General features: G+C 37.4%; 4 protein-coding genes and 2 long non-coding RNA genes across 7 annotated transcripts; 2 read left to right on the top strand and 4 right to left on the bottom strand.

The window, feature by feature from the left end:
- Positions 1–3,920: 3,920 nt before the first annotated feature.
- LOC135760442 (uncharacterized) lies at positions 3,921–7,441 on the bottom strand. Its single transcript, XM_065274426.1, has 5 exons — positions 7,269–7,441; positions 4,807–5,027; positions 4,601–4,704; positions 4,423–4,526; positions 3,921–4,217 (listed from the first exon to the last, which is right to left on the bottom strand). The coding sequence occupies exons 1-5, from the start codon at positions 7,439–7,441 to the stop codon at positions 4,076–4,078; spliced, it is 744 nt and encodes a 247-aa protein (XP_065130498.1). The 3' UTR covers positions 3,921–4,075.
- Positions 7,442–11,823: 4,382 nt separating this feature from the next.
- Positions 11,824–13,228, bottom strand: LOC135760367 (uncharacterized). The gene is made up of 5 exons (XM_065274328.1): positions 13,123–13,228; positions 12,703–12,993; positions 12,497–12,600; positions 12,321–12,424; positions 11,824–12,120 (listed from the first exon to the last, which is right to left on the bottom strand). Exons 1-5 carry the CDS (start codon positions 13,226–13,228, stop codon positions 11,979–11,981), a joined length of 747 nt encoding a protein of 248 aa, XP_065130400.1. The 3' UTR covers positions 11,824–11,978.
- Positions 13,229–19,815: 6,587 nt separating this feature from the next.
- LOC135752479 (uncharacterized) lies at positions 19,816–33,605 on the bottom strand. Of its 2 annotated transcripts, none has more exons than XM_065270954.2 (6): positions 33,541–33,605; positions 29,673–29,928; positions 28,443–28,688; positions 28,253–28,362; positions 28,065–28,168; positions 19,816–20,537 (listed from the first exon to the last, which is right to left on the bottom strand). In XM_065270954.2, the coding sequence occupies exons 2-6, from the start codon at positions 29,830–29,832 to the stop codon at positions 20,396–20,398; spliced, it is 762 nt and encodes a 253-aa protein (XP_065127026.2). In that variant the 5' UTR covers positions 29,833–29,928; positions 33,541–33,605; the 3' UTR covers positions 19,816–20,395. The 2 variants fall into 2 exon arrangements, with proteins under 2 accessions (XP_065127026.2, XP_065127027.2); XM_065270955.2 differs by having other exon boundaries at positions 28,458–28,688.
- A 12,596-nt stretch (positions 33,606–46,201) lies between these two features.
- Positions 46,202–111,754, top strand: LOC135760484 (complement C3-like). The gene is made up of 41 exons (XM_065274479.2): positions 46,202–46,271; positions 49,912–50,107; positions 54,227–54,395; positions 54,507–54,580; positions 57,158–57,246; positions 57,427–57,509; positions 57,616–57,703; positions 58,607–58,709; positions 58,840–58,960; positions 59,050–59,165; positions 59,286–59,432; positions 59,556–59,753; positions 63,605–63,796; positions 64,059–64,211; positions 64,297–64,426; positions 64,504–64,575; positions 65,559–65,753; positions 66,400–66,514; positions 68,502–68,593; positions 68,699–68,838; positions 77,220–77,432; positions 78,834–78,894; positions 87,299–87,388; positions 87,558–87,761; positions 87,903–87,978; positions 92,186–92,345; positions 92,488–92,583; positions 92,687–92,843; positions 102,184–102,347; positions 102,521–102,679; positions 102,922–102,981; positions 103,062–103,152; positions 103,249–103,297; positions 103,393–103,483; positions 105,808–105,897; positions 106,791–106,896; positions 106,965–107,054; positions 107,710–107,790; positions 110,517–110,600; positions 110,718–110,853; positions 111,498–111,754. Exons 1-41 carry the CDS (start codon positions 46,204–46,206, stop codon positions 111,637–111,639), a joined length of 4,941 nt encoding a protein of 1,646 aa, XP_065130551.2. The 5' UTR covers positions 46,202–46,203; the 3' UTR covers positions 111,640–111,754.
- On the top strand, positions 96,897–98,179 carry LOC141282018 (uncharacterized). The gene is made up of 3 exons (XR_012336540.1): positions 96,897–97,149; positions 97,580–97,716; positions 98,040–98,179. It is a non-coding gene; the product is annotated as an uncharacterized lncRNA (long non-coding RNA).
- Positions 98,095–99,909, bottom strand: LOC135760488 (uncharacterized). Its single transcript, XR_010537424.2, has 5 exons — positions 99,403–99,909; positions 98,768–98,861; positions 98,536–98,669; positions 98,345–98,448; positions 98,095–98,234 (listed from the first exon to the last, which is right to left on the bottom strand). It is a non-coding gene; the product is annotated as an uncharacterized lncRNA (long non-coding RNA).
- Positions 111,755–121,896: the final 10,142 nt, after the last annotated feature.

Raw genomic sequence — 121,896 nt, 5'->3', positions numbered from 1 at the left:
TTTATAAATCTTATGCCTGCCCGCTGCAGCGGAGTCGTCTAACTTCAGAAATTTGGATGCACATTCTTGCCTTCATGCAGGAGTTGAGCCACACGCACGGTGTATGTGCGCGCGATCGATCGACCGACCGAACGAGAGAGATGCTTCTGATAATGTTGTCATTTTCTAGTTTATTTCATCAAAACCGCATCTCCGCTATAAGGAGTACTTGGCATGTACTCAAGGATTTTTTTTTACTCCTCAAAAAGAATGGAGTAATGGTGACAACCCTAAATTCAACGTAGATATAAATGCGGTATAGTCCTTACACGCATTTAAAGTGTTATTAAAAAATGTTTTTTAGCAGGTAGGTCTTGTCGGCGTTATCATTTTTAAAGTAGAGTAGATTACCACACAAAAAGTCTGGACACCCCTGATTTAATGTTTATGCTTAATAAAGTACATATAGCTGCTAATTGTATTTGTTGTTTGCTGACTTTCAAAAATAAAACTTGTAAAATGTTTTCAGTGTGTGTTTCAGTTCTTTTTCCAACATTTCCATCTCATTTTAAGAAAACCATGATAATATTGATAACCGTGATAACTTTGGTCACTATAATCATGATATGAAATTTTCTAACCGTCCCATCCCTAGTCCTTATGCAGCAAAATCCACAGAGTTAAATAAACACTGCTGGATGTATATATTGTCCCAAACTTACAGTGTGTTAAAAAGTAACACTGAAGCAGAATTAAAAGCTCTGTTATCGCCTCTCGCACGTAGGAGTTTTCCTTAATCAAACATGTTCTGAGGGCAGAAAGAATGTGATTGGTTCACAAAACGACCAATCAAAATGCTCGTTACTGGTTTAAGCCCTCGGCGGAGCCTCCAAGGCAGCTTCTGCAGTGAAGCAGTTCGAGCTCACCGTCGGTCAGATGAGTAGCGCAGATATGGTAAGATAGGAACGAGACTGTTTTTGAATTCAGCTCGAAACGTTTCAAGCATTTAAGTGACGCGTTTTCACGTGTCCGTGGCACGACTTTCTTTTTTGTGCCAGTTTCACATATTAGTTATTCAATTGTTTTTCCTATTTTCTTACCATTGTCGCTTGGGATTGGGGTTAGAACAACTTTGTTACATAAAGTGACATCCTCACTCTAACCCCAACTCCAAGCAAGAACAATTTAAATTTCTGACAAATAAATGTATAAACAATGCCATTCTAACCCAAACCCAACTTACTCCTCGCGCGACAACAGTATAAAAATGTGCCGAAAACCACAAATCTAACCCCAATCCCAAGCGACAATGGTTTGAAAAAAGGGAAAAAAATGAATAACTAATATGTGAAACTGGCACGAAAAAGAAAGTCGTGCCACGGACACGTGAAAACGCGTCACTTAAATGCTCAAAACGTTTCGAGCTGAATTCAAAAACAGTCTCGTTCCTATCTTACCATATCTGCGCTACTCATCTGACCGACGGTGAGCTTGAACTGCTTCACTGCAGAAGCTGCCTTGGAGGCTCCGCCGAGGGCTTAAACCAGTAACGAGCATTTTGATTGGTCGTTTTTGTGAACCAATCACATTCTTTCTGCCCTCAGAACATGTTTGAGTAAGGAAAACTCCTATCTACTCCTCGCTCTCACCATCTCTGTCTGAAACCTAAAATTGCATTTTACATCTTACCTGTAGAGTCATTTTCTTACTTTAGGTTTAGATTTTGTTCCATTTAAAGTCACCCTTATTGTGATCAGTGTTTGTTTTGGTTGGACTTGACTCTTGACTCTTCTCTTATTTAATTTTTTGACTGCTTTAACTTTGTGTTTTTTAGACATGTTGTTTAAAGCAGGGAAAAGACAGTAGAGCAACATGTCTTAAAACACAAATTCAAAGCAGTCAAAAAACTAAATCAATTAAATTAATTTTCAAATAAATTTTAATGACATGTTCTTGCTTCTGTTACCATTTGTTTGGAGTATTTACATAAATGGCCTCTCTTTCCATTGTTTGCTTGGTATGATCAGAGATGATCTGCTATCTTTGAATAATCTTTAAGTGCTGTCATTATAGTGTCAACTTTTATCAGGATGTGGTTTCCACTCAAATACACTTCTTAGATGGCAAGCAACCACTGAAACAATGACTGTGTATCAATCAGCTCCCTTCCCAGCTAACAAAAAAGTTCTAAAAATGTTCCCTGAAAGTTCCCAATGTTCCCAAAAACGTTCTGCCAACATAAAAAGTGTCCAGTTTTCTTGACGTTCTAAGAACATTTCTGTGTTGTCTGAACGTTAGAGAAATGTTACATTTTACCATTTTTAAATGTTATGACAATGTCCTGTTTTAATGTTCACACAATATTTAAAACAACAATCGTTTGTTATATTGACTTGTTTGCTTGTAAATAATAGAGAAACATTGCATTTTATTATTTTAAAACTGCTATAAAACATTATTTCTGAATGTTCAGTAAAAATATTGCTGTTTAAAAAACAGCACTTAAAAAACATTTTAAAGGACCCATGGCATACAGAGGTTAGTATTGCTATTTTGTAGGTGTGAGCAAAAAATAGGTCATTGAAATTTGGCCCTCTTTATGATGTCATAAGGAGCTCTTATTATAATAAACTGCTCCCTTAATGTGCACTATCCAATCACAGCACTGCCATTTAGTGCAGAGAGAAAGAAAAAGAAAAGAAGGACTTGACAGCACAATTGAGTTTCAATTTCAACAAACCACCATCATTGTGATCAATGTTTGCACTTCATCAGCTCATTTGCATTTTAAAGGACACACCCAAAACGACACATTTTTGCTCACACCTACAAAGTAGCAATGCTAACATCTTCATGTTATGGGCCCTTTAAGTCACCATTATGGTGATTAGTGTTTGTTGACTCTTGACCCTTGACTTTTTTATTTTGGTAAGCCATTCTGTGCAAGCATGGGAAAAATTAGGTTGTTTAGATTTCGCCTGTTGTGTGATGTAAGTAGTAAGGCCAATTACAATAATACTGCCCCTTAATCTTCACTATCCAACCCCGGTGCTGCAAGGTAGAAGTATATGTCTCTGCGGAACAAAAAAGACGTTTCCTAATTTTGGGGTGTTTTCAAACTGGGATTAGGCGTTTTTAATCATCCAATCAAAAAAGTACAGAAGCCCTGAAAAGCCATAAATCATTATTTTTTCTTTTATGTTTTCTCTTGATCAATGTTTATGTAGAAAAAATGTAAATAAAGAAATAAAAAAGAATGCAGAATGTCACTTTTTCTGAGTGCCTAAGTGCAGACGTATGGAAACATTGTCTTTACGAATACGTCTAAAGGAAACATGTGACATAATTTGAAGTCGGTTTACCCAGCTAACATTTCTTGGTGTCCTTGACATTGAGAAACAGCCACTGACTTAGACCAGTGGTTCCCAAATTATTTTATTAGTAATGCGTTATATTACTGTGTTACAGCAAAAACTAATATATTACTGTAATATATTATATTTTGTAATGCGTTACTCCCAACACTGATAACAAACACCTCGACCCTGTCGTAACCTTACTGCTTAAAAAAATAAGGTGGCTTCCTGCCCATATACGGTGGATTTGGGGGTGGTTTCCAGCCCTTACAATAAAGATTACAGGTGGTAAAGTGAAAGTGGGAACAGATGCTCGCTCAAGGGCACTCCAGTCACAACCAACCAGCATGCTTCAGGGTGTATACCCGGCACCTTAACCAATAGACCTCTGCTGATACAAAATGTAATAAAAATATGTTATGAATTGCAGAATATGAAAGCACTTTATGGTGCATCTGACCAATCAGAACACTCCAGAGAACTGTTTTTTTCTTACCATACAAAAAACAATGATCAACACAGTGATTACAGTTTGCCATTTTTATTCAAATAGAAAGCTTTAAGAAAAGCAACATCAATCAGAAACAGATAGAGAGAGAATATAGGGGTATTTTGAGCTAAAACTTCACATTTGCACTCTAGGGACCCCAAAGACTTATTTTACATATTTAATGCATCTCATAATATGACCACTTTAAAATGTAAGTAAAAGCATTTTTGATTTTTAAAAACATTGATTTTCACAGATTCTCACAAATCCATGTTCTTGTCTGTGTGCATGGAATATCATTCCAGTTGTTTAGGGAAGATTCTGCAGAACTCCGTATTACAACACAGTCCTCATTTCCATATTGATCATTCGGCTCACCTTGGCCCCAAAAACTGAAAGTGTGTAAATAGATTATTCAGATGCTGAACATATACTGTCTATTTTTGATTGTCCGAACAGAAACACAAAAATAATAACAAGAACCATGAGATGCTTACAGTCAAAGTTGTGAAAACAGGCTGTATTAATCAGCCACATTATATATTCAATTAGAATTACAGAAGTACTGTATAAATCAAGAAAAATTTGTTTGCTTACCCTTTATCCAGTGTTGTATTATCCACCCATTTCATCTTTCCTTCCTCTGCTATGTCAGACAAACCAATCCACACGTCCTCCTTGGCGATTGAAAAAACGTATCTCTGTGTGTGTATATATATATATATAATGATGAGATTCTTATGGTTGACCACACTCTTACTCATACAAACTTTACCTGCTCTTCTTCAGTGTTGATAATGACCAGATCTTGACCACGATCCCTGCAGAACTGCCTGCTGTCAGACCAACTCTTCTTCTCACTGGATATAAAATACGACCCTTTTAACACAAAAAAATGCACAGATCTCAAATACACTTATCCTTCATAAAAAAATTAAAAATGTGAAGAAAAAAAGAAACCAACACCCCAGTTATACAAACATTTCTTCATTAGTGCATCGTTCAAATTCTTGACTTTGGTTTCTAACTCCAAATTCTTCTGATTCATATAGTTAAGGGTTTTCTTTAACTCTTCTTTCTCAACGGTCAGTTGATTGTAATTCATCTTCAGGCTGTTCAAAGTTTCATTGTAGCCTTCAACGTTGTTCATGTAGCTCCTCTTCATCAGGTCTCTCTCTCTGCTGTGAGATGGATGTACAGCACTAAAATGCCAACCACCAGTAAAACACAGATGAGCCCAAGAAACACTGTGATCAACACGAAGCTATTCCTTTCTGTTAAAGAGAACCCCCACACAAATTAAGAAGTCCAAATCATCAGAAATTATGTTCAAACTCAAGTATATTCAAAAATCTTCTTTACAAATCCAAAGCAGGAAAAGGACAGAATGAGATTTCACTTACTGCGGTTTTGGGCTTCAGTCCGGTTCTGACCCCGTGTCCAAGGTCCAGATGGGTTCCAATGAGGATTTTTTTCTCCATCATTTTCATAAATGGTTTGTACTTCCATTATTTGCTCAGTATGTTCAGAGATGATCTAAGTACTGTGCTTTATAGTGACAGCTTTAAACAGGATGTGGTTTTAGAAACTGATTAAAGAAACTCAGTCATACAGTCATGTGTGTATTATGTGCACGTATTCTTGTGCCAAATTAATTTCTTATTTAAAAAAAAATCTCTTAGACAAGGTTTCCAGGTGCCAAAAGATGAATCTTTATTATTGAAACAACTAAACTCAGATGTCCAAAACATCTAACCTCTCAATATCTGATTCCCCACTAAAAATTCTTCAAACCATGATTTCATTATCAGGTGACACAGGGCATTTTCACACATGAGTGTGAATGCTCCTGGCATTATCAGCAATGGGCACATACAAGAGGATGTGAAACACAACACGGCTCACCTTTTCTTTTTTTTTTTAACTATTTTTGTGTTATCAAGCACAGCAGAGAAATCGATATCTGCACATATGTTCTTTGAAATGCAGAATTCATCAGTTATCATGGTTATCGTGGCTTGTGGAGACTATCTATGTCATTGGCTAAAACAAATGCACAGGCTGTTTCCTGGATGAGTGAGCACCCGAATCAGGGGCCTCATTTATAAAATGCTGCGTAAAAACCATCCTACATTTGATCTTACGATCATTTAACAAAAATGCGTACATGTGATTTATAAACCGAACGTACGTGCAGAAAACGCGCATACCCCTTTCAAATCTATAAATCGCAAATGAACTTGAACTTGTACGCGCAGCCGAGCTGCTTCAGATCTCCGCCTTTAAACGATGCGTAATTAATGTCAGACATATAAAAGAGCGCTTGTCAAGGTTTAAACCCAATTTCAAACAGAAAGAATGGCTTATATTTCCAAAAACCTGCAGAAATCGGACAAGCAAAAGTGCGTACGTCCGCTCAGACCCTGACCCTTTTTCACATCAAAGACAGTTTTTATAAATATGGACTTTGCCGTGGATTTTTGCCTACGCACACTTTCCGATCAAATCTGTGCGTACGCACGCTTTATAAATGAGTCTCCTGAGGTGCTTTCACATGAACTGCACCACGGTTCCGAATCAACCTAGGTCAGACCACCTCCTTCAGGTAGTCTTGGCTTCAGTACTCTGGTGCGCTCTTGGCTCAGCATGATAGCTTTCACATTACAAGTTTTACATGTGAACTGTCTGTTTCGAATTAAACCGCCAATGTGAAAGCCCCCTCACACTCTTTAATCCTTGGCAAACTCTCATAGGGCCTGTGACCATTATATATTAATGTCCCCCCATTCTCTGCTTTAACTGTGTTAAGAACACAGCTAGACTATTTTAAAAAAATAGTACAAAAACACCACATAATATAAAAGTATAAAAAAGTACGTATGATAAGGAATGGGATCCAAAACACAACATGCTGTGATTTTAGCAACTGGTGTTCTGTTTTTAAAGCACTGCATTTAAGGTATACATATCAGATCTTTTAACCCAAACTGAATCCATGATCTTTCAAGCATAATCCTTCTACCATTTGAGCTCAGATTAGCTCAGTAAAATTATGGCTGCACAAGATTACAGTTAGTTACCCTGTAACATTTGAGCCAAAACCAGTTCACTGAACAAAATTATAAACGCAAAACTTTTGTTTTTCAATTTTTCATTAGCTGAACTCAAAGATCTAAGACTTTTTCTATGAACACAAAAAGCCTATTTCTCTTGTTCACAAATCTGTCTAAAGCTGTGTTAGTGAGCACCTCTCCTTTGCCAAGATAATTCATCTACCTCACAGGTTTGGCATATTATGATGCTGATTATACAGCATGATTATTACAAAGCTGTGCCTTAGGCTGGCCACAATAAAATGCCACTCTAAGATGTGCAGTTTTACTGTATTGGGGGGTCTGGGGTGATTCGAAAATCAGTCAGGAACCGATGTGTCCATCATTTGCCTCACGTAGGGCAACACATCTCCTTTGCATAGAGTTAATCTGGTTGTTAATTGTGGCCTGTTGATCCACTCCTCTTCAATGGCTGTGCAAAGTTGCTGGATATTGTCAGAAACTGGAACACGCGGTAACATACGCTGATCCAAAGCATCCCAAACATCCTCAATGGGTGACATGTCCGGTGAGTATGCTGGCCATGCAAGAACTGGGATGTTTTTAGCTTCCAGAATTGTGTATAGATCCTTGCAACATGGGGCTGTACATTATCATGCTGCAACATGAGGTGATGGTTGTGGATGAATCAGTGATTCGGACTTAAGTCGCATTTTTATGGACTTCAGACTTGAACTAAAAAAATTACTTCAGACTTGACTCAACATAAAAGACTCGTGAATATTTTAAAATCAACTCGAGTCTTTTATCCTTAACTACTGATTTCATTAAGAAGGATAAATTGTGTTTTTTGTGTAGGCTGTACTCCAGTTGAAAAACTTCCCATGCGCAAAATGACGTTGGAATGGAAATACGACGTCCAAGTAGGGTCATGGTTGGACGTCCAAATAGTGGACCTAGTTTGGACGTCAAATAGATGTCCAGAATTGGTCATGGACTGACGGACCCAATATAGACATGATCTGCATGTCTATCCGACGTCCTGTGTTTAGTGGGTTCAGACTCGACTCAAGACTTCAGATGAGAGACTTGTGAACATCTCTGTGTGACAGTATCTCTGTGCATTCAAAATGCCATTAATAAAATGAACCTGTGTTCATTGTCCATAACATACACCTACCTATACCATCACCCCAACACTACCATGGGCCCCTCAATCCACAACATCCACCCCAATGACCAAACAACGAGAGTTAAGTAGATTAAAACAATAAACTTTATTTAAATTATTTAAAAGCTGGTAGGAAAGGGAATCTAAAAAAATCTCGCTTCTCGCCCTCAGAGGGAATACTACGGGGCCGGGGACGTTGGAGGGGAGAAGCCTTCTCTGCAGGACCAGGGGACAACAGGGCAAGGGCCGGGCGGAGCTCCTTCGTCCACGGCGCGCCTCGTTCTTCCTGAGGGCAGAATAAACAACAAGTAAGTTCTTCGTTGGATCGCTCACACTATGCCTTCTTTCTGGGTGCCTGTACCAGTGATAAGGTAAGTATCTTCCTTTCTTTGCAGGTTTTCTAGGGCTAGGGGTCGTCGCTGGGTAAGTTAGCTTCAGCTTGTGAGAAGTTAAGTACTTTCTTTACTCTACAGGTTCTCTAGGGATGTGGGTCATTGCTGGGTAAGTTAGCTTTAGCTCATGCGAAGGTAAGTATCTTCCTTGCTTTACAGGTTTTCTAGGGCTGTGGGTCGTTTCTGGGTAAGTTAGCTTTAGCTCGTGAGAAGGTAAGTTCAGAATTGAAATCCATACATCACCGCAACCGTCCAATGCAGCAAGAGGCGAGGGGCTTTGACGGACTCACGGCCGGGGCCAACACGTTACGTCCCGCTGAATGAACTTCAACGGCCAATGACCGCACGTCCTCTAGCCTAGGCAGGCGAAGATCTAGACGAAAGACAGGAGTTATCACACATTAGTTGTTATATGAAGCGTACGTAAGAACGCCCAGGTTCCCTTGGTCCCTCCTCAACTACCCCTCTGCTGCTCGGCGGCTGATGTAGCTATCAAATTCCTCACCGTACCTCACTCGGTGTTTCCACGTAACTCCTGCTGGACACCGCTACAGAGCGTAAATGAGTTGGTTGGGCACACACCGTCACGGCGCCCCCCCCCCCCCACTGGCATCCACAGGGTTCAATCCCTCCTAAGGTGAGAACGAACAACAAGGACACAGCACAACACTTCAAAAGCTTTGTGTACTCACGTCAAATTAAATCACTCACTCGTTGCACAGCACACACTCCAGTGGATAGGTTAGGGTACGTACTCCTCTCCTGGTGGGACTGTGCCTGAATAGCAGGGTAGAATGGTACTGGCCACGTAGTACAGCGCCTCAACCTGATGGCAAAACTCTCGCTGTCCAGTATTACTCAATACACACACCCCTCGGCTCGCCCACCTACTATACACATCTAGTGGGGCCGTCTAAAAATGGTTTTCACTCTCCTTTAACATGTAAGCATTCAAATATTAGTCGCTGAATTGCTGTTACTCACGGTTGGCGGGTCTCTAATTGATCTCTCTCTCTCTCTCTCTCTCTCTCTCTCTCTCCTTATTTCTCCTTCCTCAGGACGTCTCCAATATAACCAATGCCTTTGATGCAGAGCTCCCAATCCTTTGTGTAGACAACAACAACACAAGGTGCCGATGGGTACGTTTCAATTACAAGATACTCTTACTTGACTTTGAATTGTGTTTCTTCTCTCTTCACAGATCCCAGACGTATCACAGCAACGTATTTCAGCACCAGAACGACTCACAACCCAACCAGTATCCGCAGCACACATCCAACGCGATCAAACTTCACCCAGTGACTCCTATTCTCTCCGTTTATATCCCTCTCTTCAGCGTGGCTCGTCCAATCTCCATTCGCCACGTCGCTCACGCAGCTGTGCCGTATTATGGTGATTGCGGGGGATCCCCGGGAAACCCGGAAGTGCCGGTGTCCGTGCAAACCGGCCCGGGCGGAACCTCTTCACTACGCTTTTGGTTCCGCCCTATCTAGTCACTCCGTGACATTTACAAACTCAAGTCAGGTCGAGACGACGAGCATGCAAATGAGCTTGCAATGCTTCAAAGAGTGTAAAACTCTTAAAGGGGTCATAGTGTGAAAATCTGACTTTTCCATATTTAAGTTTGAGCTAAAACGTGAAAATATCCACCCAGTAACTTTGTCTGGGTAAGCCATTTTATGCAAGCATGTGAAACATTTGGTCATTCAGATTTTGCCTGTTTTGTGAGGTAGGTAGCAAGACGAATTATAATAATACCGCCCCCTTAATAATATCGCACTATCCAACCACGGCACTGCCATTTAGTACAGAGAGAAAAAGTACAAAATTAAGGAATTGACAGCACGATTAAGTTTCAATTACAACAAACCACCATCATTGTGATCAGTGCTTCCATTTCATCTGCTCATTTGCATTTTAAACGACACACCCCAAAACGGCACATTTCTGCTCAGGCCTGTAGAGTATTTTGAGCTAAAACTTCACATACACACTCTGGGGACACATACTATTTATTTTACATCTTAAAAAAATCTCACAACATGACCCCTTTAAACATTTTATTAATAATTGTTTATTTGTCCCATCACTTGTAATTCTATGACCAAATTAAAATCAATGGTTTATGGGTATTCCTCAGAGCATTTTGAACTGATAATTTGAAGTTAATTGCACTTACTGTATAATAATCATGCTGTCAGCATCTTGATATGCCACACCTTTGAGGTGGATGGATTATCTCTGCAAGGAAGTGCTCACTAACACAGAATAAAACAGATTTGTGAACAATATTAGATTTTTTTATAATATCTGATATTTTGACTTTTGTATACATAGATAAAGTCTTAGATCTTTGACTTCAGCTCATGAAAAATTGGGGCAAAAACAAAAGTTTTGTGTTAATAATTTTATTCAGTCAAATCTTTTGACGATATTGCATGTAGCCCCATTCTGCTGGGGTGGTTCCGGACAGGGTTTATCCTACTCCCAGACTAAAATATAACTTGCATTGAGATTTCTTTACATATATCAGTGGCATTGTTTTGTCCCAAGCTATCCAAATGTCCTAATATAACTAAGGCCTGGATTAACCCTTTACAGGAAACTGCCCCTAAATGTCTACTTAAGGGCTCATTATAGTTGTGCATAGCTCCTACGGCGTAGATTATGCATACTCTTTAATTTATATTTTTGCATCCACAAAATGAAAAGAACTGATAAAATAAGAATACAGATATAAAAGAGAATTGTCTTTACGAATACGTCTAAAGGAAACATGTGACATAATTTGAAGTCGGTTTACCCAGCCAACATTTCTTGGTGTCCTTGACATTGAGAAACAGCCACTGACTTAGACCAGTGGTTCCCAAATTATTTTATTAGTAATGCGTTATATTACTGTGTTACAGCAAAAACTAATATATTACTGTAATATATTATATTTTGTAATGCGTTACTCCCAACACTGATAACAAACACCTCGACCCTGTCGTAACCTTACTGCTTAAAAAAATAAGGTGGCTTCCTGCCCATATACGGTGGATTTGGGGGTGGTTTCCAGCCCTTACAATAAAGATTACAGGTGGTAAAGTGAAAGTGGGAACAGATGCTCGCTCAAGGGCACTCCAGTCACAACCAACCAGCATGCTTCAGGGTGTATACCCGGCACCTTAACCAATAGACCTCTGCTGATACAAAATGTAATAAAAATATGTTATGAATTGCAGAATATGAAAGCACTTTATGGTGCATCTGACCAATCAGAACACTCCAGAGAACTGTTTTTTTCTTACCATACAAAAAACAATGATCAACACAGTGATTACAGTTTGCCATTTTTATTCAAATAGAAAGCTTTAAGAAAAGCAACATCAATCAGAAACAGATAGAGAGAGAATATAGGGGTATTTTGAGCTAAAACTTCACATTTGCACTCTAGGGACCCCAAAGACTTATTTTACATATTTAATGCATCTCATAATATGACCACTTTAAAATGTAAGTAAAAGCATTTTTGATTTTTAAAAACATTGATTTTCACAGATTCTCACAAATCCATGTTCTTGTCTGTGTGCATGGAATATCATTCCAGTTGTTTAGGGAAGATTCTGCAGAACTCCGTATTACAACACAGTCCTCATTTCCATATTGATCATTCGGCTCACCTTGGCCCCAAAAACTGAAAGTGTGTAAATAGATTATTCAGATGCTGAACCTATACTGTCTATTTTTGATTGTCCGAACAGAAACACAAAAATAATAACAAGAACCATGAGATGCTTACAGTCAAAGTTGTGAAAACAGGCTGTATTAATCAGCCACATTATATATTCAATTAGAATTACAGAAGTATAAATCAAGAAAAATTTGTTTGCTTACCCTTTATCCAGTGTTGTATTATCCACCCATTTCATCTTTCCTTCCTCTGCTATGTCAGACAAACCAATCCACACGTCCTCCTTGGCGATTGAAAAAACGTATCTCTGTGTGTGTATATATATATATAATGATGAGATTCTTATGGTTGACCACACTCTTACTCATACAAACTTTACCTGCTCTTCTTCAGTGTTGATAATGACCAGATCTTGACCACGATCCCTGCAGAACTGCCTGCTGTCAGACCAACTCTTCTTCTCACTGGATATAAAATACGACCCTTTTAACACAAAAAAATGCACAGATCTCAAATACACTTATCCTTCATAAAAAAATAAAAAATGTGAAGAAAAAAAGAAACCAACACCCCAGTTATACAAACATTTCTTCATTAGTGCATCGTTCAAATTCTTGACTTTGGTTTCTAACTCCAAATTCTTCTGATTCATATAGTTAAGGGTTTTCTTTAACTCTTCTTTCTCAACGGTCAGTTGATTGTAATTCATCTTCAGGCTGTTCAAAGTTTCATTGTAGCCTTCAACGTTGTTCATGTAGCTCCTCTTCATCAGGTCTCTCTCTGCTGTGAGATGGATGTACAGCACTAAAATGCCAACCACCAGTAAAACACAGATGAGCCCAAGAAACACTGTGATCAACACGAAGCTATTCCTTTCTGTTAAAGAGAACCCCCACACAAATTAAGAAGTCCAAATCATCAGAAATTATGTTCAAACTCAAGTATATTCAAAAATCTTCTTTACAAATCCAAAGCAGGAAAAGGACAGAATGAGATTTCACTTACTGCGGTTTTGGGCTTCAGTCCGGTTCTGACCCCGTGTCCAAGGTCCAGATGGGTTCCAATGAGGATTTTTTTCTCCATCATTTTCATAAATGGTTTGTACTTCCATTATTTGCTCAGTATGTTCAGAGATGATCTAAGTACTGTGCTTTATAGTGACAGCTTTAAACAGGATGTGGTTTTAGAAACTGATTAAAGAAACTCAGTCATACAGTCATGTGTGTATTATGTGCACGTATTCTTGTGCCAAATTAATTTCTTATTTAAAAAAAAATCTCTTAGACAAGGTTTCCAGGTGCCAAAAGATGAATCTTTATTATTGAAACAACTAAACTCAGATGTCCAAAACATCTAACCTCTCAATATCTGATTCCCCACTAAAAATTCTTCAAACCATGATTTCATTATCAGGTGACACAGGGCATTTTCACACATGAGTGTGAATGCTCCTGGCATTATCAGCAATGGGCACATACAAGAGGATGTGAAACACAACACGGCTCACCTTTTCTTTTTTTTTTTTAACTATTTTTGTGTTATCAAGCACAGCAGAGAAATCGATATCTGCACATATGTTCTTTGAAATGCAGAATTCATCAGTTATCATGGTTATCGTGGCTTGTGGAGACTATCTATGTCATTGGCTAAAACAAATGCACAGGCTGTTTCCTGGATGAGTGAGCACCCGAATCAGGGGCCTCATTTATAAAATGCTGCGTAAAAACCATCCTACATTTGATCTTACGATCATTTAACAAAAATGCGTACATGTGATTTATAAACCGAACGTACGTGCAGAAAACGCGCATACCCCTTTCAAATCTATAAATCGCAAATGAACTTGAACTTGTACGCGCAGCCGAGCTGCTTCAGATCTCCGCCTTTAAACGATGCGTAATTAATGTCAGACATATAAAAGAGCGCTTGTCAAGGTTTAAACCCAATTTCAAACAGAAAGAATGGCTTATATTTCCAAAAACCTGCAGAAATCGGACAAGCAAAAGTGCGTACGTCCGCTCAGACCCTGACCCTTTTTCACATCAAAGACAGTTTTTATAAATATGGACTTTGCCGTGGATTTTTGCCTACGCACACTTTCCGATCAAATCTGTGCGTACGCACGCTTTATAAATGAGTCTCCTGAGGTGCTTTCACATGAACTGCACCACGGTTCCGAATCAACCTAGGTCAGACCACCTCCTTCAGGTAGTCTTGGCTTCAGTACTCTGGTGCGCTCTTGGCTCAGCATGATAGCTTTCACATTACAAGTTTTACATGTGAACTGTCTGTTTCGAATTAAACCGCCAATGTGAAAGCCCCCTCACACTCTTTAATCCTTGGCAAACTCTCATAGGGCCTGTGACCATTATATATTAATGTCCCCCCATTCTCTGCTTTAACTGTGTTAAGAACACAGCTAGACTATTTTAAAAAAATAGTACAAAAACACCACATAATATAAAAGTATAAAAAAGTACGTATGATAAGGAATGGGATCCAAAACACAACATGCTGTGATTTTAGCAACTGGTGTTCTGTTTTTAAAGCACTGCATTTAAGGTATACATATCAGATCTTTTAACCCAAACTGAATCCATGATCTTTCAAGCATAATCCTTCTACCATTTGAGCTCAGATTAGTTCAGTAAAATTATGGCTGCACAAGATTACAGTTAGTTACCCTGTAACATTTGAGCCAAAACCAGTTCACTGAACAAAATTATAAACGCAAAACTTTTGTTTTTCAATTTTTCATTAGCTGAACTCAAAGATCTAAGACTTTTTCTATGAACACAAAAAGCCTATTTCTCTTGTTCACAAATCTGTCTAAAGCTGTGTTAGTGAGCACTTCTCCTTTGCCAAGATAATTCATCTACCTCACAGGTTTGGCATATTATGATGCTGATTATACAGCATGATTATTACAAAGCTGTGCCTTAGGCTGGCCACAATAAAATGCCACTCTAAGATGTGCAGTTTTACTGTATTGGGGGGTCTGGGGTGATTCGAAAATCAGTCAGGAACCGATGTGTCCATCATTTGCCTCACGTAGGGCAACACATCTCCTTTGCATAGAGTTAATCTGGTTGTTAATTGTGGCCTGTTGATCCACTCCTCTTCAATGGCTGTGCAAAGTTGCTGGATATTGTCAGAAACTGGAACACGCGGTAACATACGCTGATCCAAAGCATCCCAAACATCCTCAATGGGTGACATGTCCGGTGAGTATGCTGGCCATGCAAGAACTGGGATGTTTTTAGCTTCCAGAATTGTGTATAGATCCTTGCAACATGGGGCTGTACATTATCATGCTGCAACATGAGGTGATGGTTGTGGATGAATCAGTGATTCGGACTTAAGTCGCATTTTTATGGACTTCAGACTTGAACTAAAAAAATTACTTCAGACTTGACTCAACATAAAAGACTCGTGAATATTTTAAAATCAACTCGAGTCTTTTATCCTTAACTACTGATTTCATTAAGAAGGATAAATTGTGTTTTTTGTGTAGGCTGTACTCCAGTTGAAAAACTTCCCATGCGCAAAATGACGTTGGAATGGAAATACGACGTCCAAGTAGGGTCATGGTTGGACGTCCAAATAGTGGACCTAGTTTGGACGTCAAATAGATGTCCAGAATTGGTCATGGACTGACGGACCCAATATAGACATGATCTGCATGTCTATCCGACGTCCTGTGTTTAGTGGGTTCAGACTCGACTCAAGACTTCAGATGAGAGACTTGTGAACATCTCTGTGTGACAGTATCTCTGTGCATTCAAAATGCCATTAATAAAATGAACCTGTGTTCATTGTCCATAACATACACCTACCTATACCATCACCCCAACACTACCATGGGCCCCTCAATCCACAACATCCACCCCAATGACCAAACAACGAGAGTTAAGTAGATTAAAACAATAAACTTTATTTAAATTATTTAAAAGCTGGTAGGAAAGGGAATCTAAAAAATCTCGCTTCTCGCCCTCAGAGGGAATACTACGGGGCCGGGGACGTTGGAGGGGAGAAGCCTTCTCTGCAGGACCAGGGGACAACAGGGCAAGGGCCGGGCGGAGCTCCTTCGTCCACGGCGCGCCTCGTTCTTCCTGAGGGCAGAATAAACAACAAGTAAGTTCTTCGTTGGATCGCTCACACTATGCCTTCTTTCTGGGTGCCTGTACCAGTGATAAGGTAAGTATCTTCCTTTCTTTGCAGGTTTTCTAGGGCTAGGGGTCGTCGCTGGGTAAGTTAGCTTCAGCTTGTGAGAAGTTAAGTACTTTCTTTACTCTACAGGTTCTCTAGGGATGTGGGTCATTGCTGGGTAAATTAGCTTTAGCTCATGCGAAGGTAAGTATCTTCCTTGCTTTACAGGTTTTCTAGGGCTGTGGGTCGTTTCTGGGTAAGTTAGCTTTAGCTCGTGAGAAGGTAAGTTCAGAATTTAAATCCATACATCACCGCAACCGTCCAATGCAGCAAGAGGCGAGGGGCTTTGACGGACTCACGGCCGGGGCCAACACGTTACGTCCCGCTGAATGAACTTCAACGGCCAATGACCGCACGTCCTCTAGCCTAGGCAGGCGAAGATCTAGACGAAAGACAGGAGTTATCACACATTAGTTGTTATATGAAGCGTACGTAAGAACGCCCAGGTTCCCTTGGTCCCTCCTCAACTACCCCTCTGCTGCTCGGCGGCTGATGTAGCTATCAAATTCCTCACCGTACCTCACTTGGTGTTTCCACGTAACTCCTGCTGGACACCGCTACAGAGCGTAAATGAGTTGGTTGGGCACACACCGTCACGGCGCGCCCCCCCCCCCCTGGCATCCACAGGGTTCAATCCCTCCTAAGGTGAGAACGAACAACAAGGACACAGCACAACACTTCAAAAGCTTTGTGTACTCACGTCAAATTAAATCACTCACTCGTTGCACAGCACACACTCCAGTGGATAGGTTAGGGTACGTACTCCTCTCCTGGTGGGACTGTGCCTGAATAGCAGGGTAGAATGGTACTGGCCACGTAGTACAGCGCCTCAACCTGATGGCAAAACTCTCGCTGTCCAGTATTACTCAATACACACACCCCTCGGCTCGCCCACCTACCATACACATCTAGTGGGGCCGTCTAAAAATGGTTTTCACTCTCCTTTAACATGTAAGCATTCAAATATTAGTCGCTGAATTGCTGTTACTCACGGTTGGCGGGTCTCTAATTGATCTCTCTCTCTCTCTCTCTCTCTCTCTCCTTATTTCTCCTTCCTCAGGACGTCTCCAATATAACCAATGCCTTTGATGCAGAGCTCCCAATCCTTTGTGTAGACAACAACAACACAAGGTGCCGATGGGTACGTTTCAATTACAAGATACTCTTACTTGACTTTGAATTGTGTTTCTTCTCTCTTCACAGATCCCAGACGTATCACAGCAACGTATTTCAGCACCAGAACGCCTCACAACCCAACCAGTATCCGCAGCACACATCCAACGCGATCAAACTTCACCCAGTGACTCCTATTCTCTCCGTTTATATCCCTCTCTTCAGCGTGGCTCGTCCAATCTCCATTCGCCACGTCGCTCACGCAGCTGTGCCGTATTATGGTGATTGCGGGGGATCCCCGGGAAACCCGGAAGTGCCGGTGTCCGTGCAAACCGGCCCGGGCGGAACCTCTTCACTACGCTTTTGGTTCCGCCCTATCTAGTCACTCCGTGACATTTACAAACTCAAGTCAGGTCGAGACGACGAGCATGCAAATGAGCTTGCAATGCTTCAAAGAGTGTAAAACTCTTAAAGGGGTCATAGTGTGAAAATCTGACTTTTCCATATTTAAGTTTGAGCTAAAACGTGAAAATATCCACCCAGTAACTTTGTCTGGGTAAGCCATTTTATGCAAGCATGTGAAACATTTGGTCATTCAGATTTTGCCTGTTTTGTGAGGTAGGTAGCAAGACGAATTATAATAATACCGCCCCCTTAATAATATCGCACTATCCAACCACGGCACTGCCATTTAGTACAGAGAAAAAAAGTACAAAATTAAAGGGGACATATTATGAGATTTTTTTTAAGATGTAAACTAAGTCTTAATGTAGGTCTGAGCAAAGAAGTGCCGTTTTGGGTGTGTCCTTGAAAATGCAAATGAGCGGCTGAAGTGCAAACACTGATCACAATGATGGTGGTTTGTTGTAATTGAAACTCAATTGTGCTGTCAAGTCCTTCTTTTCTCTCTCTTTCTCTCTGAACTAAATGGTTGTACTGTGGTTGGATAGTGCAGATAAAGGGGGCGGTATTACCTTATTCTGACATCACAATAAGGGGCAAATTACAATTACCTATTTTTTCACTTGTTTGCAGAAAATGGTTTACCAAAACTAAGTTACTGGGTTGATCTTTTTCACATTTTCTAGGTTGATAGAAGCACTGGGGACACAATTATAGCAGTTAAACATGGAAAAAGTCAGATTTTCATAATATGTCCCCTTTAAGGAATTGACAGCACGATTAAGTTTCAATTACAACAAACCACCATCATTGTGATCAGTGCTTCCATTTCATCTGCTCATTTGCATTTTAAACGACACACCCCAAAACGGCACATTTCTGCTCAGGCCTGTAGAGTATTTTGAGCTAAAACTTCACATACACACTCTGGGGACACATACTATTTATTTTACATCTTAAAAAAATCTCACAACATGACCCCTTTAAACATTTTATTAATAATTGTTTATTTGTCCCATCACTTGTAATTCTATGACCAAATTAAAATCAATGGTTTATGGGTATTCCTCAGAGCATTTTGAACTGATAATTTGAAGTTAATTGCACTTACTGTATAATAATCATGCTGTCAGCATCTTGATATGCCACACCTTTGAGGTGGATGGATTATCTCTGCAAGGAAGTGCTCACTAACACAGAATAAAACAGATTTGTGAACAATATTTGATTTTTTTATAATATCTGATATTTTGACTTTTGTATACATAGATAAAGTCTTAGATCTTTGACTTCAGCTCATGAAAAATTGGGGCAAAAACAAAAGTTTTGTGTTAATAATTTTATTCAGTCAAATCTTTTGACGATATTGCATGTAGCCCCATTCTGCTGGGGTGGTTCCGGACAGGGTTTATCCTACTCCCAGACTAAAATATAACTTGCATTGAGATTTCTTTACATATATCAGTGGCATTGTTTTGTCCCAAGCTATCCAAATGTCCTAATATAACTAAGGCCTGGATTAACCCTTTACAGGAAACTGCCCCTAAATGTCTACTTAAGGGCTCATTATAGTTGTGCATAGCTCCTACGGCGTAGATTATGCATACATTTTAATTTATATTTTTGCATCCACAAAATGAAAAGAACTGATAAAATAAGAATACAGATATAAAAGAGAATCCCTCTGCAAATGACACCATATTGTATAAGATTGCTGCAATACGTTAATATGGATTGAAGTGTCCCTAAAAGCTACAGAGAATGTTCTACAATTTTACAGAATTTTCAGTTTTTTTATTGTCGTGCCAGCATGACACGGCAGAATGCTACGAGACACACAGATCGCATCTGAACAGTTGTGATACACAATGTGGACAGTGAGACCAATATCAGATTTGGACTGACAGTGTGAACTTTGATGAGTTTTTAAACTCTTTACTTTAAGTCTCAGGTCACTATAAGTTTTCAAAGAATTACGCACATTTTGAAATGTTATAAAATTATGTAATGTGCTGAATACGATAGCTCTTGATGATTCAGTTGACAAATCACAGCACAATACTCCAGAGAGCTGTTTTAATTCTTACAGTACAAGAAACACAATGATTAACAGTTGTGATTACAGTTTGTCTTTTTTTTTCAAATATAAAGCAGACTTTCAGAGTATAATGAAAGTGTTATAAACTGACACAAAGCAGAAGAGTTGGAAAGAGTTACACTGTGCCACTAGGGGCAAGCTAAAACTCTCTGGTCTGAAAGATAGGGCTGCTCGACTCTGTGGTTGTTTTGTGTCTTTACTTAAAACTAGAACAGAGTATTCAATTTCAGTCTATTCTTCACGCACAGCTATCATACCCCTTCAGAAATGAAAATATCTCTACCTTTTCCTTTATACACATCTTGTCTTAACATGCATTTTTACTTCATTACATTATACAACATGAATAGCATTAAAACAGATTATATATAAACTATTTTAGCTGCCATCGTTTTAAAGGACAAAAGCATCTATCAGAAACTAGTGTAAATGCAATATATATGATCTTATGTATAATCATTTTTTTACTTCACAAATCCATTTTCTTGACTCCAAGCACTGAAGATTATTCCAGTTGTTTAGGATAGGTTTTAAAGGCCTCATTTCAACACAGGACTCATTCCTAAGGTTGTAATTCGGATAATCCTGGTCCCAAAACCTGAAGAGTGTGTAATCAGATTATTCAAATGCTAAACATTATATAGTGATGCACTATAAAACAGCAGATGTCCCAAAGCATTGAGAATGGCACGAATTGAGCATTGCCCTAGTAGTGACGTGATCACAGGAAGCATGACGCGAATTTCCTCCCGGTTGTCTTGATGACTAGAATTTCATGTGCGGCTTTTACGTGCGAATGAAGCGAGTAAACTCAAAATGTTCAAGCTGCAAACTAGACGCAATTGGTGCGAATTTGATGCCTCAAACGTGGCTGGTGTGAACCCACGGTTAGAAGGTTTCTGTTAAAAACATTTAATTCATCAATAATCTAGTATGTGTTCATTTTCTGTCATAGTCACTTCAAAATTAAGTTTTATTTGAGTGTTTTTAATTTTAAAAAATAATTTTTACCATGACGTATACGCCCGCCTCTTCGATTGCCCCGCCCCCAGTTAATCGAGTACTCGTTTTTCAGATCTATGGATTAATCAAAATGAAAAAGGGACATAAATGCACATCCCTACAGACATATCGTACTGACTCTGGCTTAACAGTTATCCACTTTTTTTGTTTATTGTTGGTTTACTAAGTTTTGTTTTTACGAACTTTGAAAAGATTTGTTTCATGTTTGGATGGAAACCCAGCTACTGTCTTGTATAATACATAGTGCAGATATGTCCGAACAAACCGTTTAAAGGTCCCATAGCATGAAAATCTGACTTTATCCATGTTTAAGTGCTATAATTGGGTCCCCAGTGCTTATATCAAACTAGTAACTTAGTTTTGGTAAACAATTCTCTGCAAGCATGTGAAAAAATAGGTCATTGAAATTTGGCTCCCTTTATGAGAAAGAGAGAGAGAAAATAATTGAAAGCAAAATTGAGTTTCAGTTTCAACAAACCACCATCATTGTGATCAGTGTTTGCATTTTAAAGGACACACCCAAAAACTGCACACTTTTGCTTGCATCTACAAAGTGGCAATTTTAACATGCTATAATAAATTATTTATATGGTATTTTGAGCTAAAATGTGACATACACATTCTGGGGACACCAAAGGTTTATTTTTCATCTTAAAAGTCTTATGACGTGGTACCTTTAAAAAGAGGAAGAGGCTTTATTAATCTGTTAGAATCTTGGGTTGCGTTCCACTCCGGTTTTAGACACGCACTCGGGAACTTCCCTAAACACTTCCCCTCGGGGGAAGCCCTGTCGCCATTTTGAAGTGCGTTACACTTCGTCAAGTGGACGAGGGAAGTTTGTATGGACAGACCCTCACTTCCTCGATTTTGATTGAGGGAGCGAGTCTACTTCATATGTACACTTCATGCAGCTCCATATCCCACAATGCAACACGATTGTGACGTCACTTCAGCAACTCGCGCTTTGCACAGTTCAAATGATGGAGGGGGCGGTCTCCACTTTTCCATGTGATCAAGGGCTTAGGGCGGGTGTAGGCAAGTTCGGTCCTACAGAGCCGCAGTCCTGCAGAGTTTAGTTCCAACCCTAATCAAACACACCTGAACAAGCTTATCAATGTCTTTAGGATTTAGACATCAGGTTAGATTATCAGTGCTTAGGCTAAAATATGCAGGACTGCGGCTCTCTAGGACCGAACTTGCCTACCCCTGGCTTAGGGCGATCCATTTGAACCCATTTCAAGTGTTCCAACAGTAGTGGGCACTCGTACAACGTAAGCAATGACGTACATCTGAGTGAACGAGACTGAGGGAAGTTAGTGAGGGAAGGTCATAAAAAAACGAACTGGAACGCAGGGTAAGACAGAGGTTCTCAACTCTGCCATTGAGATCCATTTCACTGCAGAGTTTAGCTCTAACCATGATCAAACTTGTGGTATTCCTGAAGATCTTGATTACCTTGCTCAGGTGAACTTGATCGGGGCTGGAACTAAACTCTGTAGGAAAGTGGATCGCGAGAGCCACAGTTGAGAACCCTTGATCTAAGGCAGGGGTACACAGCAAAATAACACCGGCTCGGTGTTTATATGGGTACCACCAGCAGGGTGTTAAAAGTAACACCGAAGCAGTGTTAGAGTTAATTAGATACTTAAGCAATCATTTGAGTGATTATTTGATTATTGAAGACACCTGGTGATAATGAGCAGAACTACAACTACAACTTCCAGCCGCTGCCTTAGATAAAATCAACTGAAAAGACATCTCTCTTATCACAAACCAGACTGACTTTTGTCTACTTTGAAATTGTTTGGTCACCATTATGGTGATCAGTGGTTCCTTTAGTTGGGTGGGTTGACTCTTGTTTCTGTTTTGAGGTTTATGCAACAGTGTTTATTGGACTCATTTTTGTTGCAAAGGTTGTTAAAGCATAGTTTATAAAGTTTTTATAATAGTGTTTGTAGATTTAAGTAAATTGATTACACAGTCAAAAATTAAGTATTCACAGAAAATAAATTGATCAAATATATATTCTCTATTGGTTTTAACTTACAGAGCAGAGCTTTCCTCAGATCAAACTTTTCAAATTTTATTGTTAAATACTTGCTGGAAAGTTTTTTTTTTTTTGCCTCACGTGCAGATATCATGAATCACCCCGTTAACTCTTTCCCCGCCATTGACGAGATATCTCGTCAATTAAGAGAAAACGCTTCCCCGCCAATGACGAGATTTTCCGTCTTTCCGCAATACCGCTATTATCCACCAGGTGGCGCCCTTCCGCGGAAGTATTGCCCTATGGCAAGCTGCTGCATATCCGTGTCTGTTTTAAAGATCGCTCTGAATGGGATCTCTATGAAAAATCCGTCATAAAAATGGAATTATCTCTGCTTTTTGCTCAAAATATGGTTTTTTTGCAAAAACCTACCCATATTTTCAAAAGCTGATTGCAAAAGAACCACTAAAGGTAGGATGAAACGGTTTTTTTGTTTGAAAGCAGATGGTCTGTTCTTTCATTTGGTATATTGTATGTTTATATATTTAAAGAAGAACATTTTCTGGAAGGCATTAAACTTTGGTGAAAATCATGAAAAACGCTGGCGCTGGCTGGCAACTTCTTTTAAAAATGCTGGCGGTGAAAGAGTTAATCACAACAATGGTGACATAATTTATGTTGCAATGCATGATGGGAGTTATGAGTTTTATACTATGGTGGATCCCAGCATGCTTTGCAACATTATGTTTGTCACCATGATTCCGATTAATGGGGTGATTTTTGATATCTGCACATGAGGCAAAAAAGTATTCCCAGCAAGTATTTAACAATAAAATTGAAAAGCTTGATCTGAGGAAAGCTATGTCACTGAATTACAAGGCAGAATAGTATGTATCTATCAACATCTAATTTTCTACTACTGAATTTTTTGACTGTGCAAACAATTTACTTAAATCCATAATCTCTGTTATAAATTTATATAAACTTTGCTTTAACAATGTTAGAAACAAATAATGTGTTTCATAAACATTGTTTCAAAGACCTCAAAGGCAGAAACAAGAGTCAACCCACCCAACTAAAGGAACCACTGATCACCATAATGGTGACCAAACAATTTCAAAGTAGACAAAAGTCTGTTTTGTAATAAGAGAGATGTCTTTTCAGTTGATTTTATCTAAGGCAGTGACTGGAAGTTGTAGTTGTAGTTCTGCTCATTATCACCAGGTGTCTTCAATAATCAAATAATCACTCAAATGATTGCTTAAGTCATTGGTTCCCAAATCCAGTCCTCGGGACCCCTCTCCCAGCATGTTTTAGATGTCTCCTTATATGAAACACCTGTTCCACTCATCAGGCTAGGCTGGAAGGCGTGATTTTTTCCCCCAAACCAGTTCAGATAGGAGTTTTACTTAAACATGAGCTCAGGGGCAGAAAGAAATTTGATTGGTTCACAAAAATGACCAATGAAAGTCCTCAACCGGAGCCTTCAAGGCAGCTTCTGCAGTGAAGCAGTTCGAGCTCACCGTTGGTCAGGTGAGTAGCGCAGATGGTTAGATAGGAATGTGACTGGTTTTGAATTCAGCTCGAAATGTTTCGAGCGTTTAAGTTACGTGTCCGTGGCACGACTTTCATTTTCGTGCCAGTTTCACCTATTGGTTACTCAATTGTTTTTCCTATTTTCTTACCATTGTCGATTTGGATTGAGGTTAGAACAACTCTCCGTTACATAAAATGACATCCTAATCCAAACCTAACTCTAACCCCAACATCAAGTGAAAACAGTTTAAATTGCTGACAAATAAACGTATAAACCACTGCCATTCTAACCCAGACCCAACTTCATCCTCACGCGAAAACAGTTTAAAAATAAAAAAACACAAATCTAACCCCAATCCCAATCAAGAATGGTTTGAAAAAAGGGAAAAAAATGAGTAACCAACACGTGAATCTGGCACGAAAATGAAAGTCATGCCACGAACACGTGAAAACGTGGAAACACGCAACTTAAATGCTCAAAACATTTCAAGCTGAATTCAAATCCAGTTACATTCCTATCTAACCATCTGCGCTACTCACCTGACCAACAGTGAGCTCGAACTGCTTCACTGCAGAAGCTGCCTTGAAGGCTCCGGTTGAGGACTTTCATTGGTCATTTTTGTGAACCAATCAAATTTCTTTCTGCCCCTGAGCTCATGTTTAAGTAAAACTCCTATCTGAACTGGTTTGGGAAAAAAATCAAGCGGCTGGCGAGAGCCTGATGAGTGGAATCAGGTGTTTCATATAAGGAGACATCTAAAACATGCTGGGAGGGGGGTCCCGAGGACTGGATTTGGGAACCACTGGCTTAAGTATCTTATTAACTCTAACACTGCTTCGGTGTTAGTTTTAACACCCTGCTGGTGGTACCCATGGTAACACCGAGCCGGTGTTAATTTAACACCGGGGATTTTGCTGTGTAGGCAAGTTCGGTCCTAGAGAGCCGCAGTCCTGCATATTTTAGCCCAGGGGTGGGGAACCCTGGTCCTGGAGGGCCACTGTCCTGCAGAGTTTTGTTACAACCCTAATTATACACAACTGAAAAAACTAATTAAAGTCTTCAGGGTTACTTGGAAATGAAATGCAGGTGTGTTTGATTAGGGTTGGAACTAAACTCTACAGGACAGTGGCCCTCCGGGACCCAGGGTTCCCCACTCCTGTTTTAGCCTAAGCACTGATAATCTAACCTGATGTCTAAATCCTAAAGACATTGATAAGCTTGTTCAGGTGTGTTTGATTAGGGTTGGAACTAAACTCTGCAGGACTGCGGCTCTGTAGGACCGAACTTGCCTACACCCGATCTAAGACCCTGTTTACACGTACATGGTTATTTTGAAAAACTGAGACTGATTCTGATTGTCTTACGTGGGCTTGAGCTTCTCGTTACACCATATATACACAGGTATGTGTCAATTAACACTTTTCTGAAGTGTGCATGAAGTTATTTTTTGAAACCGGAGAGATTGAAATGTCCGTTTATTAAAATAGCCGCCCACGTGTAAACATAGTCTAAGATGTCTACAGCTTGCACATGAAACGTGTTAAAGAATGTTCCCTGAAAGTTCCCAAGGTTCCCAAAAACGTTCTGCCGACGTAAAAAGTGTCCAGTTTTCTTTAAAGGGGACATATTATGAGATTTTTTTAAAGGTGTAAACTAAGTCTTAATCTAGGTCTGAGCAAAAGTGTGCCGTTTTGTGTGTGTCATTTAAAATGCAAATCAGCGGATGAAGTGCAAACACTGATCACAATGATGGTGGTTTGTTGTAATTGAAACTCAATTGTGCTGTGAATTATTTTCTCTCTTTCTCTTTCTCTCGGTACTAAATAGCTGTGCTGTGGTTGGATAGTGCAGATAAAGGGGGCGGTATTACCTTATTCTGACATCACAATAAGGGCCAAATTACAATGACCTATTTTTTCACATGCTTGCAAAGAATGGGTTACCAAAACTAAGTTACAGGGTTGATCTTTTTCACATTTTCTAGGTTGATAGAAGCACTGGGGACACAATTATAGCACTTAAACATGGAAAAAGTCAGATTTTCATAATATGTCCCCTTTAAGTTCTAGGAACGTTTCTGTGTTGTCTGAATGTTAGAGGAATGTTACATTGTACCATTTTTAAACGCTGTGACAATGTCACTGTTTATTATATTGACTTGTTTAATTGTTATGTAAATGATAGAGAAACATTGCATTTTATTATTTAATAAAACATTATTTCTGAATGTTCAGTAAATATATTGCTGTAGAAAACCCAATTCACTTATTAGGTTTAGATTTTGATGTTTTGTTTAATTTATAACCACCATTATTGTGATTAGTGTTTGTTGAATGTACTCTTGACCCTTGACTTTCTGCTTGCTATTTTTTTTTCTGGTTGTGTTTGTTCATACACCACATTTGTTATGAAAAGTTAATGGTGTAATTTTGTGGTGGTTGGTTTAATTGTAAAGATGCTCACCTAATTAATTTACTAATCAAAAGTTTATTTTCTGTCAAAAATGTAAATGAGATTCATCACTTTCACAGCAGTTTGACATTAAGGAGTTTAAGAAACTTTGGACAAAAAATTCTGCTGTATAATTGGGACGCACAAACATCAAGAATCAGAGTACGAATCTCAACCATGGTGACAATTAAATGAAAAACTTCATGCTGCAATGCATGCTGGTTATTAACAAATTACAAATCTCATTCAGGATTCTCAACATGCACTGCAGCATGGATAAATAAGGATTTTTTTTTTTTTATTATTTGTCACCATGATTGAGATTCATACTCTGAATCTTGATGTTTGTGCGTCCCAATTATACAGCAGATATTTTTTGTCCAAAGTTTCTAAAACTCCTTAATGACAAACTGCTGTGAAAGAGCTGGATGTAATATACATTATTGACAGAAAATAAACGTTTGATTAGTAAATTAATTAGGTGATGATCTTTACCATTATGTACCAACAACCACAGAATGACACTATTAACTTTACATGTTCATAATAAATGTGGCGCATTTACATGAAGTTAACACAACCAGGGATAAAATTACCAAGCAAAAAGTTAAGTGTCAAGAGTCCAACTAAAACAAACACTAATCACAATAATGGTGACTTAAAATGAAACAAAACATCAACATCTAAACCTAATAAGTGAATTGTGTTTTCTACAGCAATATATTTACTGAACATTCAGAAATAATGTTTTATAGAATAATACAATGCAATGTTTCTCTATCATTTACATAACAATTAAACAAGTCAATATAATAAACAGTTGTTGTTTTAAACATTGTGCGAACATTAACACATGACATTGTCATAACGTTTAAAAATGGTTAAATGTAACATCCCTCTAACGTTTAGACAACCCAGAAACGTTCTTAGAACTTAAAGAAAACTGGACACTTTAACGTTGGCAGAATGTTTTGAGGAACCTTTGGAACTAGCTGGGATGGCTCTTATTATACTTGCTCAAGTGTCCTGTTCACATTTCAACAGCTAAATGACATCTTGGTGCATGCCTATTTTGTAATTTGAAAACCATAAAAGAAAAGTCATATACACAGGGGTTGCTTGCTTACCTATTATTCAGTGTTGAATTATCCACCCATGTCATGATTCCTTTCCCTGCTATGTCAGACAAGCCAATCCACACTCTGTCCATGGCGATTGAAGATATGTATCTCTGTGTGTGTGTGTGTGTGTGTATAAAACAGATAATATGATTCTCATTGTTTACCACACTATTACTCATTTTTACAAACTCTACCTGTTCTTCTTCAGTGTTGATAATGACCAGATCTCCACAAATATCCCTACAAAACTGCCTGCTGTCAAACCAGCTTTTCTTCTCAGTGGATATGTAGTACCAGCATGACCCTTACCAAACACAGAAACACATGGATCTTAAATACACTTGCCTTTTAAAAAACAGAAATAGAAAAAACAAACCAACACACCAGTTTCTACAAAACCTGATGAAGAAATACTCTGCCTTAGTGCATCACTCAAAACTTCGACCTGGTTCTCTAAATCCTCTTCCTTCTGACTTATAAAGCTAATGTATTTCTGTTGCTCTTCTCTCTCTACAGTCACGTCTCTCTCTAATGTCAAATGGAAATACAGCACCAGTATGATGGTAGCCACCAGTAAAACACAGATGAGACCAATAAGCGCAGCAACCATCGCAAACCATCTGCTTCTTTCTGTTAAAAAATAACATGATAACATTTAAATCCACATAATACCATCATAAAAATGGACACAAACAAAATGAAGAGTGCAATACCTTTAAAAAAATATTTTAAGCAAAAACCATATGCATAAACACTGAACAGTCATAACATTATGACCACCCATTGTGTAGGTCCCTCTTTTGCCACAAAAACAGCGCTGACCTGTCAAGACATGGACTCCACTAGACCTCAGCAGGTGTGATGTGGTATCTGGCACCAAGACGTTAGCAGTAGAGGTCATATTACGCAAAAAAATGTAAGATGTAAAATAAATCTTTTGGTGTCCCTAGAATACTTATGTGAAGTTTTAGCTTAAAACACCCCACAGATAATTTATTATAGCGTTTTAAAATTCCCACTTTGTAAGTCCCAGCAAAATTGTGCCATTTTTGGGTGTGTCTTTAAAATGCAAATGAGCTGATGAAATGTAAACAATGATCACAATGATGGTGTTTTTTTGCAACTCAATTGTGCTGATAAATTATTTTTTCTCCATCTTTCTCTCTGCACTAAATGTCATATTTGATAGTCCAGATTAAGGGGCGGTATTATTGTAATTGGCTTTGCTACCTACCTCACAAAACAGGGAAAATCTGAACGACATGCTTGCAGAGAAAAACTAAACATTTTCTAGGTTGATAGAAGCACTGGGGACCCAATTATAGCACTTAAACATGAAAAAGTCTGATTTCCACACTATGACTCCTTTAAGATGGCAGGGAAAGAAGTCTTCACTGGAACAATCCTTCCTAAAATGCATTAAACTTTCGTTTACAAAGACGTGAAATTCACCGAGTGGTCAGGGGTGTTCACTGATATGCTCACACAAAAATCACCTGTCAGTGGTCATAATGTTATGGCTGATCGGTGTATTTCCTATAAATAAATCATTGCATGACACCAGATAAAACTGAAACAACAGATTCTTAAATATTACTCAAATTCTCATCTTACTGTAACGAACTGCTTCATTCTGGATGAAATTCATCCAGAGTTTCTGGGTGTCATCTGTGTTCGTATTGGTGGAAATATCTTCTTTGCTCAGATCTTTTAGGTCAATGGAGTTGATGTCATTCTCGCAGTCACTGTTGCAATAGATGTTCTCTGGCTCCATAATTTATGTGTGTCTTCACAGTTCAGCTTTGATCTTCGAGATCTTCGAGACTGAGAGAGACAACTTCTACAACAATTTATTTACAGTACCGCTGCCCTGCAAATTAAAAGATTAAATGTTTGATTAACCCTTATGTGTTTTTGGGGACATTTTTGTCAATTTTTTAAACCTAACCCATACTCCGATTATTAATGTTTGTGTGGTTAAATTAGACAATGGAAATTTTTTAGAATGACAACTAATATGAGAGAGCCAGATCTATGTGATAACATTATTGACAAAATAAAAATACTCTTAGTGAGTAGACAAACACTAAAATCATTTTTTTTTAGATGGTGTTGTTTGAAATTATATCCTAACCACCACCATACACTGAAAAAACTAACTTTTTGGTGTAGTAATATTTATTAGATTATCTCTCATAATTTCTACATAATAATATTAACATTTATTGAGAACTAGATTTTCCTAAGTAAAATGATGATAAACACACAATTAATTCATGTAAAAAATTAACTGTGTGGGAATGGTAATTTGTATTAAATATTTTCTTGTATTATTTAACTGTTTTATAGTCACTGCACATAGTCCTAAAACAATTAAGTAAATTTTAATCAAAAACTTTAGCAGATTCAAGTAATTTATTTGCACATGTTGTAAGGAATACCCACAATCCTTTGCGCCTGAATATTTTTTTATTTTTTTAGCTTTTTCACAGAATAAGAACTGATAAGAACTTTAACTACACAGGAAAATCCCCAGTGTTAAATTAACTCTACCAGTGTTAAATCAACACTATTTGGTGTTTATATAATCCACACCAAGATCGGTGTTAAAAAAGACTGGTGTTAAAAATATAACTCTGAATCAGTGTTAAAGTTAATGAGATAATGAAGTGATGATTAAGACTTAATGGTAAACACCTGCTGGTCATACCGTGTCAAATCAATTCCATTTTGGAAATGTTCCTGTCTCTACATTTTTATTTTGATGACTCGCCTCCAAAAGCTGCAATCTTTCACATTTGCCTCTCTATCAGCATCTCTGTTTGAAAAATAAAATAATAACTTGCAGAGTTATTTTCTAAATGGATAAGTTTAACTTCTAAACAGCTGTCAGAACAAAATACAAGTGCTCAACTATTCCAGCATCCACACACATGATTTAGTAGACAAATCTTCTTTCTGACGTGATGTAATCACAGAATGTATCACATTAAATCTTAAGTTTGTGTTTGTTTTGGGTTCATTTGAAGTCACCATTATTGTGATTAACGTTTCCTTTAGTTAGGCATTTGTCCATTGACCTTCACTGATCTAACTCTCCTCTTTTAGCAATAGCAACAATGTTTTAGTAAAACCACTTGTTCATTGCTTCATGTAGAGGTCAAAACTTCCAGAACTTCTCAGTTTATTTTCATTATTTTCTACTCTACTAATCATTGAACCATTTGATCACAAATTAATTATGAAGAAACAGGCATATAAAAAAGCTCTATGCAAATGACAGTGTATTGAATGAGACTGCCGTAATGCTTTAGTGTGTTTTTTGTTGTTTTTCGCTTAAGAGAGACTTCATGATTTCTGATACAAATCTCAACAATGGTGACAGTTAATGGCAAGAAAGTTGCTAATTTTTTGTCATGTTGCAATGCATGATGGGATTTATGAATGAGTTTTCTACAATCCTGGTACCCAGCATGCATTGCGGCATGAAGCTTTGTTGTTAATTGTCACCATGATTGTGTTTTATAGGCTGATTGTTGATGTCTCAGTGTGTCTGAGTTACACCACAGATTAGATTTGGGTAAACAATATTTAACTCTTAAGGGTATGTGGAGTTTTACAGCACTGTTGGATTTCATGGGAGCTTCACAGGGTTGGCAGAACATAAATTAGACACTTAGATTCAGTGATAACTTTTTTTACGTGTCATTGAATCCCAAGACTTATACTTTCATATTAATTAATATAGTGTTGGTTATAGACTTCATTTCTCTCATCTTCCTCTGCTTTAACATATGTGTCTTATAAACACACTGCCACAATAAGCAGAAGAAAACTGACACTAAATTACAAGACCCAAGTACCCAACTAAAGGAAACACTAATCGGAGCAATGGTGACTTGCTTCATTAACCAGATTTACAGCAGTTCTTTAGAAGTTAAACCTATCATCCATGTAACTCTGCAAGCAAGTTGTAATTTTAGTTTTCAAACAGAGATGATGTTAGTGTTCATTTAACTATGGTGATTTCATCTATTGCATTTAATAATTTGGCTTTCTTCCTCATTTTAGTATTACTTTCTCCAGAAAAAGAGTCAACAAAATAAAATATTTAAGACAGGAACAATTCCAAAAATGAGTTGATTTGACACGGAATGACCAGCAGGTGTTCACTATTAATGACTCAATCACTTCATTATCTTATTAACTTTAACACTGATTTAGTGTTTTTTTAACACCAATCTTGGTGTGGATTATATAAACACCGAGCAGTGTTAATTTAACACTGGGGATTTTGCTGTGTACTTAAATATTTGTTAGTAAAATGTCATAAAGGTTTAAGCTCTTATATTATTGATGTTGTTTTGTTGTAAATTATAATTTTGTGAAGTCACCATTCAGGTGATCAGTGTTTCTTTACATGAACCCTGTTCAGAACATTATGTTGTAATTCTCTCCACAATGCTGACAATGCATGTCAAGAACGCAGTTTGTGTGCGTTTCTGTTCTGAATTAAGGTTATTCAATGACTGACTTGTAGTCAGTCATGAATTTTGTGTTATAATGCCATTTATAACACTAAAAATAACTAGGTCCATAGAAATATGTTAAAGAAAATAACAAACAGTAAATACGATTTAGTTACTATTTTTAGGACAGCAATGCTTCAATTTTCAAAAAAACCTAACAGACTTTACCTAAACGATTAAAATAAATCTAACTTCAAAAAAATTAATAATGAAGTAACATTTACCTAATTATTTAACATATGTTTTATCATGCATTATTAAGTAAATTTTATTTTATTTGGTAAGTTTTACTTTAAAAAAACAAGTAAATTTTACAGTTTGTGCAAATTGTTACGAGGATTTTTTTAAGTAAATTTTACAAGTTTTTTTTTTTCAGTGTAGAATTGTATTACAGTCTCTTTTTTGACCACAACAAACATGTTTTAAAAAGGTATACAGTAGTTATGTTAGCCAGAAAAAAAAACGAAACCAATTAAAGTCAAAAACAACACTGATCGCCATAATGGTGACTTTAAATTAAATAAAGCCAATAACTAAACCTATGTTAATAAATAACTCTACAAGTAACACTGCTTTTGTATGTAGAGTAGACCTATACTGAGAAGTGTTAATTTTATTCTGGGAATTTTGCTGTGTACATGTTGCAGTTTAGTTAATTTTTAAGGTTGACATAACTTGTAAAACATTTATAAAATATTTGTTGAGTCAATTTAATAAGAATTTTATATTTTATCGATGTAAGACCTCAGTTAATGGTTAAATAGTTAAGGGTTATGAAATTTATACACATTTAATTACTGAGTTTGTTTTTAAGTTAACATTTTATCTTGAGACAACTCATTTTATCTTATATCTTATTACAAATAACAACATGTCACAAATTTAACATTAGATGTACACATGTTTTTAACTTATAATCATTAGATTTATTATCAGGAGAAATATAATCTTACCTTTAAGACCTTTGGTCTTTACGCAACATCAACTAGACAATAACTGAGTAAACATGTGTGTGTAGTGTTTATAGTACAGTTATCTGTTCATCAGCCTAATGAGGAAATTTACATACACATTCTGTCTCAAATTCAAATGCACACACATTGGCATATGTTGTGTAAGAGGACTTTCCATATGCATGATGGTTTCTATTAATACTTATGTATGGATTAACCAGTTCTTACCATGGAAAGATCCATAGATATAGAAGAATAAAAAAGAAAGCAGACATTAAAAATATTATTTAGACGAGAAAATTAAGAGAGACAGACAGCTCAAGCTCTGTAATATTCCCTCATTAAGATCCGTTGTTAATAGACAGCATTTGTTATTTTTTTCTTAGTAAAAGACCTCAAAATCAAAAGACAGCAACACCTCAACTTTGTGGTACAGTATCTTGCATAGATATTGTGCATTAGACTGTGTTAGAAAATGTGCAAATGATGAAGAAATAAATACATGTGCTAAGATAGTGTTAATATTAGGTGGAATTTAATTATATAAATTCAGAATTTTTAAGGAAACATTTACATGTATTGGATAAAATCTAAATCTAAATTTTCCAACTCAAATTCTGTAACATTTCTCAAGATGAAATAAAATATTTTTGCAATTTGTTTTGGAGTTTAACTCTAAATCAAAACAAATTTGCCTCTTAGTATTAAATACAAAAACACTTTCTTTAGAAAATTGTATAAAATAATTTGTAAAAGTGGTTTGACTATTGTAGTTCAGACTTTGAATGCCGGAATTTATTTAGCATCTTTAATAAATTTATTTAGCAAAATTTTGCAATAACTGTGTGTAGTGCGTGTTTTAGAGCACCATACGTTTTCCATATTCAAATCAAGTAAAATAATACACCTTTAATTTTCTGCATAATGGTTTCCAGCTAACCCAACAAGGAACAATGTTTGATAAAGATCCGTGTTATGAAACAACTCACTGTTGTTACATGGTTTACCACGTTGAGGTAACTATGAATGTACTGTAATATTCAAAGTTAGACAATTCCAGAGAGAAATGTTTCAGGAAATTTGCATAATATACAGTGGGAATAAAATACAAGGACTGAATACATTACTCAGAAACATTGTGCAAATGCACAATTTGACTAAACTACTGTTATAAAATGAGTTCCTTAATATGAGCTCTTGATGATTACCATGTCTAATGTTATTGCCTCTTTAGGATTAATCGCTGTGTTGTTTTCTTTCAAATCAATTAACATTTTGTCTCTGTGCATTACCCTGTATACAAAAAATACACATTGTAACTTACTGAGCTTTAACATACACAATTCACCAAACCAATTTGTATTCAAACTCACCATGTAGCGCCTCCAGTTATATAACACTGATCCGTCAGTGAATAACACACCACAGACCATAGAGCATACAAATAATATAAATATATTTGTGATGCATTATTATCAGTGAATCACTGAAATTGCACTTCAGTCATCTGTAGTGTCTCTACATTGCTCATAACTAAGAAGTACAGTATTACTTAACTGTACTTAAGTATTAGATATAGTGTTGTTTTATTGTTTAAAGATGATCAACTTGAGATTCATCTTGTTCTGCACTGAAAAAAATATATTTGATCAATTTGTTACAGCTAATTTTTTTAGTTTTTCCAAACTATATTTATTTTTGATTTGGTTGAAACGTAATTTTTTTTTATTTAATATCAATCAAAATAGTTCTTCAGCCGAATATAAAAAAATTACATTGAAACAAAGTTAAAATATTGTTTTTTATGGAGACCAAAATCATTATTTTTACTTTTTTACTAAAATTACAACTTGCATGCAGAGTTATTTTCTAAACATGGATGATGTTTAACTTCTAAACAACTGCTGTCCAAACAATATACAAGTGTTCAACTATTCCAGGATCCACACACGTGATTTAGTAAACAAATCTTATTTCTGACGTGATGTAATCACAAGACAAATGGATATTTACAACAAAATTATTACAATAAATCTCCAGTTTGCATTTGTTTTAGATTAATTTGAAGTCACCATTATTGTGATTAGTGTTTCCTTTAGTTAGGCATTTGTCCTTTGACTTTCAGTAAACTAAATCTCTTCTTTTAGCAATTTTAACAGTGTTTTATTAACCCTACTTGTTCATTTATTGATATAAAGGGAAAATGTATCATGACATTTAAGGCTGCCTAAAGTTAAAACGTGAAATGGTTAATGAACATTAAAGAGATAAAGTAAAAAAATCATGCTCCTAGCAATGACACAGTTTTGAAAAAGACTGTTGCAATGCTTTAGGTTTATTTTTTGCATCAGAAAGAGATCAACACTTCTGATACAAATCTCAACAACGGTGACAGTAAATGGTAAGATAGTTGCACAATTTTATCATGGCACAAATCATTATGGGAGTTATAAATGAGTTTTCTACAATCCTGGTACCCAGCATGCATTGCGGGATGATGCTTTGTTGTTGATTGTCACCATTGTTGGGTTGATGTCTCAGTGTGTCAGATGAACACCACAGATTAGATTTATGTGAAAAAACAACTCTTCAGGCTTTATGGGTTTTTACAGCATGGTTACAGTACAGAAGCATAACGGGACTGACAGAACATAAAATAACTTAAAGGGGACATCTTATGAGAATTTTTTTTAAATGTAAACTAAATCTTAATCTAGGTCTAAGCAAAAGTGTGTCGTTTTGGGTATGTCATTTAAAATGCAAATGAGTGGTTGAAACTGCAAACACTGATCACAATGATGGTGGTTTGTTGCAATTAAAACTCGATTGTGCTGTGAATTATTTTCTTTCTCTTTCTCTCTGTACTAAATGACTATGCTGTGGTTGGATAGTGCAGATAAAGGGGACGGTAGTATCCTATTCTGACATCACAATAGGAGCCAAATTACAATGACCTATTTTTCACATGCTTGCAGAGAATGGTTTACCAAAACTAAGTTACTGGGTTGATTTATTTCACATTTTTTTTTTGATAGAAGCACTGGGGACACAATTATAGCACTTAAACACGGAAAAAGTCAGATCTTCATAATATGTCCCCTTTAAATTTAGAGACTAACTTTTTGTAACTTTGTTTTAACAACCTTTGCAACAATTAATATGTTTAATAAACACTGTTGCAAAAAGATGTCTTTTCAGTTGATTTTGCTCAACTCAACTATGATTGCTCAACTATTCCAGCATCCACACGCGTGATTTAGTAGACAAATCTTCTTTCTGATGTGATGTCTCACCAGTCAAATAGACATTTATCACAGAATGTATCACATTAAATCTTAAGTTTGTGTTTGTTATTAGTTCATTTGAAGTCACCATTACTGTGATTAGTGTTTCATTTAGTTAGGCATTTGTCCCTTGACTTTACTGATCTAACTCTCTTCTTTAAGCAATAGCAACAATGTCTTAGTAAAACCACTTGTTCATTGCTTCATGTAGAAGTAAAACCTTTCAGACCTTCTCCGTTTATTTTTATTATATTCTACTCTACAAATCATTGAACCATTTGATCACAAATTAATTATGAAGAAACAGGCTTATAAAAAGCTCTAAGCAAATGACATTGTGTTGAATAAGACTGCCGTAATGCTTTAGTGTGTTGTTGTTGCTGTTTTTTGCTTAAGAGAGACTTCATGATTTCTGGTACAAATCTCAACAATGGTGACAGTTAATGGTAAGGAAGTTGCTAAATTTTTGTCATGTTGCAATGCATGATGGGATTTATGATTGAGTTTTCTACAATCCTGGTACCCCGGTATAATCCTGGTATTATGACATTTTTTTAAGATGTAAGTTAAATCTTTGGTGTCCCAAGAGTGTGAAGGTGAGGATTTAACTCAAAATACCCCACAGATAATTAATTACAGCATGTTAAAATTGCAAATTTGTAGGTCTGAGCAAAAGTGAGCCGTTTTTGGGTGTGACATTTAAAATGCAAATGAGCGGATGAAGTGCAAACACTGATCACAATGATGGTGATTTGTTGTAATTGAAACTCAATTGTGCTGTCAAGTCCTTCTTTTCTCCCTCTTACTCTCTGAACTAAATGGCAGTGCTGTGGTTGGATAGTGCAGATAAAGGGGGCGGTATTATTATAATTCGCCTTGCTACCTACCTCACAAAACAGGCGAAATCTGAACGACCTAATTTTTCACATGCTTGCAGTAAATGGCTTACCCAAACAAAGTTACTGGGTTGATCTTTATCACATTTTCTAGGTTGATAGAAGCACTGGGGACCCAATTATAGCACTTAAATATGAAAAAAGTCTGATTTTCATCCTATGACCCCTTTAAATTGCGCATTCTCGCTTAGTCTACGAGTCCGTAGGGTGTCCCATCTGTCATTTTTACACTTTGAAGTGTGCTCATCAGCGCCTCCTTTGCCCCCTTGACTGCAGTAGGCTTTGTGCACTTTGCCAACCCAGAAGTCCTTGCGAAAGGGCAATCAGACCAATCAGACGACGGAAGGGAGGAGTTCACACTGACGGGCAACTTCTCTACATATTTCCGGTGTGATGCTCGAGTCTGTCCCAAAATACGACTCCGGTGCACCCACGTGGACTCGCATCAAGGGTCCCTAAAGTCTGGACTACGTGATGTCATCAAAGTGTGGACTCTGAGGAGGACCACAAGTCCAGAGTGTACCATTTGGGACAGGGCGTCAGTGGCGTCTCATCCACACATTTCAGTACTCCCTCATGCTGAGCTTAAGACAATCCAATCCATACACTGTTTTTGATGATTGAAGAAATTAACCTCTGTGCATATAAACAACAAAACTGTTCTGTCATTCTTTAAAGCAGTGGTTCCCAAATCCAGTCCTCAGGACCCCCCCCAGCATGTTTTATATGTCTCCTTATATGAAACACTGGAAGGAGCTTGATGAGTGGAATCAGGTGTTTCATAAGGAGACATGTAAAACATGCTGGGAGGGGGGTCCTGAGGACTGGATTTGGGAACCACTGCTTTAAAGAGATGGTCCTCACTGCGGAACACAACATCCAGGGGGCGGGGTTGGATCTAGATCCAACTCCTCCCACTTTATATACTTTGTTCCGCCAAATGAACCAGTATGTTTGCGTTGTTGCAGCCCGCAATTAGTTGCAACCTGTGGTCGCCAAAGTTTGCTCTTATCAATTAAAGTGTACGTTTGATTAATAATATAGTTGAGAAAGATGCATAATTTAGAAAGTATCACAGTTAGGTGTAAGGGGAGGTAAGGACACGTTCCCGACAGTTTGATATCACTGAAGGGATTTATTTGTACATTATCCCACTTATTACACAGCTATTCCTATACGAGTAAATATATAAACTTATTTATTTGATATCTTTTATTAGCAAATTTAAAAAAAAAGTAAACCTGTTTCCTAATGGCTGTAAGCAAAGACGTTAAAACAAGTTCAAAGTCCATACAAGATAAACATTCAATTTATTAATTTCTAAATAACATGCCATAGCCTATATATCTTAATAATTATGCATATTAATACTGTATCCATTAATAGGTCTTAAACTGCATGTGGTAAGATTACTCGTAGTAGGCTTACCCGAAATGTTTTACTCCAAAACATTATAGCAAAAAACTTACATTTCACCCTAAAGGCACTACTTTTATTGTAGTCATAAGTGAAGTTAGTTATTATGTCAAAATAATAACTTAATTTAGTTACGACTAAATGCGGAAATGTTAACGCAGCAACACGTGTATGACGTGTCTTGTGGTAAAACTGCCGACCAATGGGATCTCTGGATCGGGATCCAGCTCCGCCCCTGGATCTAAATCCAACCCCGCCCCCTGGATGTCGTGTTCTGCAGTGAGGCGCTACTGGGCTTTAAAGGACATGGTTGTTTATTTTAACCCTCCCCCCATATGGCGGTGGTTCTTAACATTTTTGACTAACACGGTTTAAAGTAAAAGGGTAAAATGATCTGACTGGTAGTGCATGCACACTTATTTAGAGTTCAAAACCATTTCAGCTGAAGTGAAACGGTGTAAACAGAGGAAACTATTTGCTGTGAAATTACTAAGTACTAAGGATTTCATGATACTGTGTTTCTTGAGCTTCTGTTATGGTGTGCTGCAGTCCACACTGATGATTTCACAATTAATGATAAGCCTTGTTATCGGACTAAAATTGCAAATATACAAACACAAGCTCACTGGAGCTAAAATGTGTTTTTGTGTTTTCTAGGCACTGATCCAGCTGTTGAAGGCACCATGAAATCTTTTCCTGGCTCACCCTCACTGTAGAGAGTTTTTAAAGCTTGAAGAAGGCAAGACCTACCTAATCATGGGCCAAACCAAAAGGTTCCCCAGGATTGGTGCAATTAAGATCTCTATACTTAGGTCCATTGGGGCGTTGATGTCTGGCATGTGTCGTCAACCATGTCTATGTTGGTTTTTCAGCCTGAGGTACAGCTTGGGTGAGCGGACTTGCATTGAATACTGGCCAACACTACAAGAGTCCCAGACTGCAGAACACAGGGATCGGTACAATAGCATCACTGCGTTAGCTGACCAGCTCTTCAACTTTGGATGCACAACATGAAGATTCTCATGAGCTGTGTACATGATTCTGTAATTTTTCTTTTTTTCATCTTACACATTTATTATATGATATTATCCATAATATTATCCATATTTTATCTGATGGGACTGGCTGGCAAACTGGGGTTAACTACCTCACAATTTTTTAGATCAGTTAATTTTATATAGCATACTATAGTGACTACAAAAAACCTGGTGGACATTTCCATTGCCTTTAAAAGTGCAATTTGTAACTTTGTATAAAGACCTAACATAATGAATTCTATTGTTTTTATGACCTTAGAATGAGGAATTTAGAATTTATCTACATACAACGCACGTCTCTGTCAGGTTTCTACAGTAGCCCTAAACTGTCCTACAGAGCATGCTTCGTCAGTACGTTGTCTCAGATGTGGTTGACATGTTTGTCCTGCAAAAATTCACATTACACCTTTAAAAACCAAAACAAAAATAAAAAATTGAGAATGTTGTAGCTTTATATTGGTTAAGTTGTAAAAATAGCGATTTTGTTTAAATGTAAATTTATCCATTTGTCAGGCGCTTCAATGCAAAGCGACTAAAAGTGGCATTAAATTAGTATTTTTTCTGTATGTGTATTCTATGGAAATCCAATCAATGACCTTTGTACTGCTAACAAAATGCTCTCATAAACTGCGCTACAGAAAAATTATTCAGAAAATTAAATGGTTAAACAATTACAAAGCACGAAACAAGCATTAAAATGACAAAAATGTAAAATGTAATGGAAATAGTAAAAGTATTTCATTGTTTACACAGGTCAACACATGTTATAGTATTGCATGAGAAAATTTACAAAATTAGAAATGACCTTAATATATTACTTTGTAACATCACACTTCTGCATTTGTATGAAACGACAGACAGATTTTTATTTTTATGAAAGATATTACTAGATGAGATCAAATGATGTAGAGCTCTCTGTTGGTCAATGTAAATTATTATAAATGAATTATTAAATTAAATAGATAAGCACAATCATGATCTGTTGTCAATTGTCCAAATAATTCACAGCTGCTCACACAGATAGAGTAAATAGAAAAACAGTTAGTGTAACAGAAACTCTAGCTATTATGCAATTGTGGTTGTTGATTTCTAGTTGATTGTGAGTTTGCAGTTTTGTGCAGATAAAACATTTCCTAAACCTTCTCCACCCAAAGGTGTTTGACCCAAGTCAGTGGCCACTAACCTGCGTGTAAATGCAATGCACACTAAAGAGTAAACAATTGATAAAACTGTACCGTGAGGTTACCTAGCATTCCCCTGTCAGAGAACACACTGAAGATGTATCATTTAATAATCTTAATATTCATATGATATTCTCGCAGTATTTTTTAAGATTTAATTTTTTTAAGATTTATATACATTAGCGATTCTATGCAAATGTCAACATTACCATAAAAAATAATACTGATATCTCGGATGTCAAAATTTCATGGCCCATTATAGACAAGTTTCCTGGGTGAAATAGGCGGGCCGCCATTAGCCTTTCACTCTGCCAACAACTTCCTGTTGTATCTGCCAAGCACTTCCGGTTAGCGAGTTAGCATCTTTTACTGTCTGTGGTTAGCGTGCAGAAAAAGTAAACCATGGATGGTGTTACACGCCGACACGGCTCCGGGACATATTGTGCTGTTCGCGGTTGCAACAACTTGTGGCGATTGCTGAATGTTTGGTCGAAAGGAGCAACAACAATGTTCACACAATGTTTAAAACAATAACTGTTTATTATATTGACTTGTTTGATTGATTGTTATGTAAATGATAAAGAAACATTGCATTTTATTATTTTAAAACTGTTATAAAACATTATCTTAATGTTCAGTAAATATATTGCTGTAGAAAACACAATTCACTTATTAGGTTTAGATGTTGATGTTTTGTTTCATTTTAGGTCACCATTATTGTGATTACTGTTTGTTTTAGTTGGACTCTTGACCCTTGATTTTATGTTTGCTGTTTTTCCCTGGTTGCGTTAACTTTGTGTTAATGCACCACATTTGTTATGAACATGTAAAGTTGATAGTGTAATCCTGTGGTGGTTGGTTTAATTGTAAAGATCATCACCTCATTAATGCACTAATCAAAAGTTTATTTTCTGTCAATAATGTGTATGAGATTCAGCACTTTCACACCAGTTGGTCATTAAGGAGTTTAAGAAACTTTGCACAAAAAGATTGAGATTCATACTCTGATTCTTGATGTTTGTGTGTCCAAATTATACAGCGGATATTTTTTGTCCAAAGTTTCTAAAACTCAATGACAAACTGCTGTGAAAGTGCTGGATCTCATTTACATTATTAACAAAAAATAAACTTTTGATTAGTAAATGAACTAGGTGATGATCTTTACCATTATGTACCAACCACCACAGAATTACACTATTAACTTTACATGTTCGTAACAAATGTGGTGCATTAACACAAAGTTAACACGACCAGGGATAAATCTAGTAAGCAAAAGTCAAGGGTCAAGAGTCCAACGAAAACAAGCACTAATCACAATAATGGTGACATAAAATTAAACAAAACATCAACATCTAAACCTAATAAGTGAATTGTGTTTTCTACAGCATTTATTTACTGAACATTCAGAAATAATAAAATATATAACAAATATAATAAAATAAAATAATATAAATATAAAAAATAAATATAATAAAATGCAACATTTACATAACAATCAAACAAGTCAATATAATAAACAGTTGTTGTTTTAAACATTGTGTGAACATTAAAACATGACATTGTCATAACGTTTAAAAATGGTAAAATGTAACATTCCTCTAACGTTCAGACAAGACAGAAAAGTTCTTAGAATGTCAAGAAAACTGGACACTTTTTACGTTGGCAGAATGTTTTGGGAACGTTGGGAACTTTCTTAAAACTTTTTTCTGTTTACTGGGGAATTAATTAAAGCACTGTCAAGCACCCCCGCATTCTGCGCTCATTTAAACACCTTGCTGTTGTCTTAAAGTAACTCTAAAAGTACAAGTAACTCGCAATGTATGCAAAGTGTCTCGCTTCCTATCAGCGCCGATCAACGAGCATTTAAAATGCTAGACAGGAAGGCTAGAGGGGATTACTTTTTATTTTTATTTTTTATTACTCTTCATTTTCTGTTATAGATTAACACACGGATACATACAAACATCTTAATACAAGCAAAAGATTGGCTAAATTAAACTGCCCATATTGTGTAAAAGTACACAGCCCACTTTGTCAGAATGGAGGGACTGAAACACCTCTGAGCTTTTCAGGTTATTAATTGCATTCCCATCCACCGCCATGGAATCAATAAAATGAGAAAAGATCTTGGATGTTGTCCGCCCATGATGTTACCTTACTTGGATGTGGAATGGTCAAAACATCATTTATAACAAGATTTTCGGTCAAATGTTGCCATTCCAAAGCCATTTTTACACCACTACTCAGCCTGCACAGGAAGTTCTTGGCAGACACAGGAAGTAAACCGGAAGTGCCCTGGAAACTTGTCTATACCCACTACACAGCAAAATCCCCAGAGTTAAATCAACTCTGCTGGTTGTACCTATTGTCCCAATCTTACAGAGAGTTAAAAAGTAACTCTGAAGCAGAGTTAAAAGCTGCAATCTGTAACTTTATCCTCTCTATCACTATCTCTGTTTGAAACCTAAAATTGCATTTTACATCTAACTTGTAGAATTTTTTTCTTAACTTAGTTTTAGATGTTGGTTGTTTCAGTTTAAGTCACCATTATTGTGATCAGTGGTTGTTTTAGTTGGACTTGACTCTTAGTTGCTAACTTTTTCAACTGCTATAACTATGTTTGTTTAAAACATGTTGTGTTATAGCAAGGAAAATACAACAGCACAATTTTATAGTGGTGTTAGTACATAATGTCTAAACATCAAAGCATCTAGAAAACGTATGTGCAGGTGTGGTGTTTCCACACTTATTAGAAGTATCCTTTTCCATTAATTGTGTGAGACTCTAGTATAATACAGCACCCTCATAGCAGTTTGTCATTCTAAATGATTTTGAAACACTGATACTTAAAATTTGGCTACTGTGTAGCGTACACACACAAACATCAAGAATCAGACTATAAATCACAATGATGGTGAAAATAAAATGAAAAGCTTCATGCTGCTGCAATGCATGCTGGGTATCAACAAATTACAAAGCTTATCCAAAACTCCCAGAATGCACTGTGGCAGGAATAAATAATGAACATTGTTAGCATTTTCTTTGTCACCCTTAATGAGATTCATACTCAGATTCTTGATGTCTGTGTGTCTACATTGTGCTGCGGTTAATTTTTAAGTCCCTCAAAATCGTTCAGAATGACAAACTGCCATGAGAGTGCTAGATATTAAACTACAGTCTCACATGATTAATGGAAAAGGATACTTGTGTGTAAACACTACACCTGCACATAAGTTTTCTAGATGCTAACAATTTTTAGAATTTATGTACTAAAAAATCACTATGGAATTGCAGTATTGTTTGTTCTTTGCTATAACACAACATGGCTTAACCATATAAAAATTATAGCATTTGGAAAAAACTAGCAACTAAGAGTCTAGTCTTACTAAAACATCCACTGAGTACAATAATGGTGAGTTTAAAATGAAACAGCAAACATCTAAACCTAAGTTAAGAAAATAACTACAAGTATGCAATTTTAGGTTTCAAACAGAGATGGTGATAGAGAGGATAAAATGACTGATTGCAGCTTTTAACTCAAATTCAGAGTTACTTTTTAACTCTCTGTAAGATTGGGACAATATGTACAACCAGCAGAGTTGATTTAACTCTGGGGATTTTGCTGTGTAATTTTATTTCATATTATTATTATCATCATGCCCATTGTGTTGTTTTGACTCAATTTGTGTACACACAAAAATAAAATGAAAAAATATATATGATATTTGAAGTGCGGTCCTCTTTCTATTTGAGTATAATTGTTTTTGGTAATTTGGTTTGTGCCTTTTTTTCTTTCACAGAATAATAAAAAGTATGTTGTAAGTCTCCGAAAAACGTTTTTGTCCTTTTTTGTCATATGTATCACAAATGCATATTTCTCTCATTTAAAACAGAAAACATGAAAAGACTGCTATTTTTTATTTCTGGACTACTATTATTAGATGTTTCTGAAAACATAAACAAATGGTTTGGTATTAATAATTATTTTTTGATAATTTATATTTAAATTTTTGACAGAAAACATCAAAATTCCTCATATGTGGCCCTGTACCACAAAACCATATTGGTATTTTTCTTGACATATAATTATCTAGAAGTTAAATAAATACGCTTTCCATTGATGCATGGTTTGTTAGAATAAGACAATATTTTGGCCGAGATACAATTATTTGAATATCTGGAATCTGAGGGTGCAAAATAATCTAAATATTAAGCAAATCGCCTTTAAAATTGTCCAAATTAAGTCCTTAGGAACACACATTAATTATGATACATCATTTTTTTTAAATATATTTAGAAATTTACAAAATATCATCATGGAAATGATCTTTACTTAATATCCCAATGAGTTTTGGCATAAAAATGTATAATTTTGACCCATATAATGAACTGTTGGCTGTTGCTACAATACCCATGCAACTTATGAGTAGTTTTGTGGTCCAGGGTCACATATAATTGTGAGGTGCTTACGAAATGTTAATGGATAAAGAATTTTATTGTGATCAATGTCAAACTGTGTTGTTTTATTCATCTGAAAAAAAATTAAAACCTAAATATTCAAGAACTTCTTCACACATTTCAAGAATCGCACTTAGGAACATTTTTACTTCATCCTATGAATGTTCTTATTCTCAAATTATAAAGATATTGTTATGATGGATGAGAAAACAAACTGTAATGTTAATGTTGATTTCACAACTGTCCCTTCATGGAGGAGATCAGTGCTGAATCATAGGTCAGATCCCCGCCCGTGTTGCCTAATAACGACAGCCACTGTGATGGGAGGGAGACCAAGGATAAATTGAAAATGAGCATGTGATGGTTCACTTTCGGTGCGGGACAAACAGGCATGATGTATGTGTGGCTACTGACTGCTGTGGTGGTCTTCTCACCCCTCCAAACACACGGTCTGCCCCTGTGAGTATAAAACGCATGCTGTATTGCAATCACAATGTACAAGTTTACAATTCCTATATACAGCCTGTCTTTCTCCATCATTACTGCCAAATGATTATTGTATGTGTAAAATGTGTACAGCATTTGTTTTCGCTACCACTTAGATGAGCAAATTAAAATAAAGCTTGTGAAATGTCAAATGCATTAACTGCTTAATATGTTACAGTAAACCCTGTTTAAATAAATAACAAATAAATGTAACATCATAATGTAACATTTCAGGAATTCCTGTTACCTTTGCCAGCGATGGGTGATTAACTGTTACTTGTTTAAATTACATTCTTGTGTGAGAACAATGACCCGCATATTATTTGAGCCTTTGTCTGCTTTGAAACGACAAGTGGATGACATCAGAGTAACACGAGAGCGTTTTGAAATCAGCCTCCTCCGCAAGACCGCGGTACTCTGATGTCAGTTTCTGTGGCGCACAGCAAAATCCCCGGTGTTAAATTAACACCGGCTCGGTGTTTATATGGGTACCACCAGCAGGGTGTTAAAAGTAACACCGAAGCAGTGTTAGAGTTTATAAGATACTTAAGCAATCATTTGAGTGATTTTTTGATTATTGAAGACACCTGGTGATAATGAGCAGAACTACAACTATAACTTCCAGCCACTGCCTTAGATAAAATCAACTGAAAAGACATCTCTCTTATTACAAACCAGACTGACTTTTGTCTGCTTTGAAATTGTTTGGTCACCATGGTAATCAGTGGTTCCTTTAGTTGGGCAGTTTGACTCTTGTTTCTGCCTTTGAAAACGTGTTTATTAAACACATTATTTGTTTTAAAGATTGTTAAAACAAAGTTTATAAAGTTTTTATAGCAGCAATTATCAATTAAATTGTTTACACAGTACAAGAATTCAGTATTCATAGAAAATTAGATGTTGAGCAAATATATATTATTTTCTATTGGATTTCACTAACAGAGCCTTCCTCAGATCAAGCTTTTCAAATTTTATTGTTAAATATTTGCTGGAAATATTTTTTTTGCCTCACGTGCAGATATCATGAATCACCCCATTAATCGGAACCATGGTGACAAACATAATGTTGCAAAGCATGCTGGGATCCACCATAGTATAATTCTTATGACTCCCATCATGCATTGCAACATAAATTATGTCACCATTGTGCGATTAATGGGGTGATTCATGATATCTAGAAAATTTCCAGCAAGTATTTACAATAAAAGAGCTTGTTAAACTCTAAAACTCTAAGTTAAAACCAATTGAGAATATTTATTTGATCAACATTTTAACTCTTTCACCGCCATTGACGAGATATCTTGTCAATTACAGTTTTTTTGAATTGTTAAAACACTAACCCCCAATCTCTGAACCAAATTCATAGTGGCCTAAACCCATTTGTCAAATCATGCACTCTTTTTGCAAAATTCTAAACACAAACTTCTCACTAAAACACACATTTCACACTGCAATGCACTTGTTTTATAAATACTAAACACATGCAGGCAGAAGTTGAACACAACTAAAACACCGTTATCATCGAGTAAACACAACAACTCAAAATTCTACACACTTTTATCTAATGGTATTTTTTACCAATTGTGTGAATTGGAAACAGTCTGAGAGGTAGATGAAGAGTATGAGGAAGAAAAGGACACCAGAGACAATGCAATTGGCAAAATTTGCAGTTGGATTGCTGACTTTTTACAAAATACAAGAGCTGCTTACAGTAATATTGAAAACTTACTATTACTTGCAGTACTTACAGTAAAGTATTCACTATATTCACTAAACTAAACTTGTGATTACAGTTATAGAGATTTTTAACAGTATTTGTCAATTGTGTTGTTATGTACAGTAAACATGTATTTTTCTATAAGCAGATCTCCTGGATGTTGTGTTTTCCATTTTTTAAGGTAGTGTCTAATGGATGCTTGTAGTGTTTTATATTATAGACTTATGTGTTTATGATTTGAAAGCTTAGTTTGATTTTGAGTACAAGTGAAATGGTTTTGAAGCAATTGTTTGATTTTGCTAGAAGAGTCAGGGGTTCTGGGAATTTTGTTTAAAATTGGGATTTGTGTTTAAGGTTTTGAGAAAATGAGTGATGGTTTCAAAAAATGTGTTTTAGCAATTCAGAAAAACTGTAAGAGAAAACTTTTTAAACCCGGAAGTATTGCCCTATGGCAAGCGGCTGCATGTCCGTGTCTGTTTTAAAGATCGCTCTGAATGGGATCTCTATGAAAAGTCCGTCACAAAAATGGAATTATCTCTGCTTTTTGCTCAAAATGTGGTGTTTTTGCAGAAACCTACCCATATTCAAAGCAGAGGGTCTGTTCTTTCATTTGGTATATTGTATGTTTATATATTTAAAGAAGAACATTTTCTGGAAGGCATTAAACTTTGGTGAAAATCATGAAAAACGCTGGCGCTGGATAGCAACTTTTTTTAAAATCGCTGGCAGTGAAAGAGTTAATTTCTATCAGTACTTCATTTTTTCTCTGTGTAAACAATTTACTTAAATCTACAATCTCTGTTATAAAACTTCATAAACTTTGTCTTAACAACCTTTGCAACAAATAATTTGTTCATTAAACACTGTTGCATCCTCAAAAGTCAAACTGCCCAACTAAAGGAACCACTCCTCACCATAATGGTGACCAAACAATTTCAAAGCAGACAAAAGTCAGTCTGGTTTGTAATAAGAGAGATGTCTTTTCAGTTGATTTTATCTAAGGCAGTGGCTGGAAGTTGTAGTTGTAGTTCTGCTCATTATCACCAGGTGTCTTCAATAATCACTCAAATGATTTCTTAAGTATCTTATTATCTCTAACACTGCTTCGGTGTTACTTTTAACACCCTGCTGGTGGTACCCATATAAACACCGAGCCGGTGTTAATTTAACACTGGGGATTTTGCTGTGTAAAAATAATTTATTTTAGTTAAATAATATTCACAAAATTTTCAGCTACATCTAAGTAACATTTTTTAATGATATCAACTCAATTTTTTAGTAGACTTCACTAGGATTTTTTATTGATTTGCTTTTATATTTTTGATTCCATCTACTCAATTTAATTTGTGATTAAGTGTAAAAATGCTTCACCAAAAATATTGAGTAGATAATAGTAATAGTTTTTACAGTGTAGATTATAGTGGTTTTCTTTAAATATTAAAATGTGAATAAAATTATATTAATTAATGAAATACAAAAAGTTGTTTACATGTTCATGTATTTTTAAGGTGGGTTTCTGGCGGTCACATCTGCATTTTACCATTAAAAAATAAGAGTTTCTAAACAGTTAATAAATCAAAGAAATTCTGTATACAGGTAAGATTTGTAAAATTTACAAAAGTTCGCTGTAATGCAAACAACTGTGATGGTGTTATTTTTACGGTTTTAAGTTGTATTTTTTACAGAATTGTTCTGGCAACCACAGCTGCCAGTATTTCACCGTAAAAACTACGGATTTTTTTTAACAGTGGTATTTTGAGCTAAAACTTCACGTATGTGCTGTGGGGACACCAAAGATTTATTTGACATTTTTAAAAAGTCTTGTGCCAAGGCCCCTTAAATGATTCATGTATATCTGTGTATCTATGTTTAAAACAATTCAATTGTCTCTTCTAGATTTGTTCTGTCAGCTCCCAACTTACTGAGGGTGGGTTCCTCAGAGAACGTGTTTGTGGAGGCACAGGATTACATTGGAGGAAACCTGAATGTGAAGATCGTAGTGAAGAACTATCCACTCAAAAATCAGGACATCGTTTCTGAAACAGTGACCCTGACTGCGGAAAACAACTACCAGCTCCTTACAAAAATAAAGGTGACACCCTTTCACATCCCTTACGAAAAAGAAGTTTATTCACGTGTGCTATAAGTATACTTCTTTTAAACTTAAAATAAGAAAGTATACTTTCAGTTTACTTTTTATGTACTTCTCTAAAATGTACTTTAGGTACTTCTCAGAAATATACTTAAATTGTACTAAAGTATACTTGACTTATACTGACCAAAATGTCTAAGTATATTTGGCCTATACTTGTTTACTGACATATACTTAAAAATATAAAGTAAAAATGCAACAACGAAAGTTACATCAAGAAAGCTGCAAAAAGCCATATGAATAGCCCTGGTGAAAAATAAATATACTTTATTGTATTTCAAGTATATTTAACTTTGCAATAGTACATTACAAATATACTTAGAAAGAAATGTACCATATTTGAATATATTGAAAGTATGCTTACAACATATTTGCTTACAATTAAACTTTTAGCATATTTCAAAATTATTATAATTTAGTATAATTTCTAAAAGTATACTTTAAAAAAAATTTACTTGGAGTTAAAGTTCTGTGCAATTTTTAAAGTATACTATTTTGAACTTATTTTAAAGTTTTTTTTAGGTATACTTTATCTGTTAAAGTTATCATTATAATAATGCACTGACAACATATTTATAAAATTAAATATTATTTAGCATCCTTTAGAAACAGTATATTTTAAGTAAATTTTGAAAGTATATGTAGTGTACAACTATTATCTTTAGGGAAAATATTTAGTGTTAGCAAACTATTAGGTTATTAATTTTGTGCTGCAGGTTTACTTGGAAGTATTCTTTTACTACACTGTAAAAAATACTTTGCTGCCTTAAAAATTTTTGTTGAATCAACTCGGATTTACAAGTCATTTCAACATTTCAACAAACTTTATTTGTCTTGACTAGAGATCAGTTGTTATAACTACAGGTGAGTTGTTATAATTTATAATTAAGTTGACTTTTCTCAACTATATTTTATAAGTTGTGACAACTCATCTTTGTTTACATGACTTGTAAATCTGAGTTGATGTAACAAAAAAAAATTAAGGCAAGTATTTTTTACAGTGCATACTTTTAGTTAACTAGTGTACTCATACTGAAAGTGTACATGCAAGGGTTCTGTTAGTGTACTCTTAGTAAACTAGTAAGTTACTAATTGTGTGCCTGCAGGTATACTCAAGTATTCTTTTACTATACTTTTAGTTAACTAGTATGTGTACTAGTCATACTGAAAGTGTACATGCAAGGGTTCTGTTAGTGTACTCTTAGTAAACTAGTAAGTTACTAATTGTGTGCTGCAGTTATACAGTACTTGCAAGTATTCTTTTACTATACTTTTAGTTAACTAGTAGTTTACTACTCAACTTTACTTTAAGTAAACTTAACATCATACTATAAATATATATATATTGCACTTAAAGTACAATACAATGTTCCTGTGTATTAATTTTTATACTTGACATATACCTTTTAATTGTACTTTCAATTTGAAGCTAAATCTTTCGTATGCTATCAGTGAGCTAATCAAACAAAAATAATACATAAAAAATGTATATTATATACACACTTTCAACATTTGATATGTTATCTATATTCTATTGTGAATAAAATATAAGTTTACGAGATTTGTAAATTATTCCATTACTTTTTTACTCACAATTTCTACAGTGTCCCAACTTTTTCTGATTTGAGGTTGTATATATATCTATATATATGGCTGAATCCCCTGAATAATAACTTTTGTTCTGGACATTTCCCATAATCCCATAATTCCCATACCTTGACTGATTACTCAGCCACCTGAAACTCATTGGACAGCCTATATAAACTCTCCGGAAACATTCAGTCAGTGCAAAGTCTTGATTTGTACCGGCTGTCATTGCTGAGCGGTTTGCCTGCCTGCAAATCTATCTGTATTTATTGATGTTCATCTGTTTTTCCCGGTTTTTGAGTATGTTTGTTGCCTGCCCTGACCCTTTTGCCTGTTTCATGACTACGAGATTTGCCTGCCCTACATTGCTGTGTTTGCTGTTGTTTGACCTTGCCTGTTGGAATATGAGTGTTTAATAAAAACCTCAAGATGGATCCTCAGTGTCAAAGTGCTTTGTTACACAAGCAGTATACAATAAGTAACCTACTAGTTTACTAAGAGTACACTAACAGAACACTTGCATGTACACTTTCAGTATATGACTAGTAAACTACTAGTTAACTAAAAGTATATTAAAAGAACACTTGGAAGTATACCTGCAGCACACAAAAAGTAACCTACTAGTTTACTAAGAGTAAACTAACAGAACACTTGCATGCACACCTTCAGTATATGACTAGTAAACTACTAGTTAACTAAAAGTATATTACAAGAACACTTGGAAGTATACCTGCAGCACAAAATTAGTAACCCACTAGTTTACTAAGAGTACACTAACAGAACATTTGCATGTACACTTGAAGTATAAGTCTAGAAAACTACTAGTATACTCATGAGTTCACTTGCAGTACAAATGAAGAACTAATTGTGCACTAGTTGTACACTTAAAGTTGACTACTCTTACACTTATAGTACACTTAGAAGTATACTTTTATACTAAAAGTGGGCCAATTTAGTCCCAAGCGGTATTCAAGCAGTACACTTACAAGTATACTACACAGCAAAATCCCCAGAGTTAAATAAACTCTGCTGGTTGTACATATTGTCCCAATCTTACAGAGAGTTAAAAAGTAACTCTGAAGCAGAGTTAAAAGCTGCAATCTGTAACTTTATCCTCTCTATCACCATCTCTGTTTGAAACCTAAAATTGCATTTTACATCTAACTTGTAGAATTTTTTTCTTAACTTAGGTTTAGATGTTGGTTGTTTCATTTTAAGTCACCATTATTGTGATCAGTGCTTGTTTTAGTTGGACTTGACTCTTAGTTGCTAACTTTTTCAACTGTTATAACTATGTTTGTTTAAATCATGTTGTGTTATAGCAAGGAAAATACAACAGCACAATTTTATAGTGGTGTTAGTACATAAAGTCTAAACATCATCAGCATCTAGAAAACTTATGTGCAGGTGTAGTGTTTGCACACTTATTAGAAATAGTGATGGGTCGTTCGTGAACGCCGGCTCTAAGAGCTGATTCTTTGTAGCGAACGAGCAGAGCCGAATCTTCAGACGCATGCAGGGGAGCCGGCTCTTCTAAGGGAGCCGAGCCAGAAGAGCCGAATCTATAAAAAGAGCCGGACTGCCATCACTAAAATGTAGAGCCGGAGCTTGAGCATTTTCTTTGTCACCCTTAATGAGATTCATACTCAGATTCTTGATAATTTTTAAGTCCCTCAAAATCGTTCAGAATGACAAACTGCCATGAGAGTGCTAGATATCATACTACAGTCTCACATGATTAATGGAAAAGGATTCATATGATAAGTGTGTAAACACTACACCTGCACATAAGTTTTCTAGATGCTGACAATATTTAGAATTTATGTACTAAAAAAAATCACTATGGAATTGCAGTATTGTTTTTTCTTTGCTATAACACAACATGGCTTAACCATATAAAATTATAACAGTTGGAAAAACTAGCAACTAAGAGTCTAGTCCTACTAAAACATCCACTGAGTACAATAATGGTGAGTTTAAATGAAACAGCAAACATCTAAACCTAAGTTAAGAAAATAACTACAAGTATGCAATTTTAGGTTTCAAACAGAGATGGTGATAGAGAGGATAAAATGACTGATTGCAGCTTTTAACTCTGCTTCAGAGTTACTTTTTAACTCTCTATAAGATTGGGACAATATGTACAACCAGCAGAGTTGATTTAACTCTGGGGATTTTGCTGTGTACTAGAACATAAATGTTAGTACACTTACTATATAAAGTATACTTAAAACTATACTCCAACATTACTTAAGTATACTTAATAAAATGAACTTGAAGTATACTTCTTTTTCGTAAGGAATACTTGCCCATTATAAACAAATGTGAAGAATCAGTGATTCATTAAAAATCAGTTTGCAGTGACACATCTCTGAAGTTCATTAGTTTAAAATTTGAATGCAAATTTTAGCTGAGAAATTAGCAAAAGTTTTCTGAAAAACATGCTCTAAATTTGCTGTTTATTATATTTAGATACCCGATGATAAAAACCATTTCACCGACGATCCTCTGGAGAAGCAGTATGTGTATCTACAAGCTCATTTTTCTTTCACAGTTTTGGAGAAAGTAGTCATGGTCTCGTTTCAGTCTGGATATATATTTGTACAAACAGACAAACCCATCTACACACCGGGTAGCACAGGTAAGATCACAAGAGTATGAAAACATACAATCAATTTGCATTTCCTTATGAAGTTGTATGAGGATTTTTATGTTTATAATTAAATTTAAGATTCTCAAACTATTTTTGCAGTTCAATACAGGATTTTCTCTCTGACTCCAAACCTGCACCCACTTAGTCAATCTGGAATCTCAGTGGATATCATGGTAAACATTTAAATAACAATGCACTGTTGCTTCAAACACAAATACACTTATTAATTACATTTAACCCTCAAATGGTCTTCATTTCCTGTTTACACTACGGGCCCTAGGGGTCTATATGACCCCAAAATTTAAAGCATAATTTTATTATTTGTAAGAAAAATATACATTTTCAATAATAAAAATAATATATATGTTTTTGAACTTTGGCGGAAAAATGCACAGTTTTAACCAATCAGGAGCTTGCTCTAGTAGCCACGTGATTACATAAAGCGAGCGGAGTATTATGCTGTATTTATAGATTTTTTTTGACAAATGGAAAAAACGATATGTCATATTGACCCCAAAGACCAGATGAATATATTTTTTACATACCTTCAGAACAACCGAATCAAGCCCAGTTTTTGTGTGTGTACACAGTAAAACTCCCAGTGTTAATTTAACACTGCTGGGAGCATATATGGTCCCACTCTAAAAAGTGTTAAATTTACACTGAATCAGTGTTAAAGTTAATGAGATAATGAAGTGATGATTAAGACATTAATGGTGAACACCTGCTGGTCATTTCATGTCAAATCAACTTAATTTTAGAATTGTTCCTGTCTCTAAGTTTTTATTTTCTTTTTCTGGAGAAAGTAATACTAACATGATAAAAAAGGTCAAAATATTAAATGCAAAAGATATATAAAAACTGCTGTGTGTATATATGATTCTATCTTACAGAGTTTTAAAAAGTTACACTGAAGCAGAGCCATCTTTAACTTTTGCCTCTCTATCATCATCTCTGTTTGAAACTTAAAGTTACAACTTGCTTGTAGAATTACATGGATGATAAGTTTAATCTCTATACAACAGCTGTATTTCTGGTTAATAAAGTGAGTCACCATTTTCCCGATTAGTGTTTCCATTAGTTGGGCACTTGAGTCTTGAAGATTAAAGTTGGCCTTCTTTTGTTTATTGTGTTTATTAAACACATTTGTTGGAGCAGAGGGAGGTGACACAGATGAAGTTATAAACTGTTGGTGTGCTACAGTAGTTGTTGAATATTGTGATTAACTGATCTCAAACAAAAAACACTAAATGTAAGTTACATTTTTTTTATGTTCAGTCAAACCTGTGATGTTCCTATGCTGTAAATCCATACCCTTAAGAGTTAATTTTTTTACACAAATCTAATCTGTGGTTTCAGTCGGACACCCTGAGACATCAACAATCACCCTATAAAACACAATCATGGTGACAATCAACAACAAAGCTTCATGACATCAACAATCAGCCTATAAAACACAATAATGGTGACAATCAACAACAAAGCTTCATGCCGCAATGCATGCTGGGTACCAGGATTGTAGAAAACTCTTTCATAACTCCCATCATGCATTGCAACATGACACAATTGTGCAACTTTCTTACCATTTACTCTCACCATTGTTGAGATTTGTATCCGAAGTCATGAAATCTCTCTGAACAAAAAAAAAAAAAAAAAACTAGAATCAAAGCACCCTTATCCTAAACTGTGCCATTTGCATAGAGAAACATTTTTATGCTTTTTTCTTTACCTTTCTCATATCATATATTAATATTTTTAAAACAAGCAATTTTAGGTGGGTTGATAGGATTTTTTCTACATCAAGCAACAAACAAGTGCTTTTATTGAAACACTGTTGCAATTGCTAATATTGGAGAGTTAGTTTAGTGAAGGTTAAGAGACAAACGCCTAACTAAAGGAAACACTAATCACAATAATGGTGACTTCAAATAAATCTAAAACACAAACTGGAGATTTATTGTGATAATTTTTGTGATAAATATCCATTTGACTTGTGATTACATTTTATCAGAAAGAAGATTTGTCTACTAAGTCACATGTGTGGATGCTGGAATGCTGGAGCACTTTTATTTTTTTCTGACAACAGTTGTTTAGAAGTTAAACTTATCATCCTCTACAAAATAACTCTACAAGCAAGTTGTAATTTTAGGTTTGAAACAGAGATGATGATAGAGAAGCAAAAGTTAAAGTTGGCAGCTTTTTACTCTGCTTCAGTGTAACTTTTTAAAACTCTGTAAGATAGAATCATATATACACACAGCAGTTTTTATATATCTATTGCATTTAATATTTTGACCTTTTTCATCATTTTAGTATTACTTTCTCCAGAAAAAGAAAATAAAAACTTAGAGACAGGAACAATTCTAAAATTAAGTTGATTTGACACGAAATGACCAGCAGGTGTTCACCATTAATGTCTTAATCATCACTTCATTATCTCATTAACTTTAACACTGATTCAGTGTAAATTTAACACTCTGTAGAGTGGGACCATATATGCTCCCAGCAGTGTTAATTTAACACTGGGAGTTTTACTGTGTATGTATAGATAGATTATGTAGGAAAAGTCACAAAATTGTATATCTCTGAGGTGAAGGGAATCATTTTTATTAACAAATGAAAATTCATTTGGGGTAATATAAACCCCAAGGACCAATTAAGGGTTAATCACTCAGTACTGTTACAGTAATGCCTTTTTAAGCACACACATCCAAAAAGCTAATTTCTGACTTCTTTCATTGTGTTTTCAGAATCCACAAGACATCACAGTCTCAACAGAGAAGGTTTTTCCAGCGCAAGGGATTAAGTCCGGAAAATATCAAATCCCAGAGGTTGCCAGGTGTGAATTAAATTCTCTTCAGCTTGAGACAATGGCTGTATGTAAATGTAGCTCCTCAATTTATCAGTAAACTGAAGCTGACATCCACAATAAATATGATCTTTGTTGTTAGATCACTGTTTGTGGTATTTTTTGTCTTTTGTTTTGATATTATGACATCTGATGTGTTTATGTTTAAAGTCCTGGGATCTGGAAGGTGGTCACACGATACGCAAACACTCCACAGAAGACGTTCACTGCAGACTTTGAAGTCAAAGAATATGGTGAGATGTGACGCAAGAAAACCAGTGAGTTGTGCAACCATGAGATAACAAAAATTTTGTTGATTTATTTTCTCTGTGTGTTGTGTTGTTTGGTTTTGGTTTATAGTGCTTCCAACTTTTGAAGTTATTTTAATCCCCCAAAAAGTGTTCTTCTATGTTGGTGATGAAAGTCTAACAGTCGACATAACTGCAGAGTAAGATCCATTATTCTTACCTTGTTGAATTTTTACTTTGTGTAATCGAAAAGGGAATTATGCAAAATACAAAATACTGTAATACGAGCAAAACCCCTAAAAAGTTGTCCTGACATTCCTACTTCTTTCCCAGCAAGCAATAGCCGTCATTTCACAGTCTAGGTTAACTGCACTGTAAAGAAAATTGCAGCATGAAGTTAAAACAACTTGGTTTTGAAAGTCAATTCAACCTACTATTTTAAGTTTTGTGAATATTTGACTTAACTAATAAAATCAAGTGGAAATTTAAGTTAAAGTAACATAAAATGCATATTTTTATAGTGTGTAGACCCGGCTATGAGTAACCTTTACTTCTAGCCAACATAAAATTGAATTTGGTCGGTTCTTCCAAAATAACTTATGAGCTGTATGATAATCCTTCATGTATGCAAAGTCGTCAGTGATTACAAGGTGTTTGGTTTTACTTATTTATTTAATTTCATTCATTTTGGGCTATGGATATAATTTTCACTGACAGTCCAAATGTTTTAGCCTACACGTCTGGGGCTAGTATGTCTATAAGAAACGTCTTTTAAACCTAAGATTGTTTGATTGGTTGAGATGGGAGCTTTTGTAGTAACAAAATGCAGAAACATTTTTTTTAAGGCCCTCGCAAAACTATACAAATATTTTGTATTTAGAGTTTTGGTTTCAATCTAGCCTTGTTTTTAAATATTCTTCAAAATCATTTAAACAAATTCTGCATCACATAGAAGCATCTAATTTTGATTTAATTTAAAATTGAACCTCAAGGGACTTTTCAAATGTATACAGTACAATGGGCAGGACGTTTCATGTAATATAGTTTATCACTTGAGGAAAAACGTATGAACGATCATTAAGAAATGAATGTGTTTTTTTTAGGTATCTGTTCGGGCAGAAGGTAAATGGACAAGCATTTGTGGTGTTTGGTGTGATGGACGGAGATATCAAAACAAGTATTGCTGCCTCTCTAAAAAGAGAACCGGTGAGCTTTATGGCCAAATGTGACCAAACATGATTTTTTATGATTTAAAACACATTTAAATTCAAATACATTATACTGGAAATAAACACTGTCAGCATGGATACATTATCTCTGTCTTATATATAAATAGATAATAAATGGAAAGTGTGAAGTAGTTCTGACCAGGGAGATGATCCTAAAGACCTTTCCAAACATCAATCAGCTGGTTGGAAAGTCAATCTTTGTTTCAGTCAGTGTTTTAACAGAGACCGGTAAGAATCAACGCACACACTGTATTTCTGTATGAACATGTGTATGTGTGTGCTGTAGATATAAAGATGGATGATTGTGTGTGTTTCAGGCAGTGAAATGGTAGAAGCACACAGGAGAGGCATTCAGATTGTGACGTCACCATACACCATCCACTTCAAGAGGACACCCCAGTTCTTCAAACCTGGGATGTCTTTTGATGTCTCGGTACAAAACCAGACTAGAAAGATGATAAACTGAAGGAAGATGTCATGATAAGCACTTGAACATTGATTATAAATGTTACCAAGCTTTCAATTTTATGTTTTGTCTGGGTTTTTATGAAAGGTTTACGTGACAAATCCTGACCAGACACCTGCTGTAAATGTGCCAGTAGAGGTCAACCCTGGAGGGGTCAGAGGTCAAACACAAGCCAATGGCATTGCAAAAGTCCCCATCAATTCAAAGGGAGGATCTTCAACACTGGAGATCACTGTAAGATCTGACTATCATTGCTGATCTAGTGCAGAGATTCAATTAATTCTAAAATTAAGTGAAAAATTGATTGAAAATATGCATGTATACATATATTCTAATGATCTATTTATAATTTTCTAGGTAAAGACAATAGACCCAACATTACGGCCTGAACAGCAGGCAGTGAAGAAAATGACAGCTCAGGCCTATGAACCCAAAACCAACAACTACCTGCATGTTGGCATTGATGCAGCTGAGCTTGAAATTGATAATCAAATGAAAGTCAATCTGAACACAGGAAAAAGTCCAGGAGTCAAAGATCAAGATTACACATACATAGTAAGAGAAATAGGTTGTTATTTATGATGGTGCATAGTGTAATAAATGTTTGTTTCAACTGTTCCACTCACGTGGCAAATATGGCAACAAGCAAAAAGCCACAACTGATTTTGATTTTTAAAAATAAGAATGCATCAGTAATTCTACACTTCTAGGACTTCACAACACAGTAAAAAGTAAAACTATCGGTATCGGCAGATGTCATTCTCAGTAATAGAACATTAGTATCGGCAAAGCAATTTTCTATTAGTACATCCAAAGTAAAAACAAGTTTAATCATACAAGTTTTATTTATACTGATCGTAGGTCAAATCCGACTTTTACGTGCAAACATCTCGCTACAACCATCTCATGACGATTTATCTTGTGACCCCACATCCCTATCTTGACCTCTAAATAAGAAATGGTCATTGTCATCTTCGTTGCTATAATTAGATTGTTGGTTGCAAGACCACTGGACCCTTGTTTGGAAAGCAGATCCCCAGCTAACAGAAAAAAGTTTTAAGAATGTTTCCTGAAAGTTCCCAAGGTTCCCAAAAACGTTCTGCCTACGGAAAAAGTGTCCAGTTTTCTTGACGTTCTAAGAACGTTTTTGTGTTGTCTCAACGTTAGAGGAATGTTACATTTTACCATTTTTAAACGTTATGACAATGTCATGTTTTAATGTTCACACAATGTTTAAAACAACAACTGTTTATTATGCTGACTTGTTTGATTGTTATGTAAATGATAGAGAAACATTGCATTTTATTTTTTTTATAAAACATTATTTCTGAATGTTCAGTAAATATATTGCTGTAGAAAACACAATTCACTTATTAGGTTTAGATGTTGATGTTTTGTTTCATTTTAAGTCACCATTTTTGTGATTAGTGTTTGTTTTAGTTGGACTCTTGACTCTTGACTTTTTGCTTGTTAGGTTTTCCTGGTTGTGTTAACTTTTTGTTTATACACCACAACATTTGTTATGAATATGAAAGTTAATAGTGTAATTCTGTGGTGTTGGTACATAATGGTAAAAATCATCACCTAATTAATTTACTAATCAAAAGTTTATTTTCTGTCAATAATGTAAATGAGATCCAGCACTTTCACAGCAGTTTGTCTTTAAGGACTTTTAGAAAACTTTGACAAAACATCAAGAATCAGAGTATGAATCTCAACCATTTGGTGACAAATAAAATTGTATAAAAAACATTATTTATCCATGCTGCAGTGCATGCTGGGAGTCCTGAATAAGATTTGTATTTTTTTGATATCCAGCATTCATTGCAGCATGAAGTTTTACATTTAATTGTCACCATGGTTGATATTCATACTCTGATTCTTGATGTTTGTGCGTCCCAACTATTCAGTAAATATTTTTTGTGTTAAGTTTCTAAAACTCCTTAAAGGGGCCATGGCATGAAAATGAGACTTTTCCATGTTTAAGTGCTATAATTGGGTCTCCAGTGCTTCTTTCAACCTACAAAATGGGAAAATGATCAACCCAGTAACTTAGTTTTGGTAAACCATTCTCTACAAGCAAATTCAAAAATAGGTTGTTGAAATTTGGCACTCTTTATGATGTCATAAGGAGCTCTTATTAGAATAATACTGCCCCCTTAATCTGCACTATTCAATCACAGCACTGCCATTTAGTGCAGAGAAAAAGAGATAGAGAAAAAATTATTGACAAAAAAATTGAGTTTCAATTGCAACAAACCACCATCATTGTGATCAGTGTTTGCACTTCATGAGCTCATTTGCATTTTTAAGGACACACCCAAAATGGCACATTTTTGCACACACCAACAAAGTGTCAATTTTAACATGTTATAATAAATTATCCATATGCTATTTTGAGCTAAAACTTCACGTATGTGCTCTGGGGACACAAAATATTTACTTGACATCTTAAAAAAGTCTTGTGCCATGGCCCCTTTAATGACAAACTGCTGTGAAAGTGCTGGATCTCATATATGTTATCAACAGAAAATAAACTTTTGATTAGTAAATTAATTAGGCGATTATCTTCACCATTACGTACCAACCACCACAGAATTACACTATTAACTTTACATGTTCATAACAAATGTGGTGTATTAACACAAAGTTAACACAACCAGGAAAAAAATAGCAAACAATAAGTCAAGGGTCAAGAGTCCAACTAAAACAAACACTAATGACAATAATGGTGACTTAAAATGACACAAAACATCAACATCTAAACCTAATAAGTGAATTGTGTTTTCTATAGCAATATATTTACTGAACATTTAGAAATAATGTTTTATAAGAGTTTTAAAATAATAAAATGCAATGTTTCTCTATCATTTACATAACAATCAATCAAACAAGTCAATATAATAAACAGTTGTTGTTTTAAACATTGTGTGAACATTAAAACAGGACATTGTCATAATGTTTAAAAATGGTAAAATGTAACATTCCTCTAACGTTCAGACAACACAAAAACATTCCTAGAAAGTCAAGTAAACTGGACACTTTTAACGTTGGCAGAATGTTTTTGGGAATGTTGGGAACTTTCAGGAAACGTTCTTAGAACTTTTTTCTGTTAGCTGGTTCAGCTAGCAAACAGTACTAGTGATAATTGTAAAGAAATGTTAAAGGGGACATATTATGAGATTTTTTTAAAGATGTAAATTAAGTTTTAATCTGGGTCTGAGCAAAACTATGCCATTTTGGGTGTGTCATTTAAAATGCAAATGAGCGGATGAAGTGCAAACACTGATCACAGTTAATACAACCAAGGAAAAGCTAACACATAAAAAGTCATGGGTCAAGAGTCCAACTAAAACAAACGCTAATCACAATAAGGGTGACTTTAAATGGAACAAAATCTAAACCTAAAGTATGAAAATGACTCTACAAGTAAGATGTACAATGCCATTTTAGGTTTCAGACAGAGATGGTGAGAGAAAGAGGATAATAAAGCTTTTAATTCTGCTTCAGTGTTACTTTTTAACACTCTGTAAGATTGGGACAATATATACATCCAGCAGTGTGTATTTAACTCTGGGGATTTTGCTGCATAAGGGCTTCCTGGGGGCTAAGTGAGGGCTGCCCATGCAAGGGCCATCATAGGCTTGTTTGTAGGGCCAGTTCTGGCCCAGGTCTGGGCCAGTTATGGGCTATTGTCTGTAATCCAGAACTGGGCCATTGTAGGGCCGTCAGTCTTTGTTGTATGTGGGCCGAGGAAAACTGGTTGGTGGGCCGGAGCTGGGCCAGAACAATATTCCCATGTGGGGTCCGGTTATAGGGCTGCCATAGACTCCCATTTGGGAAGAAGAAAATATAATAATAATAAGAAGAAGAAAACCATCAAACGCAATAGTGGCATGCCGCCCTGCGGTCTTGGCCCCTAAAAATGTATTGCTGAAACACGTCACAAAGAATGTGAACTATGTAGCACTGAATTGTGAGTTTCTCCACATTTCTGTGTTCAGGACAATTTGGGTGGGGCTAAAACAGTGGCTCGATGACGCACTGGAGCCACGAGCACGCCCCGCCTCTTAAACAATCGCAAGCATGCATTCAGGTTGTAGCTGTATTTGAAATTTGAGAGAGATGGGAGCTTTTTGTGAGTGGGCGTGGTTTTAGCACCAACTGCGGCCCCAGCATTTGAAAGCAGAGAATCCTGCCTGTTTTTCCAATATTTTGATAACTTATTTTATATTTTTCTGTGGTGTGACAAACTGAGAACAAATTTAATATTGGACTTTTTCAGATTATCAGATTAATCGCTGGTAATATTTTAGACTAGATAAGATAGGTTTACGGTAATGTAATCCAGAAGATAGCTTTATGTTTGAGATTATATGTTTTTACTAATCTGTTTTTATTTTCAGATCACCAGTAAAGGGCAGATTGTGAAAGTAGGCAGATTCAAGAGAGAACAGCAATCTCTGGTGACTCTGTCTCTAATTGTAACCAAAGACATGGTGCCGTCCTTTCGCTTCGTGGCTTATTATCATGTGGGTTCAAATGAGGTGGTGTCTGATTCAGTCTGGGTTGATGTGAAGGACACGTGCATGGGAAAGGTAAAGTAGACCATAACAAAAAATGACCAGTAATCATTATCAAATTACAATTATTTTTTTTCATTCTATATTAATGCATTCACTTACCTTTCAATGAAAGAAAACCGTACAGAAGTTTGCGTCTTCTTGAGGTGTAGGACATTTGTATGAAACAATACGTTGTTGGCCAATCTAACACGACAATTCATTTTCCGCATTCTCCATATTTTAGCACTTTTCTGAATTATTCTTATGTTCTGCCTTTTTGTCTCTCAATCAACAGCTTGAACTTCAGGTAAAGAACAAGGCCAATACTTACAGCCCAGGTCATGAGTTCAGCTTGCAAATAACCGGAGACCCTGGAGCTAAAGTTGGACTGGTGGTGGTTGACAAGGCTGTGCATGTGCTCAACAAGAACAGATTAACTCAGTCTAAGGTGATGAATCCGGCTACACCGTACAAACATTGCATGAGTTTCACTGGTGTAAAGCTTTCTTAACTGGTCTGTTTGCTCTCTTTAGATCTGGGACGTCATTGAGAAACACGACACTGGTTGTACAGCAGGCAGTGGTAAAGACAGTATGGGGGTTTTCTATGACGCTGGGTTGATGTTTGAGTCCAACACTGCTGGAGGAACCAGCACTAGAACAAGTAATCTCTATTTCATTTTTAAAACAAGTCCTTATAAAAAGAGTATGTTATTAATTTTGTATGTTATTGTCCTCTAGTGCCCGAATGTCCTGTCAATTCAAGGAGAAGACGGAGATCTGAGGGTATTCTGCAGGTCACCACGACACTTGGTGAGAAGCCCGACAATTTTGCATAAAGATTTAATCTGAAGTTAAAACATTTTGAGGGAATTTTCCCAGACAGGGTTTAGATTAAACCAGGACTAGGCATTAGTTATATTAGGAAATTTAAGTAGTTTTTAAAAACAAAACTTACAAAAATGCATTTAGAGACAAAACATTGGCATATGTAAAGGTATGTCAGTGCAAGGTGTTTTTAAATTAACTGTTTCCCACCAGCGTTTTTTAAAAAAGTTGCCAACCAGTGCCAGCATTTTTTATGATTTCAAAATATTTAATCCTACCTTGATTAGTTCTCTTATTATCACCTCTCAAATATGGGTAGGTTTCTTTAAAAACACAAAATTTTGAGCAAAAAGCTGAGATAATTCAATTTTTGTGAAGGACTCTTGATAGAAATCAGTTTCAGGGTGATTCTCAGAACATGCACAGAGTTCTTACTCTTTCCTGTGAGGTGTTGATTCCGGGTTGTATACGTTGCGGAAGAGCATCACCTGGTGGATAATACGGATTGACGGAAATAGTCGACAATGGCAGGGAAGCATTTTCTCTTAATTGACGAGTTAACTCATCAATGGCGGGGAAATAGTTAAGGCAGCTCAAACATGCATTTTAGTCTGTGACTGGATAAGCCATGTGCGGAAAACCACCTCTTTATTGTCAAATTCCCTGATTTACCTTGCAGTGTAAGTAAGAATGGATGTTCTGAGCATTGGCACATTTTGCCTTATGTGCTTTACAGCTCCCGAATCCCTCTTATATCCAACTCATAATGTTCATTTCTCAAACACAGTATTTCATGTTTCCCAAATGTATGTATCTGTGATGATGTTTATCTCTTCATCATTTGACTGACTATATTCCCCTTTATGTACATTTATACATTTGCAGTGCTAATGTTTTTATCAGTACAGTACAGTGTGATCTTTGGGATTAAAGGGATAGTTCTCACTGTTCTACTGTTGTGCTTTCAGCTAGTAAATACACTGGTGAGCTGAAGAAGTGCTGTGTGGATGGAATGAAGGAAAATAAACTCGGCTACACTTGTGAGCGACGATCCACGTACATCATAGATGGACAAGAATGTGTTCAGGCTTTCCTGCACTGCTGTAACCAGATGAAAATCAGCAAAGAGAAAGCTGGAGATGAAGACTTGATTCTGGCTCGTAGTACGTATCCTAACAAATATTGTTAGCTGTTCCAAACTTTTTGTCTCTAAGAAATTATTGTCTGAATTAAGGGCACATAATATGCCTGTTTTTATAAGATTTAATGTTCAAGCCGGTCCACACAGAGATGCTTTTACTCTAGCTGTATACATACAATTTTTATTGAATCTGCATTTTCTTCATACGGATTTGAGAGCCTGAATCTGATATTTAAAACCGAGTCCCGGAGTGGATCAATCTAAAACCGTCACCCTTGTGCCTTCGTTTGTACAGCCAATCTGTATATTTGAGCCCTTTTCTCGAAAATATACTCAGAAATGCATAAGTTTCCTTATCGTCCACTATTTCTCTCTGGAGAAATCACGTGCATGCATTTTTTTTCCGATCTGATCATGAACTTTACCCAAAAGCCATGGGTGCTTTATCAGTGGGACGTCAAATTACCAAGAGAATAAAAACAGCATGTCTAATGAGACTGCTTAAGGGTTGGATTTTTTTGTATTGTTGGGTTGTTGTGTTCACACACTGCCAAAACACATTGATGTCCCAAAAAAAATTTTGCATAATAGGTGGCCTTTAATATGCTAAGATAATTTTATTTTTTTACCTAAACACTCCCTCATATTAATTTCATCTGTTAATGTAGGTGAAGAAGATGATGACTATTATACATCATCTGATGAGATTGTGTCACGGACACAGTTCCCTGAGAGTTGGCTTTGGGAGGAAGTAAATCTCCCCGCTTGCAGAGACAAAAACTGGTAAGTGGGAGTCTTAAGCATGGTTCATATTCGACACGTGGAGCCGAGCCTGTGGTACCTAATGACCCAAATTACGATCGTGGAGTGGACGGTCATATGTGCAAAAAAAATTCCTCTATCTTTCTGAAAAGGTCACGTACGCGACTTGTCGATTTCCTATTGGTCCTCAAGTGATATAAATTTGCAAGTCAGAGTTTGTCAAATGTTAACCAATAAACGCAGCGAAATGCAATTTTTTTTACAGGAGCTTGCATTTCCGGTTTGCCGCATGCACATGAATGAAAGTCAATGAAACAAAAAGTCTAGTGTGACCGTGGGATTAGGGGCAAGAGTTGCAGGCACAAGTGTACAAACATCACTATGACCCATCCCTGTGAAACAAAACATATCCAAAACTTTAATGTTACAATAAAATTAAGAATTAATTTGCATATGTAACAAAGGCCAGCTAATGAATGACTACTGTGCAGTAAGTAAACCTCACTCCAGACCTCAAGAGTGACAGACAATAGAGGTCATGACCTTTAGCGTCCCTATTAGAGCGGCAGACTGTGTGGACTAATCATCGGTTCAGCGGGTTTACTCTGTGCTATTCATCTCTATTTATCTCTACCTTAACTTGAAAATCAGCAACTGTGTTGTGTAAGATTAACTTTAAAAATGACTTCAATTTGGTAACGTCTAAAAATTAAAGGGGGCATATTATGAGATTTTTTTTAAAGATGTAAACTAAGTCTTAATCTAGGTCTGAGCAAAAGTGTGCCGTTTTGGGTGTGTCATTTAAAATGCAAATGAGTGGCTGAAGTGCAAACACTGATCACAGTGATGGTGGTTTGTTGCAATTGAAACTCAATTGTGCTGTGAATTATTTTCTCTCTCTCTCTTTCTCTCTGTACTAAATGGCTGTGCTGTGGTTGGATAGTGCAGATAAAGGGGGCGGTATTACCTTATTCTGACATCACAATAGGAGCCAAATTACAATGACCTATTTTTTCACATGCTTGCAGAGAATGGTTTACCAAAACTAAGGTACTGGGTTGATCTTTTTCAAAATTTCTAGGTTGATAGAAGCACTGGGGACACAATTATAGCAGTTAAACATGGAAAAAGTCAGATTTTCATAATATGTCCCCTTTAAACATTTTACCTAAAATTTCCCACTTTAAAGTCGCCATTAAAGGGGCCATTGCATGAAAATGTTAGCATTGCCACTTTGTAGGTGTGAGCAAAAATAGGTCATTGAATTTTGGCTTTCATTATGATGTCATAAGGATATCTTATTAGAATAATACCGCCCCCTTAATCTGCACTATCCAACCACTGCACTGCCATTTAGTTCAGAGAGAAGAGAGAGAAAAGAAGGACTTGACAGCACAATTGAGTTTGAATTACATCAAACCACCATCATTGTGATCAGTGTTTGCACTTCATCCGCTCATTTGCATTTTAAAAAACACACCCAAAACGACACATTTTTGCTCAAACCTACAAAGTGGCAATGCTAACATTTTTTATGCAATGGCCCCTTTAAATGAAAGTAGCGATTGTCTTATTTTCCTGTGGCGATATCCAAGTGAAACGGCTTTTGAGATAAATAAAGGCAGGGCTGGACTTGAATTCGTCCAAGGAAAACAGATTTGATCGTTTCAAGTTGGGTCATGTTGCTATTTGCTAATCGCTGCAATCTCTTCCCGGTCCCCGCCCACCTGCCATACCATACAACCGGAAGTAAAGAGAGGTCTTTTGAGGAGGGGAGGAGATTTTTGTTTTTGATTAGAGTTATTAAGGCACACAAATGTTTTGCTCACAGATCAAGTAATTGGTAAAAAAAACACAATATTTCTAAACAGATTACAGTATTTCATTTCAATTTCATTGTGACTTTAAGTTAAAAATGTTTTAATATTTTAAGCGTTACCAATTGAAGTAATTTTTTAAAGATGATCCAACGGGTTAGACTTTAACTTGTTATTTTCTCATATTCCAGTTTAACAACATCACTCACCAAAGAAAGAATCTACCTGAAAGAATCTATCACTACTTGGCAAATCTTAGGGGTCAGCATGTCAGACACAAATGGTAAGTTGAAGAAACAGAATATTGCCAATTTATGATGTCCTATAAAAAGTTTTTGAGCTAAAATACCGCTTTTAACATTTTCATTATTTGTCTTTTTCCTTAAAGGTATCTGTGTGGCAGATCCTCAGGAGATGATAGTTTTTAAGAATTTTTTTATTGACCTCAAGATGCCATACTCAGCCGTTCGCAACGAGCAACTGGAAATCAAAGCCATTATTCACAATTACACCCCACAGAAGACGAAGGTAAATCTGTCTGTAGTATTTGAAGATTTCAGGAGAAAAACCTTGTCAAAGTGCACATTTTACAATACTTATGTTTAGTTTCTATAATTTAGCTTTAATTGCAATGAAAATATTTATTAGTCAGTATTTAAAATGTTTTTTTTTTTCACAAATGTAACTTTAGTCATTAGGACCCAGAGGCCTACATCGTAGGTGCAAAGCCCTATAGTATTTCTTAATTTTTTTTATTTTAACACTTTGGGCATTAAGGGTCCTTTAACATGTTAAAAAAGTCTTGAAACTTGGCACAAACATCAGAGTCATCGGCCACTAGGACCGGAGCAAAGGCTGGCACATGGTTATAGCAGTGCAGTGGGGCTCTGTAGCGACCCCTGTAATGCAAAAACAATCTTGGTGCACAGATACGCACATATACACAGGTGTTGGTATATATAGTTCTCATTGACCTGAACAACTTTCGCCGTAACACCCATTAGCTCCGTCGGACAAGAAGCCGGCCATTTTAGATTTTGTGGAAAGTGTATGCAGTGAACTTTTAAATACTCCTCCTAGAGGATTCATGCAATTGACACTTGGTAACCATGATGCCAAGACGTGAAAATGAGAACTGATTTTTGATATCTCGAATGCTGTTGCCCTGGCAATGCAACAAATTTATGGCAAAATCAAAAAAACAGGTAGTGTCTTATATCTAAGGCATATATTGTCTGATTGCAAACATGGGGTGTGTGTTGGGCCATGGGGCCAGATCACATTGATGTGGCTATTGTGAGTCCCGGGCAGAGAAACACCAAGTAGCGTCAGAAAGTGTGCCAGTCACAAAAGTGAAATGTGAAAATGAAAAGTTGCATGCGCTGAACTTTTAAATACTCCACCTAGGGGATTGACACCAAATTTTGTCAACATTATGCCAAGATATTAAAGATACTAAATTGCAGACAGATTTTTTGATATCTCGAATGCTGTTGCCATGGTAACGCGTCAAAGTTTAATTTTATTTTAGGTATATTTAAAGCTTTTGGTATGCCTAGAATAACATGAAATTTGGCAAACACAAAATCGTTTTCAGCCGTTAAATGTAGGCAAAAGCTCAGGCAAGGGTGTGGCAGGGGGCTCTCTAGTGCCCCCTTTTATCTAAAATGTGGGGTTAGTTTTGCCTACAGTCCTGTGCCCGTTTGCATGAAGCTCCTTAATTGAGGGTTTCCCTGAGGGAAAAAAATCCCTGAGGTAAGGGATTTATTTAAAAGAGTTGCAACAAAGGTCTTAACTGTCACCCTTACCTACGTGTTTATACTAAGTATTTTACGGTACTCTCTGCCAAAACACGGCACCGGAGAAGCGGTTGCTATAGTTACAAAATCTCACAGCGTAAACAAATCAACGCACGCAGCTCAACAGACGGCGGATTTGTGTACAATGAAACATCGCAAATAACAGACTGTAAAGTGCCGCATGTATAAAACCTGAAAGTAATTCAAACAGGAAACACTTTAGATTGACGGACGATCAAACCTCTATTCTCCTAATAAATGCGCATTACTTTTCTCTAAGGGATTATTTCGAACGTTAGAAATGTGCGTTGGTACCTCATTATTTTAAATAACCATAAAATCAGCCATCGCGTGTGACATTAAGGGACCTGGGGCCATATTCACAAAGCATTTTATCTTACCACTAAGAGTACTCCTAAATCACACTAAAAGATTTTAGCTAGGAGTTTTCTCTTAAAAGTTATTCACAACGCCTTTCAGACCTACTTTTAGTAAGGAAAAATGATAACTCCTAAACTAAGAGTGAGTCTTCGTTGCTACGGATGACGTCAATTCTCATGCACGAGCTGCCTCGCAATGACCACGGTGATTGGTTGTTAGATGACAGGGCTGTCATGCGGAGCATAACACAGACGCACCAAATCATGGAATTACAACATCGAAATATGTCTGTGTCCTACACAAAATAATAATAGTAATGCCATCGAAATGCATATATTAAAGAAAAGTCGTGAATGAAATTAAATTAAATCAAGGTAGCCTAATACCCAAATGAAAACCGCCAATTGCCTAATAATAAAAAACGACATTGCATTAACACTTGCTTGGTTAATTTACATCCTATTAGCCTAAATAGACTACGTAAAGCAAGGAATGTTGCTCATATTGAAGAAGCCTAATGTAATAAATAAATGATGGTGGATTATGAACTCGCCAAAATGAAAAAGAAAAGCCCAACTGGATGCAGGATCAGTTACTGCTGCTGTCCCAGTTGGTGCTGGAAAAAAGAAACGTAATAAAAGGGAAATTCGGCACTGAGATATCAAGCAAAACTAAGCGTGAGACATGCGAGACAATGATGCGCGGGTCAATGTACAAAACAACCGGCACCCGACCAACGTTTTCAACTAACCGGCCCGCAAGTCGGACCGCAAAAAATCCGCGGGTGACCTCAGGCATCCGCTCATTTCGGATCAACCCGCGCATTACTGATGGGAGAGGATTTGTTGCAGATCAATGCAGCATTCACGCTTGTGTCGGGGATCCCGGACGACTGCGAGAGGCGGTGGTATGCATTACTGTGCATTCACACCAGCCGCGGAAGAGGCGGCAAGCGCGGATGATTTACATGTTAAGTCAATGCAAACACGCGATTAGGCATCCTGCGGCGCGGTGCACGCGGTAGCCGCGGCGCGGATGGCGCAGAACGCAAGGAAGCCGCGGGGCGTTCCGCGCGGTCCGCGCGAATTGAGCGTTGCCGCAGGAAACGCGCGAGTTCAAAAATCTGAACTTTGGCGGAATTCCGCGCCGCGTTAACCAATCAGGAGCTTGCTGTAGTAGTGACGTGATTACAGGAAGCGAGCGGAGTGGTGTAGTCTCCGCGGAGTCGCAGAAGCCCCATTTCCGCGTGAATTTCTCGAATGACTAGAATTTCACGCGCGGCGTTCACGCGCGGATTAAGCGAGTAAACTCAAAATGTTCAAGCGGCAAACTGGACGCGGTTCACGCGTTTTTGCCGCCTCTTCCGCGGCTGGTGTGAACCCACAGTTACAATCGCAGTAGAGGGTTGAGATTGCAGCCTTTAAACAGACTAGCATGGCAACAGGTATGCCTATAATATTAAATATTTAATTTCATTATTGTTTCATGTAATTCTAAAAATCTTCCTGCTTGTCATGAATGTAATGAATTATGAAACAAATGTTATAAACAATATGCTTACATTAAAGTGTGCTTTTAAGTATGTGCAATGCTTTTGAGTTGGTGAAACTGTCCATGTTAAGGAGGATCAGCACCTAAGACATTTTAAGATCCTTTGTGAATAGGTCTTAGTGAGTTAGGAGTCCTCTTGACTTAGGTGCTACTTTTAGGGCTAAAATGCTTTGTGAATTACTTTTAGTGAAAAAAATTAGGAGTCCTAAATTTAGGAGTGACACGCCCAGTATTTTTAGGAGTTGCTCCTAAATTCGCCAGTTAGGAGCTACTTTTAGCCTTAAAATTCTTTGTGAATACGGCCCCTGATATAGTCCATTAAGTTTTTAAGGGAAAGTGGGACTTAAGGACTTTGTAGCAACGCATAGCAGAACTTAAGGTAATACTTTAGCATTTAAGGGTAAAACTTATTGACAGCCTTAAGGTTCACTTAAGGGTTTTTCTTGCAGCCCATTTTTTATTAAGGGCACGCTTAACCTTATATTTAAGGGATTTCTTAGCTTAAGGACTTTCATGCAACCGGGGACAGAAACTTGATGCATATATTCTTCTCAAGACTGACAACTTTCGAAATAACAGTCATTAGCTTCGCCCAACAGCAAGTCGGACATTTTGGATTTAATGCTGATTTTTCGACATTTGCAGGCCCAGGGGCCGTATTCACAAAGAATTTTAAGGCTAAAAGTAGCTCCTAACTGGCGAATTTAGGAGCAACTCCTAAAAATACTGGGCGTGTCACTCCTAACTTTAGGACTCCTAATTTTTTTCACTAAGAGTTATTCACAAAGCATTTTAGCCCTAAAAGTAGCACCTAAGTCTGGGACAGCTTAAAAGAAGTCGAGAGGACTCCTAACTCACTAAGACCTATTCACAAAGGATCTTAAAATGCCTTAGGTGCTGATCCTCCTTAACATGGACAGTTTCACCAACTCAAAAGCATTGCACATACTTAAAAGCACACTTTAATGTAAGCATATTGTTTATGACATTTGTTTCATAATTCATTACATTCATGGCAAGCAGGAAGTTTTTTAGAATTACATGAAACAATAATGATATTAAATATTTAATATTATAGGCATAACTGTTGCCATGCTAGTCTGTTTAAAGGCTGCAATCTCAACCCTCTACTGCGATTGTAATGCATACCACCGCCTCTCGCATTCGTCCGGGGTCCGCGACATAAGCGGGAATGTTGCATTGATCTGCAACAAATCCTCTCCCCAGTGATGCGCGGGTTGATCCGAAATGAGCGGATGCATGCGGTCACCCGCGGTCACGAGTCATCCAAAAATATTTTTTATGATATTCGGGTCGCGTTCGGTCGGGTCGTTTGAAATAAAGATGGCAATTAACTATTAAACAATTACTACTTAAAAAAATGCTGGCCAGGGAGCGGGTCGGGTACACTATTTATTTTTTATTTTTTGCGGTCCGACTTGCGTGCGGGTTAGTTGAAAACGTTGGTCGGGTGCCAGTTGTTTTGTACATTGACCCGCGCATCACTTTCTCGCATGTCTCACGCTTAGTTTTGCTTGATATCTCAGTGCCGAGTTTCCCTTTTATTACGTTTCTTTTTTCCAGCACCAACTGGGCCAGTAGCAAAACTGATCCTGCATCCATTTGGGCTTTCTTTTGGTGGAGTTCCACCATCATTTATTTATTACATTAGGCAGGCTTCTTTAATATGGGCAACATTTCCTTGCTTTAAGTAGTCTATTTAAGCTAATCCCTTAAGAAAATTAACCATGGTTTTATTGTGGTAAAAGTGTAGTAACCATGGTTTTTTGGTCAATTGATTACTATGAGCAAAACCATGGTTTTACTACACTAACCTAATGGTCAACTATGGTTTTTGAAATCCATGGTTGTCAAAACCATGGTTATTTTGTGGTAAACAGGGTTTTACTACAGTAACTATGGTTTTTTGGTCTTAACTGTACACAGTAAAACTCCCAGTGTTAAATTAACACTGCTGGGAGCATATATGGTCCCACTCTACAGGGTGTTAAATTTACACTGAATCAGTGTTAAAGTTAATGAGGTAATGAAGTGATGATTAAGACATTAATGGTGAACACCTGCTGGTCATTTCATGTCAAATCAACTTAATTTTAGAATTGTTCCTGTCTCTAAGTTTTTATTTTATTTTTCTGGAGAAAGTAATACTAAAATAATGAAAAAGGTCAACATATTAAATGCAATAGATATATAAAAACTGCAGTGTGTATATATGAGTCTATCTTAAGGAGTTTTAAAAAGTTACACTGAAGCAGAGTAAAAAGCTGCCATCTTTAACTTTTGCCTCTCTATCATCATCTGTGTTTGAAACTTAAAGTTACAACTTGCTTGTAGAGTTACATGGATGATAAGTTTAATCTCTATACAACAGCTGTATTTCTGGTTAATAAAGTGAGTCACCATTGTCCCGATTAGTGTTTCCATTAGTTGGGCACTTGAGTCTTGAAGATTAGAGTTGGCCTTCTTTTGTTCATTGTGTTTATTAAACACATCTGTTGGAGCAGATGGAGGTGACACAGATGAAGTTACAAACTGTTCGTGTGTTACAGTAGTTGTTAAATATTGTGATTCACTGATCTCAAACTAAAAAAACACTAAATGTAAGTTACATTTTTTTATGTTCAGTCAAACCTGTGATGTTCCTATGCTGTAAATCCATACCCTTAAAAGTTAATTTTTTTTACACAAATCTAATCTGTGGTTTCAGTCGGACACCCTGAGACATCAACAATCACCCTATAAAACACAATCATGGTGACAATCAACAACAAAGCTTCATGACATCAACAATCACCCTATAAAACTCAACCATGGTGACAATCAACAACAAAGCTTCATGCCGCAATGCATGCTGGGTACCAGGATTGTAGAAAACTCTTTCATAACTCCCATCATGCATTGCAACATGACACAGTTGTGCAACTTTCTTACCATTTACTCTCACCATTGTTGAGATTTGTATCCAAAGTCATGAAGTCTCTCAAAAAAAAAAAACAAAAAAAAAAAAAACTATAGAATCAAAGCACCCTTATCCAAAACTGTGTCATTTGCATAGAGAAACATTTTTTATGCTTTTTTTCTTTACCTTTATCATATCATATCATGTATTAATATTTTTAAAACAAGCAATTTTAGGTGGGTTGATAAGATTTTTTCTACATCAAGCAACAAACAAGTGCTTTTATTGAAACACTGTTGCAATTGCTAATATTGGAGAGTTAGTTTAGTGAAGGTCAAGGGACAAACACCTAACTAAAGGAAACACTAATCACAATAATGGTGACTTCAAATGAATCTAAAACACAAACTGGAGATTTATTGTGATAATTTTTGTGATAAATATCCATTTGACTTGTGATTACATCGTAACAGAAAGAAGATTTGTCTACTAAATCACATGTGTGGATGCTGGAATAGTTGAGCACTTTTATTTTTTCTGACAACAGTTGTTTAGAAGTTAAACTTATCATCGTCTACAAAATAGCTCTACAACAAAGTTGTAAGTTTGGGTTTCAAACAGAGATGATGATAGAGAGGCAAAAGTTAAAGATTGCAGCTTTTTACTCTGCTTCAGTGTAACTTTTTAAAACTCTGTAAGATAGACTCATATATACACACTGCAGTTTTTATATATCTATTGCATTTAATATTTTGACCTTTTTCATTATTTTAGTATTACTTTCTCCAGAAAAATAAAATAAAAACTTAGAGACATGAACAATTCTAAAATGAAGTTAATTTGACACAGAATGACCAGCAGGTGTTCACCATTAATGTCTTAATCATCACTTCATTATCTCATTAATTTTAACACTGATTCAGTGTAAATTTAACACTCTGTAGAGTGGGACCATATATGCTCCCAGCAGTGTTAATTTAACACTGGGAGTTTTACTGTGTAGTAAAACCATGGTTAATTTTCGTAAGGGATAGGATGTACATTAATCAAGCAAGTGTTAATGCAATGTCGTTTTTTATTATTAGGCAATTGGCGGTTTTCATTTGTATTAGGCTACCTTGATTTAATTAAATTAAATTCACGACTTTTCTTTTATATATGCATTTCGATGGCATTACTATTATTATTTTGTATAGGACACAGAAATATTTCGATATTGTAATTCCATGATTTGGTGCGTCTGTGTTATGTTCCGCATGACAGCCCTGTCATTTAACAACCAATCACTGTGGTCATTGCGAGGCAGCTCGTGCATGAGAATTGACGTCATCCGTAGCAACGAAAACTCACTCTTAGTTTAGGAGTAATCATTTTTCCTTACTAAAAGTAGGTCTGAAAGGCGTTGTGAATAACTTTTAAGAGAAAACTCCTAGCTAAAATCTTTTAGTGCGATTTAGGAGTACTCTTAGTGATAAGATAAAATGCTTTGTGAATACGGCCCCAGAACTTTTAAATACTCTTCCTAGGGGCTTCATGGGATTGCCACCAAATGTGGTTAACATTATGTCAAGACATTGAAGATGATAAATTGTGAACAGATTTTTGATGTCTCAAACAATGTCACCATCGCGAGGCAATACATTTATGGCAAAATCAGTGAAACAGAAAGTAACTCATATCTACTGCATACACTGAGTAATTTAATTCACATCTGAGACATAGGTTTGGTTATGGGGTCTGATAATATTGATCTAGTTATCGTAAGTCACATATATAGCGGCACCAACTGGCAACAGTGTGTCACTTAAAACTGACTTTAAAATAAGCCACTTATATTTACCCACTTATTTGCATGTGCCCACAGTGCATCCTTTTCTGGGTCCACCCAATGGCGACATGGTGAGAGGGCCCGTCATTGCTGGTTCCAGCTATAGTTTCATTTGGTATTCAGTCTTTCGCTGCAAAAACCTCTTAAGTGCATATAAGCTTTGTTGGCAAAACCTTCTAAAAGCAATTCACTGGACAAGATTTAGTGAACATTCAGTTTCTATCATTATCTATTTTTGACAGAAACAGCCTTTAGTGCCTTTTTTGATGAGCTATTAATTTCCTTCCTTCCTTTTTCTTATTTGCCATTTTTCTTTGTAACTTATCAACACGGTGTGTCTTCCGATGCATTTTGTTATAATGATTTATACAGCAGACTTAATAAAAGACTGCTAGAAATTCAGATCTGTCCACTCTCTCATTCTCAATAGGTGCGCGTGGAGTTTATGGAGACAGAAAGTGTTTGCAGTTCTGCTAGTAAGAAGCGTAAATACAGACAAGTGGTTGAAGTCGACCGCTTTTCTACAAGATCTGTTCCATTTGTGATTATTCCAATGGAGCTGGGCAATCACCAGATTGAGGTGAAAGCTGCAGCATATGATTCTGTCAACACTGATGGAGTGAGGAAGACCCTGAAGGTGGTGGTAAGTCTGATTGGGAATTCTGGGTGTTTTAGCAAAACGTTATTTTGTTTTATCTGTTATTTTTTAACATACACAGTAAAATCCACGGTGTTCAATAAACACTGCTTGGTGTATATATAATCCACACCCAGATGGGTGTTAAAAAAGACTGGTGTTAAAAATGTAACACTGAATCAGTGTTAAAGTTAATGAGATAATGAAGTGACGATTAAGACATTAATGGTGAACACCTGCTGGTCATTCTGTGTCAAATTAACCTAATTTTAGAATTTTCCCTGTCTTTAATTTTTTATTTTGATGACTCTTTTTCTGGATAAAGTAATCCTAAAATAATGAAGAAACATAAAATATTTAAATGTAATAGATGAAATCCCCAGAGTTAAATAAACACTATCATCATGTCTGTTTGAAAACTAAAATTACAACTTGCTTGCAGAGCAAGTAAATCTGGTTAATAAAGTAAGTCACCATTGTGCCGATTAGTGTTTAATTTACTTGGGTACTTCAGTTACTGCAGTTGGCTTCTGCATATTGAGACAGTGTGTTTATTAAACACATCTGTTAGAGCAGAGGAAGGTGAGAGAAATTACTTGCCTGAAAGTTCGCTCTCCTTCTCCCCCCAAAAACTCTATTATTAAAAACCTGGAGTTGCTTCTGCACAGCCAAGCCTGATGAGAGAGAGCATGGTCCAATTCAAAACTGCGTTTTTGCACCCCTTGCGCCTCACTCCAGATCAAATGAAAATGACGTTGTTTTCATTGCTCTATACTCAAAGTGTATTTTATTGGTCACACAAAGAGACACAATTGCGCAACTCTCTGCACAGCTCTGATCTTCGATGGGAATGAATAGTGCATAGGGATGAGTACTTCCAATTGGTATTCTCTGCATTTATGATGGAAAATTGGCCGGAATGAATGCACACGGAACAGGCTAACTATACAGGTAACACAATTAAAGAAATGTCAGTTTTCACAAAAATAAGGCTTATAAGCTCTCGTCTAGTGATCCCGATGCTAAAGAATAATTAAACCTCTAGAATTATCTTTATGTGCACGTTTTCTGAGTTTTTATGAAGCACTGTGATGCTGCTGTAAACGATTCTACATTGATTTATACAAATTAAAGAATTGACTTTTAAAAAACATAATTTAAATGGCCTCTAAAACACAATGCAGTTCTACAGTTTTATTGTATATTAAATAAAATAAATTAAATTCATATTAATAATTCGATGTCTATCGTAAGCGTGTGTCTTTTTTAACACCCATCTGTGTGTGGATTATATATACACCAAGCAGTGTTTATTTAACACCGGGGATTTTACTGTGTAATAATACATGTGGATCAGAGGAACAAATGTTCAGATTACCGGTTGATAACTTTTTCTTTCTCCTTCAGTCTGAGGGTGTATTAAGAGAGCTGATGGTGAAAAATGTGGAGCTTAGTCCTTCTAAGATGGGTAAGATTAAATTTAAATCACAGAAAGATTGTTGAATTTAAAGGGGACATATTATGAAAATCTGACTTTTTCCATGTTTAACTGTTATAACTGTGTCCCCAGTGCTTCTATCAACCTAGAAAATGTGAAAAAGATCAACACAGTAGCTTAGTTTTTGTAAACCATTCTTTCCAAGCATGTGAAAAAATAGGTAATTGTAATTTGGCTCCTATTGTGATGTCAGAATAGGATAATACCGCCCCCTTTATCTGCACTATCCAACCACAGCACAGCCATTTAGTACAGATAGAAAGAGAGAGAAAGAAAATAATTCACAGCACAATTGAGTTTTCAATTACAACAAACCACCATCATTGTGATCAGTGTTTGCACTTCAGCCACTCATTTGCATTTTAAGTGACACACCCAAAACGGCACACTTTTGTTCAGACCTAGATTTAGATTTAGTTTACATCTTAAAGGGGACATATTATGAGATTTTTTTTAAGATGTAAACTAAGTCTTAATCTAGGTCTGAGCAAAAGTGTGCCGTTTTGGGTGTGTCATTTAAAATGCAAATGAGCGGCTGAAGTGCAAACACTGATCACAATGATGGTGGTTTGTTGTAATTGAAACTCAATTGTGCTGTCAAGTCCTTCTTTCTCTTTCTCTTTCTCTTTGAACTAAATGGAAGTGCTGTGGTTGGATAGTGCAGATAAAGGGGGCGGTATTACCTTATTCTGACATCACAATAGGAGCCAAATTACAATGACCTATTTTTTCACATGCTTGGAAAGAATGGTTTACCAAAACCAAGTTACTGGGTTAATCTTTTTCACATTTTCTAGGTTGATAGAAGCACTGGGGACACAATTATAGCAGTAAAACATGAAAAAAAAACAGATTTTCATAATATGTCCCCTTTAAAAAAATCTCATAATATGTCCCCTTTAAGGTACTAAATACTCATGTTAAATTAAAATAATAAACCAATGAAGTGAACTGATCACAGTATGTTACAGAGCATTTGTTTTGTGTAGGCTAAATATGTTAACATTTTGCACTATTCCTTCTGTTCTTCACGTTTACAATGTTATGAAATCAGCTGAAGTAGGACGAGGCATTTTCTAGATGGGCAAAATGACCTAAGAATATAAGTCTAATTTTTAGACAAAAATATTAAATTTGTGCTTAAAACAAGCAAAAAAAATCTACCACTACTTAATTCAAGAAATTTTTTTTTTGCATGTTTTAAGCACAAATTCACTTAAATTAATTTTTTTGTCTTAAAGCTAGATTTTTCTTAGGGGGTTTTGCTTATCAAGAAAATGCATCTCGATTTAAGATTTTTTAGATATTTGTACTGAAAATAAGACAAAAATACAATTAAGTAAGAAGTCATTTTTTGCAGTGAACCCACAACAATAAAAAGAAGAAAACTTTCAAAAAACATTTTGTCCCCATTTTTTAATTCATAGATAACAACAAATGAGATTTTAATGATATTTTGACCATTTAACTAAGAAATGTCCCCGGTTTTCATTTCAAAAATCTGGTCACCTTATCTTATGCGGCTTATTACAGTGCTTGATTCAGATAGGCTGCGACATTTGCAGGTTTGTTATTCCCAGATAACAACCGCTCAAAACTAATAACACACGGCTGCAAATAATTTTGACAGGTACGGTTTAATATTACACAAAAATGAAATAGAAATATGCCCTTATAACTTATATGACATATTTACAAATGGTTAAATCAAATATTGTGTTTGTGTTGTGTTATCTTAAAACCAAAAGTAAACAGTTTTTCCTCATGAAAAGTCTGCATTCATTAAAAATTGTAACGTGTTCCCTGTGTCCCTGTTATCTGGTGTTTTGTTATACTTGTGTTTTGTGTTTATATTATGTCTCTGTGTACCTGTGTTTCACCTGTGTTCATGTATACCCTTGTTCCCAGTTGTATCTCCCTGTGTTAATTAGTGTCTCCGCCCCCTTGTTTGTAACCATGGATATTCATTGTGATCATGCTTCTCCCCTTGTGTGTTGTCCTAGTTACTGATTGTTTCTGCTTTGTCATTGGTCTCAGTCATGCATATATACCCTGCTTGTTCAGTCTGTGTTTGTGGTTTGTTGTATGATGTCGCAGTCCCTTGTGTGTTCCCTAGCTCTTGGTTTTTTTGCTTTGTTTACACTTTTTATGGAATAAACTGCACTTGGATCCGCATCTTGCCTCATCATCCTGTCTTACCTGGTTCTCACCCGTGACAGAACAAACCACCAACCAGGATCCAGCAGCAATTCCTCGTTCCTGTGATTTCCCAAGTTCCCTGGTGTATTCCCTGTGTCCTTATGCTCTGTCTCAGCAGTGTCCGAGTGCACGTTTCACACCCCACCACGGAGGAAGAATGGTGAAACGCACTCGCCGACCTGACTTCCCTCCGGCAACAGGGGCAACCTGTTCGCTGTTTTGCGCAGACTTTCTAGTCACTTTCGCGTGCCCTGGACCTCAGTGACTCGGAACTGAAAAACTATTTAAAGAATGACTCGACGAACCTGTGCCGCAGCAAGAGGTGGACGGGCTGCGAATACTGGATTTCTGGGGCTTCGTCGGTTACCTGCACAACCGTAGCCGATGGAATTTGTGGGAGTTCCCCGCCGAAAGACCCGCAGAGAATGAAAAATCACTCGAGCCAGTCATCAGGAAGCCAGCGCATTGCTCACGTCATCGGCAACGGAGGAAGAGACCCAAGACCGAGCAATCCGCTGTAAGCACGGACGCTGTTCTCTCAAGTTCTGTGTCCCCTGTGTCAGCGTCCGCGCACAAGATGGCCGCTACGTCATCCCACTCCATGCCTCAGTTCGCTTATGTTAATTCTGCCCCAGTATTCGAGTTTGCCACAACCATACCAGTTCCGATTCGCCAAAAGGCCACCATCATCACTGTTCCAGCTGTTAAAGGTGCAGTAGTAACACCTACACCCATTGTCAAGATGGCTCCCATACCCGAACAAACTCACAAAATGCCTGCCACACCCACTCCACTTCACCAACTTGCATTGATGAACCCTCCAGCACTGCCAAAAATCCGACTTTTAATCACCAGTCTGATGGATGTACCAATGGTATCTGTACGGGTGGCTGGGGTGCCCCGTCCTGGGGTTTCCAGCTCTGTGGGGTCTGAGGTTCCTTCATCTGAGTCTTCTGAGTCAAATGAATCTTCTGAGTTGAATGAATCTTCTGAGTCGAGTGAATCTTCTGAGTCGAGTGAATCTCCCGAGTCCCCTGAACCGAGTGAATCTCCAGAGTCCTCTGAGCCGAGTGAATCGCCTGAGTCCTCTGAGCCGAGTGAATCGCCTGAGTCCTCTGAGCCGAGTGAATCGCCTGAGTCCTCTGAGCCGAGTGAATCGCCTGAGTCCTCTGAGCCGAGTGAATCGCCTGAGTCCTCTGAGCCGAGTGAATCGCCTGAGTCCTCTGAGCCGAGTGAATCGCCTGAGTCCTCTGAGCCGAGTGAATCGCCTGAGTCCTCTGAGCCGAGTGAATCTCCCGAGTCCTCCGAGCCGAGTGAATCTCCCGAGTCCTCCGAGCCGAGTGAATCTCCCGAGTCCTCCGAGCCGAGTAAATCTCCCGAGTCCTCCGAGCCGAGTGAATCTCCCGAGTCCTCCGAGCCGAGTGAATCTCCCGAGTCCTCCGAGCCGAGTGAATCTCCCGAGTCCTCCGAGCCGAGTGAATCTCCCGAGTCCTCCGAACCGAGTGAATCTCCCGAGTCCTCCGAGCCGAGTGAATCTCCCGAGTCCTCCGAGCCGAGTGAATCTCCCGAGTCCTCCGAGCCGAGTGAATCTCCCGAGTCCTCCGAGCCGAGTGAATCTTCCGAGTTCCCCGAGTCCCCTGAATCTTCCGAGTTCCCCGAGTCCCCTGAATCTTCCGAGTTCCCCGAGTCCCCTGAATCTTCTGAGTTCCCCGAGTCCCCTGAATCTTCTGAGTTCCCAGAGTCCCCTGAATCTTCTGAGCCGAGTGAGTCTTCTGATTTCCCTGAGCCGAGTGAGTCTTCTGATTCCCCTGAGCCGAGTGAGTCTTCTGATTCCCCTGAGCCGAGTGAGTCTTCTGATTCCCCTGAGCCGAGTGAGTCTTCTGATTCCCCTGAGCCGAGTGAGTCTTCTGATTCCCCTGAGCCGAGTGAGTCTTCTGATTCCCCTGAGCCGAGTGAGTCTTCTGATTCCCCTGAGCCGAGTGAGTCTTCTGATTCCCCTGAGCCGAGTGAGTCTTCTGATTCCCCTGAGCCGAGTGAGTCTTCTGATTCCCCTGAGCCGAGTGAGTCTTCTGATTCCCCTGAGCCGAGTGAGTCTTCTGATTCCCCTGAGCCGAGTGAGTCTTCTGATTCCCCTGAGCCGAGTGAGTCTTCTGTGTCTCCTAAGTCCCCCGAGTCCCCTGAGTCTTCGGTGTCTTCTAAGTCCCCCGAGTCCTCTGAGTCTTCCCATTCCCTTGAGTCAACTGTGCCCATTGAGTCATCTGTGCAAATTAAGCCCACTGTACCCACTGAGTCATCTGAGCCCACTGAGTCATCTGAGCCCACTGAGTCATCTGAGCCCACTGAGTCATCTGAGCCCACTGAGTCATCTGAGCCCACTGAGTCATCTGAGCCACATTGGTTGGCTAGGGTGGTCACCGAGATGCCCCAGAGACTCTTTATTGTCACCAAGAATATGGCCAGTGCTGAACTCTCTGCACATCCCAAGATGGCTATCCCCAAGCTCCTTGCCCTCACCGTCTGGTCCAAGATGACTAAATGTGAACTTTCTGCCCTGCCTAACCTGGCCCAGAGGGCCTCTATCTGTTGTTTTCTTTTACCCAGGTTCCTGATACCACCAGCACCACCCTGGTATCCAGTCCCTCTCTGGCCTCTGGCTCCGCCCTGGGTTCCTGCTCTGCCGGCCCCGCCCTGGCTTCCTGCTCTGCCGGCTCCGCCCTGGCTTCCTGCTCTGCCGGCTCCGCCCTGGGTTCCTGCTCTGCCGGCTCCGCCCTGGGTTCCTGCTCTGCCGGCTCCGCCCTGGCTTCCTGCTCTGCCGGCTCCGCCCTGGCTTCCTGCTCTGCCGGCTCCGCCCTGGCTTCCTGCTCTGCCGGCTCCGCCCTGGCTTCCTGCTCTGCCGGCTCCGCCCTGGCTTCCTGCTCTGCCGGCTCCGCCCTGGCTTCCTGCTCTGCCGGCTCCGCCCTGGCTTCCTGCTCTGCCGGCTCCGCCCTGGCTTCCTGCTCTGCCGGCTCCGCCCTGGCTTCCTGCTCTGCCGGCTCCGCCCTGGCTTCCTGCTCTGCCGAGTTCTTCCGAGTTCCCCGAGTCCCCTGAATCTTCTGAGTTCCCCGAGTCCCCTGAATCTTCTGAGTTCCCCGAGTCCCCTGAATCTTCTGAGTTCCCCGAGTCCCCTGAATCTTCTGAGTTCCCCGAGTCCCCTGAATCTTCTGAGCCGAGTGAGTCTTCTGATTTCCCTGAGCCGAGTGAGTCTTCTGATTCCCCTGAGCCGAGTGAGTCTTCTGATTCCCCTGAGCCGAGTGAGTCTTCTGATTCCCCTGAGCCGAGTGAGTCTTCTGTGTCTCCTAAGTCCCCCGAGTCCCCTGAGTCTTCGGTGTCTTCTAAGTCCCCCGAGTCCTCTGAGTCTTCCCATTCCCTTGAGTCAACTGTGCCCATTGAGTCATCTGTGCAAATTAAGCCCACTGTACCCACTGAGTCATCTGAGCCCACTGAGTCATCTGAGCCCACTGAGTCATCTGAGCCCACTGAGTCATCTGAGCCCACTGAGTCATCTGAGCCCACTGAGTCATCTGAGCCCACTGAGTCATCTGAGCCACATTGGTTGGCTAGGGTGGTCACCGAGATGCCCCAGAGACTCTTTATTGTCACCAAGAATATGGCCAGTGCTGAACTCTCTGCAGATCCCAAGATGGCTATCCCCAAGCTCCTTGCCCTCACCGTCTGGTCCAAGATGACTAAATGTGAACTTTCTGCCCTGCCTAACCTGGCCCAGAGGGCCTCTCTCTGTTGTTTTCTTTTACCCAGGTTCCTGATACCACCAGCACCACCCTGGTATCCAGTCCCTCTCTGGCCTCTGGCTCCGCCCTGGGTTCCTGCTCTGCCGGCCCCGCCCTGGCTTCCTGCTCTGCCGGCTCCGCCCTGGGTTCCTGCTCTGCCGGCTCCGCCCTGGCTTCCTGCTCTGCCGGCTCCGCCCTGGCTTCCTGCTCTGCCGGCTCCGCCCTGGCTTCCTGCTCTGCCGGCTCCGCCCTGGCTTCCTGCTCTGCCGGCTCCGCCCTGGCTTCCTGCTCTGCCGGCTCCGCCCTGGCTTCCTGCTCTGCCGGCTCCGCCCTGGCTTCCTGCTCTGCCGGCTCCGCCCTGGCTTCCTGCTCTGCCGAGTTCTTCCGAGTTCCCCGAGTCCCCTGAATCTTCTGAGTTCCCCGAGTCCCCTGAATCTTCTGAGTTCCCCGAGTCCCCTGAATCTTCTGAGTTCCCCGAGTCCCCTGAATCTTCTGAGCCGAGTGAGTCTTCTGATTTCCCTGAGCCGAGTGAGTCTTCTGATTCCCCTGAGCCGAGTGAGTCTTCTGATTCCCCTGAGCCGAGTGAGTCTTCTGATTCCCCTGAGCCGAGTGAGTCTTCTGATTCCCCTGAGCCGAGTGAGTCTTCTGTGTCTCCTAAGTCCCCCGAGTCCCCTGAGTCTTCCCATTCCCTTGAGTCAACTGTGCCCATTGAGTCATCTGTGCAAATTAAGCCCACTGTACCCACTGAGTCATCTGAGCCCACTGAGTCATCTGAGCCCACTGAGTCATCTGAGCCCACTGAGTCATCTGAGCCCACTGAGTCATCTGAGCCCACTGAGTCATCTGAGCCCACTGAGTCATCTGAGCCCACTGAGTCATCTGAGCCCACTGAGTCATCTGAGCCCACTGAGTCATCTGAGCCACATTGGTTGGCTAGGGTGGTCACCGAGATGCCCCAGAGACTCTTTATTGTCACCAAGAATATGGCCAGTGCTGAACTCTCTGCAGATCCCAAGATGGCTATCCCCAAGCTCCTTGCCCTCACCGTCTGGCTCCGCCCTGGGTTCCTGCTCTGCCGGCTCCGCCCTGGCTTCCTGCTCTGCCGGCTCCGCCCTGGCTTCCTCCTCTGCCGGCTCCGCCCTGGCTTCCTGCTCTGCCGGCTCCGCCCTGGGTTCCTGCTCTGCCCGCGGCTCCGCCCTGGCTGCCTGCTCTGCCCGCAGCTCCGCCTTGGTCCCTGTCTCCGCCCGCGGCTCCGCCTTGGTCCCTGTCTCCGCCTGCGGCGCCGTCTTGGTCCCTGTCTCCGCCTGCGGCTCCGCCCTGGCCCTTGGACTTTCATGGCCTTGGCCCACCATCCCTCCCCCGGGTCCACCTCCATGCCACCGCCCACCTGGACTGATAAACTTTGAGTGTTTTCTGGTGGGCGTCTGGAAGCCGCCCTTTTGAGGGGGGGGCTATGTAACGTGTTCCCTGTGTCCCTGTTATCTGGTGTTTTGTTATACTTGTGTTTTGGGTTTATATTATGTCTCTGTGTACCTGTGTTTCACCTGTGTTTATGTATACCCTTGTTCCCAGTTGTATCTCCCTGTGTTAATTAGTGTCTCCGCCCCCTTGTTTGTAACCATGGATATTCATTGTGATCATGCTTCTCCCCTTGTGTGTTGTCCTAGTTACTGATTGTTTCTGCTTTGTCATTGGTCTCAGTCATGCATATATACCCTGCTTGTTCAGTCTGTGTTTGTGGTTTGTTGTATGATGTCGCAGTCCCTTGTGTGTTCCCTAGCTCTTGGTTTTTTGCTTTGTTTACACTTTTTATGGAATAAACTGCACTTGGATCCGCATCTTGCCTCATCATCCTGTCTTACCTGGTTCTCACCCGTGACAAAAATAAGCAAATAAAATCAACCTGATCTCACGAATTTCTGTGGTAGTCACGGAATATTTTGCTCATTTATCCTTCACATTGTAATGGATCTCCTCATTTTTCCGTGGTCGTATCACAGACTTTCTTTTTCTAACCAATGTCGCTTCGGTTTAGGGTTAGATTTACATAAAATTACATCCCTACCCAAACCCAAGCGACAATGGTTTGAAAAAGCAGTTGAGTAAGCAATCCATGGCAATGACACGGAAAAGAAAGTCTGTCATACGGCCACGGAAAAATGAGGAGATCCATGACAATGTCATAGATAAATGAGCAAAATATTGCACTATTCCACGGAACTTTGTGAGATCATGTTGAATAAAATGTTTCAAATCAATATTTAATGTTCCTTACCTTACTAATAGCCATGTAAGTGGGGTAATGTACAGGCACCCACTGAAGGGGCTTATTTCTGCAATAACAATACATTATCTCTTGCATTACATGTTTCAACACACATATTCAATTTTCTTGTTTCTCTTTGTAGCAGGTGGCGAACAGCATGAAGTTATACGAACTGAAGCACCACCTGACCGGGTTCCAGACACACCTGCTAGCACTCTCATCAGTGTAACTGGTAATGATCAAACAAAGTAAAATGAACATTTAGTGATTAGCTAGTGGATAAGCTGTTTGCTTCTATTGTTTAAGTAATGAGGAAAGCTTACACATCTGACACATTCCCATTTCTTTGTGAAAAATGTTATATTGAATTGAATAATTAGCCTGCTTTTTAACCCATTCAGGTGAGGCGATCAGTCAAACAGTCGAGCAGGCCATCGGTGGAGATTTTATGGGTCGACTTATTCTTCAGCCAAGTGGGTGTGGAGAGCAGAACATGGTTGGCATGACTCTTCCTCTCATTGCCACTCATTATCTGGACAGCACCAATCAATGGCACACTGTCGGCATGGAGCGCCGTGGTGAAGCCCTTAAACATATCAGAACAGGTCAGCAGAAAACAAACAATTTAAACAATCTGACACAATACACATGTGTACAGTATACTTTTTTATTCTTTACTATTTTGATGTAAATGCTGCAAAATTGTGACACATTTGTGAAACATTTAAAATCACTTTGATGTTAAGGTTATCAGACGGAGCTGAGCTACTGCAAACCAGATGGGTCCTACGCTATCTGGCTTTGGACACCTAGCAGCACATGGTAAAAATTACAGTTTAGAGAGATTTGTGTTCTCTGTATTGTGTGTTGAGCCTTGTGGGAACCCAGACTGCAGACGACTCAGACTCTGGTACTGATCCAGTGCAGATCTGGCACAGAGTTGCTGACTTTTGTGCGGCCCGGATTCATCTGCTGTCTGGCAATCAATTTTGAACTGAATTTAATTTAATTAAAGGGACACTTCACCGATTTGCATTAAGCTTTGTATCGTTAGAACCCCAGTCATGTTTTTAAATGGTCGTGCATCATTCCCTCAGTTTCCCCAGAGATGGGAGAAATACTGATTTCAGTGAGGCACTTCCTTCTTTCAATGATGTAAAAATCGTCATTTTGCATCAATGAAAGAAGGAACTGCTGAATCTTTGTTGAGGGTGAAAGACTACGGACACTCATTCCTCATTTTTTCCAAGGTGGGGGCTATGGGTGGGACCCACTCATGCTACAGACCTGTTACAGATCAGTGGGTGGGACTTACGAAAATATACGAACACAGACGAAAAAAACGATCAGCCACTATCTTTATGCTAAGCTAAGCTAAACAGACGTTGTGGAGCGAGCCAGACTTCATGTTACAATAACAGCAGAAGTTAATCAACCCTCGGCCTCTGCTGCGTAGAGAAGCCGGGACTGGCTAGATCTTGGACGGACTACAGTAATAGTGCCTGTACTCTCGCTGTGTGCTTGCTTTATAACATTTCTGCATCAGATAAGGATATGGACGTTTGTTTGGTGAATGTTTCCAGGCAAGAGAGCTACTTTGCGCGTGTTTGGACGTGTTTATTTCACAGACATGTTTCGGCTTACGAGCAGACGCGCTGTGGAGTATATGAGCTTGGACGGACTATTACCCAGCTAACAGAAAAAAGTTCTAAGAAAGTTCCCAATGTTCCCAAAAACGTTCTGCCAACATAGTAAGTGTCCATTTTTCTTGACGTTCTAAGAACGTTTTTGTGTTGTCTGAACGTTAGAGGAATGTTACATTTACCATTTTTAAACGTTATGACAATGTCATGTTTTAATGTTCACACAATGTTTAAAACAACAACTGTTTATTATATTGACTTGTTTGATTGTTATGTAAATGATAGAGAAACACTGCATTTTATTATTTTATAAAACATTGTTTCTGCATGTTCAGTAAATATATTGCTGTAGAACAGTGGTTTTCAACTCCAGTCCTCGGGCCCCCCCTCCCAGAAAATTTTAGATGTCTCCTTATATGAAACACCTGAATCCACTCACCCAGCTAACAGAAAAAAGTTCTAAGAACGTTCCCCTGAAAGTTCCCAAAGTTCCCAAAAACATTCTGCCAACGTAAAAAGTGTCCAGTTTTCTTGACGTTCTAAGAACGTTTTTGTGTTGTCACAACATTAGAGGAATGTTACATTTTACCATTTTTAAACGTTATGACAATGTCATGTTTTAATGTTCACACAATGTTTAAAACAACAACTGTTTATTATATTGACTTGTTTGATGGTTATGTAAATGATAGAGAAACATTGCATTTTATTATTTTAAAACTGTTAGAAAGCATTATTTCTGAATGTTCAGTAAATAAATTGCTGTAGAAACACAATTCACTTATTAGGTTTAGATGTTGATGTTTTGTTTCATTTTAAGTCACCATTATTGTGATTAGTGTTTGTTTTAGTTGGACTCTTGACTCTTTACATTTTGCTTGCTAGTTTTTTTCCTGGTTGTGTTAACTTTGTGTTAATACACCATATTTGTTATGAACGTGTAAAGTTAATAGTGTAATTCTGTGGTTCTTGATACATAATGGTAAAGATCATCACGTCATTAATTAATTAATCAAAAGTTTGTTTTCTGTCAATAAAGTTTGAGATCCAGCACTTTCACAGCAGTTTGTCACTAAGGAGTTTTAGAAACTAAAACTTAGTTTTAGAGACAAAAAATATCCGCTTTATAATTGGGATGCACAAACATCAAGAATCAGAGTATCAATCTCAACCATGGTGACAATCAAATGAAAAACTTCATGCTGCAATGCATGCTGGGTATCAACGAATTACAAATTCCATTCAGGAATCCCAGCATGCACTGCAGCATGGATAAATAATGATTTTTTATTTTTATTTTATTTGTCACCATGGTTGAGATTCATAGTCTGATTCACAAAGTTAACACAACCAGGAAAAAAACTAGCAAGCAAAATGTAAAGAGTCAAGAGTCCAGCTAAAACAAACACTAATCACAATAATGGTAACTTAAAATGAAACAAAACATCAACATCTAAACCTAATAAGTGAATTGTGTTTTCAACAGCAATATATTTACTGAACATTCAGAAATAATGTTTTATAAAATAATAAAATGCAATGTTTCTCTATCATTTACATAACCATCAAACAAGTCAATATAATTAACAGTTGTTGTTTTAAACATTGTGTGAACATTAAAACATGACATTGTCATAACGTTTAAAAATGGTAAAATGTAACATTCCTCTAACGTTGTGACAACACAAAAACGTTCTTAGAACGTCAAGAAAACTGGACACTTTTTACGTTGGCAGAGTGTTTTTGGGAACTTTGGGAACTTTCAGGGAACGTTATTAGAACTTTTATCTGTTAGCTGGGATAGTGCCTGTACTCTCACTGTGTGCTTTCTGTTTAATATTTCTGCATCAGATAAGGATATGAACGTTTGTTTTGTGAATGCTTTCGGGCACTTTGCGCGTGTTTAATTCAAAGACGTGTTCTGGTTTACGAGCACAAGAGCTGAGGCAGCGCGTCTGTGGAGATATCGTGCGGTGGGCACGTTTGTGTGCAGGATGCAGGGATAAACTGACATCTGACTAAAGCGAGTGTTTCTATTTTCTTTGATATACTAAGGTGGCATTTATGTACACAATAGCATATCTGAGCGGTGTTTTATGTGTCTATATTGTGAAAGCAATGAGGCCGATATAACACAGATGTAATTACAGTAAACAAGAGTCAAAAAGGAAATTGGTAAAACTAAATAAACATTTAATATGCATACCCTTTTTTAAGTACTTGAAAAGTCTTTTGTACTGCGGATCTGACACCTCACGTTACTGTTTGAATAAGACTTTGCTACACACCAGACCAGAGTGTTATTGTGTGTAACACAACGTAACATCACATTTAAAAGTAAGTCATGATTGGTGTCTGTCAGACACAGTGGCGGCTAATTTCTTTGTTTTACTAACGTGGCATTTATGTACACAATAGCATTAGTGTTGCCAACTATGTTCAATAGAAAGGAGCTAAGGCTTGCATGGAAAGTCGCTAAATGTCGCTAGATTACGTCATTGCCTCATTAACATACCAGTGACGTCATCATGTCGTATTTGCATTCTTACTACATTGGTTTCACATTTCTCTTTCTCTCACGTTTCAATTTTTATTTTAATACACATGAATGCCTAAAAATGTTTTGTCGTTCGTTTATCTGCTTCTGTTCTTATAAGACGAAATGTGTGTATGTTCATATTTTAATGTCCAAACAGTCCAGTTTCAAAACATGAGGATACCTAATAATAATACAGTGATTTTTTATTCAAAGACCATTTTAAATTTACATCCTGCCATAAATTTAGCCATCGCGGGATGAGCCAGCTCCGGCTTCCCACATGCACGATTATGCTGTCTGGATCCTGAGGGATCAACTACATCTCCTGCCCTGATTGCAACTGGGAGAGAACTGCTCTGCTGTGCGAGGATTAGGCCGCCTGTGAGTGCTTTGGGATGGGGGAAGTCTACGGAAGAGGAGGCAGCTTTCACGTCAAAGTCTCCAAAAGTCTCCAACAACGCCAGAAAAAGTCGCTAGATTTGTCGCTAGTCACTTTTGTAAAAATAAGTTGCTAAGGGGGTCTGAAAAGTCCCTAAATCTAGCGACAAAGTCACCAAACTGGCAACACTGAATAGCATATCTGAGCGGTGTTCCGATTAATGGGAGTGGCTTGCAGAGCTGTGTATTGTTGTGCACAGTGGGAGTTGTAGTTTTTCCTACAAATGTGCTCTAAAGTCACGTTCTGTCTTTTCTCAGTCAAATAGGCACAAAATTCTAAATTTATGTTACATTTCGACTACAAATATGACCCACTTTCAATAAAGATTAATGTTCCTATTGATGAAATGGCCCTTTAACAGTTTTTCTGTCATACATTTTTAATACAGCTTTTTGTTTTTTGTTTAAGGCTGACAGCATACGTAGCTAAAATCTTTGCTATGGCCAATCATCTCATAGCTATAGAAGAAAATGTGCTCTGCAGCGCCCTCAATTGGTTGGTGCTCAACAAACAATTACCAGACGGGTCTTTCAAAGAAGATGCACCTGTGTTTCAAGGGGAGATGGTTGTAAGTTAAAGTTTGCTTGGATATGTTGGGGACAAAGCATAGTTACAGGCACAAAAATGTAAACAATGATAGTTTTCCCACAAGTGCTTCCAAGTTTTATAGCACCCTGGTAATATTCTGATGTTTTTGTGGTTTGAATCAGGGGGGTGTAAGGGGCAAAGATGCTGAATCTTCTCTGACTGCGTTTGTTCTGATCGCCATTCAGGAGGGCAACGAAATCTGTGCCAGATCAGTCGATGTACGTGCAGCTCTCTCACCACATTTTTCAGAGTTGTCTTTTGTTTTGCGACTGTTTATGTGTCTCATCTCCTGATTTTAACGTCTTATCCACATCTTCATAGAGTCTTCATGACAGTATGAGAAAGGCGGTTGGATTTTTGGAAGGTAAACTTCAAACACTGAGCAATCCTTACGCTGTTGCTTTGACGTCCTACGCCATGGCCAATGCAATGAAACTCAACGATGATATGTTGATGAAGCATTCCACTAAACAGGAAGGTCAGTAAGCAGCTCCTGCAGAACATCAAGGTATACGTGTATATGTAAGGGATATTAAACTGGTCATTATTGCCACATAACCCTAAAGTCAATGACTGTGTTTACATTTACACCAACAATGCGATTATTTCCAATAATCAGAACAACAACTTAAGTCACAGTAAGTTGTTTACATGTAAACAGGAGGTTAGCTGTAGTCATGCAGTTTTTATTTTCTGATTATTCACACATAGCCAAATGCAGAGCACAAATGATGAACTCACATATATCCTCTGTTTTAATTACTAAGGCTAAATGACAAACACGTTCTGACATTATTACAGTACATGTAACAGTTTTATATGTTGCAGATGCTCTTATTGAGTCAAATAATTTGTTAATTAAGAGAAAAAAGTTTTTCCGGCAATCCATATTTCCACTATTATCCACCAGATGTCACTCTTACCCAACTTATACAACCTGCATTGAAAACAATAAAGGCTGGATTTATTTAAAAATATAGTGCATCATTTTTGCATTCATTTTTTAAGTAGGTTTCACATGGAATTTTAAGAAATTTATGCAATTGCTTAAAATGTGAAGTAAAACTTAAAAATACACTGCATCATTTTTGCATCCACTTTTTAAAGTAATTCCAGCCTTTATTTTTTTCCAGTGTGGAAGCAACCCCTCATGTCAAACAGTTCAAACTCAGTGTATGTTTTGATCATCACTCTGCCAAAAATGCACGCGCACTTCAGTTAATGTGGTATATATGTGATTAAAGTGTTTACATGGCCACATACTGCGATGAAAAACGGCATATGTCACCTAGTGACGACGTTAGATAGTAAAATGACTTAGGTCCCAGCCACGGAAACAAAACAGTCAATTTATAAATGCAAAAATACTTTATTAACTCTTTCCCCACCAACGATTTAAAAAAAAGTTCCCAGCCAGCCCCAGCATTTTTTATGATTTTTACAAAAGTTTAATGCCTTCCAGAAAATGTTCTTCTTAAAATATATAAACAAACAATATATCAAATGAAAGAACAGACCCTCTGCTTTCAAAAAAAAAAAAAAAAAAAAAAAAATATTTCATCCTACCTTCCATTAGTTCTCTTTTTACCACCTCTCAATTATGGGTAGGTTTATTCTTAAACACCAATTTTTGAGCAGAAAGCTGAGATAATTAAATTTTTGTGAAGGACTTTTGATAGAGATCAGATGCAGAGCGATCTTTAATGCATACACTGAGTTCTTTCTCTTTCACGTGAGGCGCTACTTCCGGGTTGTATAAGTTGCGGAACCTGGTGGATAATAGCGGGATTGCGGAAAGCCGGAAATTCTTGTCATTGGCAGGGAAGCGTTTTCTCTTAATTGACGAGTTATCTCGTCAATGGCAGTGAAAGAGTTAAAGGGCCAGCAAGCATTAAACAGTAAACACTGTTACGTAGGGAAAAAAATCACTAAAATAAAGTCTCTATAACCAATTAGGCGAGGTTAAGGTTTGGGGGCTTCTTGGCAGTCCGCTCCAGCTGCCTTCCTTCCGAGCAGTTGAGCAGATACGCCTGGAGAGTCATGGTAGTCGTCAAACCGACAGGAGAAAGTTACGGTACTCTAAGCAGCAAACAGCAAGCGTTGAGGAAGATTCCAGGTAGCCAAGGCAGGCTTCACAGCAGCACTGGGCCAAGACCAAAAGAAGGACAATCCAGAGGCTAAAAGAGAGCACAAAGAATAACCACCAGCACCACAGACAGCAAAGGTCACAATCGCACTGTAATACAATAAACTATAGTTACGGCCCTTTAGGCGACAATAGCGAGCATTGCAGGAGGTTTGAGGGCAACCAAAGTCTTCAAAACAATGCCACCCGCTGAAGTTACCAGATAGATATTGCTGGGGGGCCCTTCAGGCAGCATTAGATAGTGTTGAGGAAGGTCAGAGGATAATCACAGTCTTCAGGACAACACCAGCCACTGGAACTACTAGATAGGTATTGATGGGACTAGAAGCAAGCAACCACAATGAACACCAACACCTCAGCAAATGACATCACATTCACACGTTGCAGTAATAAAAAATATATTTACGGCCCTTCAGGCAACATTAGAGAGCGTTTAGAAAATCCAGAACAGTACACTGAAAAAAATTATCCTTTGGTCAACTAATTTGTTACAGCTAAATTTAGTAGTTTTTCCCAAACTATATTTTTGATTAGGTTGAAACTTAAAATTTTTAATTTAATATAAATCAAAATAGTTCTTCAGCCCAAGATAAAAAAAGTTACATTGAAACAAAGTTAAAATATTGTTTTTCATGGAGACCAAAATCATTATTTTTACTTTTTTACTAAAATTACAACTTGCTTGCAGAGTTCTTTTCTAAACATGGATGATGTTTAACTTCTAAACAACTGCTGTCAGAACAAGATACAAGTGTTCAACTATTCCAGCATCCACACACGTGATTTAGTAAACAAATCTTCTTTCTGACATGACGTGTAAGTCAAATGGATATTTACCACAAAATTATTACATTAAATCTCCAGTTTGCATTTGTTTTAGATTCATTTGAAGTCACCATTATTGTAATTAGTGTTTCCTTTAGTTAGGCATTTGTCCTTTTGACTTCACTGAACTAACTCTCCTCTTTTAACAATTTTAACAGTGTTTTATTAAGACTTCTTGTTCATTGTTTGGTGTAAAGGGAAGTTATATCGTGACATATAAGACTGCCTAAAATTGAAATGTGAAATGGTAAAAGAACATTAAAAAGATAAAGTATAAAAAATCATGCTCCATGGTAATGACACAGTTTTGATTAAGGTGCCTTAGGTTTTTTTTTTTGCATCAGAAAGACATAAACACTTCTGATACAAATCTCAACAATGGTGACAGTAAATGGTAATAAAGTTGCACAATTTTATCATGGCACAATGCATTATGCATAGTTTTCTACAATCCTGGTACCCAGCATGCATAGCGAGATGATGCTGTTTTGTTGATTATCACCATTGTTGCGTTTCATAGTCTGATTGTTGATGTCTCAGTGTGTCAGATGAACACCACAGATTACATTTATGTGAAAAAACAACTCTCCAGGCTTTATGGATTTTTACAGCATAGTTACAGAACAGCAGTATCACGGGATTGACAGAACATAAAATTACTTACTTTATTTTTTGCTCGAGTTTATTGAATCAAAATAATTAACAAATAGCATACCAACAGTTTCAGGCTTCATCTATAACAGTGGTTCCCAAATCCAGTCCTCGGGACCCCCCTCCCAGCATGTTTTAGATGTCTCCTTATATGAAACACCTGATTCCACTCATCAGGCTCCCGCCAGCCGCTTGATTTTTTCCCAAACCAGTTCAGATAGGAGTTTTACTTAAACATGAGCTCAGGGGCAGAAAGAAATTTGATTGGTTCACAAAAATGACCAATGAAAGTCCTCAACCGGAGCCTTCAAGGCAACTTCTGCAGTGAAGCAGTTCGAGCTCACCGTTGGTCAGGTGAGTAGCGCAGATGGTTAGATAGGAATGTGACTGGTTTTGAATTCAGCTTGAAATGTTTCGAGCGTTAAGTTAAGTGTTTCCACGTTTTCACGTGTTCGTGGCATGACTTTCATTTTCGTGCCAGATTCACGTGTTGGTTACTCAATTTTTTTCCTTTTTTCAAACCATTGTCGTTTGGGATTGGGGTTAGATTTGTGGGTGTTTTTATTTTTAAACGGTTTTCGCGTGAGGATGAAGTTGGGTCTGGGTTAGAATGGCAGTGGTTTATACGTTTATTTGTCAGAAATTTAAAGAGCACCAATTATGCTAATAAATTAGCACGTTAGCACGTTATTGTAATATCCCATAGTACATACATGTTATTAAAACTTGAACTAATGCACTGTGAGTCTTATAAATTGCTTACATACCTCACCGATTTCTGCATGTCTGGAAAACGGTCGGATTTAGTTCCTGTCTCCGCCTCCCAAAATGTCTAGTGTATTCGGATTGGTCAGATGACTACTCAACTGTTATTGGTCAACTGCGTTCAGCGTGTGTTTGAAAGGTTACGCCCCTGACTACGCGTGGGTTTTCCGGTTCTGACTGAGAGTCACAGGCAACGTAAACAAGCGCTATATTTCTCTATAAACGATGGTGTCTGTACTGCCTTACCACTTCAAGCTCGATCCAGAGAGTTCAGACGGCCGTTACGATATAAACGATCTCCGTCAATGAACGCGATTGGATTTAACTTTTTTAGGTGTCCTTAGCTCTGCCAGAATGCTAAACGAAGACGAAAATGTGTTGCAAAGACATCCAAAAGGTAATTATAACGTACTACATTACTTTGCAAACTATATGGAAACACCAAATGTAGCACATAGAAAGTATTTTTTGAAATGATTATAAAACTATTTCACTTATTAACATTATTTTACTATAGTAAACTTTATTATAAAAGCCTGCTTACATACTATATTACTGTGCAAACTATATGGAAACACCAAATGTAGCACATAGAAAGTATTTGTTGAAATGATTATAAAACTATTTCATTTGTTAACATTATTTTACTATAGTAAACTTTATTATAAAAGACTGTTACATACTATATCACTGTGCAAACTATATGGAAACACCAAATGTAGCACAAAGAAAGTATTAATTGAAATTAATGTTCTACATTATTTTACTATGGTAAACTTTTTTATGAAAGCCTGCTTACTTATAAGTGCTATGTTTTTACTTATTAGGTTTTAAGGAGAATGCAACATGTTCCAGGGCCTCTTACCTGCGTGATTCATCATCCAGGTTTTGCACAAATTGTCTAAATCCCTACACACAGAACATTTATTGTACCGACTATAAGCCTTTGAGGTGCAGGACTAGAGTAAGTTTTATTACATTTTTAAACCAATAACACTAAAGTATCATTATAGTAACAAAGTACCCAAAAGAACAAAAGATGTAACTTTAAAGAAAATATAATAGTCAGTCAAAAGTTTTTTTTATTTATTACAAATATATATTTAAATGTTAAACAATATACAAATAAACATACTTTAGTAACCATATTGTGCTCTTGTTTCAAAAATTGTTCAATTCATTTCTTACAGCTATCTATTCAGATAAATGGCATATCAAAGCTTTGTCAGCTGGTGCTATTTAAGACGACACTATAAGGTTATCATCCTGTCGTGTGTTGTTCTCCAGATACGCTTGGAGCTTCCTGATCAGATCGGTCACAATTTTGGCTTTCGACGACCCCTGCACTGAAGATGGCATGCAATCACGTCCTCCTTTGAAGGTCTCTCAAACTGTGATGCCAGGTCCATTGGAATCAGGGCTTCCTTCAGCTTATCTTCAAATACCTCATCAAACACAAGCCTGATCACATCCTCCACATAACTGTAGAAATATTGCAGTCAATAAATCTTTTGTTTTGATCATTTATTTCCCTGCTTCATACATTAAGTTTTTAATTATGAATGTATTTGAAATAAAACATTACTGCTTACGGTATGTCATTTGTGTGTTTTGGGAACATAGCCTTGTACTTTCCCTCTCCTGCTTTTGTTACGGCTTGGTGACATTGTAATGGATGGCTGCAAGGTACAAATACCTGTAAAATATAAACAAGCAATTAATTTATTGTAAAAGTAAATACTACTTTATTTAACAAAGTTACTAAAATAGCCTACTTAAATACCTGCACAGCATTCCAATAAATGAGAAAATCAAATTTTTTTTGCTGCAAATCTGAAATCTCAGGCTACGGACAGCAAAGGCATCCACTGATGATGGTGATGGAAACATTGTGAAACGATGCTATTGCCTGGGTTCCTATTATTATGCAGAGAAAAAAAACTTTGTCATCATCAGTTATACATCTAAGACTGGTAGTGGTTTCACTAGCTAAATACATCATATGTGTTACACACCTTTGCTCCTCATATGCCAGTCTGACTCCTTGTACTGTGTGTTATGATGTTGCATGTTTGCATACAGTGTAGAAGGATGTGTCCAGCTGCGAATCTAGGATATAGACAAATAAAACAAACATGTATTCAGTAAAAAAGACATATTATAACAATAGAGTACAACGACTATAAATCGTTAGACTATTCATTAAAACGTAAATGTATTACATATTACATGGCCCAACATTAGCAACACACATTATGTGTTTACTTCGTTTCAAAATCTAAGAAAGCTTCAAGTAAATACAACAGTAAAATACATATAACTTTAAACAAATCATCTGTACTTAGAGTTTCTTGAGTTTGATCATGAGAACAAATTTTACTGGTAACAGTTTAGCTGGCATTTGTATTTGTATTTAGCTTAGCAACTTAGCAAGTTTGTAAACATGTCTAAACCAACATCGATAAAAAAAACGATAGTCTGCATAATTCAACATACACGTGTGTAAATATGGTACGTTGTTTATGAAATACAGTATTACAAAACAAGACAATTAGCTTGCAAGCTTAGCTCTACACGCACATTATGTTAATCTCTGGTTACCGGTTACGTAACGTACAGTAAAAGGCAAATAATAAACGTGAATACTTACAGCCTGTGATCCAGAAGTGCACAGTAATCCAACTTTCAAAAGGAGACGTCGCGCAAATCCAGCTTCGGTTCATGAGAAGCAGTTATTGTGAAAACTCCGTGAACAACTTCTGACTGGATTTTTCCGGAACCGTATTAAACATGATGTCCTCTGTGTAAGTCCATAAAGTGCTATTTTGCCCTCGCATCTAAAGAGATAGCGTCTACTCGAGAGATTTAATCGCTTAAACGATGAAACAAGAGTTTGCAAACAGAGTCACAGCAGGGACTCACAACCTCCGCCATTTTAGCTCTCTTCTGACTCGGCGCTCCCCACCCTCGTCTTTGAGGGCGTACCCAAGCAAAGCAGAGAGGGCTGAACTATGATAATGTTGGTCTTATCTACGTCACTAATCCCAGGAAGTAAACTGTTGCCTACAATCCGAGTGTTTTTTGTAGTCCTCGAACGTTAGAGACGATAACTCGCGTCATCGTTTTCTTTGAGGTATGTACTTTTTGAATATCGTTAGCATGTACTAATGCACACTTACACACAAAAGGATGTTTAAAAACGTGTATCCCATAATAGGTGCTCTTTAAACTGTTTTCACTTGATGTTGGGGTTAGAGTTGGGTTTGGATTAGGATGTCATTTTATGTAACAAAGTTGTTCTAACCTCAATCCCAAGCAACAATGGTAAGAAAATAGGAAAAACAATTGAGTAACCAACACGCACGAAAGCGAAAGTCGTGCCACGGACACGTGGAAACACTTAACTTAACTCGAACCATTTCGAGCTGAATTCAAAACCAGTCACATTCCTATCTAACCATCTGCGCTACTCACCTGACCAACGGTGAGCTCAAACTGCTTCACTGCAGAAGCTGGCTTGAAGGCTCCGGTTGAGGACTTTCATTGGTCATTTTTGTGAACCAATCAAATTTCTTTCTGCCCCTGAGCTCATGTTTAAGTAAAACTCCTATCTGAACTGGTTTGGGGAAAGAAATCACGCCTTCCAGCCTAGCCTGATGAGTGGAATCAGGTGTTTCATATAAGGAGACATCTAAAACATGCTGGGAGAGGGGTCCCGAGGACTGGATTTGGGAACCAATGATCTATAACATTATCTTCTGCTCTAACACATGTGCTTTAGAAACAAACTGTCATAAATAACAGAAGAAAATAATGCTAAACTTCAAGACCGAAGTGCCCAACTAAAGGAAACACTAATCGACAAAGTGGTGACTTCCTTTATTTACCAGATTTACAGCCATTTTTTTAGAAGTTAAACTTTTCATCCCTGTAACTCTGCAAGCAAGTTGTAAAACTGTGTGTTTAAAACTGTAAGATGGAGTCATATATACACACAGCAGTGTTCCAATATCTACTGCATTTAATATTGTGACTTTCTTCATCATTTTATTATTACTTTTTCCAGAAAAAGAGACAGAATATAAGAAATTAGAGACAGGACAATTTTTACCAAAGTAAAAATAATGATTTGGTCTCCATGAAAAACAATATTTTAACTGTGTTTCAATGTAATTTTTTATCTTGGGCTGAAGAAATATTTGGATTGATATTAAATTAAAATGTAAAGTTTTAAATCAAAAATATAGTTTGAGAAAACTATTTAATTTAGCTGTAACAAATTACTAGCCTGACTACGTCAGACTTTGTACTTCCGCTAAATTTCATTACGCTTCTGTACTCAGTCTGAGATACCTCCCATTCAAACCGTTTTCCTCAGGTCTCAAAACAACCGGCGAATCAATGAACAGAGGGCGGGCTGAGAGCCGTGACGTAGACGCTAAGCGCCGAATGTACGGTTGTAGTTTGTAGTGGACATGGAGGCACAGAAAGCTATTTGCTCTGTTGTGGAGAACCGGCACTTGCCAACTTAATCCCGAACAAGAAAAGTGTTTGTTAAACATTTTGAATGGAGATTATGTTGTTGCCCTACTCCCGACAGGTTTTGGGAAAAGTTTAATTTATCAACTATTATCGATCGTCAGCGAGAAACTGTGTGCAGCACAGCTTGACGTGCACAACAATCGATATCATGGAAGGAAATTTCATTGTTCACAGTTAATGGTGGAGGACGCGTGGGCAAACATTCTTTGGTGACGTTCCTGATTAACCAGAAAAAAAGGTAGGAAGATTTAATTTACATATGGTTATGGCCGTCTGGTGGAAGAGTTTGAGAGGAGAGAGGGGCGTTCCTCCACTTAGACGTGAGTGGAAAGACACCGTAAGGATAGTGTTCAACTAGCTCTGGCCCGATTTACTTTACATAATCTGCAGAAGTCGTTCATAGCCATGTTAACTTCGGTATTTCGCTCGATGGGTTTGTTTTCACATCATGCGTGTGTTTTACAGCAGAAATTTGATGCGGCTGAGCTGGCGCATAACGCACATCATATCCAAACGTTATGTGATTGGCTTACGTTTAGACCAATGATTTTAAACTTCAGACAAGCCCCTCCCATGAGAAGGAAAACGATTGTCAATTATGCCCAGCCAGACTCTGTCTATGAAGCGAAGCAAAATAGCAGAGGATGGTTCTACCAGGCTAACAAATTACAGCAAGTTGATCCAAAGTATCACTTTTTCAGTGTTTTTAGTTAAGACAGCTCAAACATGCATTTTAGTCTGGAACTTGACATCTGAAACAAATAATGAGTAATATATTAAATTTTTTAAGAAACTAGCCCAAAACTGGAAATGAGATGCAATATCAGCATTAATAGAGAAGTGTATTCAACATAATCCTGTACATGTTTCTATTTTGTCTTTAAAACAGCCGGAACAGCTTGGATTGTCCCAGGACAACATCATCATTCTCTAGAGGCCACGGCCTATGCTGTGCTCGCTCTCGTAAAAGCAAAACAATACGACAAAGCGGGAGAAGCTGTGCACTGGCTGGCCAGACAACAAACTGACTCCTATGGTTATAGAACCACACAGGTAAACTAACAACTTCTTATTTAAGAATAATATGCATTTCTACATACATAATACATGTGTACTGTTCTGACACTACAAGCAGTAATGGGATTTTGTAATGAATGCATTCTATTATTGGGTTAAAAGTTTAAAATACTATATACTGCATAATTTACTTCACCGTTCTGTTCTAGGCAACCATCATGGTATTCCAGGCAGTAGCTGAATATCGCACACAGGTAAAGATCGATCAAAACTTCAATTTGGATGTGGAGCTGAGTGTGGCGGGAAGACACATACCAGTCAGATGGTCTATTAGTAAAGATAATGCACACGTCACACGCTCAGACAAGGTGAGAAGTCGTTCTCATTGTTTCCAAAGAGAAGAATAAATCTGATAATTCAACACACAATAATTTTGTTCACGCCAATTATTTGTGCTTTATTGTGTGAGAGATTATGAGAGTTTTGCTGTTCACATGGCTATTTTGCTCACTAGGTACTTTAAATAAGCCACTTTTTCTACTGCACATAGTTATTGATTTGATTATTCTAATAAAAACAATGGCAAACCAAACATGTGTTCACTCAACAGATTGACATAAATAAGAACTTCAATATAACTGCTAAGGGAACTGGAACGGCGACTCTATCTGTGAGTTTACTGTGCATGAGAGCTTATACAGACTAACATTTACATGAGTTTGTGAACTGAGTGTTCCTGTCGGTTTTTAGGTGCTTACCCTGTACTACGCCAAACCTGCTGAGAAGATTTCTGACTGCAAACACTTTGATCTAAGTGTTAAAATTGAACGAGAACGTTTTGGTAGGATTTTTTAACTGACAATGTTAAACTGAAACCCTGATGTTTTTACTTTATACTATGCATCTCAGTATTAAACAAAATATATTTTGTATTTAGTGAACTATGCAGGGGCTGAAGAAAGTTACAAGCTTACCATGGAATTCTTGTAAGTTAACAGAATAGAGAATAACATTGATTTATTTAATGTTCTGTATTGATCTGTATATAATACATCTGCTGATAAGACAAACATCTTTACAGCTACCAAAGTGAAACAAGAGATGCCACAATGAGTATTCTGGATGTGGGCTTACTGACAGGGTTTAAAGTGGATGAAAGAGATCTCACAGAGGTACACTGTCATGAACAACTAAGGGTGTTCTCAGACCTGTAGATCAATTACTTTGTTTCAATGTTGCATCTTTACCTTGGTTCGGTTTTCATTCACAAGGCAATATTTCCAGTTGGACAAGACTTTGTTAAAAACATTTACATTCATGCATTTGGCAGACGCTTTTATCCAAAGCAACTTAAAGTGCATTACAAGCTATACATTTTCTATCAGCATTTGTGTTCCCTGGGTTCGAACCCATGAACTGAAACGCAATGCTCTACCGCTGAGCCATACATGAAAACTATCAGGACGGAGAGATAGCAGCTTTGCGGGATTATTTTGTGGCTTTTTGGTAACTGCGGTTATATAACTTCATTATTTTGAGCAGGAATCAAAATTTTTGTAAAGTGGGACAACATTTTTACTAGGGGTGCACGATTCAGAAAATTTCACGATTCGATCCGATTTTTAGGCTCAAGATTCGATTCAAAATCGATTTTCGATTCAAAAACGATTCTTGATTTTAAAAAACGATTCACAGTATGTAAATGTAGTTTACTTCTTCCTATGTGACTGATATAGGAGATATACAATTTTAAAGAAAAGAAACACAACAAATTAAATGTAGTTTGATATTACTTTATGTCTTTATGCAAAAATAAAAACTGATATGAAGCAATTAGATGACCCCTTTTACTCTATTAAATACAATAATATAGTATATAAATGATAGACAGTGCAGGTCTATAGATTATAAATGTGACTGGTGCTATAATGGTTATTATTTCTATTAGATAGAGCAGAAGTAAGGAAAGTGCCTCTCTATTTCTCTCTTGCCAATTAAAAAAAAGCTAAATCCACTCATTATTTCAGATTCAAAAGTCTGCTTGCTGTCCCAGTGACAGGGGACTTTACATTACAGCTTTGCGTTTTGTAAATCTTGAGTCAGCTTGAGCTTTGCTCGGTCAGTGCAATAGATTTTGGAAAAGATATGGTTTATTAATAATGTTAGAAAAGAGCCCGTTTTTATCGCCATAGAAACCGTCGGCACGCTGAAACTGCACGCGAGCTTTAGCATGGTAGCGCTCACGGTCATTCTCCGCTCGACTCGGGTTTTACTCACTAATCAGACTCGGGACCCGAAGTAATTTAACTTTGACTGACCCGGACCTGACTGACCATTTCAAATACAAACGCGGAACCATACGGTCCGCGGGTGCTCCGTGAAGTTCTCAAATGGTAAAACTCTGCTCAAGTTCAGAAACATGAAGGATACAATGTGACACGAGCTTGTTCGCGTCGCATCCCAATTCATTGTGAAACAGAGAGCACGTGAACGGACACCGAGCTCATCATGTCGCACACAAAATGTCATTATTAAAGAGTGTCATCATCACAGAAAAACAAAAAAGACAAAATTTGACGCCAGAAATACTTGGGCACTTGTTAATATAACTAGGCACAGCACCCAAGTAAAGTCAATGTGTGGGAAACACTGTGACAAGAGTGTGCAGGAGTCAGAGTGAATACGACGCAGCATCATATGGGAATACTGAGACAAACTCATTTCAGAACAATAGTAACACGGCATTACAAAAAAAATTTATGAATCGATTTTTGGAATTCTATGAATCGATTCAGAATCGGCAAAGCTTGAATCGTGATTCAAATGTGAATCGATTTTTTTGCACACCCCTAATTTTTACCATGTACCTACCCAGATAGCAAGCAACCATTGAAAGAATGTTAAAAATATTTGTCAGTGTTAATCCCATGGAATCAATATGACGTTTGCATCCTCCATTAATATTACAAAAACATTGAAATTTCAACAAACTATTATGGTGATCCATGTTTGCTTTAGTTTGCTTGCTATCCAGGTATTGCGGAGAAGAGCATTTAGAAGACATTTTATAAGGAACAGGTGCATTTTCGTTTTGAATGTTGCTGATGTGCGCACCAGAATTCATTACCAAAGAGCTGTTATGTATGTTCATGGTTATTAAAGCAATAAGAGCCCGTCTGTTAGGTCAGATTGCTTTCAAACTTATCTTGAACCGCTCCAGAGTTCATTTTGGTTCGGATCCGAGCCTAATTGCTGTGTTCAACCTTCGTTTATGCCTTAACGAACCGTACTAAGGGAGAAAACGCACCAGGTTCTGAAACAAACGGTCAGGTCTGAAAACACCCTAAAGCAGAGATTAAACTACTTTTTCTAGAATCAAAACCTTATTAGATGTATGCATATGGAATGGTTGTATACAGATTTTAAACAGGAGATAGAAATGAAAGAGTGTTTAATTGTGTCAAATACTGACGTTTTTCCATTTTCTTTCCCACAGTTGGCCACAGGGAAAGACCGATTTATTCAGAAATTTGAGATGAACAAAGAGCTCTCAGAGCGAGGGTCTCTCATCCTCTACTTAAATAAGGTTATAATTGTTTGTGTTAACAGTCAAAAGCAAACTTTATTTTGTTTTCATGTTTTATACTGGAGATGCATTGATTGCTCGGTCATAAATTATAATCAAATGGTTTTAATCCTGACACGCCATTGGCACCTGGAAACTATGTCGACAAGAAGTCTAATGCTTGAAAAAGCACAGTTCAACCCTTAAATGCATAACGCTTTCCCAAATCATTTTTTCTCGGGTCTTTAGTTTACCTTAAATTAATAATAAAACAGATATTGTTTTTTAAGTTAAATTGTTGATTAAACAGATTGAGGAATACTAAAAAGCTGGAGGTCTGAGGGTAGTGAATGATGTCCTGGGTCACTACAGACCTATTTTATGCATTTAAGGGTTAAAAGGGCACACAAATGTTTTGTGTTTAAAGAAATAATGAAATGATTAAAGAAATATGCTATGACTTAACTATATCTATTATCATTGGTGTATAAAGACCTTACATAATGAACTATATTGTTTTCATTACGTTACAACAAACACTGCGGGTCCGCAACGTCCTTAATTGGAAGTCACCGTCATGTATCTACAGTAACCCTAAATGGACAATCTGCTCTACAGAGCGCGTAATATTTTTGTTTGTTGCTTGTAAAAAAAAAAACGGCAACCGACCATGAAAATCATGATTGTTGCAGTGCATCACTAGTTCATACCAAGATACCAAGTTGAATTCATGATTGCGATTGACTGTGACATGTTAAAAAGTGTCAATCATGTTATGTGCATAATTGCATGTAACTACGTTTCAAATGTTTCTAAATCACACACAGTGTGCTTTGTCAAAATAACCATATAAAGTTGTCACATACAATGTTATTATAAGTAATTTTTAATGCTTTTATTGTCTGCCTCAATAGGTTTCTCGAACAGAAAGAGAAAGAATTGTCTTCAGAATGCATAAGATGAATAAAGTGGGTTTGCTCCAACCTGCTGGAGTCACTATATATGAATATTATTCACCAGGTAAGATTTTGACACACAAACAACCCACACAGTCTTCTCTTTAACTAAACCCATGTGTTTTTTTTTAGACGCACGCTGTACAAGGTATTACCATCCTGAAAAGGAAGATGGCACTGTAAGCAGATTATGTCATGGAGATTTGTGCCAGTGTGCAGAAGGTAATGGACTTTTTACTTTATGCAGACACATATGTGCTATCCTAAAGCCAGAAACAACACACTATTTGTTGTACCGATACATCAGTCATACAGGTGCCACCACGTTCCCCCCATTTCCAGCCCCTTGACTGTCAATCCCAGGAGTGGGGAACCCTGGGTCCTGGGGGGCCACTGTCCTGCAGAGTTTAGTTCCAACCCTAATCAAACACACCTGAAAAATCAAATTAAAGTCTTCAGGACTACTTCGAAATTAATTTCAGGTGTGTTTGATTAGGGTTGGAACTAAACTACGCAGGACAGTGGCCCTCCAGGACCAGGGTTCCCCACCCCTGGCCTATACCATCTCAGTACTCTATACAGTGAATTCACTGTGACTGGCTGAACCATACTGGTTATATTACAGCTTAGTTTTAATAAATGGTGTGTAGGCATGAAGTAAAAGATGAAGTATGTCAATATATTTTAAACATAGCATTGGAAATCCATTCTGCAGGAATCTTCAAAACGAAAACATTTTTGTAAATGAATTGGGAAAATTACTTTGTATATTCAGTATCTACACTTTTAGGATATTTGAAATGTCCTCTGTTAGTAAATATTATTTACAATGAACTGAACATGTTTGTGTATGACAATTCAACATCTCTTTAAACAGAAAACTGCAGTTATCAGAATAAAAACAAGGTTAAAGAAGAGGACCGTTTGGATAAGGCTTGTGAAGCTGGCATGGATTATGGTAAAAACATTCAATTCTGTGTGCTCGTAGTTTTTTTTGGCTGTCTTACAAATGCAGTAAAAATGTTTTACCAGAACCATTTACATTTCTACAGCTCTGGTGTATACACTGAAAAAAATGAAAACTTAAAAAAATTGCTGTATACTATGGATCAACTTTTCAAAAAATTCTGTAATTTGTTACAGATAAATTTATTAGTTTTTCCCAAACTATATTTTTGATTTGGTTGAAACTTAAAAATTTTAATTTAATATCAATCAAAATAGTTCTTCAGCCCAAGATAAAAAGTTACATTGAAACAAAGTTAAAATATTGTTTTTCATGGAGACCAAAATCATTATTTTTACTTTTTTACTAAAATTACAACTTTACAACAGTTCTTTTCTAAACATGGATGATGTTTAACTTCTAAACAACTGCTGTCAGACAAGGTTACAAGTGTTCAACTATTCCAGCATCCACACACGTGATTTAGTAAACAAATCTTCTTTCTGTGTAAGTCAAATGGATATTTACCACAAAATTATTACATTAAATCTCCAGTCTGCATTTGTTTTAGATTCATTTGAAGCCATTCAAATGTGATTAGTGTTTCCTGTTGTTTAATCTCAACCATGGTGACAAAGAAAATTGTAAAAAAATCATTATTTATCCAGGCTGCAGTGAATGCTGGGAGTCCTGAATGAGATTTGTAATTTGTTGATACCCAGCATGCATTGCAGCATGAAGTTTTTCATTTAATTGTCACCATGGTTGAGATTCATAGTCTGATTCTTGATGTTTGTGCATCCCAAATATACAGCAGACATTTTTTGTGCAAAGTTTCTTTAACTCCTTAATGAAAAACTGGTGTGAAAGTGATGGATCTCATTTACATTGTTGACAGAAAATAAACTTTTGATTAGTACATTAATGAGGTGATGAACGTTACAATTAAACCAACCACCACAGGATTACACTATTAACTTTACATGTTCATAACAAATGTGGTGCATTAACATAAAGTTAATGCAAGCTGGGAAAAACAGCAAACATAAAATCAAGAGTCAGGAGTCCAACTAAAACAAACACTAATCACAATAATGGTGACTTAAAACGAAACAAAACATCAACATCTAAACCTAATAAGTGATTTGTGTTTTCTACAGCAATATATTTACTGAACATTAAGATAATGTTTTATAACAGTTTTAAAATAATAAAATGCAATGTTTCTTTGTCATTTACATAACAATCAATCAAACAAGTCAATATAATAAACAGTTATTGTTTTAAACATTATGTGAACATTGTTGTTGCTCCTTTCGACCAAACATTTAGCGAGTTGTTGCAACCGCGAACAGCACAATATGTCCTGGAGCCGTGTCGGCGTGTAATACCATACATGGTTTACTTTTTCTGCACGCTAACCAAAGACAGTAAAAGATGCTAACTCGCTAACCGGAAGTGCTTGGCAGATACAACAGGAAGTCGTTGGCAGAGTGAAAGGCTAATGGCGGCCCGCCTATTTCACCCAGGAAACTTGTCTATAAGGCTACCTAAAATTAAAACGTGAAATTGTAAAAGAACATTAAAACGATGAAGTATTAAAAATGGCACAGTTTTGAAAAAGACTGTTGCAACACTTAAGCGTATTTTTTATTTTTTGCATCAGAAAGACATCAACACTTCTGATACAAATCTCAACAACGGTGACATTAAATGGTAAGAAAGTTGCACAATTTTATCATGGCACAATGCATTATGGGAGTTATTAATGAGTTTTCTACAATCCTGGTACCCAGCATGCATTGCGGGATGATGCTTTGTTGTTGATTGTCACCATTGTTGTGTTTCATAGGCGGATTGTTGATGCCTATGAATGTCAGATGAACACCACAGATTACACTTATGAGTCAAAACAACTCTCCAGGCTTTATGGATTTTTACAGCATAGTTACAGAACAGGAGCATCACAGGATTGATAGAACATAAAATAATTTACTTTTGGTGATTTTTATTTAATTTTTGCTTGAGAAGATTGAATCATAATAATTAACAACTAGATACCAACAGTTTCAGACTTCATCTATTACATTATCTTCGCTCTAACAGATGTGCTTTAGAAACACACTATCATTACAAACAGAAGACAATAATGCTAAACTTCAAGACCCAAGTGCACAACTAAAGGAAACACTAATCGACACAGTGGTGACTTACTTTATTAACCAGATTCACAGCCGTTGTTTAGAAGTTAAACTTATCATCCCTGTAACTCTGCAAGCAAGTTGTAATTTTAGTTTTCAAACAGAGATGCTGATAGAGAAGCAAAAGTGAAAGATTGCAGCTTTTAACTCTTTTTTAAAAGTGTAAGATGGAGTCATATATACACATGGCAGTGTTAATTTATCTATTGCATTTAATATTATGACTTTCTTCATCATTTTATTATTACTTTTCCAGAAAAAGAAACAGTCTATAAGAAATTAGACACACAAACATTTTTACCAAAGTAAAAAAAATGATTTGGTCTCCATGAAAAACAATATTTTAACTTTGTTTTAATGTAATTGTTTTATATTGGGCTGAATAACTATTTTGATTGATATTAAATTAAAACGTTTTAACCAAATCAAAAATATAGTTTGGGAAAAACTAATAAATTTAGCTGTAACTTTTTTAAGTTGATCCAAAGTTTCATTTTTTTCAGTGTAGATAATGATGTTATGATATATGTTTTTAAGTTTATAAAGTCACAGTGGTGGCTATGAATCTGGCGAAACACTCAGACATCTATAAAATGAAAGTGGAGCAGGTGTTAAAAGAAGGTACAGTTTATTATTCAAAAGAAATGTGTATCTTCACTAAGCATGAAATGCATTGTTCATTTTTTCCATTAAATTTCCACAGTACATTTGTTTGCTAAGTACTTTACTGTCCTGCAGGCACTTATGTAGGCATTGAAGGGAAGGAGAGAGACTTCCTGGCTCATCCCAATTGCAGGAATTCTTTGGGATTCCAAGTAGGCAAATCGTATCTCATCATGGGCAAATCCACTGATCTGCCAAAGCTCGAGTCAAGGTAGGTGTCCACTGAATGTCTGTGTTTGTTTGTAAATATCAAGATTTGCTTGAGGTTTATGCAGGTAATATGAAATGGTTGTTTTTGGAAATAGTAAATAATTAGGGCGGCACAATGATGATAAAAATGTGGTATGCGATAACTTGCTAAATGATGCGATGTACAATATGTGATACAATAATGCTTTAAGGTTATAAAATTTGTTAGAATAATAATGAAATATATTTAAAAAGCCAAAATTATATATAAATTCTTTCTTTGTCTCACCAATCTCTCTTTCATCTGCATTGACCTAAAACTTTGACTTAACTAAATAATATTAAAGGTATAGCAGAGGATTTTCTCGAATTTAGAAAAGAACCGCATTCTCCACTTTTTAAAATAATGCAATTGCGAAACACTCCTGATTGACAACTAGGAGGACCAATAGTCTTGATGATCCACCCGGAAAAGAAAATCCTCCGCAATACCTTTAATACTTAAAAAGGTTATCTAATTGCAAACTATTATGATATGCACATTTGCGCTGTTTGGGTCTTTCGGTATATCTTGCAGCTCTGAAAATAAGTATTGTGCTTTGTACATGCGCACACTCTCACAATGTCGCTTTGTGTTTGTCTTTGTGTTACTTTTGTTGTTTTTAGAATTCAGTACATCTTGGGTGAGCAGACCTGGATCGAGTACTGGCCCACAAGAACAGAGAGTCAAACAGAGGAGTATAGAGACAGATACCTGGGCATCTCTGTACTCGCCAATAAACTCTTTAAAGAAGGATGCAGTACATAATTATGTATTTTTTTTTAATCTTGCAATAGCATTCTTACAGGATAAATGTTAAAAAATATTGTTTGTCAAAATACTTTCTTTAATTTCATAATAAAGTTTCATTTAATAAAAAATGTTAATGTGTGGCTCTACTTAATTGTAGTTTGATGCACACTTCATGGCTTTGCAAAAACATTTCAGATTTTTGAATTACAAAATTATTTTAAATCAGATAATGCTCAGAAGATAGATGAGTAAATAAAGGAAACAATTTGGCAAGCTTGAAAAGAAATTATATAAAATTATGTAAGCCAGAGAAATAAAGCAACAAAGCTAATTTTATTTTAAGTAAACAACAAGCTAAATATTGCAGCTATGAATTAAACAAATGTGACGTTGCAGATGTCAACAGACCAATAAGGTTACACATAGTGACATAGGCGGAAATCCCGGGGGGGGGGGGGGGGGGGGGCTGGACCCCCCCCATCTGAGGGTTGTCCCCCCTAAAATATCATTAAAATATGTGTATTAAAAATAATTTAATGATTTATAATACTTAAAATTGTTGTGTAAGAAGTAAAACAATACAAATGCAAACGGAGCAACAACAAAAAACGTTGTAAACATTTTGATTCCCCCCTCACTTGCCTCACAGTGGTTTGGTCCACTGCCAGCACCACATAGTCGGGTGGTTGAGAAGTGTACGGAGCCGACGCGTTAATCAGCTATATACCTACAAACCAATGTTTCCCATCACTTATCAGTTTAACCTCATATGTTTTAAAACTGGACAATTTGGACATATAAACATGAACACATTTTGTTTTATGAGAACAGAAGCAGATAAACGAACAAGAAAACATTTTTATGCATTCATGCAGAGGTGAGGCAGAGCTGAAAGTAACAAATTACATTTACTCACTTTGCTGAAATTGAGTTTTTTTTTGTGTGTGTACATCTGATGCGAGAAAGTTAAAGCCAGACTTGTATATCACCCATTTCTTTCAATGAGGCATTTCTAGATCTGGTTGTCATAAACAAAGCAGTATCATCCACTCTAGTAACTGATGAGAGAAGGATGACGTGAACTCCACTGCTTCGCTCTCATTGGTGTTCGCTCCCGATTATTGCTCATCATTTGCATAAAGTTAAACTTTTTTATGCCCCATTCAGTCAGCCACACAGAAAATGTCATGGTGTTAATTTAACCGTGGTCAGTGTTCATATGGGAACCACTGGCAGGGTGTTAAAAGCAACTCTGAAGCAGTGTTAAAGTAAACTAAATAATTAAGTGATTATTTGATTGATGATTATTGTAGACACCTGATGATAAAGAGCAGAATCACTGAAGTACAAAAAAAACCTGTGACTTCCTGTCAACTGAAAAAACATTAAATCTTTCTTTTTTCAAAACAGACTGACTTTATTTCTGTCTTTTGTCTACATTTGTCTACTTTAAATATAACAGATGTTTAGATGTTCAAATTTTATTGAAATTGTTTAATCGACATTATGATGATCAGTTTTTCCTATACAAACAATTGCAACTTTCTTACCATTAACTGTCACCATTGTTGAGATTTGTATCAGAAATCATGAAATCTCTCTTAAGCAAAAAACAACAACAACACACTAAAGCATTCCGTCAGTCTTATTCAATACAATGTCATTTGCATAGAGCTGTTTATATGCCTGTTTCGTCATATTTAATTTGTGATCAAATGTTTCACTGACTTGTAGAGTAAAATGTAATAAAAATAAACTGAGAAGGTCTGGAAGGTTTCCCTCTACATGAAGCAATGAACAAGTGGTCTTACTAAAACATTGTTGTTATTGCTTAAAGAGGAGAGTTAGATCAGTGAAAGTCAAGGGACAAATGCCTAACTAAAGGAAACACTAATCACAGTAATGGTGACTTCAAATGAACTCATAACAAACACAAACTTAAGATTTAATGTGATACATTTTGTCATAAATGTCTATTTGTCTTGTGGGACATCACATCAGAAAGAAGATTTGTCTACTAAATCACGTGTGTGGATGCTGGAATAGTTGAGCACTTGTATTTTGTTCTGACAGCTGTTTAGAAGTCAAACTTATCCATTTAGAAAATAACTCTGCAAGTTATCATTTTATTTTTCAAACAGAGATGCTGATAGAGAGGCAAATGTGAAAGATTGCAGCTTTTGGAGGCATACACCCAACAGTATTCATCTATTGCATTTAATAATTTGTCTTTCTTTATTTTTTTAGTATTTTCCCCAGAAAACGAGTCATCAAAATAAAAATTTAGAGACAGGAAAATGTCCAAAATGTAATTGATTTTAATGACCAGCAGGTGTTCACCATTAATGTCTTAATCATCACTTCATTATCTCATTAACTTTAACACTGATTCAGAGTTATATTTTTAACACCAGTCTTTTTTAACACCGATCTTGGTGTGGATTATATAAACACCAAATAGTGTTGATTTAACACTGGTAGAGTTAATTTAACACTGGGGATTTTCCTTTGCAGGTATTTGGAACAAAATACTGGGGAGGACTTTTACTCATGGCACACAGATTTTCCACCTCTGTTCACGGGTTACAGGTTGCCTGGAACGCAGCATAAGCCCTCAACGAAGCCTTAAAGGCAGCGCTGCCTGGAAGGCACTCCACGCCCCCGAGTATTCAGCCAATCACAGTACTGGTGCTAGATATCGAGCCTTCCGCCAGCTTCTGGCAGTTTGAGCTCACCATTAGTCAGGTGAGTAGCGCAGATATGGTAAGATAGAAATCTGACTGTATTTGAATACAGCTTGAAATTAGCGTTTAAGTGATGTGTTTTCATGTGTCTATGGCACGACTGTATTTTTTGTGCCAGTTTCACATATTGACTACTCAATTGTTTTTCCTTTTCAAACTCTTGTTGCTTTGGATTGGGGGGTTGGTTTATGTCTGATTTTTCAACTATTTTCACACGAGGATAAAGTTGGGTTTGGCATAGATGCAGATGTCATTTTAAGCGTTGGTTTATATTTTTATTTGTCAGAATTTTAAACTGTTTTCGCTTGGGGTTAGAGTTGGTTTAGGATGTCATTTTATGTAACAAAGTTGTCTTAACCCCAATGCCAAGCTACAATGGTAAGAAAATTGGGAAAACGTTTGAGTGACCAATACCTGAAACTGGCATGAAAAAGAAAGTTGTGCCACGAAAACGTGGAAACACGTCTCATAAACACTCAAACATTGGAGCTGAATATAAATACAGTCACATTCCTATCTTACCATATCTGCCCTACACACTGGACCAACGGTGAGCTCAAACTGCCAGAAGCTGGCGGAAGGCTCGATATCTAGCACCAGTGCTGTGATTGGCTGAAAAGCTCGGGGCATGGGGATTGCCTTCCAGGCAGCGCTGCCCTGAAGACTTTGTTGAGGGCTTAAAACATCAGCGAGCCAGGAGGTCACCTCCTGCTGAAAACTGTGCTAATTAGCTAATCCAGGTGATTGGAACAAAATACTGGAGAGGACTTTTACTCATGGCACATGGATTACCCACCTTTGGAAAAGGCATACTGGCTATCTGTATACACCAGGAGTGGGGATCCCTGAGTCCTGGAGGGCCACTGTCCTGCAGAGTTTAGTTCCAACCCTAATCAAACACACCTGAGTTTCATTTCCAAGTAATCCTGAAGACTTTAATTTGATTTTGCAGGTGTGTTTAATTAGGGTTGGAACTAAACTCTGCAGAACAGTGGCCCTCCAGGACCAGGGTTCCCCACCCCTGGTATACACTGTTAAAGATTTGCCTTTTGCCAAGAGACATGCTTTTGTCAAAGCTGTTTTTCTGCAGCTTGTGCTGAATGTGTATTTGACAACTGTCTAGCTTCTATAATTTAATCTCAGTTAACCACTGCATATCCTGTGATTGTTTTGCCTTCGTTATCTTTATAACACGAGCCATCTACAAACCACACTTCTCCCTTTTCTAATGGTGTGTTCCGTAAATCTGGTCTGGGCAGAACTAGTTGATCTCTGTTAGTTCAGTATTACATCTCTGTATGGAAATGTGCGGTTGGGAGATAAGCACGGTCATACAAGACAGATAAGGAGCAGGTGATAAGAACTGCAGCTTAGTTTGTAAAGGTAAAATATCTACAGCACGGGGAATTAAAATTGTTAAAGGGTGAAATAAATAATTTCATTTGATGCTTCTACAGCCATTGCTGCGGCACAGACTGCCTGCGCACAAGGCGGTAGGGCTGATGCTACCATATCTATTTTTAATTTTTATTTATTTTATTTATTCGTTTAGCTGACGCTTTTTTCCAAAGCGACTTACAATTGCTATATATGTAAGAGGTCGCACGCCACTGGAGCAAGGTGTTAAGTGTCTTGCTCATTGACACAATGGTGTTTCACAGTGGATTTGAACTCAGGTCTCTCACACCAAAGGCATGTGTCTTATGGCGCTTTTCCATTGCATAGTACCCCACGGTTTGGTTTGGTTTGGTTTAGTTTGGGTCGGGTCAGCTTACTTTTGGGAGCTTTTCCATTGGGTGCAGTACGTAGTACCCGATACTTTGTTCATACCACCTCGGTTGGGGTTCCAAGTGACCCGAGCTGATACCAAACGTGACGCGAAAAACTGTAGGTCACTGATTGGTCTGAGAGAAGCGTCATCGCTATATTGTAAATATTAGCTTTAGCTTACTGCTAGCTTGCGCTGTCTCAAGCAAACATGTTGTTATCTGTGTTCTGCTATAAGTTTCCAAACACCTTTTTGGCGATAAAAAACATCCACAGGTTGAGAATCCGGGACACCATAACAGTTTTTTCCAGACTTGCAGTTTGTCGCGGCACATTCGCAACGTGCACGTCCGCATTATATATGCTTAAATGCAACTTGAATGATGCTCAGCGGAGCGCCGTCGACTGACGCCACAGGTCGGGTGTTTGAACAGAAACTGTCATGTGAGACAGAGGTAGTTATTAAAGCAATGTGCAAACATCTATTTGTGGTGGCCAATTTTAATTTTGTGGCGGACTGAGAAATAAATGAATGTATGGGAATGTACAATAACGCTCGTACGTGTATGATGTCACAGCAGTAGGCAGCGTAAATATAACGACATGCCTATAATCCCTCCCACTCCGAAGTGATACTAAACTCGATGGAAAAGCTAACCACGCCAAAGTGAGGTGAGCTGACCCGACCCAAACTAAACTAAACCGTGGGGTACTATGCAATGGAAAAGCGCCATTAGGGCGCACTCACATTATCCAAACCAAACCATGCCCCAGCCCGATTGTTACCCCTCCCTACTCCCCCAGGTGCACACACTCACACTGTCCTTTGTATCGATTCGAGTCCGGGCGCACATTCGTCATTAAGATGCGATTGTTTTGAAAAAAGCAGGAAGTAAAGCTCTCTCTTAACACTGGAACCCACCGTAATGATAAATCTGTGTTTTTTATTCGGAGTTGTTTGGTGCGCGATTACAGACAGCCCTCTCACATGTCATCATATTGCTTAGTTGATCTGTCACGTGTGCAGCTCAGACATTCACGTAACCCTACTGCTCGCATCAAAAGATTTTTACGGAGGCAGATGAAGGTGAGTGGTCACGCAACTGACGTCTTCACCTTTTGAAAAAAGTGGATAAGGGCGCACTCACGCTATCCAAACCAAACCGCGCTCGGGCGCGTTTGACCCCCAAAGCCTAGGGATGGCTCCCGCGAAACTAACGTTTCGACACTGTGTCGAGATCCCGAAGCTTAAATGTTTCGAAACACTGCTCCGAAATGTGATTCGAAACACCCATGTCACGTGATGAAGTGATTCGAAACACCAAGCGGTGCATTTCACAAGTATTTCGAAAGGTGGCGTACCTGTCGAATCTGCTTCGAATCTTAAACTGACAGGGTAGGAAACAAAACTGACAATACCTCATAGATGCGTTTTGGCAAGATCAAATACTATAAATTACTGAAAAGAAGTAATTTTTCCTCATAGGTATGTAACACTTAGGCTACTTACAGAAAATGCATGCCAGCAACAAGTGTCCCTTGTGTGAGAATGTTTTCAAAGGCTTGAGAAATTATATGTAAAAAAGTAGCTGGTTGAGTTTATCAACACAGAACAATTTATATATGTGAATAAAGATCTTTATATCTAAACAATGTGGCATATTATGGCTTGATATATTTTATGAATCTCTTTTTATTTATTTGGTATATCTCTATTCTATTTTTTTTTTTCATTAAATAGACCCGAATAGCCTATAGTTATCGACAATTGTGAGCCTAAAAGCTCATGTAGTTGTCAAACAGATGTTAAAACAACAACAAAAAACATTTTTTTATATTGACGTAGTGCATGCATTTCCCAGGTTCGATCCTAAGATCTACGCATGAGAGTCGAGAGCACTATACACTCTCCCATTCTATCACTTGTGTGTCAATCAAACAACATGTGGGATACAATTTGTCAGCCCTCGTCTAAAATCTTGTCAAGGCTGCTTCATGTAAAGACATGCAAACGACCGCTAGGTGTCACTGTGGAGGCGGTTTCGGATTGATGTTTCGAAGCCTCGAAACATACGGCACAATTGATTCAACTGTTTCAGTGCTTCACGAAGCCTCGCTCTGCCCACACCTACCAAAGCCTGGTTTGTTTGACTACACTCTAAAAAAATAATCCGTAAAAAACGGATAATGTCCTGGCAGAAAAATTACATTTTCCGTTCTTTCACAGACATTTCCGTTTATTCAAAAACAGAACATTCTGTAGATTTATAGAAAACTGTCCGTAGATTTACAGAACATTGTCCGTAGGCTTTAGGGACACTTCAATCTGCCTATGAAACGCAACAAGGGTGACAATGCCGCAATGCATGCTGGGTACCAGGATTGTAGAAAACTCTTTCTTACCATTTACTCTCACCATTGTTGAGATTTGTATCCAAAATGTTGATGTCTCTCTGAAGCAAAAACCACAGCTGACACATTTGCAGCAATCTTATTCAATACAGTGTCTTATTACATCAGTATAGAGTGTCAGTCTTATACATTTCAGATTCTTATTTTGTATTCTTATTTTATCATTTCATATTTAAATGCTAGGCAGCATAACATAAAAACAACAAAGCTTAGATTACATCATATACACTTCCATTTACTAAACGTTGTGGTAAATATCCATTTGACTCACACGTCACGTCAGAAAGAAGATTTGTCTACTAAATCACATGTGTTGATGCTGGAATAGTTGAACACTTGTATCTTGTTCTGACAGAATTTGTTTAGAAGTTAAACATCATCCATGTTAGAAAAGAACTCTGCAAGCAAGTTGTAATTTTAGGTTTCAAACAGAGATGGTGATAGAGAGGCAAAAGTGAAAGATTGCAGCAGGAGTTGTTGCACCCATAATGCAACATGTTTTTTAAAAAAAACGGATAAACGCCTGTAAAACATAAATACGGAAAATTCCTTCATATTTACACAGTACTTTGTCCGTTTTTTTTAACGGATTTTTTTTAGAGTGTAGTGTGATCGCTCTGTTCCGCTCCCGGGCGTGGATTGGTTAATTGCGCCGCGGCCGGGTTGTAGAGGTGGGCCGGAGCGTGGTTCACTTGGGCTCAGGCGCAGAAGGTAAGGGTGGTGATAGCGCAGTGGATAAGACACTCGCCTTTGGTGTGAGAGACCCGGGTTCGAATCCACTGGGACACACCATTGTGTCCCTGAGCAAGACACTTAACCCATAGTTGCTCCAGAGGCGTGCAACCTCTGACATGTACAGCAGCTGTAAGTTGCTTTGGATAAAAGCATCAGCTAAATGAGTAAGTAAGTGTGAGCGCAATCGCCCCTGAGCACGGTTGGGTTTGGATAGTGTGAGTGTGCCATCACCACCCCAGAAATATCTAATTTCTTAAAAGGTACAGGTCTTAACTTTGTGCCATATTTTTGTAACAACACAGAGGTCATGAATTTCATTCTGCAATCTACACTGTAATAAAAACAAAATCTGTAGTTTTTACCAAGAAATACTGGCAGCTGTGGTTACCAGAACAATTCTGTAAAAAATACAACTTAAAACCGTAAAAACAACACACTCTAAAAAAAAATCCGTAAAAAAACGGATAATGTCCTGGCAGAAAATAACATTTGGATAATGTCCAAATTGAAAAACAACTAAGCTTATATAACATCATAGACACTTCCCTTAACTCAAGCATCAAACAAGTTGTAATTACTACAAGCAAAAACACTGTTGCAATGTTAAAAGAGCAGAGTCAGTTCTGGAAGGTCAAGGGACAAAAGCCTAACTAAAGGGAACATTAATCACCATAGTGGTGACTTCAAATGAAGCTAACACAAACTGTATATTTAATGTGATAAATGTTGTGGTAAACATCCATTTGACTTACACGTCACATCAGAAAGAAGATTTGTCTACTAAATCACATGTGTCGATGCTGGAATAGTTGAGCATTTGTATCTTGTTCTGACAGCATTTGTTTAGAAGTTAAACATCATCCATGTTTAGAAAAGAACTCTGCAAGCAAGTTGTAATTTTAGGTTTCAAACAGAGATGGTGATAGGGAGGCAAAAGTGAAAGATTGCAGCAGGAGTTGTTGCACCCATAATGCAACATGTTTTTTTAAAAAAACGGATAAACGCCTGTAAAACATAAATAAGGAAAATTCCTTCATATTTACACAGTACTTTGTCCGTTTTTTTACGGATTTTTTTTAGAGTGCACCACTGTTGTATGCATTACAGCGAACTTTTGTACATTTTTCAAATCTTACCTGTATATAGAATTTATTTGATTAATTAACAGTTTAGAAACTCTTCTTTTTTAATGGTAAAATGCAGATGAGATTGCCAGACAACCACCCTAAAAATATACGAACATGTAAACAACTTTTTGTATTTCATTAACTAATATAATTTTATTCATTTCTTAAAATATGCAGAAAACCACTATAATCCAGGTGATGTAATAGACAGCTGCACAAAGAAACAAAGTTTGTTGTAAAATTCTTACAAATTGTTAATTACTTGCCAACAATTTAAAAAAAAAACTATGCACATACACCAAGATTGTATCATACAAACAAATACAAAACAACATCAGGGTAAGTTATTAAATCGCTCAGTGTCTACATGAGTCCATTTTACAGAGATAAAAAGTGACACTTAAATAATGACATGATGAATGAACATTAATGATGAAATAGAGAGCAGTCAAAACACAAGTACAACTGAACTACAGACAAAATGAGACAAGATCTCACCATAGGAGAATTAAACACAAACACCATTAACATCTATACTTATTACAAACCAGTTTTACTTCATTTCTGTCATACAATTACATAATCTCTTATTGAGAATTAACAGAAGGTTAGATGATGATTTATCAAAAATGTTGTGTTTGAAGTCACCATTATGGTGATCAGTGGTTGTTTTAGTTGGGTCTTGAGCCTCAACAGTTACCTAATTCCTTTTTGTCATTTGTGTTAGTGGATTACACAGAGCACTTAATGGTGATGAAAGGGGTTGTGAAAACAAGTCTCCAATATTTCTTTACTGTTAAGTGTTTTGGTTTATCCACCAAAAGATGTAAGCGACGGGTAATTATAGTAGGAGAGAAACTGGTTTAATGTCTGGTGTATGTGGTCTTCTGCAAATATAGCTGTTGGGCTAGAAAGAGTTTTGTGAAGTAATGGTTGGGACTGTCTAAAAAGGTTTTTTGACACTTCATATTCATATCAAGATTCAACCTACAAACCTCAATAGTTGTGACCATCAAAAAACTAATTTAGATTAACTGCAATGCATGCTGGGAGTTGTGGATAAGTTTGTACTATGATAATACCCAGCATGCATTGCGGCATGCAGCTTTCATGTTTTGGGTCACCGATGTTGTGATTTGTATGCTGATTCTTGATGTCTAGACTGATTTTGTTTAGTCATGGAATCGCCTGATATTATTTTTACTAGTTTATAGTCTAATTGTCTAAATGTATTGCCACTCTGTAACATCGTCCTACTAGAAAACATATGTATGGGGAACAGAAAGAACTTAATGTTCACATTTAGAATTTTTTGAGAATTTCCTGCTTGGTAAACTTTAACATGACTAGACCATTACTAAAAATCTACCAACATCACTAGATTTTATTTATGTTAGCTTCTTAGACCATAGTTTATGTGTATTGACACATTATTCTAACAGTTAGAGAAAGCTTAACCCAAAGACCTACGAGCCAAGTGCCCCAGT

Source organism: Paramisgurnus dabryanus, chromosome 4 (genome assembly GCF_030506205.2).
Source record: "Paramisgurnus dabryanus chromosome 4, PD_genome_1.1, whole genome shotgun sequence".
Lineage (NCBI taxonomy): Eukaryota > Metazoa > Chordata > Actinopteri > Cypriniformes > Cobitidae > Paramisgurnus > Paramisgurnus dabryanus.
The sequence above is the reverse complement of the archived record's forward strand: the minus strand, read 5'-3'. Positions and strand labels throughout refer to the sequence as shown.

Excerpts from the sequence above, each read along its gene's own strand:
- LOC135760442 (XM_065274426.1), bottom strand. The coding sequence starts at position 7,441 with ATGTCACCCATTGAGGATGTTTGGGATGCTTTGGATCAGCGTATGTTA. Across the intron at positions 5,028-7,268 it reads GATGTGTTGCCCTACGTGAG|TGCTGTACATCCATCTCACA; the intron begins GCAAATGATGGA and ends TTGGCATTTTAG. Across the intron at positions 4,527-4,600 it reads TCAACACTGAAGAAGAGCAG|AGATACGTTTTTTCAATCGC; the intron begins GTAAAGTTTGTA and ends ATACACACACAG.
- LOC135760367 (XM_065274328.1), bottom strand. The coding sequence starts at position 13,228 with ATGGAAGTACAAACCATTTATGAAAATGATGGAGAAAAAAATCCTCAT. Across the intron at positions 12,601-12,702 it reads CGATGCACTAATGAAGAAAT|GGTCGTATTTTATATCCAGT; the intron begins GTTTGTATAACT and ends TTGTGTTAAAAG. Across the intron at positions 12,425-12,496 it reads TCAACACTGAAGAAGAGCAG|AGATACGTTTTTTCAATCGC; the intron begins GTAAAGTTTGTA and ends ATACACACACAG.
- LOC135752479 (XM_065270954.2), bottom strand. The coding sequence starts at position 29,832 with ATGGAGCCAGAGAACATCTATTGCAACAGTGACTGCGAGAATGACATC. Across the intron at positions 28,169-28,252 it reads TCAACACTGAAGAAGAACAG|AGATACATATCTTCAATCGC; the intron begins GTAGAGTTTGTA and ends ACACACACACAG. Across the intron at positions 20,538-28,064 it reads AATTCAACACTGAATAATAG|GTTTTGGGACCAGGATTATC; the intron begins GTAAGCAAGCAA and ends CACACTCTTCAG.
- LOC135760484 (XM_065274479.2), top strand. The coding sequence starts at position 46,204 with ATGATGTATGTGTGGCTACTGACTGCTGTGGTGGTCTTCTCACCCCTC. Across the intron at positions 58,710-58,839 it reads CCTCTCTAAAAAGAGAACCG|ATAATAAATGGAAAGTGTGA; the intron begins GTGAGCTTTATG and ends ATATATAAATAG. Across the intron at positions 103,153-103,248 it reads AATTGAACGAGAACGTTTTG|TGAACTATGCAGGGGCTGAA; the intron begins GTAGGATTTTTT and ends TTTTGTATTTAG.